The sequence below is a fragment of the Anastrepha ludens genome, chromosome 5, assembly GCF_028408465.1.
Source record: "Anastrepha ludens isolate Willacy chromosome 5, idAnaLude1.1, whole genome shotgun sequence".
In the NCBI taxonomy this organism is placed as follows: Eukaryota; Metazoa; Arthropoda; class Insecta; order Diptera; family Tephritidae; genus Anastrepha; species Anastrepha ludens.
This window is the reverse complement of record NC_071501.1, coordinates 114,394,860-114,516,755: the sequence shown is the minus strand read 5'-3', so window position 1 is coordinate 114,516,755 and position 121,896 is coordinate 114,394,860. Positions and strand designations below refer to the sequence as shown.

The following is a 121,896-nucleotide window of genomic DNA, read 5'->3' as shown; positions in this document are numbered from 1 at the left end:
GAAACTCAGAAAGGCCTTTATATTGCCACTGATCATTCGGCCCTCGGACTCGTTCACGTAAATCTGACGGAAAACCTCAAGAAGCTCAAATTGGAGAAGCTCCTTATCAGTGACCTTCAAAAAGCGGCTCTGCTGAATTCTTGCCACATCATAAGAACTTTCCTTCAGTAAATTAAGTACGATAGTAGTAGTAGTAATTCTTTATTTATTTATAAATATTTCATCTTACATTTCAATAATTTTTACAATAATTCGTTTAAATATATAATATAAATATAAATACATAAAGAAAGAAATAATAAATTTGTGGCAATAACAATGTTGTCTGTCACAACTCAAAAATTAATCAAAAATTAAACTCTGCAATAAGAAAATTTCTATAGCGTAAGGCTGAGTATATAAAGCAAGTTAGTCTTTTCCAATTATGACCATTAAGTATATCTATTACTTCTGCTTCATTTAGCTTCGCTGCATTTAGGTCTTTTGTTCTGATCTCCCTCAGTACCGGACATCTTCCTAAGAAGTGCTGCATATTTTCTTCCTCGTTTAAATTGCAGAGGTTGCATATTTTCTGAGCATTTCCATACGTAGTTGCATTTAGCTTCAGGAAACCACATCTTGCTTTGAAAATTGTCGTAATATCAGCTAGCCGCATATCTTCTTTAATATATGATTCCCCTTTTGAGTAGTCTAAATGTTTATAAATTCGCTTCGCGCTTGACTGTGCTTTTTGCCTTGCCATGTTGATATCTTTTATTTTCATTTCGGTAAGAAGTTGCACACAACGATCTTGCCAGTCTATAGAGGTGATGTTTTCTTCAAACTTCAGACCGAACTCCATTCCCATGTCGTTCAGATGCTTAAGCCAAAACACATTTTTACTTAAGATGACTTGTGTTAGTTTGTATGGGAGTCTGTTGCAATTGTATTTATAAATGGTTTTCCAGATATACTTCATGTGTAGTTCTAAAGAATAAATGTGGATATCTTCTAAATTGGTTAGATGGTTCGGGTAGTTTGAGGATTATTTTAATGAAGTAAAGTTAAGGTTTATTTACTTCATCAAATAAGGCATAACCCCAAACTTCGCTTGGAACAGCTTCCACTGCTGATTTTAATGAAATGAATGGCTTCGATAAAAAATCGTTCCATGTGCAATTAATACTAGCTTTTGCTGAAGTATTTCTGACTTCTAAGTGCTTGCCGAATGCCATTTTGGGTGTGAGAATGACACCATCATATTTATATTCGGCCACCAATTTAATTTCTTCACCTTGGTACCACCATTTTTCAGCCTGCGAAAAACGTCAGCCTCTTCTAAAGACCATCATCTCCGATTTATTCGGGTTTAAGTACGATAGTGTAAGAACTTATTAAAACAGTATAAACATTTGACTTGCAGCAGAGCTGCCGCTAAGTTGTGTAAGTACCTCCCAAAGAATAGGATTTTTGAAAAAAAACAAAAAAAAATTAAATAAAATAAAACAACATAAAAAAATTATATTAAAATAAGATAAAGTAAAAACAAAGAATAAAGAATAATAAAACAACGAGGTTAATAATAAAAATAAAAAAATTTAATAAATTAAGAAAATATAAAAACCAAAATGCAACAAAATAAATAGAAACCAAATAAGATAAATTTAGTTAAATTAAAAATGAAACAAAACAAAATAAATTAATGAAAATAAAACGAAAAATTAAATTAAGTAAAAATAAATTTTTTTATATTCATATTCCCGTTTATTTTCATACTCATATTCTTCATCATTTCTATATTCATGTTTAAATTCATTTGCATATTCATATTCATATTCATATTCATATTCATATTCATATTCATATTCATATTCATATTCATATTCACATTCATTTTTCATTTTCATTTCATTTTTGTATTCATATTCATATTCATATTTCATTTTCATTTCATTTTTGTATTCATATTCATATTCATATTCATATTCATATTCACATTCATTTTTCATTTGCATTTCATTTTTGTATTCATATTCATATTCATATTCATATTCATATTCACATTCATATTCATATTCATATTCATATTCATATTCATATTCATATTCATATTCATATTCATATTCATATTCATATTCATATTCATATTCATATTCATATTCATATTCATATTCATATTGATATTGATATTCATATTCATATTCACCTCATTATTCATTTTTATATTCATTTTCATATTCGCTTTAATATTGACGTTAACATTAACATTAATATTCAAGTTCATATTCTCATTCAGACCGGCTGCAGTGGCAGCATTCACATTAATATTCAATTCATATTCACACAAATTGATACCCAAATTCGTACTATAATTTGTACTTATGACAGACTGCCCATAAATTTTTAATTTTTTTTTGTTTAAACACTTGATTGGTGTCTACTCATTGTTAATTTGTTTAATATATAATGTGGTTTTTTGTCTTCAGTTTTCTGAGATTCGGTTTGCTTGAATTTTAATTAATGCAGAGCCAAAGGTTTTTAGTTTTTCTAAAAATTTTAGTTTTTTTGCCGATTTCATTTTGTATAATTCTTATATGCATTTTTATACCTTAAAGTTTAGTAGCAAAATTTGTAAATACGGAAAAGCTTTGAATTGCTTTAAGAATGGAAAAATCATTTGAAAATATCATTCCATGAAGCATTTGAATGAAGTCAGCGAATACCGACCCTTATATGTTGCGTCAATTTGAGTATTTTATATTCATTTTTTATTTTTTTTTTGTTTGCTTTCAAATATTTTACGTGCTGCGAACGATCATACATTTAAGCATCAATTTCTTTCAGAAATTCTACCATTTTTGTTTCGAGCTTTCGAATGCCTCCTATTAAATTGAGTTCCTTTATTTTTATTTAAATATTTAAATATACTTTGTGAATATCACAAACACTTTATTATGCTAAAGTTACATTTACATTTTTCCATAAAATTCAAAATTAAAATACTAAATAAATTTGATAAAAGTCTAATGGAATATTACAGTAATATTTTTCATATACAACTGAGTCAAAACTGGTCCATTGAGCGCACTGCAGAGCGTACATTCGACGCACATATTTATAATAATTTATAGAAATAATTTAAACTCCTTTATTCTATTACAAAACTGTCGACTGAATAATTAGTAGCTTGTAATTCATCAAATACTAAAAATTTAATTTTTATAATAATACATTTTCAATCCACTATACTGGAAATTGCTTAGCATTTGCACTGGTTTAAGTGATACTTTCTCTTCTCCCTCTCGTCTTTATTTTTACGAATTCCGAATCGCTTTCAGCCATGCCCGTTCTTGAAACCTTGCGAGGACAGCTCCTCACAAGCAGCACCTGCAGCGTCAACTAGCTCAGCACATCGCCATGCCCATTTTGACGCAACAATTCCAACTTGAGCTCATGTTCGCGCGCCTTCAGCCGCAATGCAGCAATCGAGGAAGTGCGACGATCTTCCGGTGGCGTTGCAGTACGTGGCACCGTCGATGATGACGACTGATGTTGTGGTGAGTGTGCCAGCTGCAGTGGCGATTGTGTGTGACTTGGGGGTGCTGATGGCGGCGGCTGTTGCGGCACAGCCTGATGCATCATTGACATGCTGACCACGGGTGCCGATTGAGTCTGCTGCTGTTGCTGCTGCGCATGGGAATGTGCCACTGGTGGTGGGGGTGGCAGTTGCGGTGGTGGTACCATCGATTGCATTGTCATGGCCGAAGGTGAAATTGGTGGTGAGGCAATGAGGTGATTGGGTGAATGCAGCTCGGGCGATGAAATGAGCATTGGCGGTTTGGCAGCGGCGACGGTAAGTTGTGCCGATACCGGCGGTGGGCGGGGCACGGCGGTCATATTGGCCAGTAGCGTTTGGAATGACGTGGCCGGTGAGTACATACTGGCCATGCTGGGCAAAAGGTGTGGAGGAGCTCTGAAATATTTAGAAGTGAAGGAGTGATATTTACATTTAAATGCATTTTGAGAGAGAAATAAAGAAAATAGTAAAGGCTACGGGGAAAAAAGTGTTCAGCTGAAATATATCTATGAATGTATTAAATGTGAAGTAGTTTTCCCCAAAAAAAAAATTTTTTTTTGTAACGATTTCCGAATGTGGAAATAAATATTAAATTGGTTTCCAAATATTTGGTGTTAATAAGGCCAGTTTTAGACCCACTGTAGATTGACTGACAACTTGTAAAGTTTGATCTGTTCTTTATGCCTGATGAAACAGCGAAATGATTTTTGTCCTGGTCAAGCAAATCTCGAAAAAGAATTCAATTTTTGTGCTGAAAAATGCATGCGACGATTGTTGAAATGCAAATTTAAAAAGTTTCTTCAAAATTCGAAATTCTACGTTATTTGTTTTTTGTTGTAGGAAAAAAATGGTGTTCGCCAGATTTGACTCTCAGCGACTACTCGCTGGCAGACCTAAAAAATGCACGCCGGTAAGAAATTTCGCTCGATTGAAGAGGTTATGGTTGAAACTTAGACCAATTTTGAGGCAAAAGATAAATATTTCTTAAGAAAAAAAGTGGTATTGGAATGTTAGAGTGGCGCTGAAATTATTGCGTTGTTATTGATGGAAATTACGTTACTGGGTAAAGTTAATTTTTAACAAAAAAAAAACGTGTTTTCTTTGTTAGCCCGGGACTTTTTAGCCCATGTGTTATAATACAAATTTCAGCAGAAAATTCCCTAAATCTTCAGCTGTTTCTTACAAAATTGCCCACACTCACATTAGTAAACATATTTTCACTAAAATTATGTTTTATTTGACTTCTAAAATCTATTGCTTTGTAAATATAATATGAGCTATTTTCCCTTTACGAGTATAATCCCTTACCTTTGAAATTGGTTGTAAAATCCAGATGGCAGCATAGGCGCCGCCGACAGATGTGGATACCGGAAGGCGGCCAAATTTGCGGGCGAATCAAATGGTTTGCGCAAACTGAAGCCCAGGTGCGTGAATGGATTTGGCGGCAATGTCGGACCAACGACGGCTTGCATGGCGCCCGGCCCACTAGGCAAATACGGGTTGTACGGATGTGATTGCGGTCCGACCTTCTCCTGCTTGCGCCACTTGGCGCGGCGATTCTGAAACCAAACCTGAAATGGCAACAAGAAGAAGTAAGCGAATGAAAGCAACAAAAACAAGGCAAGAAAAAATATGATAAATAAATTGCACTCAAATAGAGGAATGAAAAATGCGCAATTTTAATTAATGAAATCCAAAGTTGATTTAAAAAATTAAAGTGCAATAGGGAAGTGCCACACCCACTTCCTGCAGGTATTCCACAGCACGGCAGTTACGCGAGTGGGCGTTGCGCCCAAGGCATTGAGATATGACAGCACAAGCATTTTGTAACGAGATACCGACCGAACGGGCGAGGGCAGGGGTTTTCAAATGCACACACAAACACACATGCGGTCACATTTGTGTTTGTGTTCAGTGTCGTGTTGCAATTTGCCTGGAATCGTTTTAATTAATTCAACATCTTTGCCAACATTTATTAGTGGAGCGCTCCTGTGCTGAGCGAGCGAGCTTGTGCCGCATGCGCACAGTGGCAGCGTGTCGATATGTAGGCAGGCGGTAGCCAAGTAAAGCAAACATGTGGGCGTGGTGGAGCGAACCAGTGCACGCCCAATTAATTAGTTTTGAACGAAACAATTTCAGACTTCAATTGCAAGGCAGGCGAACTGAAATAGGGGAATGTTTAGGTTTATTAGCAGTTGAGGAGGGAGGGAGGTGGTACGAGAAGGGTTTTACGTGCATGATTTTCTGATGAAAATTGAATTTGCAAGCAATTGACAGGTGATGGAAAAAAAAACAAAAAAAGTGTTTTCCACTACTTTGGTTTTAAAACTATCGCATAGAATCAGTAGGTATTGATTTTGGTCATTTCCATGTATTTAAACGAAGTAACATATTTTAATTTGTATAGTACTATGAATATAAAGGGTGATCAATTTGGAGGTTTCCCATTTTAAATTGAAATAAATCAACGAAAATTCAAATTTATTGGACAATCTTTATTAATTTTGTGTAGAACCACTCATGACATTTATTTTTTCAAGATAATTCCTTCTCAAATGATGCTTGCAGCTGCGTAGAAATTCAGCCATCCGTAAACACCAATTTTGAATAACTCGATGGAGGACTTCGGTCGGTGTTTCGTGAACAACTTTAGTAATGTTGGCTTCCAATGTCTCAATCGAAGCTGATTTATCCACAAAACAATTGCACTTTTCATACCCCAACAAATAAAAGTCGAAAGGTGTGATATCAAACGATCTTGCTGGCCAATCTACTGATCCGAGACAAGAGGTAATTTACTCATCGAAAAGACGACGCAATAAATCCATTGTTTCACGGGCTGTCTGGTTGTATGGCAAGTAGCGCCGTTTTGTTGGATTCTTAGAACCAAATATTGTGGGGATCACGGGCTTCAATTTCTGGCATCAAAAAGTCGTTTAGCATGACGCGATAGCCTTCGACATGCATTGTTACATTGGCGCTAGCCCCGTATTTGTAGAAATATGGGCCGATGATTCCTCTAGCCCGTAGGTCGCACAACACAGTTGTTTTCAATGAATGTAATGACTGTTCTTGAATGACTTTGGGTTGCTCTTCAACCAAAATACGTAAATTTTGCTTATTGACGTAGCCATTAAGCCAAGAATGAACCACTTCGCTGAACACCATAAGTTGGCCTGGGCGCGTGAATTCAGGAAGCAAGACTTTTACAAAAAAACATTGATCGCCAAGTTTGAACGGCAGCCATTTAATATTTCTTCCTCCTGTTTGTACAATTTATGCTACTGTATAAGAAGCTTCTGCGCAAAATTTCATGAAATTTTTAGGCGGGTCCACTTCACGTATTTCGTCCTAAAAGGAGTAAAGTTAATTGATTGGTAGTTGTTCTGTATCAATCAGTATTTTTGCCTCCGCATTATCTGTAGGAAATTCTGGCCGAACACCATCAGCAATGACGCGCTGTGGAGATCAATGAATGTGGGGCCCATCCTTTGACAAATCAAATGCAGAAAGTGGCGATGGTTAGGTCACGCGCTTAGAAAACCACCAGATAGCATCACGAGAATGGCACTGGACTGGAACCGGCAACCCGCTGAGGTCGCGGTCGGTCAAAGAATTCTTGAAGAAGGTCGATGTTGTGCGAGCTAGTAGATGCTGATCGTACGTGGAACGGCGCAAAAACAACAGCCGGGACCAGGAAGAGTCTTGCCGAGGCCCTGTGCTTCCGCGCGGAGTGAAGCAAGGAAAAAAATAAAAATTTGTTCTGTTAGTAAAGCGGACCTGCTACCCAAAGGTCGACTGGGGACCAAACTAGGATGGCCTGCTACAACAACAATAATAATAACAACAACCACGTGAACACACAATGCACAATTTACTAAAATAAGTTTGATTTCGCTCGAGAATCTCATCAAAACAAGTAAAAATAATATATATTAACAAAACTTTGTTGCAATTCAATCGCAAATAATTTTTCGTTTAACGCTTTTGAACTATTTTCGGTGGGCTCATCTCAAAGATAGAATTTATGTGAATAAAGCTGGGAGCAATCGAATCTTTGAAGGCAAGAGCAGTCCACGCGAAATAATCGGGATATATATAATGGAAAATTTCACTAGAAATCGAAATTATTTATTATTCGTTAAATTGAATTAAAAGTTGTGGGCTTTCAACTACATATTTCAATATAAACGTAATAAACTCGTATGTATTTAAAGGCGTTAAGGGTAGTCAGAGGTCCGAAAAAATGGATGCTTTCAATAAGTTTGTGTTTTTGCTAGTCAATTGCTTTATTTTACGAAAATTAAACAATAGCATTAATACATAATGTTTTGTCTTGACTTTAGTAAAATAAAAAAAAAGAATTAATAATTGTAAAAGTTATCGCTGTTTGTGTGGAGCCCGTTTCTCCAGAAGTTCACTGCGGTGATCCTCACAAGTCCTTGGAGATTCATCTAAAATCAATCGGACAAGAGAAATTAGTTTTATTAATAGATAATCGTGTGCCTGATTGAAGATTTTTTTTAAATTAACAATGCCGACGCCTCAGGAAATATTTTTCAGATATTCAAGAAAAAAAACGAGAAATATTTGTTAAAAAAAATCGAAATTTTTGAAAAAAAATCTTTCGATCAGCCACGAATTTTTTTGGGTTTTTAAGTTACAGTGATGACCAGTTCAAAAAACATAGTTTTGAGAAAAATGCAATTAAAGTTTTGCGAACGCTCCGGAGCGCCCGAGCGTCCTTAGTTAATTGTTGAATAACTCGAAAAGTATTTGTCGGATTCACTTCAAATTTTCACACAATATTTTTAAGATGTTATACTTTAAGAAAATTAAAAAAAATCCAATTTTGAAAATTCTGACTACCCCTAACCCCTTAAAAAATGAATCTACTTTGTAAAGACTCTGTATATATTTATTAGGTTGGGGAATAAGTTCGTAGCGTTTTTTCCGAAGATTTTCTTTGTTTTTTCGTTGAGCTCGTGAGGCACCTAGGCTCCTAACTTCTCGAAATGCCATTGAATGAAGGTGATTGTGAATGGTTTTATGATCAAAGTTAATTTTTTCCGCCAATTCACGATGGTTTGGCGACCGTTCGCCTTCAAAGGTGATTTGAGATGTTCTTTATCGAATTCCGAAGGCCTTCCGCTGCGGCACGTGTCATCTACGTCAAAGTCGCCATTTTTGAACTATCCAAAAATTTTCCGTACTGTAACCTCGCCTATGACACCTTCTCTATACAAGTTGTAAATGCCCCGGTCTGTTTCGGCAGCTTTTTGACCTCGATGACAGACAAAGAGGAGGACGAAAATATTGATTTTTGCCTCGTGGGTATTCCATTTCTAAGCCTCAAAACTAATAGATAATTAAATAACTCGAAAATAATATATAATTAACATGGTTTTGTAGAGCAGAAACGATTTTATTGAATGAATACTTAATTTTTGCCAAACAGCAAACAAATCGTTGTAAAATAAAAGGAAATATAAAAACACTGTGAACTTATTCCCCAATCTAATATATAATAAAAAAAAATGTTCACGTATGTCTGTCATGTATGTAACGGTACTTAACATTCTGATTGTTAAAAATTACAAATAAATAAAAATGTATAAGTTTGCCCCCATAAATCAGCCAATAATCCAGTTGAGACACACATTTTTTGCTCCATAATCGCACACTCACCATTTGCACTCAGCACCGTCATTTAGTGGTGTATACGACTGTAACACCTTTTCGCGCTTTTTTTACTCCATTTCCTGCGCTCATCTCAAGGTGTCAAATATACGACTCTTTGCTAAAGTAAGCATGGCTTTTTATTTAATTGACCAACGAGCTCATCTTTTTAAAACCACTTAAAACGCTAATAACGCGCCCATTTACCACGCACACACACACACACCCATGCACATACAAATCCATACGTGCATGCACATTTTTAGTGCCTCACACACATTTTGCACATCGCCAACGGCATTTGTCGCTTAATCAGCGCGAATTTACATACATGCCAAGGCAAAGCTATTTACATACAGAGTCTGTCCGCCACGCCACGCGCATGCGCACGCTCACGCAATAAAGCGAGGCAGTCGAACGACTACAAGCAAACAAACAGAGGAACAAACAAGCATAACAATAAATAAATTAATACAATACACACACAGTGGCAAATGAGCACTCACGCACGCACTGCAACGTAGCAGACGTTCGCCATTAGGCGTTGTCCGTTGGCCCGTCGCCACCCTGTTTGATTGTAAAGGCGGTGAACGTGTAAAAAGCAGGTTTCCGCCGGTTTGCAATTGGCAGTTGTCGCCGTCGGCTATTGGCGGCGCGTAATTACAACGAGAATTAATGACAAAACCAAAAATAAAACCAATAAAAGTGAATTAACAAAACGAGATGGGTGAACTGAATGCGGCAATACAAATGTGTGAGCTGTTGATTGTAAATTTTTTTCGTTTTTTCACTTACATAAATGGCATAATGGAGGGCTTATAGCAGGGGTTACTCATGGGAGTGAAGTGTATTAGTAGTTGAATGGAATTTAAGAAATTTATTCAGTACTTTCTAAGGATATTTGCGAGAAAATCTTTAGTACACAAATTTTTCAATGAGTTACAAATGGTAAGGTTAAAGATAATGGTTAAACTTTGTATGCAGGAAAAGAGAGTGCGAAATTGAGGGACTTTCTAATGTTGTATTACAAGGACATTGCGGCTCTAAGTGTGCTTTTGTTCACCTAAATGATAAGCAAGATATGTGCTGGTTGCCCAAGGAATGAGCACACTTGGACGAGGAAAAACGGTTTCGTCCTTTGTGGTACCATTAGTGAGGAGGTGAGGTGAGAGAGGAAGACCGATGGGATGCGGGGAGAGGTAGTGCTAGGATGGTATCAAATTCATCAGATTTTTAATGTCAATGCCAGCTATATCAGCAGGCGCAGCAGAGAAGTAAGAGCCAAGATGCCTGGATCTTAACCCAGCCAGAGCAGGGCAGCTAAAGAGAAGGTGCTGAGATGATTCCACCTCATTCTCAATGCGTCCATCGCAAAAGGGACTTGAGGTAATTCCAAGTCTCACAGCAGGCATTCCTCGCGCATAAAGACCTGTGAGAAAAGCCACTACGTTCGAGAGCTGATATTTTGTCAACCTCAGCAGCTCGCCCGAGCGCCCCCGGTCCACACGTGGCCAGAAAGATTTCGCGGTCTTACAAGTTTGTGTGCCTAACGCTCGCTGAGTTGGCGCGATGCCCATCTTTCCAGGAGCAGACCGCAGGTAGTCAGGGGGATCCCAATACTCTCCTTTCGCGTCTGTGTACACAGTGTCAGCTTGAATTTTACTTTGATAAGCATAGATATAATATTCAGAAAAAAATGCATAATTTGTAACAGTTCATCTACCTTTTATGAAACCATGTTGATCTGCAGAGATTAAACGATTAACTGCAAAATAAATATTATCTTTCACAATAAGTTCAAATGATTATGAAACCGTGGATAATTTGGCGATTGGTATATAATTGGGAATATTATTCTAATTGGTACTTTTGAATACTGTGACTTTATGTGTCACACTGGAACCCTACAAATTTATGATGATAATGACTTTTGAATACTGGATTAATGGTTGTTACTTTCCGGGAGTCTATGAACTCTGAAACTCTAGAAATTTATGATGATAATGACTTTTGAATATTGGATTAATGGTTGTTACTTTCCAGGAGTCTCTTACCGGTCAAGTGACATGTTGAACATCAATAAAATTGGATAGGCAGCTGCAAAGCATTTTTTAAAACAATACGAAAATAGACCATCTACATCAGATCTGGTTCATGCCTTGAGTTGCTGAATACTATCTTCAGCATCAGAAAGCTTTAAGGTTAACGAAGCAAAATTAACTGACGAATTCCTATTTAAGTGACATGCATGAACCAGATCCGAGTCTACTTTAAAATTTTAGTGGACGAAATCTGTAAAAAGATTAGCTGCATCTAGAGAAGATTGCTTGAGTTTTATTATATTAGACAACAACTATTCCTTGAGCTGAAGTTCCTGGATTTAACATATCGCCAGAACCGATTCGCACTTAAGAATATAATATCTCTTTAAATTCCTTTCGAAAGATTTAGATTACGAGAAAAATGCAAATATTTAGCTTTTGGTATCTCAGCTAACGCATGCTTCATAACTTCACTTTTCGATCATTCAAAACGTTTTTGCATATTTTTTTATGCTTTCTGGTGTTACCGCCTTATTTGGACGTCCACTGCGTTGTGCAGCACCGGTGTCTTTATGACCACGTTTGAAGTCAGCAAACCATCGTTTTATTGTTGTTTATGATGGAGCGGAGTCCCCATAACAATTACCAAGCCATTGCTTCGCTTGAATGGTATTTTTTTCCATGAACAAGCTGATCAAAATTAAATCACGAAATTCTTTTTGATACATTCTTTTGAAAATAAGAAAAGTGGCGTCACTCTTAGCTTAATAACTCACAAACTAATGAATAGAATATCATGAAATTTTAACAGCTATTTTTTTAAAGTTAGTATGAACTGAAAAAGAGGTGAATGCAATAAAACTAGTGCCATCTATGTGTCAGGCCCGGGGCTTTTTAGCCTATGTATTCAATTGGATTTTAATATTTGTTTATTATTTTTTTTATTTACGAATGGATTTATTAAAAATAGTTATATAGATTTAGTAGTTTAGTAATTTTTAATGAAAAAAATTAATTTAATAATAATTCATTATGTATTGTACAAGAATATTGAAATAATTTGAAAAAAAGTTATTTTACGATTAAAAGAAAATTTTATTTATTGTACCTTGTGTATCAGGGATGATCAAGTAATTAATAATTATTTTTGAAGTGAAACTTCTTAGGCGTCGATAGACGTGCGAGAATGGAGAGTAAAATATCAAGGCCATGCAAAGTTTTGGGCATTTTCGTTCCGCGACAGAGAAAAAAGATATAACGTAGAGGAAAAAGAGAGAGAGAGAGAGCTATACCTTAAATATATCTTATATACACTTTAGGCTATTTTTCCAGAGTTTTTTCTTGTGGTTGCTAATTTCTAGTGAGAAATAACAGTGCCTACTTTTTGGCGCTTGTTTGTTGATGAAAACTTGTAGGAAGTATATTTTTGGTGCCTACTTTTCGGCGTTATATTTCCTTGGTGCCTACTGTTTGGGACGTTTTTTGGTCCCAATTTTTTGGTGTTTTTATTTGGTGCCAACTTTTTGGCGCTTGGCCGTTTCCTGGGTATTGCCTGTGCGTACTATAAAGTGCTATCCATTCCGGTGTCGGATTTATTGGTATTACCTTGCGGTAATTTGTGCCGTTGCTGCAGTCTTGGAATCGCTGCGTTTGTCCGGGTGATAAACGCTCGGAGTATTGCGCGTTGTTGCCACGGTTTGTGTCCGGCGTTTATCTACACCGGTCGACCCTTCTCCGTTTTTTGTTTTTGTTGTCTATTTGTATTCTCTGCAAATGATGTGAATTTATTTAGATATATAATCTTTCTCTCTCTCCCATTCACTTCTGTTATGTGTACGCTACATGCACTTTTTTACTCTCGATTTTGTAAGAGTTAAGGCTGGACTCACATGACGTCATATTAGCCACAGAGAAAACGGAGCTGATACTTCTAACCAAGAAGCACATCCCGTTTGAAGTTAGCCACAAAAAAAGTTAGAAAGGCATAAGACTGCACTTTCTGGGCCTGAAAACACAGCAGAGAAAGCCGCTAAGTAGACAGAGAAAATAAAATTACGGCTCCCATGCTCTCCGTTCTTTTATATGGAGCTGAGCTGTGGGCAAATGAGCTAGAGGTAAATCATTGGTGAAAACTCCTCGCATCGGTACAACGAATGACAGCTCGGAGAGTTGTGTCTGTCTACCGCAGAGTATTAGGGCCAGCTGTTCAAGTGATAACCGGTTCAATACCGAGAGATTTACTGACCTTTGAGAGCAAAAAGTTGTGTACATTATAGAACGAGGGGATGGAAGAATAAGTTAGCAAACCTGCAGCGCGCTAAATAAAGGACGAAACGTTAAGGCTATGCCAAGACCGCTGGAGAAACGAAACACGCAGAAAATGGACTGTTGGGTTAATAAAAGATGTCGCTGTATGGTACAGTAGGAACTTCGATGAAGTCAATTTTTATACAATCCAAATGCTTTCGGTGCTAAGGAGTTCCAGAAATACCTGTTCAAATAGGGAAATGCGAACATCCCACATGCAAATACGGTGATGCAGTCGAAGATGACGGTAAATACACATTTTTCCAATGCAGGCATTGGGAACAAGAACAATGTTGAATGTGAACCACAACTAAACGTCAAGTTTTTTTCTGCATTTCTTTTGACATTTTTCATTTTCAGACTAACTCAATTTGAACCATGGAAAGATACACAATCGAACAACGCGTTAAAGTTATTCAGGCTTATTATGAAAACAGGCGTTCAAATCAAAATGCTTATCGTGCACTTCGTGATTTTTTCGGTCAATTTAATCGTCCAAATATGCGTACAATCGGAAAAATTGTGCAAAAGTTTGAGCAAACCGGGTCCGTAGGAGATGTGAAAACACCGGTGCATGCTCGTACAGCTCGTACTGCGGTTTATGGGCCGGCGGCATCATTGGGCCGTATTTTTTTCCAAAATGAGGCCGATCAGGCAGTTACTGTGAATAGTGTTCGCTATCGTGAGCTGATAATGAACTTTTTATGGCCCGAATTGGAAGATATGGATGTGAACGATATGTGGTTTCAACAGGATGGTGCCACTTGTCACACAGCTAACGAAACAATGGCTCTTTTGCGCGAAAAATTTGATGGCCGAATAATCTCACGTTGCGGCGATGTCAATTGGCCGCCAAGATCATGTGATTTGAGAGCGTTGGACTTCTTTCTTTGTGGTTATTTGAAAGAAAAGGTTTACGTCGATAAGCCAGCAAGAGCTAAAGAATAAGGAGATTCGGCACATTAACGGCATAGAACCTCAATTATGCCTCAGCGTCATCGAAAATTTGGACCATCGGATGGAGGTGTGCCGCCGAGGCCGCGGCGGCCATTTGGCCGATATTTTGTTCCATGCGTAATTGGGTCATATCAATATTATCATAAGAAAGAGAAATGACAATAATTTCCTAAAAAAATGTATTTTATTCAAAATCAATACCGGATCTTGAAACTTAAGCACCCTTTATTTAAGTTAATGTCTCAAAATTATTTTAAATAAATTATAAGAAATAAATTGCTACTCGATTAAAATGTAATTTAAAAATAAAATTTATTACTTTGAATATTTTGAGGGTACAAGCTTTAAAAGAAAATGTAAAAAAATATTAAATTAGTAAAATTTAAGTATGAAATTAGCAATCATTTATAAGTTTGTAATAAATTACTCTACCAAGAGCACATACGCCTTTCACATAAATATGAACTCAGCCACTGCAGGATACACAGATATTCATGTGCACATTTCATTGTTTGATCCTTCTTCTTCACCTGATATGTAGATCAGCTCATATCACAATCGTCTCAACCAGAGTAAATACTGCTTGCTAATAACAAACAAGCAAAACTATTTTCTTGTATAGTAAATTAAAATGCTCTACCGCAACTTCAAATTAAGTGGCCTGTACGGCAAAGTCATGGCCAGGCTGCATACAAACTTGCAGTGCCACGGCAGGTGGCAAGTACGAGTATTTGCGCGAATCAGCGAAAATGTATGCATGTCAGGCAATGCCTTTACAGGTGTATTGTTTACACTCGCTGTGATGTGTTGATGTGATTATTTTTCACAGAATCAATTAATACACTTGGCTGACTTGATTATTCGTCGGCGAGCAGAGACTGACAGGGGCGGCAAATAATTCAAAAATACCCATACATACATACATAAGTATAACAACGGCACATGATTTATGTTCATCTATTTGTCTGCATGCTTTCATGTGTGCGGCTTCAAAACTTATTGTACGTGCATGTGTCCGTATGTAATCTGAAGTATGTGCGCATGTGTTGGAGTACACTCATATGCTGCTGCTTGGCTTTATCTTTATGCGGTTAATTTGCAATTATCCAGCGGCTTAACTAATTAGCGTTAATTTACGATTAGTTGCGGGCTACAATAAAACTGCCAGCAGCAAACACACGTCATAATACACTGAAAGGTATTTCCATAGTGCATACATACTTACATATGCACACACATGCAGAAAGTATGTACTTGCTGGTGATGTGTGTCAAAAAAAAAAAAACATGAATGAAAAACAATGTTATAGCAACAAGAAAAAAATCATCTGAAGAGAAGAGCAGCAGTCAACAATGCCATCAGCGGTAATTGAGGCTGTAGTTTTATACCCCTTATGAAAATAAAATTCATTATTCGTTATGAATTTATTCTGAGCTGCAAAGTTCTCTTACAAATAGAGGTTATGCAGACTGATTTTCTAGAAAAAAATTGTCCGTACTTTTATACCTGAGCGAAGAGGTTTTATGCATAAAATCTAATTTCAGTTATTACTTGTATATGTATAATTGGCACGTACACCCTTTTTGGGTGTTTGGCCGAGCTCCTCCTCCTATTTGTGGTGTGCGTCTTGATGTTGTTCCACAAATGGAGGGACCTACAGTTTCAAGCCGACTCCGAACGGCAGATATTTTTATGAGGAGCTTTTTCATGGCAGAAATACACTAGGTTTGCCATTGCCTGCCAAGGGGCGAACGCTATTAGAAAAATGTTTTTCTTAATTTTGGTGTTTCACTAAGATTCGAACCAACGTTCTCTCTGTGAATTCCGAATGGTAATCACGCACCAACCCAATCGGCTACGGCGGCCGCAGTTATTACTTACTCAATGCTTTAATACAAACTCAATTTTCTGAGTAGATAAATAGAAAATGTTTAACTCGTCAACTCTTCACTAATGATGTGAGTTTGATCTTAAAGAAGGAATTTTATCTGAAATGTTGGTGAGTGAATTGTATATTTTTAGTGGTTCTAAATGACACTTTTAATTGTAAATATTTTTTCCGAGCTAAAAAAATTCACATTTTATGCATAGGGCTCAATAATATTAATAATATTAAGCTCCCCTTGTTTGTCAATAGATGCCGCCAGCAGTGTGTGCTATTCGATTCTAACATAACCTAAATGTCATAAACCAAGCTTTGACATATATCAAACAAACTGCTTCGACGCATTAGTGATATTTTTTTGGTATCATATACGTTTGGTTATGTGAAAATGTCTGATTTTGTGCCGAATAATCGTCATTTGCGGGAAGTGTTGATTTTCCTCTTTCATTCGAAAAAAAACGGCGGCGGAAGCGCATCGAGGGATGTTGAACGTCGATTTTTCGCCTGTCGCCTGTGAACAACTGCTCCAGCGACAAAAAGGGAAGGGTTTTCTTCAGCGCTTCGTGACGGGTGATGAAAAATGGATTCATTACAGCAATCTAAAGAAAAGAAAGTCATGGGGACTGCCCGGTCATGCTTCTACGTCGTCGCCTCGGCCGAATATTCACACTGCGAAGGTTATGCTGTGTATTTGTTGGTTCCAAGTTGGTGTTATTTATTATGAACTGTTAAAAGCAAGCGAAACTTTCACTGGGGATCGATATCGACTTCAATTGATGCGATTGAGCCGATTGAGCCGAGCATTGCGCGAGAAGCGGCCACAATCGCGGAAAGACATAAAAAAGTGATTCTACAGCATGACAATGCTCGGTCTCACGTTGCCAAACTTGTTAAAACCTACCTGGAAACATTGAAATGGGATATCCTACCCCACTCGCCATATTCTCCAGATATTGCGCTATCCGATTCTCGCCTGTTCCGATCGAAGGCACATGGTCCAGCTGACCCACAGTTCCATTCATATGAAGACATTAAAACATGGCTTGATCCGTGGATAGCCTCAAAATATGAACAGTTTTACCGCGGCGGTATACGAGATCTACCAGAAAGATGGGAAAAAGTGGTAGCCAGCGATGGGCAATACTTTCAATGATTTACTTGTAACCATTTTTTCGGAATAAAGTTTATTTTTATCAAAAAACAGCGAGAACTTAGTTGCGCACCTAATAGCATTGTAATATCTTTCGATAGCATCGATAGAAACAAACTGCCTTTAATACTTGGTCGGCAAGAAGTGCGAGGAAACTCACACCTGGTGCTGATATGTTATATGGACTCATTTGATGATGTCGCAGTTGTGAAACAAGGAGATATCGACACTGAAGCTACCATTTTCACGAAAACCGTCCAGATCTGCGGCTATGCTGACGACTATTGTTGCGAGAAACCAACGGGCACATGCCGACGGGACGCTGGAGCTGATAACTAAAGCAAAGCTAGTCGGCCTTCAAGTTAATGTAGATAAGATAAAATACCTCGTGAGGTCGGTCCATATATATTGTGTTTCACAATATGGAGAGTTTTAAATACCTGGATGCAAGCCTCACCAGCGCTGCGGACCCCCTAATCGGCGTGAAAGAAACTACTGCAAACAGCCCCTAAAAAGGCCAGTAGCAACATATGACTGCGAAGCACCTACTCAGAATGGACGGCAACGGAATTACGAAAAAGACCTTCAACTCTCTTATTACGGGCAGGAAAAAGCATGGAAGATTGCCAAGAAGATGGGCAGATAATGTTGATGCAGATTTATGCCTTATAAATGCTAATAGAAGCGACGCAGTGAACAGAGTCGTAATTGCAAATTTGAATTTTGGTTTTTTTGATTTCAATTTAATATCCAATACCTTCAAATTGATCACCCTTTATGCGCATGTGCTTCCTTGATGCTCAGTATTAAAATGCTAGTAAATCGAAAAATTTTTCTACAATCATTTCGTTAATTCCATTAATTAATACTCTATTGTCTTCAAGGGGGCCTGACTATCAACGAAGGTATTCAATAATATTTGTCAACTATGCAAAAATGCACAAAAAACCAGCAGCTCTGGATATATTATCTGCTTTTATGATATCAGCAGGTAAAATTTTTATTTTTGTCTCATTCGTAAATCTGCAAAACTGGTATTAGCTGCATTTCCTTCAGTCCTATTTGACACCAGTGACGATAGCTGGCAATGCACATTTTGCCTGTCATGAACATTTCAACCAGCAGCTCAGTTCCGTTTGGGAAATTCGGAAATAAAAATTATGCCATTCCACCGACAATTATTAAAATATTGCACTTTTCGGTTTCAATATTTCATCTTTTATTGCTTTCATATATTAACAAATATTAGAGTATACAACTCCTCAGCCAGAGTTCTATTGCGTGCATATCAAACTAAAGATCCGAGTTATCTACAGGTAAGTTAGAGTAAAATAGTATTTTTGGGTGAATGTCATAAGCTGAAACTCTAACTTCAACGGCAAGCCGATGAGTACTGCAACCATCCATGTGAGTACTAAACATGTAAAGAGTGGTTAAATTTTAAGGGCCGATGCTGAATGTAAACCACACCTAAACGTCAAGTTTTTTTCTGCATTTAATTTTACATTTTTCAATCTCAGACTAACTCAATTTGAACCATGGAAAGATGCATAATCGAACAACGTGTTACAGTTATTCAGGCTTATTATGAAAACGGGCGTTCAAATCAAAATGCATATCGCGCACTTCATCTTCAGTGATGAGGCACATTTTCCCCTCAGTGGATTCGTCAATAAGCAGAATTACCGCATTTGGACGAATGTTAATCCAAGAGTGATTGCCGAAAAACCAATGCACCCACAAAGTGTGACTGTTTGGTGCGGTTTATGGGCCGGTGGCATCATTGGGCATTGGGACTTTTTATGGCCCAAACTGGAAGATATGGATGTGGACAATATGTGGTTTCAACATGATGGTGCCACTTGTCACACAGCTAACGCAACAATGGCTCTTTGGCGCGAAAAATTTGATGGCCGAATAATCTCACGTCGCGGCGATATCAATTGGCCGCCAAGATCATGTGATTTGACACCGTTGAACTTCTTACTTTGGGGTTATTTGAAAGGAAAGGTGTTCGTCGATAAGCCATCAACAATTCAATAGCTAAAGGATGAGATAATAGGGCACATTAATGGCATAGAACCTCAATTATGCCTCAGCATCATCGAACATTTGGACCATCGGGTGGAGGTGTGCCGCCATTTTGCCGATATTTTTTTCCATACGTAATTGAGCCATACCAATTTTATCATAATAAAGAGAACTGACAATAATTTTGGTATTTAAAGCCTCTATAGTTTCCAAATAGAAAGCATTACCTTTTTTATATCAAATTCTAAGCTCTTAAATAGTGTCTTGATTAACTCCAGCAACGAAACATTAAACACCGACGTCCTTATTTGTTTTCTCTAAATCAAATTTTAAAGCAACTATTTTAGTGAATGTAATTGCTTATGTTATTGTCTTCTTATTATTATTTTTTATTCGAATTGTTGTTGTTTTTTTCTGTTATAGCTGTCATTATTGCGGTAGTGAGTTTATTAGCGTAGCGAATAACGTTCCAGCACGAATATGCGAATATCAGGTTGAAGGAGGTTTTGGCATATAACTACAAGCGTAAGCACTTATGTTGTGTACCTGTGTGTGTGTGTGTATGCATGCTTTTTGTTGGTGGCACATTGCATGTGCAGATTGATTGAGTTGCCACTAATGGTGGTGATTATGACTGGCATTAAATTGTATTGTGAGTAATAGATATGTATGTGCATATGCATAGTCGTGGCTAAGCGCTGCCAAGATTCAATATCAAGTTTGTGGCTTAAGTCTTTTGTACACTTTTGTACGCCTAAGGGTGCAGTTTGGCGAAATCAGGGTTTTAATTTAAATACAAAAATGCAAAACATAGTAAATAAATGCATTGAAAAACTAATTTATCTGGCTTTGCCAACTTAATAGCTTTTACGGTCGCAAGCCACAATTTAATTTAGCAAAATTAATTAGAATTTTTTCTTAGCAAATTTAGTGCAACCTGCAAGTATGTGGCACATTGAACAAAAGAAATATCGCGTTGCATATAATTGTTTGCAAATCGTTTTTGTTTTGTGTTTTTTTTTTGCTACTAAATTATTTTCATTTAACGCTACAAAGCTGCAGTAAATTAATTGAAGTAGTCATGCCGCGGCCATGCAAAGTACTAAAACACAAAAAATGGTAGAAACAAGAACAAAAACAAAAGCACAGTTAATTGAATTTGACATGCTCTATTATTTAGCAATTTGCAATTTGCAATTTGCATTGAATGCAATGGCATGAAACTATCAACAGGGGCCACCAAGTTTATAGCTGCCGACGGCACTTTCATTGCCACCGCAACCCCGCCACCCCGCCACCATCACTGCCGCCATCATTATTATCAGCAAGTCAATTACTGTAATTGAAACTAGATGAACATTTTAATTTGCATTTTTATATTTAAATTACCAGTGGCTGTATTTGTTGTAATTTGCAGTTTTATTGTTATGCATGCGCGCTGGTAGTTGTGGCATTTGATCACTGCATGTTTCATAAAATCTACACACACATACATCCGTACATGTGTGTGAATTAGCATACATGCATCTAAGTGTGATAAAAGTAATGATTTTCACATTTGCTTATTACAATCTTTTAATCCATTAAAGTTTTACATACCAAATAATTGCATGCAAAGTGTGAATACAAACACACGTACACATTTTTTAAGCTAAGTGTGACGAACAAGGATCTTGTTAGTAGTGAAATTGCATTCAAAGCAAATTAAAAGCTATTAAACTGCATGAGAACTACAAACGATTTACGTCACTTTGCATTTTAGTGAGAAGTAAGAGATTATGGCGGAATGGAAAGGAATGAAGCTCGGTTAAACTAAGCTTATTGCTTGAAATTACCTCAGAAGCGGGTATAGGTTATTTATTTATTCATATATATTATAAATTCTAGTCTATGAAAATATAAGTTTCTTACAGACTATCGGCAGATAGAAAGTTTATTAGTTAAATCACTAAAAATTATTAATTGCAAAAACTTTGGAAGGTAAAATTTTTAAAATAAGAGTTCAAAGTTTTAGCAAATTAATATTTCGCTAAAGAAAAATCAATTAATAAAGAACTCGACATCTTATTTAATTGACTAAGTGGCTGCAGGGTGATTACGCGGACGACGTGGGATTAATTGTTAAAGGAGAGTTTGCAGATACCCTGTACGACCGGTTGCAGGGATATCTGAACGTAGTTGTTCGATGGGCAGCGGACTGCGGCTTGTCGCTGAATCCTTTTAAGACGGAGTTCATCCTATTCACAAGAAAACTCCTCTCAATTGCAAACGCTCCATTGGCGCTTTCTAGTAGGCCTAATCGTTGACAGTCAGCTAACGTAGAAGCCTAACATTGAGGAGAGGATAAGGAAGGCAACAATTGCACTGTATGGATGCAAGTGCGCTATTGGCAAAAGCGGGAGCCTCTCGCCAGAGTTGCATTTTGAGCTGGTGGAACTCATTGGAGAGGATGACATCGGTGAAGAAGCTGGAGAGAGTTCAACTGTCTGCACTCATTCAAATCAGTGGGACGCTTCAAACCAGTCCTAGTCTAGCGCTTAATGTAAGTTTTAATGTCGTACCTGTGAACATCGCGGGTAAAACTGTCGCTTTATATACCGCAGTCAGGCTGAGAGCTTCCAGCTTCAAGCTCGACCTCATGTACGGATACTCAAGTATCCTTAGAAATGTTGGGTTCATCCATTAAGAATGGATTAGTGTATACCCTCGCTTACTCCAAGCAAAACTTTCTCCACCCACATTCCATTAAGGGAGGAGTGGACAGGGTGCAACACTTGGAGACAGGGCTTGGAGAACTTGTTCATGGATGGCTCGAAGTTGGAAGGAAGGGTGGGGGGAGGACTATTTTGCGAAAAGCTTCCCGTCAGACTAAAATTCAGGTCACCAGAAACTGGTCAGGGAATACCTGGTTTCACTTTCGATTGCATCCGAATTCTTTGACATAAGGCTAATCTGGGTAGCTGGTCATAGCGACATTGCGGGAAACTGTGAGGTGGACGAGCTGGACAGACAGGGAACCTGCGAGGTAGTTTCCCCGCAATAGGAGAGGATTGGAATCCCCTAGACAATCTGCGCTATACTCCTGGAACGATGGGCTTCGTGTTAACTCAGCGAGCGCTGGGCAAGTACAAAAACTTGTAAAATCACGAAATCTTTCTGGCCAGGAGTAGATCGGATGCGTTCGAGGGATCTTCTGAGGATGATAAAATCTCAGCTTTCAAACTTCGTGAGAGTCCTCACGGGTCACTATCCGCGAGGTATGCCTATCGTGAGACTTGGAATTACTTTGAGTCCTTTCCGAGTGTCAGCTGTGTGGAGGATGAAGTGGAATCACATCAGCACCTACTTCTTATGTGTCCTGCTCTCGCGAGACTAAGATTTAAACATATTGGTTCTCACTTCTTTCCTACGCCTGTTGACATTGCAGGCCATGATATCGAAATTTCATCAGCAGCATAAAGCGGCTAACATAACTGCAAATCAGTAATCGCTCCTAATCTACAAATACTCAAGCCCTCCTCTTTCATTCAACCCTCTCCTCTCTTTCCTTTCGTCCTATTGGTTTCCTTCCCCTCTTTTCCCTTGCAATGACATCACAAAGGATGCACTTGAATTCTTTGTCCAAGTGGGCCCAATTCTCTCGGCAACTATTACGGCCTAACCTAACCTATTTAATTCACTAAGTGCACTCGTAATTGGGCCATTACGTGCATTTCAGCTTTCCAATTAGCAACATAAAAAAGGAGTAATACTAGGTGCGTGAGTCTTCGCCTTGCAAGAGCTGCACGTTCACAGAGGATATGCCCAGGTGTTTCATCACTCAGCTCACAAAAGCGAAAGATGATTGATTCTACTAATCCTAGTTTCCGGAAATGACAATGAGGACTATAATGCCTTGTTAAGTAACCTGTAAAAGTTCGTTAGGCCTGCTTATCTAGATTTCAGAGCCTACTTGACGCTATTTTAGAAAGAGTGATAAATTGTTTTGCCGTCCTCTGCACTGGGCTCCGCATTCAGTGGCGTCTGTTGTCGTCTATCTTCCCAGTTGATAACTTCCTTTATGTAGTGGCAGTGGCTATTTTTGCTAGGCAGTCTGCCTGTTCGTTGTTGTCATGACCCTTATTTTCTGTACCCAACCTAGCAAGACGATGTTTCGTCTTCTATTCACTACTTGCTAGGTTTTTAAAGTAATCCAACATTTATATGTGCCGGCTATTCGTAATTCTATTGCGTGCAGCACTGAGTAAGTAATAACAGAGTCGCAATTTCGAACAAAAATTATTTTGTAGAAATGAGGCAAAGTGCTACCTCTCCATAATCAAAAGTGTGTAAAAATAGTAAAATTAATGGAATTTGCTAAAAATTTGTTCTTTAGTGGACTAGAGTACGCTAGCTAAGTCTAGGCCTAGTTGTATTGGAAGGATAGATTGAATTTGGTAAAAAGTTGAGATGGACAGATAAAAAGTTGAGCACATGTGGACAGAAAATTCTACCTGAACACCGCCATGGTCCCCAGTGGTTATCGACGGAGCCCCTTCTAAACTGGCTTTTCAAAGGCAGATATTAGTAATTTGACTCATTTTCTTGTGTTTTTGATTTGGAAAAAAATGTTGGTGTCTTAAAAACTACTATAAAAATGTGTAAATAATTTTGTTGTGTGTTAGAAAAATTTTACGTGTCCCTTCAGACTACAGATTTCTCTTGTTATATTAACAAACTTAAAAAATAAGAACAAATCTCAAAAAAATTCTTTTCGACGAGAAACCATGACATTTTAAGAAAAGCTGTAAATATTTTAGGTTTGTGTAAATAATTTGTACAACGAGGTTCTTTTGAAAAGTTCGTGCAAAGTCAGGGAGACGGCAGTACTGGCGCATATCGTGGATATGTTTAGTTGGTAGCATCACTTGGATGAACACACACACCAAGTTTCAGGCAAATCCGTCTATTTCTTAGTGTTTGGCATTCGCTTGAATCTAGGAAGTCGAGTGATTTTCCTTTTCCATTACGTCAACGCGCCAGCTCATGCCTCAGTAGTTGTGGTCGCAAAATTAAGGGAAATAGGGTTCCAACTCGTCTTACATCCCCCCTATTCTCTCGACTTGGCTCCGTCAGATCCTTCGGACCCCTATTTGCACCCCAACATGAAGATATGGCTGGTAGGAAAAATATTTTATTTAAACGAGAAGGAGAGATTGCAGAAATGAAGGCTATTTTTCAGATTTGGACAAATCCCATTATTCGGCTGGGATCAACAAACCAGAAAAACATTGGATGAAGTGCTTAATTTTTTTACGTACTTTTAAAAATACCCTCGGATAAAGGGTTGTGTATGAGTAATTAAAAATTTTCTTGCTAAGACTTTTACCTGTATTCGCGCCTCAGTTAGACCAATTTTCATGGCTAATTCCTCTCTGTAAATATAAAGAAATAAAAAAAATGGAATTAATAAAATTCATTGTAAATAATTTCAAACCAAATTAGTACGACAATATATAAGTTTCAACTAATACAAAAAAAAAAATACAAGAAAAACAATAGCAAATCATTTAATTATTGATTATCCCAGCATTTAATATGGCTAATTGAATAATGGACTGTTGAGACCAATTAAACAATAGCAAATTAATTAAATCCTGAACAATGTTTACGGTGAATGCAAAAAATTTAAACAAAACAAAAAAAAAAAAAATGGTGAAAAAAACTTAAAACGGGCCACTAATTGACAACCATAAAGCGAACTGGATATGCGCAAGTTTAGCGGGAAATGGTAATGTGGCGGCAACGAGTTGTAATTGCAACAAAAGTAAGGCGAGCACTAACAGCAATCGCACTAACTAACAATAAAAACAACAAAACTTCAAAGTCGGCTAAGTACGTAAATGTGAGATTTGCAGCTGCAAAAACAAAAACACAAAAAAAAGTTATCCACCAACGGATCAATTAGCAATGCACGTAAAGGCATAAAAACTAAAAAGCAAAATAAATAGAAACAAAACAACTCAAAATAACTGACAAATGCATTCCCAATGCGCCCCGAAGCAAATATGGAACACGTACCACCACTTTGTTGTCTGTCCTTTGTACTTTAAGATTTGTAAAAATGCATAATTATTGAGATTTTTATGATTTCATTGCAAATTTTTACAAATTGCTAATTTGTTTTTACAAATCACTGATTGGGTGATTTAGTTGCACGCTCGTGTGAAATCTGAATGGCACTTAGGTGGGAATATTTCTAGTGCAACAATGAAGTTGTGAGAGAAATTTAACTGTGGGCGGAGGAAAGATTAAGGCCATAATAGGTCATCCGCTTTACGCCCTCATTTGATGCCTAATGATTTCTATTTGCTCCCAAACATCAAAAATAAAATGCGAGTTCAAGGTTTTTCAGCGCTTCAAGAGGCGGCCTGTGCCTTTAAATAGCTCATTTTGGAAGTATTCAGCTCACTCAAATCATGAACCATTCTTTTACTTGATGCGAACTCAACAAATGCTAAATGTGTGCCACCAAACGAGCTACATACTGAGTTACTCACAACTCAAGAACCAATGCCTAATACAAGGTGAAGTCGAAACTAAACAAGGCTGAGCTAAATTAGAAACGACAGGAGCTTTGTTCTGATAACTTCGAGTTTATTTATTCAAAATAGTGCCCTCTGGCCTCGATACGCAATTTTGCGCGATATAAAAGCTTTTCGAAAAAGTGTTTCAGGATGTCGGTGCAAGCCTTTTGGATGGCCTCTACGGATGCAAAACGTTTTCCTTTCATGGCCAAATGCAGTTTTCCAAATAAGTAGAAGTCACATGGGATCATATCAGGTGAGTGATTGTTGGTTAAAATGCGGTTTTTAGTCAAAAAATCAGTCACAAGAGTGGATCGATGAAATGGTGCAGAATCATGCAATAAGCGACAGCTTCCTCCTTCGCGGTATTCAGAGCGATTTCGATGAATGCGATGCTACAAACGCTTCATAACGCCAAGATAGAAAATTGCATTGACGGTTTGCCCCGTTGGCACGAACTCATTGTGGACAATTTCTTTGGAATCGTGAAAACAAATGAGCATCGACTTGATTTTTGACTTCTCCAAACGCGATTTTTTGGGTGTTGGCTCGTCTGGGGCCTTCCATTCGGCACTTTGACACTTAGTTTCAGGTTCATGTTGGAAACACCACGTTTCATCACCAGTTACAATGTTGTAGAGGCAGTTCTCGTCTTTTCTCATCTCTTTAATGAAGTCTTTCGAATGCTGAACTCGGAGCAAGTATTGGTCCTCAGTTAAAATGCGATAAATCGATGTTTTGGAGATATTCCACTCCGATTCCATGAATTTCAATTATGATTTCGGTTTATTTTTGATAAATTTACGAACAATTTGGATGGAGTTTTCGGTGATTACTGATTTTGGACGGCTCGTACGTTCATTGCCATTTATGTCCTCACAACCATCTCTGAAACGTGAAGCCACTCATGAACTCTGACACGAGATAGACAATCATCGCCATACATTTTTTTTCATCAATTCAAATATTTCGGTAAACGTTTTACCGATTTAAAACAAAATTTGAAACTAGCTCTTCTTTTGAAACTCATTTTTGTACCGATGGCACAAGCAAAATGACACTTTAGACGCAATAACTTCGCTTCTACTGACCGAATGTCTCCCAGCTTTCACTGGAAGTCAGCTAGGGATATAACTTCCAACGCACTAACTCATTAAAAAGATGGCGCATTCGAAAACATTTGTATTTTGGACTTCGCCTTGTATTTGAAAGTCAAACAAAGCTCACACTTGTCGCAATAAATGATAATAAAATATTATTTTTTACCAAAAGAAATTCAATAAAAACATGCAACGTGCGGTAAATGGAAACGAAAGGACAAATCAAGTGTCTAGGCACTTCTAAGACCAGTTAACTCTTTGAGGTCAATAGATGATCTACCGCTAGTATTTGGCCGAACTGAAGGGACCTACAGTTTTCTGCTGCCTCCCAACGGCAGGCGGTTTTTATGAGGAGCTTTTTCTCGGCAATGCAACAATTTAAATACGTAGGCGTAATGCTTTAATCGGGGGAGGAAATGTAATGCGGTTTATAAAGTCTCAAAGATTACGGTGGTATGGAGCGAAAGAACAACCAAAAAAGTATTTGAAACAAGCCCTGAAGAAGCGAGAAGGAGAGGCTGCCAAGGAGACGATAGTTGCAAGATTTAGAAGACAATATTCGAAAGATGAAAATCTCACAACATCGTTTAATGTCATTCCTCATAAGAAAAAAAAATTGGTTGTTTCATCTTTGGGAGGTTTAACTTTATTATGACATCCATTAAAACACCACCGTAGCATTGGGGGAACCCTAGACTCTCAAATCCACAAACGACCTTCCTAATTTTTTCTTTTTCATTTAATTTTATTGTACGGAGATGCACAGCAAACGCTTCATTATTCAAAGCTTTACACATTTCTTTGCAAACATCTACTAGTAATATATTTTCTCCGTAAATCCACGTTATACATTGTTCTTTTTCGTTAACCGCTTAATCCATTTTGACTGAGTTTAACAGAGCACGTCAGTCGTTTATTTCTTGTGCTAACCAGCGCCAGTTGGACACACCAAGTGAGGCAAGTCCACCTTCACCTAATCTTGCCAATGCAAAGGAGGCCTTCGTTTTTGTCTGGCTCCATCCTCAGGATACGTGGTTACGATACTGCATCGAATACTTTCAGAGCCGGAGCGTTTGTGTTCATTCGTACGACATGACTTAGCCAAGGGAGCCGCTGAATCTAAATTCACTGCACTATTTCCATGTTTGCCTATAGCTCATACAACTCAACGTTCCATCGCCTACGATATTTGCCGACACCAATGCGTAAAGGTTCATAAATCCTCCGCAGAATCTTTTTCTGCAAGGACTGTCTTATCAGGTGATTACCACTCAATTCCCTACTGAGTCCATATCATCGTTTATTGGCAAATATATTCTTCTTATTATTTGGTCCATAGTGATACCAAGTGTTAGTATGGAGGGGTTATTGTATATTATATTTTTTCTTTAATACACAGTTTGGATAATTTAAATAGGCTGCTCATTTTTTGATCTGCCACATTTGCGAAGGTTGAAAATGATGTAGAACCTAGCGGTAGGAGAGGAGGTATTCCAGAGTTCCTCACGCGCTGACTTCGTTACATATTGTGCATGTGTCGTTCTGCACTAGCTTTGGTTTGGTCCAATGCGATGGAGTGTCCAGCCAGTATCCCCACTACAATCTAACCGTTGTTTGCAGCGCAGTGGTTGTATACGGGCCGTGATAGTATAGCGCCTACTTTGACTAACATATCCACTTTTTCGTTTCCTTAAATCCCCTTGTGTCCTGGAATCTAGTAGATGGGTTGTTTCTCAGTTTCTAGCTTTTCTATTCCGTTCCGGCATTGTCGTACGCAGTGTGAGCTTGTCATTACAGCTGTTTTTGCTTTGAAGGCTGTTTGGCTGTAAATGTAAAAGTTTATTTGAGAGTGTGGAGGAGGGTTCTCTATCACTAAACCTGCTGCTTTTCTTGCTGCGTAGACCTCAGGTTGGAGTACAGTGCAGTAATCCGGTAATTTGCATGACTGTTCGTATCCTAAATCTGAACTGAATACTGCGGCTCAAACACCCGCTTCCATTTTGGAACCTTCTGTGTGTATATTGAAAATATGGTGTGCTGAAATTTGTGCTTTTGGCATGCGTAATTTTCTAATACTACCTTTGATTCCTGTTGAATTAGCTTGAGGAATAACGCACTCCGACTTAGCGGTTCAACCTCTGCATATCCGGCTATGGCCATACGACTTTTGAACTAGTTGTCAATGGCCTAAGTTCAGACTTCTTTGCCGAACTTTTTGCTACTAAGTCTATTGGATGAAGGTCAAGTGTCTTGTCCAGTGCTGCCGTAGAAGTGGTGCGCATTGCACCCGTTATACACAGCTATGCAACTCTTTGTACTTTCTCCAATTGTTAGTCTATGTCTTATTGTTCTAACTTGCCTACCATACTAGAAAGCCATAGAGCATTATTGTAAATCCAATGCGCTGTGTAAATCCAATGCGAAAGTCGTGCAGATAAGCCCCCTGCCTTACTTACCATTTTTCGTTAAGCGTATAAGGCGTTAAGTGCTTTTCGTTTGTTCTTCCTCATTGAGCTTCCACTTTAGTTTGCTATCCAACATTACTCCGAGATATCACTTAGTATATGTCTTAACCTGTAGTGTGATGTATTCGGCCAAACTAAAGGTAGTGCAGAACGACACATGCACAATATGCAACGAAGTCAGCGCGAGAGGAACTCTGGAACACCTACTCTGCCACGGCTAGGTTCTACATCATTCTCAACCTTCGCAAGTGTGGCAGATCAAAAAATGAGCAGCCTACTTAAATTATCCAAACTGTGTATTAAAGAAAAAATATACAATAACCCCTCCATACTAACACTTGATATCACTATGGACCAAATAATAAGAAGAATATATTTGCCAATAAACGATGATATGGACTCAGTAGGGAATTGAGTGGTAATCACCTGATAAGACAGTCCTTGCAGAAAAAGATTCTGCGGAGGATTTATGAACCTTTACGCATTGGTGTTGGCGAATATCGTAGGCGATGGAACGTTGAGCTGTATGAGCTAAAGGCAAGCATGGAAATAGTGCAGTGAATTTAGATTCAGCGGCTCCCTTGGCTAAGTCATGTCATACGAATGAACACAAACGCTCCGGCTCTGAAAGTATTCGATGCAGTATCGTAACCACGTATCCTGAGGATGGAGCCAGACAAAAACGAAGGCCTCCTGTGCATTGGAAAGATTAGGTGAAGATGGACTTGACTTCACTTGGTGTGTCCAACTGGCGTTGGTTAGCTCGAGAAATAAACGACTGACGCGCTTTGTTAAACTCAGTCAAAAACGATTAAGCGGTTAACGAAGAAGAACAATGTATAACGTGGATTTAAGCCCATTCTTTGCATCACAAAAGTTAATTTGACTTGAAATGGTGACTTCTATTTCTTGGAGAACAGTACTAAGTCCTTCTTCTCAGAAATTTAGTTCGATTAAAAAAAAACAGCAAGTAAGTTAGCTACGCCATGCGTGCAATACACAGATTTTCTGTTAAAGAAGACTGATGATGGAATTTACATATGTCTAGAAATCCCATACCACTAAGTTCTTCTATGTTAATTTTAAACCGAAATCACAATATTTTGTTAAGTTCGATATCAAGTCATTTGCATTTCAAATGCTTCAAATATCTGACAACAGTGAAACCACATAAAAAATGATCTATAAAGAAAATGCGACCTACATAAAAGGCGGTGTGGGGCAGGATAACATGTGTCGGGGTCTATCAGTCCGTATATATACAAATATGCCTATACTTGTAATAAATTGAAAGGAATGCATAAACAAATTTACCATTGCTAGCTGAGTGGCAAGCGCTATTGTTGCCTGGCTGCTCGCCACAGGGGTAGAAAAGTTTCCCAAAGACAACCGATGGAAAGACACCTACTGTGTCTGGTAATTGCATAGAATTTCCGATATGAAAGTTCACTGCATAGATTTGCGCAGCTACTCCATTGTTAATGAAACTGAAATTGAAACCATTTATGGAAATAATTGCTAGGGATCATTCAATAAACACTGCCCATTTCACCAGTAGGCGGAAAACACCTCCTTTCTGCCCGTCCCATCATTCAGCTCCTTATCGGCAAGACCAGCAGCGGCTGCTTGGAATTTCGCATTAAAAAATCACTAAAAAAAATGCTGAAAAAAATAATATTCGCACACTTCTTCCAAGCTGCATGCAACGTTTTGATTGTTTTTAATAATAAAACCAGGTATCCATTATCGCAAGTAATTACAATAATTTTCGGACCCACCCAGGCACGCGTAATTGCAATGCAAATTCGGGTGATTAACACAAAATTGCACACAAATTATTTTCAAATTTCGTAAATTTACGCCACGAACAGCAGCCGCAGACGCGGTGATTAATTTGCTGACCCAGTGACAAATTGCGTGCAATCAATAAAAAATTGGCCAGCGACAAGAAACGACACTTAACGACGAACGCATAAAAAATGGCAGTGCAGTAGAAGGTTGGAAAGTAGGAAATTGGGAGAGAGAGAGAAAAAAAACGAAAGATATGAGTGCAAAAGCAATGTGCAAGGTAGTGAAAATTCGAAATTGCCGAAAGCATCCATAAAAAGTAGGCGGACCAGAAGCCAGAAGGTGGCCCCTGCTGTTACTTGTTGTCAGACTTTTGTGTTGAGGCAAGCGTAAGCAAACGAATTTTTTTACTGCCGCACAATCAATTGTGGCAAATTGTGAGGTGGCAAGTTTGCCCGCTAGTGGTGGTCAAAATATTTATTAACGACGCTGGCAAACACCTGCTAATGATCGTGACGAGTGAAAAATTCGCATAGCAATAACAAGTGCGCGCACGCACACAGAAACACCTAAAACTGCATTGAATGCACTCGTGCACACATACACGCACGTAACTAAATGCGCATATGTGTTTGTATGTGCTTGCATAGGTGAGTGCATCACTGCCATTTACTGACTCTGCGCTGTGAGTGTCTCCCCCTCAACGCCCTGCCGCGTCAGCTGTGCATCACCAAATTATTGCATCCATAAACCGCCGTCAAATCTGACTCTTTGCGCCACACTCGCCCACTTACACTAACACCGACACACACACTCTGCCATGCAACCGGATCTGATGAAATTATAATCAATTAATGTTTGCGCGAGCGCATAAAATTACACACTTCCAGCCACTCTCTGACCGTGGCTGTGGCGCTGTTGCTGTGTCGATGTGGCTGTCGTTGGACCTAAGGCCAACGGCAAAACAGCAGCGTAATGCCGTAAAACCCACACACAACAATTGAACGACACAATAACCAAACAAACCGGCGAACCAAAGCAATGCAACGAAGGCATCCATTATCCTTTGGTTACGCGACTGACTGCCTGACTGGCTGACTGATGTGCTTTAAAGCGCTGAAACAACGGTTAATGCGTCAATTTGCTGGTTGGTACACACAAAAAGTAACAATGCAACTAAAGTTGCCGCCGTCGTCGTCACCGCACCACCGCCACCGTCGCCAGTCAACGCAATTTTAAAATTTAATTAAAATAAATTCAATTACAGAAAACATGGAAATCCATTAAGCAAATTATCATCATTACCAGCATTGTACAATAGTTGTTGTTGCTGTTGCTGTTGTTATGGTTTTCATTCTCATGTTACCGGCTGCACTTGCACACAACTCGCTGCACTCGCAAAAACTGGCTCCTGCCCAAGCGGCTCAAGATCGCCTTTTAATAGCGCCGTTTATTGTATACTTACACTTTTCCTGTAGTGCCGACGCTATTAGGCTGCGTGAAACACGGTTATGTGTGGCGGCATGCAACATTGTTTTGCGTCGCTGTAAAATGTTGCCAAATGTGTGGTGTTTATATAACAAATTAAATCAAATTGATTTTTAACATTTTTCGTTTTCGAATAATAATTTTTACTTATTTCACATCAGGGTGCCTTCAGAGCGTCAGGCGGATTCTTATGTTTGCTTCGCCACGCATCGTAATGTAGGGTCCTTAATAGTGGCATAACAGTTTTTGTATAGGGCGTGTGACAAATTGCGCCATTTTGTTGGCATCGTCAATGTTTAGCTGATTAATTTTTGGAAATAAAAATTCAGTTAGTGCTTGCCGTTCACTGTAACGGCAGCATCTTCCTCACTTCGAAAGAAATAATCACTGATGATGCCGCCAGTGCTTTATGAACTTCGCGAACAGACGATTCATGATGTCGTACCAAGTATTACCGAACAGAAATGCCAACATAGTTCGCTATTCCCTGTGGTCAAACCACGTGACGCAGTTCTTATCTGGACACGGGGGATTCAGAAATTAACAGATGGGTTGAAAAGTTCTGGGCCTGACACATAGATGGCACTAGTTTTATTGCATTCACCTCTTTTTCAGTTATTACTAACCTCAAAAAGACAGCTGTTAAAATTTCATAAAATTGTATTCATTAGTTCGTGAGTTATTAAGCTAAGGGTGACGCTCCTTTTGATATTTTCCAAACTATGGATCCAAAAGAGTTTCGTGTTTTAATTTTATACTGCTTCTTGATGGTACATACACCATTTAAGCGAAGCCATGGCTTGAAAATTGGTTTGGGTCCATCAGAACAACAATAAAACAACAATAAAATGAGGGCTTGCTGACTTCAAACGTGGTCGAAGAGACACCGACGGTGCACAACGTCCAATAGACGATGGACGTCCAAATGAGGCGGTAACACCTGAAAACATCAAAAAAGTTCCCAAAATCATTTTGAATGATCGAAAAGTGAAGTTGCGTGAGTTAGCTGACATCGTAAAGATATCAAAAGGACGAGTTGGCTTGACGTTGCACGAGAATTTGACTATGAGAAAGCCCTCTTCAAAGTGGGTGCCGCGTTTGCTCACTGTTGACTAAAGGCAAGGATGTGGTGATGATTTTGAGCAATGGCAAAAGCATATATATACTTGAATTGAACATCGAATTCCTACCACATCTACCGAATTCGCCAGATTTAGCTCCCAGCGATGTGTTTTCTTTGCTAGGCCCGGGACTTTTCAGTCCATGTGTTACATGCATAGGTTCGAGTACGATGACAGCCCTACTGCCCTGTGTGCATCAATGCAGAAGAAGACGCGGAACATGTCAATTTCCACTGCCCACACTTCGAAATGCAACCGATGTAGTTGAGTTCATATTGGAGTCAGAAGCAAAGTGGCAGGAGGTAGCTGCGTATGTTAGTAGGATTCAAAAAGTTACATTAGATACATTGCGCAAATGAGAGGCGATAGCCTGTAGAAACTGACGAAGCTATACGAGTATTCAAAGCTAACCAACCCTGCGAAGTAGTACGTTGAAGCAGTTCCGCAGGGAGAGTGGTGGAAGTGACGGAGTAGAGGGCTTAGCACGCAGGTGTACTCTTTCGCACGTCCAATTCAATAATACCTCAGGTCAAATGTTTGCACTATGAATCGTGGATGCCATCTATGTAGACGTCATCTATGTAAGATCACCCATCCGTTCAAAAATAAAAAGAAATGTGAAAGCATAGTTATCAATACTGGTAGTTCCTCATGCAGCGAAAAAAAAAATTATCCGATATTTGCATTTAAATACTCGTTCATGAGCACTCATCTACTGGTGTGCACTGAGAAAGTTAGCGTAGTATCTTCAGTGGCAAAAAGCATTTTGGCTTTTAAGCAAATTTGTATAAAGCATCGTAAGCCATAAACGGTTGGCATGAGTCGTCTAGGCCTTCAAACCCTACAAATCTCCGTGAGTAGACGAAATATTTCTACGAGACTGTAAGCGTAGATACTTTGAATGCTGCTTACGAAAATCTATAAATCAAAAATAAACCTAATTTGCATTTCTAACGAGTGAACTATGTAAGGTACGGATGGTATTTGCACCCAAAAAGGACAGGACATCTCGTGCAAAGCTAAAATAAATAAAAATAAATAATTGGCGCGTACACTTCTGTTAGGTGTTTGGCCGAGCTCCTCCTCCTATTTGTGGTGTGCGTCTTGATGTTGTTCCACAAATGGAGGGACCTACAGTTTCAAGCCGACTCCGAACGGCAGATATTAATACGGCAGATCAAAATACTTCAGTTTTATAAGCGTTCCCTCTTTTTTTGTAAGGCTTAGGTGAGTCTAAGATGTAGTTGTATAAAGAAGACGACGTTCAAATAGTGATAACGTCACAAAGAACCAGCACGTGTACTAGGTTGTTCAATAAGTTTTGAAGTTCGATAGGAATAGCGAATTTGCATGGTTTGAAATACACTTTATGATTCAGTATAGTCTCTCTGAACATCAATACCTTTGTCCCAATGCGATTCCATTTTATGAATTCCATCGCTGAAGTGAGAATCTGGCAGGGCTGCAAAATGCGCTTTCACTGCTGTTATCTGTCTCATCATTTGGTGAAAAACGCTTTCCAAGCATGCATTTTTTGGGTCTGGAAACAGATGGAAGTCAGGGGCCAAATTTGGTGAATACGCTGGATGCTCGAACAATTCGAACTTTAATTCAAGGATTTTAGCCAATGCCAAAATGCTCTTGTGACTCGGGGCATTTATATTAAAAAATAGCATATTTCTTTGAATATCAAAATCAAACACCTCTGTTTGGAAAACTCTATATATTCTTAAAACACATCCGTGGATCCATGATTAGTTTAATTTAGATTTAACAGCGTCTTTCTTTGTGCCACTATCAAGTTTCTACTCCAGGTGGGAGGGGAATGGGCACCTGAGGAATTTCTACTTGTTAGGACAAGCATTCCTTCAGAAATGAAGAATAACTGCGTAGGTAAATATATGGCCGGTTGCATTTCTCAAGGGGCCGTACTCCTCTTCTTACTATGAAATCTAATGTATTTGGCGTGTTTGAATTTGTTTCATGAACTGTTGCAGCTTAGCCAGAGATACTCGATCGTGATGGTTTTTCTGACGCATTCTGAGCCATTTTTCCGCTTCACACCTGGTCCTCACATGACTCGTTAAGAAATTCATTTATAAGTGGATGTTCATATGTAAATGCGTATTGCCCGTTGAAAATAATAAGATGCTTGTTTCTATTAAAATCTTAATGTGTTGCTACTAACTGGTTTTCGCTCTTCCAAATAGAGTTCCATAAATTTTGCCTCATTTAAAAGATCTTCTCGTTAGATACACCTACACACTTGCTGCCGTCAGCGCATTCCCAACTTTGATGACTTAGTTGTTAGTACATAATAAAATATTTCGTTTATTTCTTGCTTGATTGCAGCATTTTTGTATCCGCTTTCAAGCTATTTGGCCTTAACTGTATGCAGGCTGACGTGAAAAAAATACTAATGATTTACATAAAAATGCATAAATAGCCGAAAATCGATTTCTGTTTGTGTTTTTTCGTTTGCTTCATTGCCAATCCAACACCTTTCCTTGCTCACGACGTTCACGCTGCTGCTGCTGCTGCTGCTAAGCTTTCTTGTCCCTCTGTGCTTAATTTTATAGTCGATTTTATTAATTAAAAATACATTGTCGTATACATTGTTTGTTGTTATTCTTCCCCGCACTCTCATCGTTTTTCATGGTTTGGGGTTTTTTACTGTTTTTGTTGCTGTTTTTTGCTTTGTTGTTGTTTTTCTTTCTTCTTTTTTGTGTTAAATTGGTTTCATACTTAATTTAGAGAACATCACTTTTTCGGCTGATCGAATCGACGACGATTTCTTAATGAAATGTGTAGGCAGGCATGAAATTGAAATATTTTAAATCTCTTTCAATTTAAATATTGTATTTTGTGGTGTTTCTGTGTGTGTTGTTGTTTGATGCTAATCGCGCACAGATTATCTTATTAGTGACAAGATTATGCTGCTTAAGGCATTTGCTGTCAGCTGCCTTGTTTTTTCTTATCCATTAAAAAATTGTTGATTTTACGTCGGATGCATTCACATCTTTTGCCTCTTACTTGGTGATAAAGTTTTTATGCCATTTTAATGTGTTAACATGGCTTGGGTACTTGTAATCGTGAAATGGGTCAAAACAAACGTAGTATTAAAAAACGCAGAAGTGACATTTTTATTGAGTTTAGTTCACTTGATTACGTTTGCTTTTTTGATACACAATTTTTAAGTTTTCATTTCTCATTTATTTCTGATTTTTATTTTTATTTTTTGTTTTAATTGGACACGTGGTTAACAATCAGATGCCAATAATAGCTGTTATTTGATCTTTCCAATTCGAAAATGTTGACCACAGATCAAAGACTAAATTTTTAAATCATAGAAGTAATTTTGAAGAAAAACGCAAATGTATTTCAGAAAATCATAAAAAAATTTCGAAAAAATTTGAATACATTTCAGCTATTTCATATGTATTGGGATTTTCTGAAATATATTTTGTCTTTTCGGAAATTAAACAGTTTTTTTTCAGAAATAAAAAATAAAATAAATGATTGGCGTGTACACTTATGTTTGGGTGATTGGCCGAGCTCCTCCTCCTGTTTGTGGCTTACGTTTTGCTGTTGTTATTCAAATGGCGAGAATTACAGTTACAACAATTAATGGTTTTATATGATAAGCCTTTCCACAACTGAAATAAAGGGGTTTCCAATAACAGGTGCTCTTTTGAATAGCCCGCTATTTCGGTAGATGTCACTTTTGAAGCTGTCATTTTTTGATATTTGACAAGAAGAAACTACGCCATTAATAAAAATGGAACGATACACGCTTAAACAACGCATTGAAATTATTAAAATTCACTATAAAAATGGTGAAAATTGGGCAGAGACGGGCTCGTGAACTCGAACATTTTTGGGTCATCGTGAAGTACCTTGTCGGACCGCAATACAGAAATTGGTACAAAAACTCTTGGGATAAGTTAGTGATGTGAAGAATAAAACCCGTGCACGTCGCTCAAGAACAGCCGAAAATATTGCTGTTGTAGCCGAAAGTGTAGAAGAAAACTCAGGTTTGTCCATTCCTCGTCGTTCTTTGGAATTAGGCATTCCACAAACGTCATTACACCGTATTTTGCATAAAGATTTGTGTCTTAAGGCTTATTAAGTCCAGCTAACACAATAACTCAAGCCGGCCGATCATCAACAACGTCGTGTCTTTGGTGATTGGGTCGTTGAAATGCATGAACATGATCCGGAATCCCATCGAAAAATCATCTTGAGTAATGGGACTCATTTCCACCTCGGTGGCTTCGTCAATAAGCAAAATTGTCGGATCTGGCGCTCAGAAAATCCAAGAGTTATTGTTGAAAGGCCTCTCTATTCTCAACGTGTGACTGTTTGGTGCGGTTTATGGTCCGGCGGAGCCATTAAACCTTACTTTTTTGAAAATGAAGCTGGAGCAACATTACGGTGAAAGGATTGCGCTAACGAGAGATGATTAACGATTTTTTATGGCCGGAATTGGATGGTATTGATCTGGACAACGTTTATTTTCAACAAGGTGGCGCTATGTCCCACACAAGCAACGAAACCATTGATATTTTACTGACATTTGGAAAAGACCTCTAATAACACCTCTTATTGGAAAATCCTATATACTTCGAGATTTGCCATTATATGCCGAGGGGTGGCCGTTATTAGAAAAAACTTTTTCTATTATTCGTCTTTGTCATACACGGGGGCTCAACTCTACGTACTCCCGAATGGTGGTCATGGTAGGTCTACGGTAGCCGAAATATATTTGGATTATCAGCAATATATGTATTTGCGTTTTTCTAATACAACACATGGACTGAAAAGTCCCGGGGCTAGCAACGAAAATACCTCTTTTTGTTTGTTTAAGTTAGCTTTATTCATCGATGTAATATCCATCCAGAAGAACGCAATCATTTCAGCGAAACTCAAAAATTTCAATCCCACTTTTGTAGAACGATTTATCTTTTGCCTCAAAATGGGCCTCAGTTTCAGCGGTAACCTCTTCATTCGAGCGAAATTTCTTACCGGCGAGCCGTTTTTTTTAAATCCGCGAACAGCCAGTAGTCACTGGGAGCTAAATCTGGCGAATACGGTGGATGTGATAGGAATTCGAAGTTCAATTCATGTAGTTTTTCCATTGCTCAGAATCATCAACACATTCCTGTTTTTGGTCAACAGTGAGCAAACGCGGCTCGCACTTTGCACGGAGCTTTCTCATAGTCAAGTGCTCTTGCAATCAAAGCCAAAACATTCTTTTGATATCTTTACAATGTCACCTAACTCAAGCAACTTCATTTTTGATCATTCAAAACGATTTCGTGAACTTTTTTGATATTTTCTGGTGTTGCCGCCTCATTTGGACGCCCACTGCGTTGTGCATCGATGTCTCTACGACCACGTCTGAAGTCAGAAAACCATAGTTTTATTGTTGTTTATGATGGAGCGGAGTCCCCATAATACCGCTGAAGCAATTGCTTCGCTTGAACGGTATTTTCCCCATCAAGAAGCTAAGTAAAATTAAAACACGAAATTCTTTTTGATCCATTCTTTTGAAAATAAGAAAAGTAGCGTCACTCTTAGCTTAATAACTCACGAACGAATGAATACAATTTCATGAAATTTTAATAGCTGCCTTTTTAAGGTTATTAATAACTGAGTAAGAGGTGAATGCAATAAAACTAGTGCCATCTATTTGTCAGGCCTGGGTCTTTTCAACCCATCTGTTACAGTTGGAAAAAGTGTAGTCATAGAGAAAATGTAGGTCAAATATTTTTAATTAAGCCATTCTATATTTTTAATTCTACCCCTTCTTCTTCTAGTAGATGGCAATTTAACTGTTCCCTCATGACACTTTGGCACTTCCCTTTTGAAATTTGTATGTTAAGCAAATTCTGCACGAAATTTATCTCTTCGTTACCTTTTTTTTAATTCCAACACTTTTATTGTATTTCACGCGTTTTCCATTGTTTATGAATGGTCGTTCCAATATATGAATAACGATAAAATTATTCATCGTTAGCTGTTATTTAGCTCATGACTTCTTTCTGAAGATCTTGTCGCTTAAACAACTCTGGTATTTTATGACTCAGCACCAAAATAAAAAATCATTTGTATGTCTAGCCGACTGCGCGCGTCTAGTGAAATGGGTGGGAAGAGGTTAAGGGTACATTATTATTGTTATTATAATCCGTTATTGCTGCTTTGTTTAAAAATTTTGTCTCCGACACAAGAAAGACCGAGCGGTAGGAGGGCGATACTTGGGTTAAAAAGTTAAGTTATAACGAAATATTGGGCTATTTGAAGGTAGATTTTACAACAAATGTAAGCCCAGAGTTTTCTGACCATCGTCGAGTATTGAGTGCCGCACACAGGTTTCATGTCCGAAATTTATTTTAAAATACTTTTAGTTCACTAAAAAGTTAGACCTTTTTCGTGAAGTAACTCACCAATAATGCATTGGGCATAGCGAATCCGGTTTTACTTGGAGCTGGGCTTCTAACTCGCATTACATTTGTTTTTTTTTTGCACTTCGCTAATTGCCATTGTCAAAACATATTTTTAAGCATTCAAGCATTTAAGTGACTGTTATGAACTGGTTTCAAATTATCGCAATTCCGTTAAGCAAATATGAATTAATTAATTTAATTCGCTAAATTTGGCTCTGTTCCTATTTGGAATGGGTCGGTTAATGGGGGTAGCTAAGTGTATTAATGACTCAGTTCTTTAAATATTGGGTATGGGAATAAGTTTCCGTCTTTCCTTCGCCAAAGCTACAAATTATTTAAACAATTAAATAATTCATGATATTACCTGAAGTATGTGCCATTGGGAGCTATAACTTTACTCCATCTTTCAAGCAGCTTCCTTTCACGAAAAATTCGAGAAGTGAGCCGCTCTCCAATAAGGGCTGACTGCGTTGATCGGAACAGATGGTAATCCGAAGGTGCAATGTCTGAGGAATACGACGGGTGGGGCAAGATTTCCCAATTCAGTCCGTCTAAATATTTCTGGACCGATTTAGCAACGTGTGGCCTGGCATTATCATGCAGCAAAATCAGTTTGCCATGTCTATCGACCCATTATGGCTGCTTTTCTCTGAGAGCTCGATTGAAACGCATTAGCTGCAGTCAGTAACGATCGCCAGTGATGGTTTCAGATGGTTTAAGGAGTTCATAACTGGTGACACCCTTCTGACCCCACCAGTTACACAAGATAACCTTTGAAGCATGAATATTTCTTTTTTCGCTGTCGACGGACCTGGTTCACGTGACAGGCCCCAACATTTTCGACGCTTAGGGTTTTCATAATAGATCTATTTTTCATCGCAAGTAAGGATGCGATGCAGAAAACCTTTTCTTTTCTGCCGCTCAAGAAGCATCTCATACTTCACCAAACGTCTCTCGATATCCCCCTCCTTCAATTGATGTGGCACACAGTTACCTGCTTTCTGGACCATTCTCATCGCGTGCAAACGTTATCGATGGTTGGTCTGTCAACGTTAATCTTTTTAGACATTGTGCCAACGTTTTTCCCACTCTTCGAAGCACTTCAAAAAATCATTCTTTTTTTATCTTGCTCAGCTCCTACTTCGATGCCGCTTTTATCGCATCAATCGTAGCGTAGCGTCGTCCTTTTATGGGCCTCTTCAGTTTCGGGAACAACAAAAAGTCACAGAAGACCAGGTCTGTGGAATACGGTGGCTGTGGCGTCACTAGTGTGTTGTTTTTGGCCACAAAGTCGCGCACAAGCAATGATGTGTGAGCAGGGGCGTTATCGTGACGCAAAAGCCAATTTTTGTTCTTCCACAAATCCGGGCGTTGCTGGCGGATTGCTTCGCGCAAATTGCGCATAATTTGCAGGTATTATTCCTTTTTGACCGTTTTACCCTGTGGCTCGAACTCATGATGCACAACGCCCCTGCAATCGAAGAAAACGGTAAGCAAAACTTTTACATTCGACCGAACTTGGAGGGCTTTCCTCGGACTTGGTTCGTGCGGCTGCTTCCATTGATATGATTGAGCTTTGGTTTCCACGTCATAACCATAAACCCACGATTTGTCACCAGTTATGACCCTCTGGAGCAAATTTGGGTCGTCGCGGACAGAGTTCAACAACTCATTAGCAATGTTCATGCGATGTTGCTTTTGGTCGAAATTGAGCAGTTTTAGTACGAGTTTTGCGGCGACCCGTCTCATGCCAAATCATTGACATAAATCGAATGGCACGAGCCAATCGATATGTCTAGGTCCTGCAGCTTCTATAACGGTGATTCGACGATTGGCCAATACTATTTCCTTCACTTCATCAATTTTTTCGTCTTCGTTGTTGAAGTGCTCGGGCACACTTTTCGTCGTTCACATCTTCTCGGCCTTCTGACAACATTTTGTTCCACCGATAAACGTTGCTTTGGTCCAAAGTAGCTTCTCCGTATGACACAGTCAACATTCGGAATGCATCCGCGCACTTAATTTCGCTTTTCACACAAAATTTGATACAGATTCTTCGATCCATCTTTTTGAATAGGTAAAAATCGAAGACGAAGTCAACAATTAACTGAACATTCAAAATGGCCGAACTCGTCGGCATGAGTGAGTACCAACATGAGTATCAATAAATCGCCACAAAAAAATCGAAATTCGAATATACGTAACCTGCGAAAATTCAAAATTCGCGATTCTTTTTGAACATACCTCGTATTACTAGAGCGACAACAAAGCTGATATTAGTAGGTACCCTCTTTTCGAGAATCAAATGCTTACAGAAACGTTTATTCAGCGAGTCATCATGGAAATCTTTTTGCTGTACGGCCACTTTGCTAATACGGCCTGCGTAAAAAATATAGCACATCAACATATGGACCAATTTTGACTAATTGTGCTAGTATTCTAATTTTCATTATCTGTTTATAAAAGTGTAGCTCATTGCCTAATAAAAACTGATGTTTGTAAATTCAAATCTCAAAAGAAAAATTAAAAAAGTTTGAAGAAAATTTCACCGAAATTTTAAAATGTTTAATAAGAATTAAAAAAAAATGGGTACTCAGTTGTATAGGTCATTAAATTTAATATAATTTAGCGCAAGTTTGCAGTTTCAAGAAAAAAAAATACAGGTCCTCAAAATGTTGAATATTTATTTTTTAGTTCAAATACCTTTTTTATAAAAATATGGTTCATATTTTCCTTAGACGATACTGCGCATTTTCTCCATATACGAGTATAAGCCTGCGAAATTTTCTTGTTGTATAGAGGAAATAGGCAACACCGCCAGGTGGAAAACTGATGAAAAATCAAGGAACTTTTTGAGCAATGAAAATTTTGAGTGACTTGTTTTTCGTTATACCAAATTTAGTGGGCTATAAAATAGCATTTTTTTTAATTCTGATTAAAAATGTTTCTAATTTTTATAAATCTCTCTAGACATACTTTCTAGGTGGGCAGAAAAGTGTGGTCTAGGAGTCAACCCAGACAAAACACAACTCATATTGTTCACTAGGAAACACAAAATCCCTCAACTAAGTCCAATTATGCTCAAGGGGGAAGCTCTTGTGATTTCGGAAGAAACCAAGTACTTGGGACTAATCATAGATAGGAAACTGACTTGGAAGTCAAACATCTTAGAAAGAGTCAGGAAAGTGAACCTAACTTTCTATGCCTGTAAGAGAGCTTTAGGTAAGACCTGGGGAATTAAACCTATTGCTCATTGGCTTTACACTGCTGTCGTCAGACCCATTCTTCTATATGGAAATGTTGTCTGGTGGTGTGCTATGCAGAAAAAAACCTATTCTAATTTATTGAATAAGCGGAATTAGCAATATGTGGCGTCATGAAAACCACGGCATCCATGGCTTTGGATATCATACTACATCTGCCACCCCTAGATCTCTTCTGCAAATACTCAGCGGCCTGCTCCGCTTTAAGGCTCAAAGTGAGCTCACAATGGAAGACTGTCACGCATGGACATTCAACCATCTTAGACTCCTACACGGATATAGCCAGTGACTGTGATTATCACCCTCCCATTCTCTGCTTCGAAAGGAATTTCCTAATGAAAATCCTTTCTAGACTGGAATGGTTTGAAGAAGATCCAACACCCAACACACCCGTTAAGATCTACACGGACGAGTCTAAAATGGACACCGGTGTAGGATCAGGGTTATTTTGCGAAGAGCTATTAGTGAATCCTTTAAACTACCGGATCACTGTAGTGTTTTTCAAGCGGAAATAAACGCTATCCATGAAGCCTTAAAATGGCTAAAGATAAACAGAATATCACCAACGGATATCTGCATTCTATCAGACAGCCAAGCTGCCCTAAGAGCCCTGGATGCATTCCAAACAACATCAAGGAGTGTCTTACGTTGTCGCCAATCTCTAAATGAGATGGCCAAACAATATCGTATAATCTTATGCTGGGTTCCAGGCCACAGAGATATACCAGGGAACTGTAGGGCAGACCAACTTCCAAGAGAAGGTACCTGTTTGCCTGATATAAGTAATTTTGTAAGCTTCTCATTAAGGACGCATTAATCAGGTCTGCAAATCAAAGATGGATTAGCGTTAACACCTGTGAAATTGCTAGGCAGGGCCGTGGAGAGAGTATTCGGGCCCCGGGGGAAATTTGAGATGCGGGCCCCTTCAAATTTTTTTTATTTATCAAAATGCGTATTATGTTTTAGTGATATAACATTTAAACATTGAAAAACTCATTGATAAAATTTTTGATAGAATTAATTATGAAATATTGATTAAAATGAATTTTAGAAAACTCTTCAGCAGATCTGAAATAAAAAACGCAGCTGGAAAAAGTTAAAATTTTTTATTCATTTTGTGAGCCTTACAAATATTTGAAAATGACTGCCACGATGCTTAGAATTTTGCTTTTCTTCCTTTAGCTGAGGCAAAAGCTCTTATAATATCATCGAAGTCGAGCTTCCTTGCCAACTCAGATTCCAAATACAAAGTTGCCAATCCTGTTACTCGACTCTGAGTTGAACAAGAACGATGGCAGTCTTTGATCCTTGATAAAGCGCTGAACGATCTTTCGGCGCCGGCAACCGATACTGGCAGGGTGCAGAATATTCGCAAAGCAATGCAGATGTTCGGGAACAGAGTATCCAAGTTTTTAGCTGTGATGGCATTCAACAAGTCGATCGGAGGCATACAACACTCCGAATTCCCAGTAAAATTCGCCTTGTACACACTCTTCAAGTGACACTTCCCAATTGAGATTTCTTCCGACACATCAGAAGGTTATTTTTTAGCAAAATTAAGAGCTGCTGTCTGAAGTTCTGCTTTTTAATTTTAGGAAATAGCCACAGGAATGAGAAAATGTTGTTTATGTTTTTAATTGCAATAAACCGATTTTCAATACCAGTGATAACTGAGTCCATGATGACGAGAAATGTGTTCCTCTTGAAATCAATTTCTTCGGCGGTCATATTTTCCGCTGAATTCTCAGGTTCTTCATCATTACGTTTCTTCTTTCGGCTTGCTGGCAATGTTGACGAAGTGTTTGGCAAACCTTTTGCAACAGTTTGACATTCTTTTAAAATCGATCCCCGTGAAAAATCAAAAATGTCTAGTCTATAAAAAGTATTATTGCTATCTCTACATTTAATTCTTTATCAACGTAAGGACAAATTGCTTTAAAGAATAACTACGTTTCAAAATTGGTCTTCATTTAAAATACAATACAACTATCTAAATTTAATCTAATCGTCACTATAATTATTAATCACCTGATAGAAGTATTATTTACTATATTTTTTCAAGCAGGAAATTTCTTGGAATTACCCCCGAGTCCGGGCCCCTCTGAAAACTCCGGGCCTGGGGGAAAAAGTACCCGATGCCCCCCCCTCTCGTCGGGCCAGTTGCTAGGCAAACATGGCCAAGGCTAAATTTACGTCTGTCCAAGAGTATTATAAAACTGAATAGACTTCAAATCAGGACCTTAGTAGGGGCCTTCACAGGACATTGTCTCATAGGAAATCATGCAAAGAGATTAGGCGTTTACACGCATGATTTCTGTCGTAGCTGCAGAAATGAGGAGGAGTTGGAAACAATTCAATATTTTTTTTGCACATGCCCAGCTCTAGCCAGAAGCATGAACCGATTTTTAAAATCCCACTTCTTAACGAATATAGATAATCTAGACATTTTAGGTATCAACAACCTTTTACGCTTTGTCAAAAGCTCAGGATGGTTTAATATGGAGAGGGAAATGTAGCTCAGCCCCCGCGGTTCACAACGGACCCATCTCGTGGTCTAAGTGGCATCGTTATAAATCTCGCACAAAGTTTGAAACTTGTATTAATATGACCATTAGTAAAGAATGAACTATATTTAAAAAAGGATTTTAAACTAAAAAATAAATGTTCAACATTTGGAGGACCTGTAATTTTTAGCGGGCTGTACATGTCCTCTCAGAAGTTTCAATTTCTGGTAAAAAACAAAAAAATAACGAACGGTAATGAGCAAAAATCTAAGCTATAATGATTTATTTACAGAAGTGAGAGGTAGTGCTTTCGATAGAAAAGAAAAGCTCGTACAGCTGTCGAACAGCTGATCGCAAGCGAAATTTGTATAGCAGCGGCTGCTACCTCACTTAATAAATACAAACCTCTGCACGTTCAATTAGTATTGAAATAAATATCTAAAGTTTTCTGGTGCTCACCTCGTAAAAACATCCGGATAGTGCGTGCGCGAAAACGCCTTCTCCAACTCTTCCAGCTGGAAACTGGTGAATGTGGTGCGATATCGACGCTGCTTTCGCTTCGGCGCATAATCATCTAAGTCACCATCGCTGTTCGCATCCGAAATAGGGCTATTCGTGCCGCCACTAGCACCGGTGGTTACAATGCAGGAGGCCGAACGATCAGGCATAGCATCCTGATGTGCTAGTTTGGCTTCTTGCGGTAGGTCGTCCAGCTTGACTTCCTCGGATATGCCCATAATCCAGATGGGCGCAATGGTGAGACCGTAAACGGGCGTGCCGGCCGTGAGGGGAATTAGGTTGAGAATGATTTTATTTTCTCCGAACTCGTGTGTGTTACTGGGCTCCTCAAAGATAATCGATTAACGAATTTTTCCCACTATCACTCACTCTCCCTCTTCCTCTCTCTCCCCCTCTTCCTCCCTCTCTGTTGTACGTAGCGCTGCTGGCACTGTTTTATTATTAGTCTGTAAAGAGAAATTAAAGTAAATACTTTGCTGCATTAGTTGGATATTTTTGTACTTAAATACTTAGTTATGTGGAAGCAATTTTAAGCCTGAATTTCTCGTACACGTGCACTTATGCCTGGTATCCACTGGCTATTTGCACTGCAGCTAAATGCGAAATAGAACCTAATCACCATAAATAAGTTGGATTTCAACGGAAACGTGTGGACAATACATAGCTACAACTTAATTGAAAATCCATTCGCCTTATTGATATATAATTTCGCATGTGCGGAGGTATGCACGAACCGATGTTTGCTGAGTTGCGCGCCTGCGCTCTCCGAGCCTAAGCGGTTTCTGTGCGCCGGTTCTTGGCATTGGCCAACAACTTAATTAGTTCACTAATTCATGACAAGTGAGGAGGCATCAACTAATTTGTAGCGAGGCACTTGGTCGACGCACTTCACTTTATTTTACAAGCGAATTCACGGCATTGGTCACGCTTGCCAATTGCATACGTAAGTGCGCTAATACCAGCATACATTCGTGCATACCTAAAAACACATACATGCATACGAATGGAAGAAACCTATGTGTATGGCTTGCATACAATTGAAAGTGAGCAGCGCCTTGCGCATGCGCAGCTGCTGACTACCTTCGTTTTTATTGTTTATTGCTTTTACTTTTTACTTTTGCGCATATATTTACTACTCATAGTTGCTGCTTTGAGTGGCTCGTCGAGTGATCAATTGCACTGGTCCTTTGCTTTTTGCTTTCGCACCAAATAAGGATATTTCACCCATTGCTATTTTAAGGGAAAATTAAAGATGCGTGCGGAAAATACCAAAAGCGATAAATGAAATTCCAGCTAAAACGGCTGGTAGGTGGAAAAAGACTGCGTTTTCTTATTGTTTTTGTTGTTGGGGTTGAGGTGAAGGTGGTGAAGGTGAGTGGCAGTATGTGTGTACGTAAATAGTCCTTGGAAACATAGGCCACTGCCGATTTGGTAGCTGACCATAGCATATATTAAATTAACGCAATTGCTTTGGCGTCTGGGGATCTATACAGTGGTGCATTTCAGAAGGAAATTGTTTTTTTATTCACGAGAAATACAAGTTTTTATAGCACGAGAAATAAAAGTCGACTGGGGTGCATTGTTGAGTTTAGCAGAAATGACTTATGTGCTTGCTACAGCAATCAGAAATGAGAAAGAATAAGTAAAGAAGAAAGAATTTTGAATTATTTTCCCTTTTCAAGTAAAGCTGGTAAATAATCTCTTCCATTGAGCTCATAACCGCATAAAGCGTCAGCAAATCGGAGTCGATTCCAAGTGACGAAGTTGGGTTACATTAAGTAAAGTAGCTGTCTTACGACGCACCTAGGACAAATAGAGGCCCCTTGTGATACCACCAGAACTATCCCATCCCTACTCCCCTTGGTCCTCTTTCAACCATTCTGTGGACTTTATAAATTCAGCTAGTCTAGCTAATTTTATACATGTAACATCCGCGCTTCGCTGTCCAGAAAAGCGATTCCGAGCAAATTCTTCTACACAGAGCCATGCACCTGCAAAGAAGGTGTTCAACTGTATCTTCCTTTTCTATGATACATCCTGACAGCCTCTGAAAAAGTCAAAACATGGTGTGGCAAAATATGGTACGCCGTAGCCGAATGGGTTGGTGTGAGACTACCATTCGGATTTCAGGTAGAACGTAGGTTCAAATCTCGGTGAAGGACCAAAATGAAGAAACAGTTTTTTTATAAGAACGGTCGCCCCTCGACAGGCAATGGCAAGCCTCTGAGTGTATTTCTGCTAAGAAAAAGGTAGGTCCCTCCATTTGTCAAGACGCTCCATTTGTCAAGGATTCGGCCAAATACCCAAAAAGGGTGTATATAGAATTCTACTGGCATGCCTTCCTATAAGACAGTGCCCAGATAGGACTCCTACTAATATTCTGAAATCCTTCCTATTAAATTTAAGTAGACTGTTGATGCAACCCATATTTCAATCTGACCATGTCTGTCAACTAATGCCACATGTTTAGCCCAAGTGACTAATTGTAATTTTAATTAAAAAGGCAAATCGTTCAGACTTGTCGCTATCGAGGTTTTTTCTTGTATTGCACGTCAAATATTTTAAATTTACTAATTTCTTTTCAAACGAACCATATAAACAACTAATCGAACGTTTAGCATCTCTAAGTTTAAGAACAGTTTAAGGCCCACTGTGCTTCTTCAGCTCTAATTATGGCTTGGTGAGCCATGAAAAGTGTTGTAATAAATTAATAAAGAGACTTTGCTGGAAGTATGCGCTATTAATGGCGAAGTAAACATAAACTTTTAATGCCTACATTTCGCATCCTAAGCCTAAAAGGTTCACAGAACACATGAAGTTGTCGCTACAATAACAGGTTCTGGCATCTTCTTCTTGCATCCCGCACAGGGAGAAGCTTTCATACTACAAAAGTACTATCCGTTTCAAGGTCCGTAAGTCGGAAGCAGGCGAACGTATTAGAAAAGACAGTCAGAGGCTCAGACAGACTCTGACAGATTGAGGGCAAATATTCGCTTCAGGTTTGCAGTATTCAAAAGTTGATCAAATGGCTGCAATAGCTTTTTAAAGATGGTGGTATTGTTATAGTACCTGTGATGTGCAGTTTGTTCTGCTCTCGACTAACGAACAGCCTGTAAGTTTCTGAGACTCTCAGAATTTCCTCACGGAAATACTGTGGATCACCGAATCATTTTGGTGATATAACCGCTCGGTTTTAAAGCGGCATTTAACGATTTCTGTAGAAACTGTTGAGATGAGAAGTGCGGAGCATCCATTCAACGCCTCCTGGGCGATATATTTGCAAGTTGAAAAACATGCCTCAAAAAAGAAAAGCACTTGGCAAGCTTCATTCATATGGACGTAACATAGGTACATATGCACAGATTTACACACTTCTACAGCTTATGCTACAAATACTTTGAGGATATTAGGACAGTGTAGGCACAGTTTCGTTGTAAAAGTTTACTGTAGGTTGGTAGGTGAAATGGTTGAAGAACCACTCTGGCAGTAGCACATATTTTGAGACCTCCAACAGGCGGATATCTACAGCCATCCAGAGCTATTCATGCAATGGGGAAGATTGATGGAATTGAGGTTAACGCACCGCCCCAGGCTGTTTAAGAAAGGAACATTGAGTGACCTCAACCGTCTAGCTCACAAACCCGGACATTTACAGAGAAAGTGCTCACCACTCTGCTTCTCTGAAAGGTTCTTACAGCTTCTGCAATGGGGTTAAATGGTAAACGTAGCTTTTCTGCGAGTGTGCCGATCGTCCAATGACCGGTAAACACAACTTCGAGTTTGGAAATTGAATGGCGTGGAGTCCCCAAGACTTTCTGAGTCCTCCGTCTATCGTACTGGGGCCGAAGGGTTTTCGAAATAGCACATGAAGAGATAGAGCTCCATTTTTTCTGCGCCTTTCCTGAGAAATAAGATGTGCAATTCTCCTTTACCAATAGTCAAGGGGATGCGGATGATCGGGTAGAAGATCTGTGAGACCTGGCAAGCTCATCAGCAAAGTTTACTGTATTCTGTTTTACTGTATGCGCCTTTGTGGAAGCTGAATTAATTCATTAACGCAACCCAACTTCGCTTGAGCCTTGAACGCGCCTATAAGAACATAGTCATTGCTATCCTTACGGATAGCCAGTCAGCAATCAAGGGTCTTAACTCTTTCTAGGTTACATCAAAATTGCTATTGCATGTCTTGATGAGTGAGCTGAATATCTACTACGTATGCTATGTATCCTATCGGTTCCAGGATATATAGGATTTACTGGAACCGAATAGCAGATAAATTAATCATGAACGCGGTAGTCTCCACGCCATTTATAAGCCCACAGCTATTTTTTGGTCTAGGAAAGTGTACCGTTCCCCATTTTATTGAGGAAGTAGAGCAAAGGCAAAGATGATCATACTGGGACAGTCTACCGGGCTTATCCTAATCAAAATCAATGAAAGGCGGCTTTTACCTCAACCGACTTAAAGATTTTATTGAATTAAATAAGAGTAACTTTAGAGTCATCGCAGGAATATCAGAATGCAATCTCCTCAAAATATTTCCGAGTCTCGGATTGTAGATGGGGCGACCAGACAACTTGCAAAGTTAGTAGAACGTCAGGGACCACCTACAACCACAAACAAAAGTCAAAATTGACAATTATGGAACGGTGGGATGCCTGGAGACTCACGGCAGTGATAACTGGCTTCTGGTTCATAGGAGAGCAGGCAACCAAAATGGGTATTCCTTACCATTTATACTGCTGTAGTTGTAATCCACCGGAGAAAAAGAGAACTATCTGCCCCTTCCTCCGTGAATGCGCTACCCTATCTTTTATTTGAGAGTCCATCCGAAATGAAAGAATTTGCTTGCGACACATCAAAAGCGGTGGCACTGTGCAAAACTCACGAATATTTGGAAGTGCTACGCATGCGCATACGCCTAGAGCAATTCCACCGAATAGGCAAGCGAGACTGCAGGCAAACTTACAGGCGAACAGACGTGCAGCTTGCCAGCCAGCAGACAGTGGGCGCGTGCAACTATTGTGGCATCTGTCGATGTTTTGGTTAATGTTTATGCAATTCGAGGCTTTTATGTAGTTTTGGTGTATTTTTTCATTTCATTTATTTTTGGTCTGTCTGCCGACCTGCCAGCCAGCCAGCCTGCATTGACATAGTGTTGCAGCTGTAAAGGTAATTAACTTGTTGCGATAATTGCTCACCATTTGCACTTTTGGCACAACGATTGCTACTGTTGTCGCAGCCTTGCCAAGAGCAGCCAAGTACAGCGCTGCTGCAGACAGCAGGCGACAATCGGCAGTCGGCATTCGGCTGCTGCTGCTGCTGCTGCTGCTGCCGCTGACACATTGCCCCTGTTGCTGCTGTAAATGTAATTGTAGCGACAACATTTGCTCGTTGCGTGCGCAATAAATTATAAAAAATGCGTTTGTCGAGCATCGTCCTCTTCACTTGCTCATGTTATACACGAAGGCGAGAGTGCACAAAAAAAAATTATATTTTATAAAATTTAACTGCAACTGTATGTATGTAAAAAAGATACGCTCATATGATTTCCGACGGCGCGCATACGCCCTAGCATGTCAACAGCTCATAGTTGTTGTTTTTATACGCCGTTGTAAGCGTATAATTAAGCAAGGAAAAAATGCAGAGTTGTTGTTGCATAAATTTAACAAATTTATACAACAGCGCGGCCCACTTAGTGCCACACTCAACTGCAGGCGCTCTCTTCAGCCTTTACTCTCGACTCTTTACGCTGCACTTGAAGTTTTTCGACTGCCGCCAAAGCTTGCATACTTACATACATACATACGTACATATATACATACATATAATAACTTCACTGCATCTCACAAGCAGCAAGTAACGCAGCTATTCTGCTCTTAATTACCGTCGGAATGCACCACCGTTATTGAGTACCACTGTCGGTTTTTGCTGGCTGGTATATTTTTATTGCCCCTCGAATTGGCATTCTGCTGACTGTTGGCTTGTAGATACGTTGCATTTTCCATATAGAATATTCGTCTGCCTTGCATTTTTTTAAATTGTATTTATACTTTTATTCAGTTGTAATTTCGTTGATTTATTTATTTATTTATTTTTTCGTTGGCCTATAACAACTCAATAATCGATTTTGGGGTTATATTCAAAGTTCACGGCATGTTTTGTATTTAATTATTTTAATGAATATACTGATGAAGCTGTTAACTATGACTGCTGCTATGGTATACAGAGCTGCTGCTATAGTATACAGAGCAGAGTAGTATGCAAATCGGTATATATTAACATACATAAGAATAAAGCTCGCTAAGGGCTCGTATTTGCTCCGAGCGCAGAGTTCGCTACTTCCCCTCCCTGCCGACCGAAGAAGCACATATAAAGCTGAAGGAGTGATAGTATAAGTGCAACTACACGGCAGTAATGACTTAATTGGCTTTGCATGGTTTTTGAAGATATAAAATATTGTAAGCTTATGACTTAAGGTATCAAAACGCTGCTTTAGTGCTACTTGGGGAGTGCCGAATTGGTCCTTCAATTATTTGATTTCATGACTTAAGACTTTGTAAACCAGCCAAGCATTGTTTGAGAGAGCCTTTCGATACTGATTGGGGCTTCGGGTTAGAGGTTCGACTACTGACTGGCATAATCAATTTCCCCGACTGTCCAGCGTCGATGTGGAAATGTGGAAATTGATAAGTGCATAGAGAAACGATCTGAGGTAGGACTTGTATAGTAGAGTCTAGAGAAGAACAGCTACCAACAGCAAAACTAATCTGGATAATAGTGAAATACGGTATTTCATTTTCAAGTCAGGACTACTGAATTTACTTATTAAGACTCTCAAAAATTAGAAACGGCACAGCTTTTAACGGAAAATTCTAGTCTTGGCACTGAAAACTGTTTGGGAGCCGCAAATAGCAAATTCTATAGAAACTGTATGTTAATATGAGCAAGACGTGGATCCCACTCAACACTTTCTGAGTGAATGCCTCAGAAGAATGAAGAATGTAGAAAGAATGAAGAACATGCTTCAGATTTCTGTAGAATTATTACTTTGAGGACTTACACAATTTAAGAGCAGTTTTGCTAGACAGGGCATATTAGAATCGTCGAAAGATAGGCGATGTAGTGGTAGAATTGGGGAAATTTTTCCTCGCCATCGTAATGGGCCTCCTTAGCCAACGAGTGAGGCCTATTTAAAAGCAGCCCATCTAACAGAGACTCACTTATTTGGGTGAATACGTAGAATCAGCAATCGAAAGAAGAGAGCTGAGAGCTGAGAGGACTGAAAGCCAGTGGTACCAAGTTAGTAAGCTTTTTTAGCTCCTCATAACTGAGTATATTTGGAAGCTTCATCACTCAAAAGTTTCTCTGTCTCTGCTGCTACTACCAGGTGTCACATAAATTTAGATGTTTTACCTTTTGTAATGATGTGACCAAGCCAAGAGTACTGAGCTCTGGCTGTATATTATTGGCACTTACGCCCGTTTTTGGGTGTGTGACCGAACCCCTACGCCTATTTGTGATTTGCATCTTAATCCTTTTGCACAAATGGAGAGGACTACCGATATACGTTGGCTCCGAATGGCAGATGATTTTTTATGAGAAACTTTTTCATGGCAGAAATACAATCGGAGATTTGCGATTATATGCCGAGGAGCGACCGTTATTAGAAAAAACCGTTTCTATCAATCGCTGCATCATGCCAGGGGCTTCGAGGCTGTGTACTTGCGAATCCTAGTTATGCGCCGCGCCATTTTGGCTACGTCGTCCACTCTAGATGTGGCTATATTCTCGTCAAAAATCCATCATATTGCGTTTTATCCAACCCGCGGAAGTTTAAAACTCCGTCGCAGACTTTGCCTCAATAGAAGAAGTAAAACGCTTTTGCAGTCGCCGCAAAATTGGGTACCGTTCACCCTGATTGTTTCTAAAAGTACAGATGTTAGGATGGCTGGAATCACCTCAAATTATTAAAACCTGAAACAGATGTTTTGAGAGTAAAGAAATGAGACGCCTCAAGTTGGCATGTGGCAGAATAAGAACACTCATATTATTAGTTTCAAGCCCACATCCTATTTGTCGAACAACATCAAGACGCACACCACATATAGGAGGATAACCACGGCCAAACACTCAAAAAGGGTACAAAGGCATTTTTATTTTTTTATTTAAGCTCACAAAGTCAGCTCATTCCATGGGATCGTTCGGATCACTATAGCAAGATCTGGCATCGTTCCAGCGCCTTTTTTTTTCTGTAGCAGCATAAACGTTCCGCATGCATGTATTGGGACTGCTGGTGAAGTGACATATCCATGTCGCTTCGGAAACGTAAAACCGGCTGTCGTAGGAGGATTACAGCGCTCTCCTGCTTAATGCTTTTAGGTAGCGAAGTCGACGACTGCGTGATCTTATGCCGTCGAACACTCGATATTTCTAACTGTGCTTCCTCATGACTTCGCTCTCAAGGGGCACGATCGACCAGTGACACAAAATGAAAGGAACGCTTTTCTCCCCTACTATAAATGATGACTGATACTCTATGGGAGAGCAAAAAAACAAAAAATACAGAGCGTAGTGATGCTACCCACACTGATTTTTTTCCTTTTTCATGCACGTAAAGTATTTGTGCCGAGCGTATTCCCGCAAGGCTTTCCTGTTATATATATTTTAATGCAGGAATTGTCAATATTTCGATGAATTCTGTTCACAAGCTTAATTAATAGCGAAGCGTACAGAATATTTAATTAAAATTTTTAAGTCTCCCGAAAATTCGTGCACTAAATAAAAATAACTTTTTGTGTAAAAAATTCGAATAATGCATTTTGCACACATTCTGCGCTGATCAATCAATTTGACAATTTGACAGTTTGACAGCTTTCATTAGCGCTGCATTAGATCAATCGGCTGCATTTTTTTGTCAAAATTTTTAACTCATTTTGTACTTTGAACAAACGCATTAAAGGAAAAAGAGAATATCAATAAATTAAAAAAGAAAATAAAAATAAAAAAACACATTCAAAAAACAACATTTTAATTAATTTCATCTCATTCCACGCCATGCTGCAGCATGAACGTACATGCAGCCAGCAAAAGATGCATATCGAGAATTTTAAATTATGCATTTTACCCATTTTGGAAGTTTTTACTCCACCAAAAATGGGCAGAAATATGCAGCCACCCTCCATTTGGCCATAAAATTATCGCAGCAACATAATTTAAGAAGTCAAATGCCACAACAAAAATTGGCAGGACGAGTACGAGGTACGCGCAAGAGGTATGCATGCAGCTGTAGCGTGGCAAGAAAAAACAAAAAAAAAACAAAGACTACTCAACAATAACAATAACAACAAAGCTTATGCTTATGCTATCAGCCGTAATATGGGTTGTGGCCACAAGGCACGGACAGAAGCCATCAACACGATTGCATATCGCGGCAATCAGCGTGTAATTCATTAAATCAGAACACGTTAAGGCTAGTACGCCTGTCAATAACAACAGCGAGTGTATCAGCTACACAGCAACATCGCAAGGAACAACAGCAACAACAAAAACTGCAACAGCAGCATTAGTGGCCAAAGTAATGCGCAAAGTGAAGACGACGGAAGTTGCAGTGCCTCGAAATGGCTCAACAGCAGCAGCAGCAGCAGCAGAATCAGACGCATTGCAAGTGCTGCAAAAATAACAAATACAAATATCTTTAGTAAGCTGCCAACTGTCAAGGCAGCGAAAGAGGCAATATATCTTGTTCAGTTTGTGGTACGAATGCGTGGCAGCCGGCAGTGCGGTTTATGTTGATCGCTGATCGGTGATCGGTGGCGATCGGCGGTGTGGTGGTGGTGAATTAGTGGCCGATGGCCATTTGGTGGTGGCGCTGGTGACGACAGGCATGATCGAATGGATAGCGCGCAGATAGCTAGAAACAGTGTTGCCACAGCGCGAGTATTGGCATATTTTTTAAACTTCGTAGAGGACAACTTAAAAGTTAAAAAAAAAAAAAATTATAAATTAAAATTGTAAGAACTATTTCATGTCACACTGGCCGAAAGGATTTTTTTTCTTTAAAAAAAATGAAATAAAAGTAAGAAAGAAAAGTGAGAGATAGAGCAAAATATGTTTAAAAACCTCCAAAAGTGCATTATACAACATAAATATCTTGATGAAAAAAATTTCAAGTGCGACATATCTCGTGCGACAGTGATGAAAATTTTATTAGAAAAGCATAAATAATTTTTTGGTGAAAATCGAAACCATTTTTAAGAGACTACATTCAATGCACAACATTCTAAAATTAGTCACATTGAAATAAAGGGTGGTTAAATTTCAACGCCCGATGTTGAATGTGAACCACACCTAAACGTCAAGCTTTTTTCTGCATTTCATTTGACTTTTTCAATTTCAGACTAATTCAATTTGAATCGTGGATAGATACGCAATCGAGCAACGCGTTAAAGTTATTCAGGCGCATGGCAACAGTGAATGACCAATTTTCGAAGAAAATCTTCTTCAGTGATGGGGCACATTTTCACCTCAGTGGATTCGTCAATAAGCAGAATTGCCGCATTTGGGCGAATGATAATCCAAGAGTGATTGCCGAAAAACCAATGCACCCACAAAGAGTGACTGCTTGGTGCGGTTTATGGGCTGGCGGCATAATTGGGCTGTATTTTTTCCAAAATGAGGCCGGTCAGGCAGTTACTATGAATAGTGTTCGCTATCGTGAGCTGATAACAAATTTTTTGTGGCCCAAATTGGAAGATATGGATGTGGACGATATGTGGTTTCAACAGGACGGTGCCACTTGTCACACAGCTAACGAAACAATGGCTCTTTTGCGAGAAAAATTTGTTGGCCGAATAATCTCAGGTCGCGGCGATGTCAATTGGCCGCCAAGATCATGTGATTTGACACCGTTGGACTTCTTTCTTTGGGATAATTTGAAAGAAAAGGTTTACGTCGATAAGCACGCAACAATTCAAGAGCTAAAGGATGAGATAATTCGGCACAGAACGGCACAATTATGCCTCAGCGTCATCGAAAATTTGGACCATCGGATGGAGGTGTGCCGCCGAGACCGTGGTGGCCCTTTGGCCAATATTTTGTTCCGTGCGTAATTGAACCATATCAATGTTATCATAGTAAAGAGAAACGACAATAACTTACTAAAAAAATTGTATTTTATTCAAAATCAATACCGGCCCTTGAAACCTAACCAGCCTTTATTAACTCGGGTTCGCTAATACCGGCGTTTGAGTTGTTGGCCGCCACTTCTGTTTTTGTCTCGTGCGAATGCCGTAATTTTTTTGTAATTCCATTGAAAATGGAAAATTTTTCAAAATCAACTTTGACATCAATTATAGGACTGATTATGGGGTAAAAGTTCGTCTATTGCTAAAATAAAAAAAAAATTTTTAGATGGCAGTTTTAGTTTTTAATTTTAATGTGTTCGATGGTCTCGTTCGACTTAATGGAAATTCCCATATGCAAATTTCGGAGCATTTCGTTGTTGTGATATTTTCACATGAATTCAAATTAGTGACTTTGAAGACTAAGTAGTGGGGACGACCACTATTAGAAAAAACAGCAACTACAGCGAAGACAGTAAAACGACTCTAAAGTCATTATTCAACTATTTTAAAACCTATACGACAATTCAAGTGACAGCTGAAATATCTTAATAAGCTTGTTTTACTCTTAAATTCAGGCTTCGCATGAGATTACTGGGGACCAACTGATTATTTGACCAAAGTGGACGCTGAAAGGTTTTCTTAGCTTTTAACCTGCTTTTTTCTGCGGCTACCAAAAAATGTAGAAATGCTTCGTTCAGTTCAGTGAAGGCTGCATGCAGGTGCATCTAAGCTCATGCAAGACTTTTACTTACTTTCTTAGTCATTTACTATCAAATTTATAATCAACTTACAACATTTTGCTGGGAGAAAAAAAGGGTACAATATTGAGCATAAAGCTGCTGGGTGTCCTGTAAAAATCAGCAAATTTGCAATTGAAGTTCCCTGGTCTATTGTTCTTGCAGGCTGACCATAATTAAATATGCACTCAATTCCCTTTAACGGTTTAACCTCCATCTTTCCTACCTGGGCAAGGCCTTCCTTGCTAATGCTTATCTCAACTTTAATCTTGTCTAGATTTTTTCTTCAAGACATAATTAAATTCCAAAAATTTAATAAATTTTCACATATAACAGTTAATCGCTGAAATTATTTCATTTCCGGTTTTGAGCACGTTTCTGCAAATATTTGCTTGTGCTTTTTTGTTTTCGCATAAGAAAAATATTTCATCCGGAAATGATTACTTTCATGCATTAATCTCACACGTTTGCGCATACATACATACATACAGATAATTTTTTTTGTGCTTTCCTTTTTATCTTGTGTTGTCCATTCACGTGCTTATACGTCTGTCTCTTCATCATCTTTAGTCAAAAACGTTAAATACGATCTTCACACGGCCAATAACCAGTCAAAGGACCCTTTCGTTGCTCAACCTGAGAAACTAAACCCTGCGCTGCCTCAGCAATGATCTCGCGGATTACATTTCCATTAAGATAGCAACAAGATGCAAACAACATAACAGCCGATTCGAGCTAAAAAGCAAAAAAAAAACGAAAAAAAACGAAAAAAAAACGAAGAAGCGCCCGAATTAACCTCCAGCCAGTATACAACTGTGCGAGATGACCCGCTCGTTAAAGGGGAAATGAATTTTGCCAGCGAACTCAAGGTCCAGCACAACAATAACAGCAATAACAGCTACATATGTACACACCTTGGTCGCACAGTAGCAACAACGCGTACAAGTGAACATAAACATAACAACATCCTGCAGCGCAATGCCAACAGCAACTGCAGCAACAACAGCAAAACAACATACCAGCGTAAAGTGTACGCACAACAGTAGCGCCGGCATTGAGGTAAACATTGCAAATAAAATTAACAGGAAACTGCTAATAAGTTCAGGAACTTTGTGAAATTTAATTTCTAAAACTGAAAATGAGTTTATTTTCTTAATTGCAACATGTTAACGATGTACCGTACGATGGTGAAGCGAGGGATATGTAAGTAATAAGTTGTATATAGTGAGCTACAAAACAAAAGAAAAAATAATTTATATTCGACATATTTTATGTTGTTATTGAATGGCTTTATTACAAATAAAACAATAAAACATGTTGTGGCTCCCATGTCATTATGGTCCATACTTTTTGAAAACTGAAGATGGAATATTAAAATTGACTAATTTAAGATCAGTTCCCCTCCTAGCCAACTCATCCGCGATGCAGTTTCCAGAAATATCTCAGTGTCCAGAAATCCAGATAATGTTCCTGGAGTACCACTAAGCTAGCTCGTTTAGAATAGCTCCACTACTTTGGAAGAAATATTATTGTACTGCAGAGATTTTACGACTGCTTAACTGTCAGAGTTGATTACCGCCATATGCTAGTAGTCATAGGTTAGGTTTACCTGGCTGGCTGAAAGCCATCACATAGACCTATTAATCCTTAGTGTTGCCAGATGGAGCTAGACCCTTACGTTTCTTTGTAGTAGACATCTTGTAATACGTTTGCGTCTTTTGCGAATCTAAGTAAACTTTGGAGCTCTATCCCCGAGAGGTACTCTAACTTCTCATATTGTAAAGCTTCTAAGCATTTTAATCTGGTTCTGGCTAATGCAGGGCAGGAACATAGAAGGTGCTCTAGCGTTTTACTTATCTTCTAGTTCATTGCAAAATCTGCAGCTATCCTTGTTTGTAATTCCTAGCTTGTATGCGTGCGCCCCTAGCAAATTGGGGCCTGTCAGCATACCTACAATAGTTCAATAGATTATTCCACCTCCTATCTATCCGTATTTTCATGTCGGCAGCGATGTCTTTGTATACCGTATTTAAAGGTTTCAGTATGTCGTTTTCTTGTACGAATTGTCTGTAAACAGCGCTTTTGGCAATCTCATCTACAATTTCAATTCCTGCAATGCCCTTATGTCCGGGTACCCAATAGATATGCAACCGTCTGTCTGCGGCTGATCTCTCTATGGCTTCGCTGCTTCTTAGAACATGTTTAGATGAAATTTCATATGAGTTTATTGCTTTTATCGCAGCTTGGCTGTCAACATATGTATTTATTGTGGAGTTGCTTGATGTCTTTGCGAATGGTATTTCCGTAGTCTTACCTACAGCAAAGACCTGAAAGATACTGCAGTGGTCAGGAAGCTTAAATGACTGCCTGATGCCTAGCTCTGCGCAGTAGATCTCTGTGCCTACTCCGTCTAACATTTTCGAGCCATCAGTAAAGTTTATTAAGAGTATTTTTTCCATCCCTCTTCTTCTATTGTTGTTCGGAATTTCTTGACCCAATTGCATTTCGGAGTCATGTACAGGTTTGCCCATATTCGACAGACCCATCTGACAACCCTGTATATTTTGACAGAGACGTCAGATCGCTTAATGACATACCGCGTTGGAAGCGTCAGTCCAAGCAGATTTTTACCATGGAATAGTACACGCCAAATTTACATTCAACAAAAGAAGTCAATTGTGAAAACTCAACGTGCGTATAAAAAATTAAAAAATGTGAAAAGTACGCCACTTTACAACGAATTATCTGCATTGATTTGCATTTATTCCCGTATAAGAATCAATTGACGCAAAGATTGTTGCCTGCGGACAAGCCTCGTCGATTGGAATGGGCCCAAAGGGTCATCGAAATGGCAGCGGATGACGAGCAATTTTGGAACAAGCAAAATCGCCGTATTTACGCCACTGAAAATCCTCACGAAATTCAAGAGGTATATCTTTACGACGAAAAAGTCACTGCTTGGTGCGGCGTTAGTGCGAAAACGTATATTGGGCCGTTTTTCTTCGAAAATGAAGATGGTCAAGCTGTTACCGTCAATCAGGAGCGTTATCGTGATGTGATAACCACTTTTGTGATGTCAATTATTCGTCGAAAGCGTATGAGGCAGTTCTGGTTTCAACAAGACGGCGCTCCACCACACACAGCTCGCACCACAATCGATTTTTTGAAGGAATTGTTTCCTCGTCGTTTGATGTCGAAAAATGGCGATTTTGACTAGCCACCGCGTTCGCCCGATTTAACGCCACCTGACTTCTTCTTGTGGGGATATTTAAAAAGGTTTATATTAATAACCCAAGGACCATAGAAGAGCTCAAGAACAACATCCGTGAGGAAATAGCCGCTATTCTAGCCGAAATGTTAGCTAAAACTATGGAAAATGCTGCAAAACGGGCACAATACGCCGTACAGGCTCAAGGCGGCCATTTGAGAGATATCATATTCAAGAAGTGATGTCAACAAATCTACTTGAACCAAATAAAATGATTATTATCGTCAACATCAAAAAAATTGTGTTTTTCTTTAATTTAAAAAAAAACACATAAGTCCGTCGAATATGGGCAACCCAGTAGCCTATAACTAATACTTATTGATCTATGTCCGAATGTTTTACAGGTAAATTTGCCTGTCGCGCTGAGTCTTACGGCGGATTTAGCTGCTAGGCATTCCGTATTTGAGTATTTTTTCAAGCAGTAGTCATACTTTTGACAGAATTTACTGAGCTATTGCGTCTGGGTCTTATTGTCGCGTTCGTTTTACTGTAAATGTTGTTGCTGTACGATTAAAATTAACTACATAAAATTTTATTTATTTTTGCTCTAAGTCTTATCTACTAATTTTAAAATGTCTCATCTATTTCCGTTGGAATAATGCCATTGAAAAGCGAAAGGAAGTCCACTTATGCCTGAGAAATGATGGTTTTTCACATTTTTTTTTTCACTACTATAACAAAAATTCTCAAGCGTTCTTCACTTATTATAAAATTATTAAAAAGTAAGATAATAGAAGTTTATTTAACTCAAAAAATTCTCGTTTATAATAAATATAAGAGCCAATGTGTTTCTTTTTATGACTTTTGAGTTTTTTTTCAGCCGGCTGAAATTGATTTAATTAAAAGCCATCGCGAATGATTTGATGTTGAAAAGGTGATGGAAAATGCAGTTAACGCCCATTTTAATTAAAATTCTCAATGGTCACATGACATGAATGGGCAAGTGGACAGTGAAGAAAAGTTTGTATGTGCGCCTTTTTTCATATTAATAATAATAGTAATAACAAACAATATGCCTGTAAATGGTTAGCTCACACGAAAGCGAGTTAAAGTCATAGATAAACGAGTAGACAAAACGGGCATAGCATAGACGATTGGACGGACGAATTAAATGGTGTATGAAATGAGTTGAGTGCGAATCAAGTGGTCGTCACAAGTGGCGATGAAGTCAGTGATGAAGTTTCAAATATATATTACATATTTACTTGTGCATGCATACATACATACAAATACACTATATGCACATGATGCCAGGTTGTATTTATAAAAAAAACAAAAACATCTCATGCAGTAAGTGGAACACATCCATAATCAGGCGTAAAAGAAGTTTGCTATATAAATATGTGTGCATGTAAGCAGGTCTAATACATACATACATATATACACAAACATGAGCATCTAGAGGCTTCCATATATGAGGTTAACTATTACGTGCTCACCTTCAATGTTGCAGAGCTTCACGGGCTTTCTAAGTCAAATGGGCTAATGGCTAAGTGAATTGTGCGCCCGAATACGCCCCACTGTAAGTATGTATGAGTAGATGCAAACATATACATACACATTTACTTTTGGTTTTTGCTGGGGACTTCGAGGAAAAGGCATGTATATGTATATGTATGTATGTGTGTGTATACATAGCTAACAGAACAAACAGAAAACCTATTCGATGTTTATTAAAATATTCGTGAAAGGAATTTCGAAAGGATGGTTTCGAAAGTCGGAGGATGGTTTCGAATGTAGAAGTCCACGCACGCAGGTAAGTCCCTGATTCCTATTCACTTGGAAACAAAAGATGGAATATCAAAATTGACTGATTTAAGATCAGTTCCTCTCACAGCCAACTCATCTGCGATACAGTTTCCAGGAATGGCTCTGTGCCCAGAAACCTAGATACCGTTCCTGGTGCACCGCTTAGCCATCTCATTAAAATAGCGCTACATTCAATTGCTACTTTAGAAGAAATATTATTGCACTGCATACAGTCCAAGCAGCTCACAATTACCGCGCTTCGCCCAATTACGCTCTGGGTAGCTTCCGAGCATCCGTTTGGAAGTGAGTTAATGTGAAAAGGCGAAGCATAAAAAAATATATGGTTGTGCGCTGGCCTTGGGACTCGCCACGTAAACATTTTTCCTCAATGAAGAACTTCTTACTTCTTAGGACGACACCTGCAAACGAACAAGGGACTATGATTTGAGGCCATGTACCTGGAATGTCCGTTCCTTAAATAGAGAAGGTGTCTCTGCCCGGCTGGTTGATGTCCTCGTTAGAGCAAACGCTGACTTCACTGCCCTGCAAGCGATGGACAGGGCAAGGCAAGAGCAGCATTGGACCTTGCGACGTCTACCATAGTTGACATGCAAAGGAGCGCAAATTCGGTGTTAGATTTGTAGTGTGAGAGAGACTTCGTCGCCAAGTACTGTGCTTCACTCCGGTCGCCGAGCATCTCGCAATAATCCGCATCAAAATGGGTTTTTTAACATCTCACTCATTTGTGCCCACGCTCCGACGTAAGAGAAGGACGGTACGACGAAAGATTCTTTCTATGAGAGTGCTGCCACATCGACATAAAAATCGTAAAGCAAATAGGCCTGCTGGTGAGCGGGAACAAAACGAAGTACCTCCAGACATCAAACAAACAGTCGACACACCTGCATATCGGCACCCACTTCACAGTTGACAATTATGATTTTGTGGTTGTAAGAGACTTCGTTTAACTGAGAAGCGATAACAATTTTAGTCTTGAAATGGAGATTCTCTCTTGCCAACAAGTGCTACTTTGGACTAAGTAGGCAATTAAGTAGTAAAGTCCTCTCTCGACGAACAAAACTAACACTCTAGAAGACTCTCATCATTCCGTCCTATCGTATGGCGCTGAAGCTTGGACGATGAAAACATTCCACGAGGCGTCCCTTGGAGTGTTTGAGAGAAAGATTCTGTGGAAGATTTTTGGCCCTTTGCACGTCAGGTTAGGTTGAAATGGTTGCCCAAGGAATGAGCACATTTGGACGAAGATAAACGGATTCGTCATGTGGGATACCATTATGAAGGAGGGGAAGTGAAAGAGAAAAACCGAAGGGATGCAAAAAAGGGCGGGAAGAGGTGGTGCTGGGATGGTTAGGAGGCTATAATCTACGCCTGCTGAAGTAAGAGCCAAGAGGCCTGGATCTTAACCCCGCCAGAGAAGGACCGCTAAGGATAAGGTGCTGAGATGATTCCAGCACATCCTCCATACATCCATCGCTAAAAGGACTTGAGGTAATTCCAAGTCTCACAGCGTGCATTACTCACGCGCATAGTAACCTGTGAGCAAACCCACGAGATTCGAGAGTTAATATTTTGTCAACCTTAGATGCTCGCGTGAGCACCCCCGGTGGTCTGAAGGATTTCGTGACCCTACAAGCTTGTTTACTTGCCCAACGCTCGCTGACTTGGTACGAAGCCCATCTTTCCAGGAGCAGACCGCAGGTAGTCAGGGGGATCCCAATTCTCTCCCTTCGCGTAAATCACCTCACTTGTCCTTTGTCTGGTATCCTCGTAAAAACTCCTACGCCAACCTTTCCTTCCAACTTCGATCCATCCGTGAACCAGTTCACCAGGCCCTGTTCCCCGTTCACTCTTCCTTTGATGAAATATGAGTGGAGAAAGTTCTGGTTGGACTAAGTGAAGGTATACATTGATCCGTTGACAGGATGATGAACTCGAAGTTTCTAGGGATGCTTGAGTGCTCATAAGTGAGGTTGAGCCTATTGCCCGAACCCCTCACGAATCCTTTGCACGAGTACCCAGGCGGTGGAACGACGAGCTGTATGAGCTTTACATTACCTTTACCTATACGTTCCTTTATTTAAAAGTTTTTTAATTTCCTCTTTCTTATGCCTTTTTTTATTTGTATGTTGTTTTACAAATTCTTTTCTTCTAATTTTTTGTTTGTGTTATTTGAGTGACTGGACACTACGATAGGGAACAAGTTGGCTGAAAAAAAAACGCGCTAATGAAGGCTCTGCACTCATGCCACTAGGCGCTGAACTTTTTCTAGGTGCCAATTCTGCGTCGATTCGACTATGGATTGACGACCTCATGAGGTCTACCCTTAGAAAGCGTTGGTCTGAGTTGGACTCCTGCAGAGTAGCTAAGTGCTTTGTGAAAGAACCATACAGGAAATTAGCGACTTGTCTTCTGAAACTTGGTAGGAAGGTCCTAAGTGTACTGATGGGTGTGATCACAGGAAGCAATGCTTGTGCCTGAGCGCTTGAATTTGTCCAACCCTCCACAAATTTATTAAAATCTAATCGAATCGTTGTTCTTTTTGCAGTGACATAAAAGTGCGGCAACGAGACAGGGGCGACAGCCCTTCTGCGTATTTCTGCGACTTTTAATTTTTTCCCATTCTTTCTTTGGTATCGGTAAGGACCAAAAGGTCTATGCGTGGCTTAATGCCAACCAGGCTAACCTAACTTTCCCTAATATTTGTTTGTGGGTCATCTTTTTGGCGCGAACACCTCTGCTGGAGACTTTAGGTAAACTTGGAAGCATTTGAGAAGAAAGGAAACGAAAGAAAATAAATGAAAAGGATTTCGTTGAGGTCAGTACGCGATAGGAAGTTTGCCAGAATTGTACGAAAAACTTGTTCTAAACGTTTATGATTGCATATTTTTCATATTAAAGTGAGTGCTTTGAAACTCGCATACTAGGTTGTTCAATAAGTTTTGCAGTACAGACGCATGAACAAAAAGTTCAGCAACAGGCACGCAAAGCTTTAGGACGCTTGGCTAAGTGCATTTGATTTCTTCCTCTGTACTTTCATTTGTACTTTTTCATCTGTACATTCGTACCCATGCGCAAACGCATTTACTTAAATATGAATTACACTTTCACACTCAGCTCTTCAATTTCTTCTAATCGGAACTCTTGTTTCTAACTCAAAGCTGCTAATTCAGTTTAACCTCAAACGCATGACTTCTAATCCCGCACGATGAGAACGCGCACGTCGTAAGCGAATGCGAGTACAAAACCACAGCACCTCACGAGCGTGTAACCTCCGCGAAGCACCAATCTCAACAGGATAGCCGGCAGGCAGGTAGGTAGGCTAGTCATGAAAGTCATCTTTGCAGACAGTCGGTCAATCAGGCAATCAGTCAAGACCGATCTGGTCTTTGGCAAACACTCTTGAATGGCTAATGACGAGCGGCGAGCGGTGAGCGGCAAACGGCGAGTGGTGAATTGCAAATTGCGATAATAAAGTGGGAAATAATTGCATGTTTAGTGTTTATTAGATTACGCCATTTTATAGAAAAAGCGAAATAGTGTGTAGAGCGCAGGTAAATGTGCGGTGAATGTCAAACGGTGCGCATTGAGCGATTATTAAATCCATCAAGTGAAGACCAAGTCACGCTATTGCCATGACCATAGCGGCATGTAAAACATATTCAGCAATGTGTGTGTGTGTGTATGTGTATGGGTGTTCGTACATATTCAACAATGGATGTATGCAGGCATGTATAGGTGTGTTCGCACATAAATGTAAACATAGCCAAATCAGTTCTGGCCACCATCGAATTAGCAATCAACAGCACCGCCATAACCAGCAGCAGCAGCAGCAGGTAGACCACATAACAGCTGCAGCTTTTGCCTTAAGCTTCGTGCATACGTACATACATACATACAAACAAACATACATACATACGTACGTTACTATGTAGCAAAGTGACCAGTTACTAACTTCTGTAAAATTCTCGTTTGCGTGTGTAATTCTTATTCATTGAGGTTTGATTGATTTTTTATTATTGTAAAAGCAGTCTTATTAAAAAATAATAATTATTATTAGTTTACTGCATAATTTCATGTGCGTTGTGAAGAATAGAGAAACAAAGGAAAAACTAACCACTTGCGCTTACTTGTGATTCTACAGTTTTGCTGAGCACTGCTGCTTGAGTTTTTCTTAGCCTCTGCACTTTAAATTATATCATAAATTACTTTGGGTTTTTGATTAATATTTATTTTAATTTTAATTTATTTTTCAATTTTTTATTTACTTCTTCTTACTGCTTGCTGTGCTTACTTTGGTGGGTTTTTCAAAAGATATAAATTTTAATTAGAATTATTTATTGAAGGAAGCCTGCAACTCGTTATTTAATTTAATTACAATTGGGTACCTCTGCGCTTTTATTAAAATTAATGGTGACATTTATTCAATTAACCAAGCAATCACGCAGACTAGGGACTTCTGATGCACAAATATGCATGCCAATTTAATTAAAGTTGTTAGGGATAAATATACCTATGAAATCGCAAATACACACAAATACTCCTACACATAACAGGTGGGACAACCATCAGCTTAAAATATTACAAGCTTCTCAAAGCAACTCAAAAAAGGAAGAAACAGCGTGACACTTTAGCGAAAAAAAATAAAAACAAAAATTAATCCAAATTTTGCAGACACATAAAACTCAAATTTTTTTATATTAAAATTCATTGTGCTATAAAACTGCATACTCGGAAAAATTCTAAAAATTCTGTGTAAAAAATTGAAAGATTTAATGAAATTGTGAAACTTTGCGTAATACAGTTTTTGTTGTGGTATAAACCATTTGCCGCGACAGGTTATGGCAAACCTTTGAGTGTATTTCTGCCATGAAAAAGCTGTTGTTGTTGTTGCAGCAGCATAAACATTCCCCATACTTACATACGGGGAATGCTGCTGGAGTGGCAATCCTTGGCCGGATATAAACCCGGGTCGTTTCGGTAATGTAAAACTGACTGCCGTGGAAACGCCATGAAAAAGCTTCTCGGAGTCGTTTTAAAACTGTTGGTGCCTTTATTTGCGGAACAACTTCGGGACGCACACCACAAATAGGAGAAGTTTTGACTCTTAATTTTTTTTTTCAATTATTTGCTTACAAAAAAATACTATAGTAATTCAATTTCTAAACTTTGTACCAGATTTATAGTACACTTACAGGGTGAACGATATGAAGTGTTACCAACTTCACACTGCTTGTATCTGTTAAACAGCTCATGACATCAACGTCAAAATTGTTCTAATGACACTTCAATATATTTTTTATAAGCCATCAAAAGCATTTGCGAAACAACGCCAGAAATGGTTCGGAAAGTGAAGGCTCAACTAGAACGAAATCTACGTCGAAGTGGAAGAAAAATGACCAAAGAACTGAAAATATCGGAAGACAGCATTCGACGCATATTGAAAAATGAGCTCAAGGTCAAGGTTTACAAGTTCCAAAAAGCACACGATCTTTCACCCCAGCAAAAAAAGTTCGGTGCGAAAGAGCAAAGGAGTTGTTGCGCTTGCACGAACGGGGCGAATTTCCTAACATTGTGTTTTCTGATGAAAAAAATTTCCCAATTGAGCAGTTCATAAACACTCAAAACGATCGTGTTTACTTGACCGAACGCTCATACGAGAATTTGAACCTACGTATGGCCACTCGAAGCAATTTCCCATCGCAAGTAATGGTTTACGCCGTAGTGACCGCTGATGGACGCTCTCCAATCGTTTTTATCGAGCCTGGTGTCAAAGTGAATGCGACTTATAATCGGAAAAATGTTTTAGAAGCTGCTTTAGAGCCGTGGACACGCAAACATTTCGGTCATAGACCATGGACGTTCCAACAGAACTCGACACCGTCTCATAAAGCTCGTGTGAAACAAGAATGGTTAAAAAATCATGTTCCACACTTCATTTCGTCCACACAATGGCTTTCGAATTCGCCAGACGCAAATCCGATGGACTATTCCATCTGGTCTATTTTGAAGAGCAATATGCCAGTATGGATGTGCTGAAAAAAGCGATTATACGAGAATGGGCCAAAATACCTCAAGATCACATTCGTGCAGCTTGGAACACAGTTTTTGACCGTTTGAAGGCTATATTCAAGGCAAAAGGTGGTCATATCGAGCTGAAGTGAATATATGTTAAAATTGTAATCATATTCGAACAATTTTGTCTTTGAAATCAATAAAAACTAATTTCACACAAAAAAGTTATGGTGTTTTGAATAGGTAACACTTCATATCGTTCACCCTGTATTTTGAATATTTTATTTTCTTCAATCAAAATGTTCCTAAATATTTTCCTACTATTATTTCTCTAACAGTTATGATTATTTAATGGCAATAGTGCAGGGGTATTCTTCATTTGTTATCCAGGCTGGGCTTAACAGGTACTTCGAGTGCTCTGTTAAGCATACAGGCGCTCTGTTAAGTATATGGCACTTCAATTGCTCTGTTAAGTAGTTTAAATAGTCAACAGTGGTAAGTGCCTGACTCTCATTTATTTCAAGCATTGTTTACATATTTTGCTTTTCCCACATTTGCCACTAGCTAAAAGTGTATTCTGATTTTGACACCTGCAGACTAGAGAGAGTTGGGCACTGCTTCCTTAATAAAACACGAAATTTACTTGAATCGAAATGCAATTGAATGGTTTAATACTCTCAATATGACATGTGACTTATTTATTATTGTAGCTGAGATATGCACGTATGTTTGTATGTCCCTCCTAACAACTTCATATCTAAGCGTAATATCAAATGATTCCACCAACCGCATTTTTATGCGTTCAACAATTTCCCAACACTCTACAAATTCGTATATGTGAACGTGCATATCTAATTAACGCATCGCTTTCGACTACTAAAGGAGTCACACCGAAAAGGAACCGCACCGAATACGAGTTTCTCCAATGAAACCATAAAAATTAGCAATTAAACTGAAATTACTTATTTAAGCTAAGCTGTGCGATGAGGGTTTTTTTTTAATTTTTTATTGGGCACATTAACGATTGATGTGCATTGGGAAATCAAAAGCAGCTGCGTATGAGTGTGTGTGTGTTGTGGGGTACAAATAAGCCGGAATGGCAAACGAAATTGGACATATTGATTATGGCTATAAATGCCAATTGATTTAATGAAAAATCACATGAAATGGTTTGTGGATAATTTTTTGGTGCTTTTTTTTCGCAATCAGCAACCAATCGTCTAAAGCCATCAGCTGGTATAGTCGTACATCAGTACGCGCGCTTGAGAAAATGTCTGGCATTTCGTTTTCGTAAAGCAATGGCAAATAAGCTTTTAAAATAAGAAAAATTAAAAAATAATAATAATAATAAATAGAATATAAGAGGAAAAAACAAAGTTTTTCATTTAAATAAATGAAGTATTTGCAAGTAAAAGCAGTGTGTTTGCTTGTGAATTTGAATTTTGTATTAAACATTTAGTCTGATAGACCAGCTTGGAAAGCGCTTTCTGCAATATGATGCATGTTTTTAGCTGCACATTGCTTTAAAAAAAATAATTCATATTCTAACAAAAATAGTGTAAGTCACACCCCCAAACTTTGGCTAAAATTTTAACAAAAATCCGTTTAAATCACATTTTTTGTTTTAGAATTTTTATCGGTTATCAGTTTTGTAACTCATTCAATTTTGGATAAACGTAGCATTGGCGAGGATTGCTTAACCCTTTCGACCCCAACGTACCCTGTGAGCAACTTCGGCAGTTTAACAGCTTACGGAAAGCGTTCGTTTTGTTTTTGTCTGTTCGTTATTAATGATAACGGTACTTTTATGTATCTAGTCAAAATATGAGCACAAAAAATTATCATTTGTAGATCATTTAACGAAGTTATGTTCAATAAACAGCAAGTGCAGTGCACAAAATATTGTTGTGAAATTTAAAAGAGTTTTTAAAGTGAGTGATTAACTTTTATAATAATGCCATGTTTTTTAGATTATCATTGTGGTAATAAATATTTTTGTACTTAGTTATGAGACCGAAATAGAAAGGAGTGTCAGATGACGATATTGAGAGGATTGTTAACTTAGATTGGGATGCCTTTTCTGTCGACGAAAGTGATGACATTTCTGCAGTACTATAGAAGAATTTGGAAGGGATCGTGAAAAGAGGGGAAACTATAGAGATTGGCCTTCTCGAAAATATTATTGCAGAAGAATGTGAGCCGAAATCTTCCGTGGCTGATAATTGCTTTGAAAAAGTTGACCCCAAGACACTAAAGTGGAGAAAAAGGCTATTTGTACCTTCGGAGACCAGTTCGGAAGAAAATACTTTGAAGGTCGACGATGTGATGACGCCAGCAGATTATTTCTGCACTTTTTTTAATAGCCAAGTTTTTGTTTTGATCACACAACAAACAGATTTGTATGCGCTGCAAGAATACGGCATTGAGCTCAAATGCACTGTTGAAGATATTAACCGCTATATTGGTATTTTGTTGTACATGGGTGTTTTAAAATTGGCTCAACTCAAAAAGGAATGGTCAAAAGATTTAAATTTTACCGATATAACAGATACAATGCCGCGCAAAGTTTGAAAAATTAAACAATGTTTACATTTCAACGATAAGACTAAACAATCCAAAAAAAGCGATTTGAACTATGACAAATTGTATAAAACACGTCCTTTACTAGGACGTCTCAAAGAAAATTTCAGAAAGTTACCCAGGACGAACATCAAAGCGATGATGAACAAATCATTGCGTTCAAAGGTATTCATTCATAAATGTCAATGAACATTTTACTTTAAATTTTTGTTACAAGCCTCATAAATGGGGTCTGAAAATGTTTACGCGTGCTGGAACCTCTGGATTAGTGTACGACTTTACGCTGTATGTTGGTGAAGGTACCTGTCCTGCTTATGGAGTGGGGCTATCTTCGGTTATAGTTTTATATTTGGCAAAAGGTCTTCCTAAGGACATACATTTTAAGCTTTATTTCGATAATTGGTTTGCGTCAGTAAGCCTTCTGATCTCGTTGAAAGAAATGGACATATTTGCAAGCTCCTCTAATAAAATTTCAAATAAAAATTGCTTATGAGTTGCTTACTGCCACTACTTCGCTCGGAAAAAAAGGAAAGACCGTCCATCGAATGGTGAAAGAGCTAGTTCGATCCCTGGGCTTCCCATCAAGCAGCGTGTCGTCCCAACAGTCGAAAAAGTACAGGTTTCAACCGAATCCTTCAGTCTCACAGCGTTACGATAAAATGGAAAAGTGGGAAGTCTTTAGTGAAAAGGGACGCTGTAGATTGTGCAAGACAGGAACCCCAATGTCCAAATGCCTGCACCACCACCTCCCACCTTCAAAATAAATAAAAATCATTAAACGTTGTTCGAAAGAAAAAATTTGTTTATTTTGTATACCACCATTGCCCAACGTTACTCACAAGCCACTTTAGGCAGCGCTCAAACCGTAGGGGTCGACTCAAAATTTTGAGCAATTGTTTCTTAAACGAATACAAAAGGTTTAAAATTAAAAAAAAAAAAATTCGTTCCAGTTGGGGTCGAAAGTGCTAAGCTACGTTCTTAACACAGTCGGTTGTACGCTATTGGAGCGACCCGCATTTGTATCCAGCCAGGGACTGTTACTCCAGCAGCAGTGAGAACGAGTGGGGAATGTTTTTGCCGCTACACCTACTACAAGAAAACAAAAACAACAACTACGTTGCCAAAGCTAATACGTTTTTTTATTCATTTCTATTAATTGTGTGAGCGTACTTTCATATTTACAACAACAACAAAAACATTGCTTAAGGCGATAATTTATTTTATTAAATTTTATTTATTTTATTTAAATTCCATTTTCATTTAAAAAAGAACAACAAAAACAACAACCACACCGCTAAAGTCAATATGTTTTTAATTTTAATTTTCTCTTCATTAGGGTTACCGCAATGCTATTTATGTCTGAGTGGGTAGGCCACTGAACATATTTCCAGACATAATTCGGACATTTGTGTTTTTTCTGGTTTTTAATGGTTTTTTGTTTTGTCTTTTGTTATGTAGGTATACCAACTTTGATAATTGAATACTTATATTTTAACTTTTTTCGTTTTTTTCGAAACTAAAGGGTGATAAGTTTCAAGGGCTGGTGTTGATTTTGAATAAAATACAATTTTTTTAGGAAATTATTGTCATTTCTCTTTATTATGATAATATTGGTATGGCACAATTACGTATGAAACAAAACAATGGCCTCGGCGGCACACCTCCATCCGATGGTCCAAATTTTCGATGACACTGAGGCAAAATTGAGGTTCTATGCCGTTAATGTGCAGAATTATCTCATCATTAGCTCTTGAATTATTGCTGGCTTATCGACGCACACCTTTTCTTTCAAATAACCTCAAAGAAAGAAGTCCAACGTTGTCGTTGATGCTTAGGTGTGGTTCACATTCAAGATCGGCCCCTGAAATTTAACCACCCTTTATATCCAAGTCCACCGAACTGATGGTTCGAACAAATCTTGACCAATTGATTAAAAATTTTAATTGTATATTCGGAATATGCAAGCTTAGAAGTGTGATATTACTATTAAAGATTTTTCTAAAAAAAAACTTAGAATTTTTTCTGAAATTTTCAATTTCTTAAAATCACCGTTTTTGGAAAAATCATATCATATACGCTTGTGACCTAAGACAGACGATATTTTTGACTACTTCTTTTATTTTCAGTAGTTTAAAAAAATACATTTAATACTACAACAAATACTACATAAGTCAAAGTTGAAAACTTAGTATAAGAATTATAAAAAAATATTAGGTAACGCAATTTAGGTTAGGTTTGGTTGCAGCGGTTTGCCACGATGAGACACAATCAATCAGGCTCATAGCCCATTATGATACCGCATGGGGAACTTTAAGACCAATGTGAACTTTTCAAAAATTTAAGATGATTTGTGATTACCACAGTGCTAAGATCTTCCTGAATAGAGCAGGACAGTGTGGCACAGAAGGTGCGAAGTCATCTCTGCCTCTTCTTCATTCGCAGAAGTCATGTGTCTGCACGCCTAGCCTCTGAACGTGTCTACCTACAAGGCAGCGTCTTGTTATAACAAAAATCAGTATGCCAAGGCTATGTTTATTTCGGCTTAGCAGGGACACTGTACATTTACAGCGCAATTTTCAAATCGTCAAAGCAAGTCTGACAGCCACAATTTAATCCTTACTGCTTAAGATACTTAAATTTCAAGTTTCTCACTGTAAAAGTAAGAATTCCTAATACCAAGCAAGCTTTAATTTTAAAAAACCTCGGGTATGGTTGCCATCTATTATATCAAGGACACCGCTGGACTTCTTTCTTTTTAGTTATTTTAAAGAAAAGGTGTACGTCGATAAGCCAGCAACACTTTAAGAGCTAAAGGATGAGATAATTCAGCACATTAACGGCATGGAGCCTCAATTATGCCTCAGCGTCATCGAAAATTTGGACCATCGAATGGAGATGTGCCGCCGAGGCCATTTGGCCGATATTTTGTTTAATACGTAATTGAGCCATACCAGTATTATCATAATAAAGAGAAATGACAATAGTTTCCTAAAAAAAGTTTATTTTATTCAAAATCAATACCGGCCTTTGAAACTTAACCACCCTATAAAACTTTTCTAAGTTCGCAAAATAATTCTCAAAATTTCATATCTAAAAAAGATTATCAAAATTTGTATAATAAAATCGCGTATACCTAAATTAATCGCGTGGTGTCAAAACCCATGACTTAGACGCTGAGCCAAAAATGGATCTCGTCTGAAAAGATGGTATTTCGGCCAAAATCCAAATTTTCAGCTGAGTTGTGGAATTTCGATAAAATTTTTTAATAACTTCCATTCGATGGGTAGACATGAAACGATAAATGATGAAATCCCAAACCTTACTGAATGTTTGGACAGCTGTTGAAACCTAACGGTTGCTGAAACCTAACGATTGAAAAACCTATCATTGCTATCTGGTCACCTTATACATACAAATTTCTCCACAATTTCGTTTATTGTTTGCGGCCCATATCCCACACTTCGACCGAAAAGATCTTTTGTGTCTCAATAAATATTTTAGAAATAGTTAAAACTTGTTCTATTGACTGGCACTACCATCAAATTTATTATAACAGGCTTTATTTAACCCAGATGTTCCAAATTCTTTCAGTGAATTTTCCGCCTTGCGTACAAATTTCAAATTATCTGCAACAGGCGCACCCTTGATTTCATTCGGATGCATTTGATCCCGATGAAAGATGAGTAGTCTTGTCTTTGCCAAGGCAATGCAGTTGCACAAGATATGCTCTGTGATTTCATGCTCCTCCAGACAGAGTCTATGGAATCTATATCAGAGTCTACACTCTGTCTCGTTCACAATGCGAATTTTCGGTAGATGGTAATTTAAGTACAAGTGACCTGTCAGAAAACCAACAATTTTCCTGATGTCTACTTGACGCAGGTTGTACAATTCCCTTATCCGAAGAAGGTCTTATAAGCCTTTTGGCTTGACGACGTTCTTGAGTGACTTCCAATGGGTAATTCTTTGACTATTCTTCCAACTATTTACCCTGCATACCACAGTAGGATTCCAACAAAGCATGGTCGTCTAACAAAGTACTTTCGCAGCTATTTTCTCTTATCCGCAACGAAGCCTCGAACAATCCGCGTTCGTTGAAAATCGAAGACAAATGGGGCATGCTGCAGAACTCAAAGCGCTCGAGGAGCTAAAACAGCTACATAACTGGCAGTGCTTAGAGATTGCTCATGTCGAATCGGTCAGTCAATTGCCAATTGACAGTTGTCAATTTCTGTGATTGCCAATAAAAAAAAAAAAAGAAAAACTTGATTTCGCATTTTGGCGCCAATTATTGCATGTATTTTTTAATTACTCTTTTCTGCAATGATTGTTTTGGCTGCAGTTGCATTTCATGTTTTATATGTATGTATATGCATATACATACATACATAACCACACAGACACATCTACATAAGTATGTATTTATAAACAATCTGTGTAGCTACCGTCGTTCGACGTTTTATGGAGCCGTTGTACGAAAATGTGCTTTTTTTAATTTTATTTTGATTGCTTTATTCTACTTTTTTCCTTACTGCACTGCCCTCCTTCTTCCGCTGCATTGCATTCTGTTGGCCGTTTACTAATGTCGTGTTAATTTGCCGCCTGTTGTCGTCTCGCTTTATTGCAGCGTGTGGCTGCGGCTGTTGTTTTACTTCGTTGTTGACAATAATAATTATAAAATAATATGGCGGCGGCAAACGGTTTTGAAGCGAAGCGCTCAAACGTCAAAACGATTTGCGCGATTACGATTGCCATTCCGATAGCAACAACTTCCACTGTCCCTCTGCGTGAGCGGTGTTTGCCAAATGTGCAGCGCTGATGTCTCTTTTCTTTTTCTCTCATCTGCTCTGACTTTCCCCACTTGTACCTACGACTGCCGCGTTCCTATCTCATTGTTGACTTCATAGTTGCAATTTTTGTAATGTTTATATTGTTTTTATTGCTGGTTTCATGTATTTGCACACCCATACTTATATATTATGTATTTGTTAATGCTTTCCTACGACTGTCAGTCGCTGTCGCTCCAAAACCGCTCTTATTATTGCATGCAATTTAATCAACGCCACATGAGAGAATGCCATCAATTAAAGGAAAGGCGCGGCTTGGTGCCTGCGTATAAGTACACAGTAAGGGAATATAAAAAGAAATAAGTCATACGAAATCGGCGCAGATAAAACGCGAATTTTTTTCTCCCTATTGCACTAAAATGGCGCACTTTATTGCAATAATGATTTAATTACTACGAAATTTTATTTTATAGTAATTAAAAATTATTTACCAGATAGCGACGTGAACATAATAATAATTATGGGCATTTAGTAGATTTTCAAATATTTTCTATAGCGCCAGAGAACTGATAGTGAGTGCGTTTCGATGAAAATGCTAAAATATATATAAACATATGTCTATAATTGGCACATGCATACATTCTTTATTAGGTGTTTGGCCGAGCCTCGCCTTCAATCCGTGGTGCGCGTCTACAAATGGAAAGACCTGCAGTTTTAAACTGCCACATAATGGCACATGGGGAGCTTTTTCAGACTAATTTTACTTTGTTTTAAAGGCGATGGATGGTGTTTTCATTAGAGGCAGCAGGGTTTCAATCACAAACAGCAAACTGTAAGTATTCACAAGTGAATTCAAGCGCAGTATCAGCTTATTATTATTATTATTATTTGCTATCGCGCCGGCTAAGGGCGTAAAGTGCCGATACAAATAGATTCCATTGGGGAAGATTTGCAGCTTTTGGCTTTATTTGTAAGACAAGTAAGAGAGTCGTCAGAATGAATTCGTTAATTCGTTATATAAAGGGTGGTTAAATTTCAAGGGTCGATGTTGAATGCGAACCACACCTAAAATCAACGACACCGCTGGACTTCTTTCTTTGGGGTTATTTGAAAGAAAAGGTGTACGTCGATAAGTCAGCAACAATTTAAGAGCTAAAGGATGAGATAATTTGGCACATTAACGGCATAGAACCTCAATTATGCCTCAGCGTTATCGAAAATTTGGACCATCGGATGGAGGTGTGCCGCCGAGGCTGTGGCCGCCATTTGGCCAATATTTTGCTTGACACGTAATTGAATCATACCAGTATTATCATAATAAAGATAAATGACAATAATTTCCTAAAAGAATTGTATTTTATACAAAATCAACACCGGCCCTTAAAATTTAACCACCCTTTAGAAAAGGAACTACAGGGTGGCTGATAAATTTTGCTACATTAAGAAACTCAAATAACTTTTTTTTTAGTGTATGGAATTCATTTATTTTTTTTTTCAAGTTGAAGGTCATTAAATTTTATTAAATGTAGCTTAACTAGTTTTAAAAATAATTGAATTTAAATGCCCCCCGTGCTCGTTGACACAAGTGCGGCATCTTAGTAAAAAGTTGTTCATTGCTGCTTTGAGAGTTGCGACAGGAATAGCCGCAATTGTTGCCCGAATGGATTGTTTTAGTTCATCCAAATTTGTTGGCTTTGTTTTATAAACTTCTTGTTTACATAAACCCCACAAGAAAAAGTCAGGTGCAGTAAGGTCAGGCGACCTGGGGGGCCAACGAAATTCGGAGTTTCTTGAAATCAGTTTATTGGGAAATTTTCGTCGCAACTCTGTCATAACAGTCTGGGCTATGTGAGACGTTGCCCCATCTTGTTGAAACCTCACAGAGTTGAAAGGAATTCTCTTTCGGCGTAGTTCTGGATAGAAAAATTCTTTTAGCATTTTCAAATAACGGTCTCCAGTAACCGTAACGGTGTGACCATTTTCTTCAAAAAAATAAGGCCCGACAATACAGCGTGAAGAAACCGCACACCACACTGTCACGCGAAGAGGATGCAATTCCGTCTCGTGGAGTATCTGTGGGTTAGAAGTACTCCATATTCGACAATTTTGTTTGTTCACATTGCCGTTTAAATCGAAATGGGCCTCATCAGACATGAAAAGGCAGTTTAACATGTTTTGGTCTTCTTCCACCATTTGCAGGATCTTCTGGCAAAATTCCAAGCGAATCGGCAAGTCTGCTGCATTCAGTTTGTTAACCATTTGAATTTTGTAGGGAAATAAGTCTAAATCTTTGTGCATTATTGTTTGCAAAGACTGTCGGCTGACACCAAGTTGAGCAGATAAGCTTGTTGTTGAAACCCTTGGATTGCTTTGTATAGCTGCAGCTACAGCAGCGATCGTTTCCTCCGTTCGAACTGGTGGGTTTCGATGATAAGGCCTTCTTGCGACTGTTCCTTGCTCAGCAAAATTATTCACCAGTCTCATTATGGTCCATCTGCTCGGGGGATCGTCGCCAAACATCCACCTGTACTCTCTCTGTACCAAAACTACGGACTCCAGTGCGTGATAGCGGCGGACTATCCAAATTCTTTTTTGCGTGTCCCAGTTATCCATTTTAATAAATTTTAAAGATCAATCTGCAAATTAAAACAAAAATGGAACAGATAACTTAAAAAGAAAAAAAGTTATTCAATTTTTTTTTGGTAGCGGCTTTCATTAGCCACCCTGTATTTGCATTTGGTGGTCTTTGGAGGTGTGCCGCCGATATTTTATAGGTAATTGAACCATACCAATATTATTATAATAAAGAGAAATGACAATAATTTCCTAAAAAAATTGTATTTTATTCAAAATCAACACCGGCCCTTGAAACTTAACCACCCTTTAGAAAAGGAACTATTTGCATTTGGTGTTCTTTGGAGGTGTGCCGCCGATATTTTATAGGTAATTGAACCATACCAATATTATCATAATAAAGAGGAATGACAATAATTTCTTAAAAAAATTCTATTTTATTCAAAATCAACACGGGGCCTGGAAACTTAACCACCCTTTAGGCTTCGTCTCCATGCTCTCTTCAGTGAGAGCCTTGCGTTTCCAGTTTAGTGACATTCTACTGATGTCAGTCGCAGGTTTACGAATTGTATGTTTTATCTATTTTCACTTTCGTTCGCATATTTCAATCTCAACCGTACTTTGTTCGCTACGAACAAGGACCTCGTCAATAGAGATCCAATTATCTGGTAACCATACGAGTATGCGCAGTAGAGCTCTTAAACAACGGTTTATAAAAGCTTGGAGATTTTTTGTTGTTGAAACCGCTACGGACTACGTTCCGCAGCCATACAGCAGTACAGAGGTCACATTCGAGTTGAATATCCTTAGCTTTGTTCTGGTGGTTAGCCACTTCGAGTACCATATGCTTTTAAGCATAGCGAAGAATGAACTGGCTTTCGTTGTTCTGCACTCAATGTCAGTATTAGCACCGCCGTCAGGTGTGATTTAGCTACCTAGACAAATTTGTTTACACTTTCGAAAGGTTGTCCGTACATTGTAAATGCGCCAGGTCGTGGGCCATTAATGGCCATAGGGAACGAATAAATCGGAATAATTTTAGAATCTTGACTATAATTCCAACATGGAATTGCAGATTGAATCACCATCTTACTAACCTGGGAATATGCCCCAATGGAACTGTAAGATCCTGTACGGAGGAAAATTCCTCTGTAAAACATATGAACGCGACCAGCACTGAAGCATAACCGGCACAAACACATGTGAAAATATATTTTAACAGAGGAGGAATTAAAATCCAGTAACGTATGACAAACAAATTATCTGTGGTTTTATTTAAAAATGAAATAAAAAAATTCAAAATTTTCCTGTGGTATTTCCAAGTTTCCCATTATAATAACTTTCAAAACTGTAATGCAGAATATATGTAGAAGAATTCAGCTCGCTAGGCTGGGATCCCCCTTAAGCTCGACCGAAGTGGATCCAGTAGAAGTTCCCTTCAGCCGGACTAAGACGAGTATCGCAGTCGGTGGAACGATGAGCTCATCCTGATAATAAAGATCCAGCGGCTTCGTTGGTTGGGCCAAATCGTCCAAATGGATACGAGCTGCTGGTAGCAGAGGAAGATGAAGGTCTTCTCTGCGTTGGAAAGACCAGGTGGATCAAGACTTGGCTTCACTTGGCGCTTCCAACTGGCGCCGAATAGCGCGAAAAAGAAACGACTGTTGCGCTCTGTTAAACTCGGCCAAAATCGCTTAGGCGCTTATTACGATAATCAAGAAGAAGGGTATCACTATTACAGCATTGCAAGTTGGCGATGAAAGTGCCTATCAATCTGTGGGATGTGCAGGAAGACATGTCCTGATTATAATGCATGAAAGACCAAAGAACTGCTTGGGTATGGTCGACTGCGTATCTTAAGACTAACTGCAGTTCCCCCAAGAAACTGAAAAGTTGAGGAGCTCGCGGCTAGTTTATATATATCGGCAACATGTTTCGTAGTTGTAGAGAAGTGGGGCAAAGGAAAAATCCTTTTCATTATCAATTGTCAGAGTTTGTCATGTGTAGTATGGTGAGATTTCAGCAAACCATATTGAAGAAATTTTTGGACTGTAATGTAGCCTTCTACTTTTCTTGCTGGATACAACGAAGTTGTTAAAGGAAATACTAGGAAAATACAAGGAAGTACCACTCTTGAAAACTTCATCACCAAAACAGCAGAGGATTAAGTCTTCCAGTTCAAGAAACACAGCCACTCAAACAACAGCAACTACAGCAAGATAATAACTAAAATTTATAGTGGAAGTTGGGCTCAAAAAATCTTTCAGATCGCAGTGTTAGATCTCATCAATAATAATACCTTACGAGCAGAAAGTACCGCGAATGTTTAAGTAAAACAAAACAGAGTTACATTTCAGGCAAATTTATTTTATCTCCTTCAAAATATGATCCGTCTGAAGCAACAAACATTGGCCAACGTTTAACCCAGTCCTCCATGTACCCCTGGTAGGCCGATGAAGGAATGGCCTTCAGCTCTTTCGTTGCATTCTCTTTGATCTCCTCTATCGACCGAAATCTCCTTCTACGTAGTGGTAACTTGGGAAACAAAACGAAGTCACACGGGGCCATATCAATACCAATGCTTATGGCATTTACTTGGTGTTTGGTCAAATAATCTAGCACAATTTAGGCTCGGTGCGATAGCGCGTTATTAACATGCAAAACCCAAGTATTGTTTGCCCACATTTCCGGCCATTTGCGACGTACAGCATCTCTCAAACGCTTCAAAACGGATAAATAGTGACAGATGTGTGTTTTACAGTCCTAACAACATAAGAAAAAAATATGGGCCGGTTCCTTCGTGCACGGTTTGTTTAAATTAAACATTCCCTGTACTTTTTAATTTGAATTGAATTGGCGCGTAACCCGTTTTGGGTGTTTGACGGAGTTCCTAGTCCTATTTGTGGCGTGCGTCTTGATGTTGCTCCATAAATGGAAGGATCTACAGTTTTGGATGTTGTGAGATAATATTTGCCTTAGCTTATTCGATTCTTTTTAAACCATTTGAAAGATGAACATCCACTCCCGGTGATAATCTGAACCTGAAGATCTAGGTCGATTTATAGTGTGGAGAAACCCATGCGCTCGGCATAGAATACAAGGGTTTACAACAGAGAAACTGTAAGAGGTCTATATATTTGTATAGAAGGATTATCTCAGGAAAAAATATATTATCATGAAGGTAGGCGCAGCTACCTGCATTTCACAACTACAGAAAACATTTATTTCACTTAAATCTGACATCAACTTTCACTTGCAATTTGCTGGGTAATGGGAACTGATTTCTACATAACTTGTTTTCTGAATCAGAATTCGTAAAAAGAGTCCGTAAGTGACTTCATAAAGTGAGAATTATTCAAGAAATCGCACCAGAACTTTCTTTGAAACTTCTCCTCTCATCGCTATGCTACCATTCCAGATTGTCGCGGCTGCTTTAAGCTGTGTTCATTGCACAAATCCACGTCTATTCAACAGTCGTCCATTCCATATCATTCCAAACCAATTTGAAATCATTCCGAGTCATTTAATGCGCCTGCGCCGCCCTGGCAGTCTTCAGCACTTAAAAACTTCTGCCTTCAGTGCGCAGCCTAAGTAATTATGTGATTACCGCCGTAAAAACGAATCATTACAGTGGAAAGTCTGAACGAAAACCCGTCGTGCCGTCTGGTCAGCAATTCATTGCGTTGCATTGAGGTTATGCGCACACAGATGTACATAAGTTGCATTTTATTTGTTTCTTTGACTTGACGATTTGTGCCATGAGTTATAATTTTTTGTTTTAAACATATTAAATAAATGTATATATTTATGTACGAGTGTGTGTGTATGCGGGTACCGAATATCTTGCATTCTCATGCAAGGATGATTTTTTTATTTAATTTCGTTCGCAATTTTCGGATACATTTTGGGCCAACAATTTGAAGCAGCAAGGCAATTTGTGATGGTCAGGCGCGTTTTTGAAATAACTATTTTTTATGCTGCTATATTAATTTTATTATTTCCTTTCAGAAATACATTTTTTTTGCTCCAACTAATTTCGCGCGCCAACGGTAAGCGGCATGGAACTGTTATTTGAAGCATTTGTATGTATGCATGTCTGTTCGGCTGGCTGTCAATCCGCGTTTTAGTATATAGACGCTTGCCGTCACCTTCTTCATTGAACGGATCATCGTCAGTGTTGAAGTGCGTCAATGTTGAAGTACGCACGCAGAAATTTGTCATCAGATGCGGACCAATTCGCAATTCGTTACTATCGGAATCGTAGGGACTAAGAAGAGTTTATTCATAGCTTCCAAATGTACTTGCTTGAACTTTTTAGGTTAGGTTAGGTATCTCTGGCTGATCTGCATAGATCGCACATAGGCCACAAGGGTCTGTAATGTCACCGTAGTGTTGCTGGAGTCGGATAAAACATAGTTCATAATGCATTTCTTGCCGAGTTTTAATAAACAGCTTAAACTTTTTTCAAGAATATCCTTCAGAGCTGAAAAGTATGCCGATTCCAGGCAGTAGTAACGAGTTAGAGCAGAACAGTGGCAAAGGAGGTGTACTAACGTACCTCGTTCTTCTTCGCAAAACTTACACCCGTCGGTCAGGATTAATCTCATTTTGTGAGACAATATCCCATCAGTATTCTAAGCAATATTTTACATTTCGTCCCTGGGAGTGATAGAATAAAGTTGGTTGTTTTCGTGTTGCAAGCTCGTAGCATTATTTTTTCAATGCGGCAGACGGTGGAGGCTTTCCATATAGACTGTGCTTCCAGAGTTAGTTCCTCGTCTAGCTTTCTCCGTCTTCAGAGCTTGACAGTGTGGGATACATGTTCGACGTACTCATCCTAGGCAAGCGGTTGTCTGCCTTAGTAAACTAGTCTACTCTCTCAACAATTTTCTAGGAAACAGGAAATATTCTACTTGCGAGTGATGCAGATCAGCTTTCTAACCCAATAAAGTTCCTGCACCGCACAGACTGGATTCAGTCAGGCTGTAAATAACTGGTAAACAAGTTGGTAATGAGGATGTGGCAACAAAATGTTGCGGAGGCGCTAGTTGGATTCTGGACGAATCACCACTTAAACTAACCAACCAACCAGCTCTCGTTGAAGGCATCTTCTGTGGCAAAAAAGGCGTGAGAGTGAGATTTTTTCAACCTGTAACTTGAATGTACTTCGTTAAACTTTCTGGAATACTTTTTTTCTATGAGGCAGAATTCATGAACTTTTTGCTGGGAGTGTTGCTCAGATTAGAATTATTTCCATTTTTTAATAGAATAACTTTTTGTGGTCGCTAAGTAATCTCTTGAGAAATAAAGCTCTCTCTCGCTCTCTCTCGAAGGAGTAAACTGACACTCTACAAAAGCGCTCATCCTTTCCGTTTTGCTGTATGGCGCAGCAGCATGAACGATGCCAACAGTAGATAAAAAAGGTTTGGGAGCTCCCGAGAGAAAAATTCTCTATAAGATCTTTGTTCCCCTCAGCATTGGTGAGGAGTATCGTGTACGCTGGAACAGCGAGCTGTATGAGCTATAAGGGGCAAGGACATGGTTAAGCGTGTTAAAATACAAGGGCTACGCTGGCTTGGCCATGTCACCCGTATGATCGAAGACGCTGCAGCAAGCCGAACTCACGAAGCGGTACACCGAAATGGAAACGATGCAGGGAAAGACCACATCTTCGTTGAAAGGACCAAGTACTGCAGAACCTGTCTGGGCTCAGGGCTTCTAACTGTTACCAGAGAGCGCAGGACAGAAGCTGGCGGGCTATTTTGGATTCGGCCAAAACAGACATACGATTGTAGCGCCATCACCTTTAAGTCTTTTTTACATTTTTTTTAAATAATTTTCTTTGATATTAAAAAATATTATCACACGGGAACCTCACATTTGAGCAATCAATTCTAAGGGAGCTACTTAAAGGTAAATGTGAACCGATCTTGATGACTTCCAAAAATAATCAATCAATCAAGTTTTATTTAAAAACAAAAGTCATGGGCAAATTTGTTCCAAAAAAGCTTTAGCTCTGCGGAAGTTACTTGCAAAAACGTTAAAATTTGGGTAAATTTGCACACAAAAAATACAAAAAAAAAGTAAAAACAAAAAATAAGGAACTCATTGAAATGCATTGCTAAATATATTTTTTTCATGGGATATTACATCTAAAAATAAATAAATAATTGGCGCGTACACTTCTGTTAGGTGTTTGGCCGAGCTCCTCCTCCTATTTGTGGTGTGCGTCTTGATGTTGTTCCACAAATGGAGGGGCCTACAGTTTCAAGCCGACTCCGAACGGCAGATATTTTTATGAGGAGCTTTTTCATGGCAGAAATACACTCGGAGGTTTGCCATTGCCTGCCGAGGGGCGAACGCTATTAGAAAAATGTTTTTATTAATTTTGCTTTAACCGATATTCGAACTAACGATCTCTCTGTGAGTTCCGAATGGTAATCACGCACCAACCCATTCGGCTACGGCGGCCGGGATATTACATCTGCAGTAAGTTTTAAATGGTTTTCTATTAAAAAATTTATGCTGCTAAAGGTTGCATCCAAATGAGCTTACAATGGCCACAAAGCGAACTTTCGAGAAAAGTTGTCTCGAAAACTTGACCCAATCGGACAAGACGAAGAACTCCAATGAACTGTGAATGCTCCAATTCAGTGCGACCAACTATTAAAAATTTTGCCCCATAAAAGGCTGTTAATATATTATATATATATGTATATAAGATATACCTAATGCAAAGGTGGCGCTCATCTCGTACAATCGCAGTTTTTTCTTAAACAAACCGCTGTCACCACTGTTAAGTCAGCAAATCAGCCGTTGCCTTTAAAATCACTGAGAGCCTGTGCATCATGGTAATATGCCACAGTTTTAGAGAGAAGCCCACGATGTGCAGTACACAAATGTGGCTCCCATCTCTGCCCCAGTGAGATGTCACGCCTATCTAATGCGCGTAATCTTGTATTCTATCTACTTATTCTTTTTTATTGCCACGATAACCACTTACGCGATTTTGGCCGAGTTTAACAAAGCACGCCAGTCGGTTCTCACTCGTGCTAACCGGCGCCAGTTGGACACACCAAGTGAAGCCAAGTCCTTCTCCACCTCGACTTTCTAACGCAGAGCAGACCTTCTTCGTCTCCTGCTACCACCAACTGGTATCGCATCGAATACTTCGGAGCCGGAGTATTTGTATCCATTCGGGCGACATGACTCAGTCAACGTAGCCACTGTATCTTTACTCGCTGCGCTATGTCTAACTCGCCGTAAAGCACATACAGCTCTTCGTTCCATCGCCTGCGATATTCCCGTAGCCATCGTGCAAAGGTCCAAAAATCGTTCGCAGAAACTCTCTCTCTCCGAGAGACGCCTCATTAGACGTTGCCATCGTCTAAGCTTCTGTGCCATTAGGACGGGCATGATGAGAGTCTTGTAGAGTGTTAGTTTTGTTCGTCGAGAGAGGACTTTACTGTTCGATTGCCTACTTAGTCTAAAGTAGCACTTGTTGTCAAGAGAGATTCTACGTTGGATTTCAAGGCTTGTATTCTATCATTCCTGGAAAATCTGCGCAAAGTTTTTTTTCATTATAAATTGCGTATTCTATGTTTTGAAGGGTATAACATTTTCGTTTCCACGATTCGGCCTACGTTATGGTGAAGCATCTTTCATTTGTGGCAGCTCATTTTTTCATGCTTTCTGTCTTTTTCTTCCATTTCTCAATTTTTTGCTGCCACTTTTTTTGTTGCATACGCATCAACACGCACAATTATCGACAATTTCATTACCACTGATTGATGTTGTTGCTCCTGCTGTCCATTAGCGTTGACGACGTTGAGCGACTAAACGGGGTGGGGAGGCAAAAACGAAACTCTAGGCGCAAGCTCATCATCCCAAGTAGCAACAAATGACAGTTGTACCACAGCGTTCTATAGGCGCGAGCGTGCGCTCTCGCGTTGACATTCCGTTGGCTCGCCGAATATGTCAGTATTGTCCAAATGCCATGTTTAAATGGCAAATTAGTGTGCACGATTGATTCCCTGCCGCCCCTCAGTCCATCACCTGCAGGGCCCTCGTATTGTCCAGTCATTGGGTTTGCGTTGCTGCGTAAACTTGAATGTGCGACGACTGACTGACTGACTGTCTGTCACAAACTTCTGACTTGATGGTACTGTTGTGATTGTTGCTCAATTAAGCTGCTTGTAGAAACACTTGAGCTGCCACAAAAGCTCAGCTACAGCTACGCATGCATGCGGCTGCTCAGGTATCTCCATTCGTTTCAATGCAAAAATGCGCCTGTTGAAGCATTAAATGTGCGCGGCATAGTCCGCACAGCCTTTGATGCATTGCCTGGCCACAGCTGCCACATTGACTGCATTGCAAACGCTTGCAAGATCGGCGAGTCGAGTCCGCATCACACCATCATTGCTGGCCGACAACTACCTACTCCACCTGCCACATTGTACGCCGTATTGCAATGTACGCAATGGCAACAGTTAATAACTCATCGTTAATATTTTTATTATGATGTTTTATGTCAGATTTATTGTGTTAACAAATTCTTCGCATGGCCAAGTGACAATTTCAATTTGGAAAATATTAAATTGTTGCAGACAAAACACAGTGATATACCTGCATGTCATGCGTGTACACTCATACAAATACCTATATGTGCGCGTTTGGTTTTGTTTGCATTGTTGTGTGCATTGCCTCAATTGGTTGCAACATCTTTAATTGGTACCAAGTAATGAAGTGAATTAATGTGGCGACGTCACGTAATTTACCATATTGATGACTTTGCCAGAACTCGTATTGCTTGTGCTACCATATGATGAAATGATCGGTTGACCTGTCAGATTGCTAGTGAGTTATTGTGATCGAACGGTGATTAGATTAGAAATACCAGAAGACACACATCTCGCAGGATACGGGGACGATATAGTGGCGGTCATATTAGCGCGTGATACAGAGGACGCCATGTTAAGCTTAAGGACGGCAGCTTAACTAGTCATTTTAAGAACCCAATTTTGGCCCAGGCACTATGGCCTGGAACTCGCCAAACATAAGACTGAAGTCATTCTGATGGCACGAGGCCAGTATGCCACTCGAGGTCAGCATGCAACTAGGCCACACGTAGCAAGCGACTCAAAAAGCGATGAAATAGCTGGGCATTCCAGATACGGCACGCATCTACCACAGCAGCGCAGATCATGGGAAAGCTAAGCAGACTAAAGGCGAGCATCGGTGGACCAACACAGAGTAAAAGAAGGCTGATCATGGCGACCACAAACGCAATACTCCGGCAGCGAAATATGGGGAGATGCACTACACTGCAAAACCAAGCGCAAAGCACGGGAGGCTGTACAACGAACAGCAACACTCACAGTTGATTTAGCCTACTGCACTGTCTAAGGCGCAGCAGTTTTAATGATCAGCGGTGAAATACTTATCGACCTCATGGCCCGAGAATGAGTGAATGCGTGGGATTCCAGGAAAAGCACGTCACCACTAGCGCCGCGGAACGGAGATGCCAAACCATTCAGCAGTGGTAAAGCCGATGGAACAGATGGACGGAAAAGCTAATTCCGAATAAGGTAAACAGAGAAACTTCACAGAGAGGAGTGCTCTCCCGTCTACATACTATGGAGCTTACTGATAAATCTGATTCGCATCACACTTGGGAATAGCAGACCGAAACTGACGGCATATGCTGAAGACTTGGCTGTTATCATCACAGGTAGGTGTTCACAACCGATGTGTGAAATATTCACCAGAACGTTTGGAGGGATCTACAAGTGAACGAAATTGATCGTAGTGGAAGTACATCCAGATAAGACACACTGAGAAGACTGACTTTACAACACTCCAAACTGGTCACCTCCGATGCTTGGAGGAGTTGAGTTGACACCAAAAACATCGCCTAAATAAGGCGTTTTTCAATAGGTGCGCTTCAACTTTTTTCCGATAGGGAGGGCGAACGACGAAATATTTTTTATTTTTCGCTTGTCATTTGTAAACTTCATTAGCATACATTTCATCATGGAACGCTACATACTTGAGCAACGCTTGCAAATCATTGAATTTTATTATAAAAATGCGTGTTCTGTTAAGAAATTATAAAGTCGAAAAATCATCTTCAGTGATCTCACTTTTGGCTCAATGGCTTTGTCAACAAGCAAAATATGCGTTACTGGGCAGAAAGCAATCCACACGTGATTCATGAGGCACCGTTGCATCCCGAAAAAATCACTGTTTGGTGCGGTTTACATGCCGGCGGCGTAATTGGCCCATATTTTTTCGTTGACGAGAACGATCGCCACGTTACTGTGAATGGAAATCGATACCGCGACATGATAAACGATTATTTTTGGCCGCAATTGAATGGTATGGACTTAGACGACATGTGGTTTCCCCAGGACGGGGCCACAAGCCACACAGCCCACGCTACAATTGATTTGTTGAAGAGTAAGTTCGATGAGCGCATTATTTCCAGAAATGGACCGGTCGAATGGTCGTCGCGCTCGTGTGATTTGACGCCTCTAGACTATTTTCTTTGGGGTTATGTGAAGTCATTGGTCTACAGTAACAAGCCGGCGACGATTTGTGAGCTCAGAGCCAATATTGAACGCGAAATTGCTGGAATTTCGCCCGATTTATGCAAAAGACTGGTCGAAAATTGGGTTCAACGATTGGACTTCGTAAAACGTGCACGCGGTGGTCATGCAAAAATTAGTTAAAAAAATCAAACCGTTTGTGTTTTATTCAAAAAAAAAGTTGAAGCCCTCTTACTGAAAAACGCTTTAAATACCTTGTTGGCCTTGTTGTGGATAGCATACTTTCATGGAGATTAAATGTGGAAGAAAGAGCGAAGAAGGCCTCTAATGCCTTATAAGCATGCAGAGAAATGCTCGGTAAGACCTGGAGCTTATCTTCTCGACTCACACATTGGATATACATGGCGGTCATTATGATGCTCTGTGGTTTGCTAGTATGGTGGACGGCGCGCGATAAAGTGCCTTACGTTAAAAGATTGGAGGATTGCAGGAATATGTGTAGCCGGCGCTTTGAGCACAACTCCAACAGCGGCAATAGAAAGAATTCTCAACAGGCATCCAATGAAACTAGTAGTAAGAAACTCCACCAAAAGATCGGCTCTAAGGCTCAAGATGTCAGGACAATACTGACAGAGGCTTTCTGGATTCAAATAAAAGGTCAGCCCAAAACGCCCGAAAGGGGAAGAAGCGGCTGTATCTTGTCCGCAATTTTATATTCGAAAGTCTTAATACTCGAACAAACTTTTTTATTGATAGCCAAGTGGCTATTAAAGCAATTATTACTCCTTTAAATGGCTCCTAACTCGAAATGTGCTCCACAAGCAGATCCAAAATGGATGAACTCTGCGGAAAGGTCACTTTTTAATAGATACCAGGACACAAAGGAATAGAAGGGAATGAGAAAGCCGATGAGCTCGCTAAGGCAGGTATTTGTTTCATCACTCTCCTTTCTAGGAACGGAACTCAATGAGGAACTAGTTTTGGAGACGCAGTTGACTTGACATTGTAAAAAACTGCCACAAACTTTGCTAAGAACTTGGAAGATGAAAACTAGAAACTTTATTTTATCACTCTCTAGAAAAGACTGTAAAATATTGGAAGTGAGTACTGAAGGGACACTGTCTCACCCCACATCACGCAGCGAAAATCGTATTAATCCAGAGCGAATTCTAGGAGTGCTTTGGACCACCTACTTTCCCACTGCCCTGCTCTTTTTAAGACTTCACAAGTATGCCTAGGATCAACATATTTTTCCTCCTTGAAGGATATTGCTGACATAAGCTAAACGGCTTGTTAAGACTCGCAAAGACGTGCATTAAGAATTACACAAAATAATAGCTTCGACACCAAATATGTAGCTTTGGTAACACAATGGCTCCTAGATTTCTAAGTGAAATCTTTTTACAGCCAGCGCTACCTAATCTAACCCAACTGTTCACCGGATCAATTTTTAGCCCATCTCTTCTGCCGGAAGCTAACCTTAATGTTCATTTTGGGGTATCAAGGGCCCTTGTTTTCAGTAATGCAAAACAAATTACGATCTTAATGAACTATTCCGAGCTTTATGCCAAGATTTCAACTCTTCCAGCACTTTTGATGAAGCGGACTCGCTTTTTACGGTTAAGAAAACAATAGCCTCTCTCGGTAGTTGATTGACGGATCGTAAGTCTCTAACATTTTGTAGCTTATTAGTTTTAGATCTCCACGCCTAACAAACTCATGCCTCCCAGCGCCGAAACAAAAATGGGCTGTACGTTATGCCATTTGTATTGAAATATGGTGGAGTGCCCTTCCTTCCGGTAGACCTGCAGGCTAAGTACATTGCGCGCAGTGCGGCAATAAGACTGAGTACTTTAAGTAAATGGTCAAACACAGACTATGGCCACGGTAAAATCCTGGATGGTATGTTGGGGCTACGCGGACAGGTGCGCTATACAGTCCCGCCTATACTTGTCATTACAACGTTCACGACCCTCCTACCCTCGAGGGAAGAGTGGGAACGGAACGTGGTAAGACAGGGCGGGTCCATCCATGTGTATACAAAGCTCGATGACAGGGTGGGCAGAGGTGTATATACCGAACATCTGGGGATGTCCCAGATGACTTCATAGAAAATGACACAGGTATACCCTTGCAAACATGTAATCCACCTATCGGCGAAGAAATTGTAAGAGTAGCGAATGAAAGACGGCGTAATGAAGCCACTTGCAAAATCGCCCGACTGCTGTGGCCGACTCTCAATGCTAAATGCACGGAAGTTCTACTAAGAAGAATAAGCACAGTCTTGACACACTGATTTCTGTTATTACGGGGCACTGCCTAATCGGTAGGCACGTCCAGAGAATGGGTGTGCAAACACATGACTTCTGCAGAACTCGTCTAGATGAGGAAGAGGAAGAGACAATTCCGCACGTTCTGTGTCACTGTCCTGCTCTATCCAGACGTAGACCGGCCATTTTGGTAGACAATCCTTTAGTGAATCGGAAGATCTTGGCTCTGTCGAAATTAAAGATCTTACAAAATTTTTGTAAAGTTCACATTGGTTTTAGAAGGGATAAGTGCTAGTTCCGCACGCGGCATCACAATGAGCCAATGTTAGATTTCCCAATCTTAAAGCTGACCCGCCACTGCGCCATAAACTCGTACAACAAAAGTTTGATGCTGTTGAATTACGCAGATGGTACTGACATCCTTTGGCTCACCCACTGGGCCGTCAGCGCGCTTTGAAACGCCATAGCGATAGCAAATTCCGGTTGTTTTCATTAAAGCCTTACTCTACTTATTTCAACTAAAACTGTGACTAACCGCAATTCTTCGAAAACTTTATCAAATTTAAGATCTTCTTGTTTTTTTTGCGTTTTATAAACGTTTCTCAACCCACACTTCATGCGGTACTTTGGATTAATTTTACTTCCGCCGGCGTCACCTATTAATTAGCGCAATTATAACCAATTTGCCCAGAGCTTCTGAAAGCGAATGAAGATTTCTTGTATGCTCCGCCGTTTGTTTACCTCGCACTCAGCACACTCAGCTATTCCCTTTTGAACTTCCGCGAAACTCGGTCATTTACTAATTGTTGACTGACTGCTAAATAACTTTCAATAAGATGTTTTTGGTTTTTGCCACGAAATTTTGAGTTGTGAAACGACAGAGTGGCGTCAGCAATCGACAGACTTGTGTGTGTAGAAATGCCTGCGAACATGCATATGTACGTACAGTATTGTGCAACATATAAGCATTTTTTATATATTGTGAATTTATCAAATGTTGAATGTTTGGCGTTTTTGGTTTTGCTAGGAAATATTTATTGGCAAGTAGTAGTAAGTTAGGTTTGGCTACCATATTCGATTGCAAGTGAAAATATACCTTTGTCTACGACTGTCTATTATATCATAGAACCACCACTTTTGACAGTATGTGTAGCTCTGCTAGTAGGCACGGCGTTGACTGGGTGCTAGTGAATTGGGTTCGTTCGAAGCTGGCCCTAAGAATAGTCTCGGTACGAGCAGAGGAAGAGCTGCTGGTGTCATTCGGCGTTAATACAGTTTGTCCCTAAGGCGCTGTGCTGTATCCATTGCTCTGGTGCATGGTGATTGATCCTCTGCTCACCACCATAAACGATTCGGGAGTCTACGCACAAACATAAGCGGATGATGTTGCCTGTTTGGTAATAGGCCCTTCGCTTATGAACATCTGCAGGAAAGAGCAGAAAACTTTGGATATGATTGACACTTGGTGCTGTCCGAATGGGCTATCGGCAAATCCCACCAAGACTGGTATTGTCCTCTCCACCAGAAGGAGGAAGCTTGATGGACTCGTTCTGCCTAACCTAAAAGGTGTCACAATCCAGCTATCCAAAGAAATATTTGATTTCTTGGAGTAGTCCTCGATAGTAAACTCCTTTGGGAGTCACAAGTTGAAACCAAGACATCCCAAGCACTGACTGCCTATTGGCAGTGCAAGGGTGTCTTTGTGAAAAAGTGGGGTATATTTCTTAGCAAGATCCTTTGTTCTGCATAGCTATGATAAGACCTATTATCACCTATGCATCAATGGTCTGGATGTGTAGACTCTTTCTCTCGTGGGGAATCACAACCAGCGATTGTTCGTGAGCTCGAGCACCTTAAAGTATATAAAGTTTTTGTTCATCGTAACATCATTTGTTACAATGATACTGGTAGCATCGCGAAACGTCATGGAGGTGGTCATCAAAAGACTGCAACATCACGTGAATGGTTCAAAAAGTGACGAAGCGACTGGAGCGAAATCTCCGCCTAAGGGTTAATCAAATGGCGAAAGAACTGAAAATATCTGACCGTATCTTTTGCTGTATACTGAAAAATAATCTCAATTCAAGCCTTACAATATCCAAAAGGTGCATGATCTCACATCAAAGCAGCAACAAATCAGATTTGAGAGAGCTAAGGAGTTGATTCGTTTTCATCGAGCTTGGCGTCAAGGTAAAAGCGAAATATTAGCGGGAAAGTTGCTTTGAAGCCGAGGGCAGACAAATATTTCGGTGGAAGATCCTAGAGGTTTTAACCGGACTCGGCTCGAGTGAAGCAAGAATGGCTAAAAAACAATGTACCGAACTTCATAACGTCCGCACAATGGTTCTCAAATTCACCAGTCCAAATCCGATGGATTATTCTCTTGTGGGCCATTTTGGAGAGCAAAAGATTCACCAGTCTCGAGGCGCTGAAACAGCCATTGTTCGCGAGTGGGTCAAAATACCTGCAAGGCCATAGCCAAGGCAAAAGGTGGCTCTTATCGAGCGAACGTAAATTGATTCTTAATTTTGTATTATTTTCACACATTTTTTTACTTTGAATTGAATAAAAGTAATTTTCCAAACTAAATTTATGGCCTTTTTAATTGGTTACACCTAGGGTGCCGGACCCTGTACCTGCGATTCCTGCTTGAAATACAATTGTTCCATTAATAAATGAATTAAGACAAGAAAAAAAAGAAATAATGTACGGCCGTTTTACAAATTACTGAGCGGTTTTTCTGGTACTAATAACTAAAATTAAAAAAAAAAATTTAAATAATTTATTGTTCTTAAGTTATATATTTCGACTTTCCAACAATTTTAAATAAACATACAAAATATTGCCGAAATTTTTTTCCAAAATATATTTAACGAACTCGGGCTAACTCATTCCGGTGCAAGTCTATGCGTTTGTAAGATTTATAAAAAATGTACAATGGTTAAATTTTAATTAAGGGTTACGACATGAATTAAGCTACATATTTATATGGGCGAAGTCGGACATATGTATGTATGCAAGTGTGCTTGCTGGTAAGACTTTGACACTCACCTTGAGCTAATCTAACTGACATTACCAACTCCATAAAAAATTTATTTAAATAATCCAAATACATGCGTTAAGAGGCAAATAATAGAATACGATTTTACTATCTCTAAAAGTGGCTTGAGTTGCGCACAACACTGTACCCTTTAAGATGGATACTATGCACATACATTTGCACTCCATACTCAGGGCGCGCTCGCGAAGGCGTCGGTGTGCGAATTAATCTTCGAAGTTTTTCGCGCATTGTTAAAAAGCAGGTACAAATTGTTTAATGCCAATGAGCCACTTTTCGAAGCGTTGAAACCGAAAAGGCAAAAAATACATAAAAACCAAACTCGAGTCTAGCGCTAGTTTATTAGCATTAAATGGCACTAAAATTAGTGCTTACAGGTTGCTGAACAAAAAATAATAACAAGAACAAATAAGACGTTCGAACAAAACAAATCATTTTAACATAATGTAGAGAAATTTAGACTCTACTATCTACAGTACTATTTTGCGACAATATTGGTGAGTTATAAATCAAGCCACAAACGACTCTGTGTAATAGGCAATGGTTAACAGTATTGCAGTGAAGTAAACAATAGAAATATAAACGCCCACAACTGTAGAGAGCAGCGCTACAGCAGCTGTTGTTAGTATTTGATGAGAGCCGAGTGAGCAGAGAAACAACTACCACTTCACGATGGAGAGAATAATCGATCATTCTTGACTACCACTTAGATTCTCAAGAGTCACCAGGAGTCAAAAACTATAAGTATGTATGTGCATGTGCAAGTTTGTGACGGTAGTAAGCAATTTGCAGCATTTCGACGAGTTTTGTTTAATGCTCCAACTATGATTTCTATAGCTTTCGTTTTGTTGTTTACTCAACTTGACAGCACTTGGCTCGGATTGTCTTGGAGCCACGGAAATTGCACGCTGTTGACTCACATTGCATCCACTGCATTGTCTGTACACGCATCGCGTCCATCCAACGGTACGTATATGTATGTATATCAACTTATACATACAAATGTGCGCACGTAAGTTCATCCCTTCAACCGTTCAATCGTTCAACCGTCCGGCTGTCTCATTGACATACTCTCATGTTGTTGGACATGTCTCCGTGGTGTCCGGTTGCTTGTTTCGTTTTGCGATAAGCTCCATTAGTGACTGAGTTAATGGGCTTTAGATAAGTTCATATTAAATAGTCGTAGCGGTGAGTGGAGTCCAGCCATTCAGCCTGCAAGCGCGTAATGTCTGCTTATGTCGGTAATCCGGTTAAGAATGAATTTTGTGGTATGAGCGACGGAATTCCTTGTTTATGGCGGCCTATGACGCCAGTTCCATATAATACTTGTCGCCACAGCCGCAGCCACCGCCACCGCCACCACAAAACAAAACTTGATTTAGAGATGACTACAATGGCGTATAGCATCAGCAACAGCAACAGCGCGTAATGCTTACCTGGGCATCTGGTGTACGATAGTTTTTCTTGCGCTAAGCTTAACTGCTTGTACAAGAAAGTTGTGGTCAGCGTCTAACGACATTTTCCCGCCACACTCACCATACCACCTCAAACAAATTAAGTGCTATTATCGCTTGCCAGCCTACAAAATCCTGCGCTTATTAACCTTGGTTATCTAAACATCTCACATTAATTCATCGCCAACTTCAACGCCTGCCAAACGGCCACTCACTTCTCGCCTCAATGCGACTTAGTCGTAGAGGCGCGGAGTCGCCGTCATAGCCTAATGGAGGCTGTGTTGTTCATTGATGAGCGATGCGCGCCCATATGTACATGTATGTGTGCATGTAGATATGAGCGCGCGCGCGCGCGCAATGAACAATGACGCTCGTCGACGCCTGATGCGCGCCGCTGTAATTGAGGTGATGTTGCAGCGCCACCGTAAAACATTCAACACAACCGAGTTGCTGGGGCTGTTGAAATCACTTTGGTTGGTTACTTGGTTGCACTGCTGGCCTTTCCGCCTGTCGGTCGACGCGTACACACATAGCCGCAGGTTGTGCCCTAAAACGCAACAGTTGCTACTTCATTGCATCCCGGCTGGATGCGGCTACTGATCATTGTTCATTGCGCTTTCGTTTCACTCATCGGCAACAACGCGCTTGTTGTTGAGTAGCTATGCAATAGCATCATTTTTGACATGCCGATAAGGATCAATGTTTAATTTGCTGTGTTTTAATATCATGTGGTGAGCTACGAACGTCCGTCCGTCCATGCTTTTCGCCTGCAAACTAGTAAACCAGCAATGCGCGCTTGTTGTTTTCCACACTTTGCAGCTCAAACTCCGACGCCACTACAACGTCTCTCTGCGCCGCTAGCTCACAACGACTGAAATTCTGAAATTTTGCACCAATCATCATTGAGGCTTGTGTGCCGTTGATGTGGTTTTTATGATCGCGCGCGCATTTCATCATTTGCTTGGGTGGGGACGTGTGGTGCTGGTATTGTTTGGTGGTGTTGATGGACACATATGGCTCGCAGCTCGAGCGACATTGAAGTGGCGTGTAAGCTTGTAAAAATTCGCGTACACAACAAGCCAACAGGACGGACGGCTGGACGCGCACTGTGTGCAAATGGATGGGCCAGGGAAAGGCTTCTGCGCCGCACTTGCCGCCAACTCAACTACCAGCTAAACCGCGAACATGGCCACAGAGATCACTCGCTGCTGCTTGAATGCTCGTCGCAGTACGGGTATGGGCAAAACAGAAGCACTTTGTATGCATTTTGTTAATGTTTGCAAAACGCAAATGAGTAAGCGCACGCGCGCGGGTGTGTGTGTGTGTGTGGCCGATCTTCGTTGGCTTGTTCAGACGCACGCGCAGTATTTATGGGTTTACATTAGGCTAAACCTTTTTAGTCACACTTTACTCGTAACTTCCAATGCGTTGTAATTTCTGATAGTTCGTTTAAATTTGTCTTTCGTTACTTTATTGCTGTTTTTCTTTTCCTTTTTTGGGTCCGTTGACAAGTTTCTTAATTGTTTGCTCGTTTGTACGATTCTTTGTTGTGGAATTAAGTACTCAATCGGAGGTGTAGATTCTTATTTGTTTCACGATTGATTTATTGTTGTGGCTTTGTTGATTCATTTGTTGTTTTTGTTGTTTGTCAATTTGTCATTTGTTGGCCGCGACCGCATTTATCATCACACACATTCTCATACACATTCCTCGAATGCTCTCACAGAATGCGCTCATCAATGTGGCAGTCGTCGTCGTTTGCTCATTCGACGGCTTCGGCTTCGGCTGTGAATGTTGGCATCATTAAAAAAGATTGAAAATTTCTCGTTTAAGAAAATATTTTTATTGATTGCACAGCAATTAGGTGAATGCTTTTAATGGACGCTAATATCTTTATAACTGCAGGTATGCGCATATTTGCAGGAGTATCAAGCGCGTTTAGTTGTTTTGTTGCGCGGGGTAAAGGTCAATTGCTTCGAATACACGGCTTTGAAAAAAATAATTGTCATCTCACATTGACTTGAGCGACCGCTAATTCACGGTTACTGAGCTTTGGTAGAGTGTTCGCCGGAGCGGCGGTTGTAATGAGGAGAAGTGAGGCGTTAATGTTCTGGCTCTCACTCAGGCTATGCGCCTCATACAGTGTTGCTTTTTGTGGTTCTTTTAGGGCTAGATTTAGCTCTTTTTTAAACACATCTTATTTTTTATACGTTCAAGCCCATCTTCCTCGATTCGACGACGCCTGTTTTAATTTGATGTATTCTACAATGTTTCGATGCAAAATAAATTCGGTTACTTTTTTCTGGGTAGATATAATCAAATGCTGCAGGCCATCGTAGCTGAATGGAATTGGTGCGTGACTACCATTCAGGAGTGCGTAGGTTCGAGTCTTCGTGCATAAAACATCAAATGATAGAAAAAGTTTTTTCTAACAGCGGTCGCCCCTCGGCGGGCAATACAAGCCTCGGAGTGTATTTCTATCAGGGAAAAAGGTCTTCACAAGAAATCAGCTGCTGTTTGGAGTTGGTTTACAGCTGTAGATCGTTTAGTTTAGTTTGCTTGTGAGAGGCATACACATTTTGTGTAAAAAATGGAGTTAAGTGCTCAAAAACACTTGAAATGTTCACAGTGGCATGCGGTTAGAGTACCTACTCTGAGTCAAAAAAATGCCCACAAGCTTTTCACAGAAGGTCGAGAAGATGTGAATGACGATGTTCGCTGTGGACACCCCAGCACATTAACAGCCGATGAAAATGTTGAGAAAGTGAAGAAAATTTGTATGGGGAATCATCGAATCACAATTAGAGAAGTTGCTGAGGCTGTGTCGGCATATGGGTTGACTCATGCCATGCAATTTTTTCGGAAAATTTTAAGCATGAAGGATGTGGCAGCCAAGTTCGTCCCAAAATCTTTGAATTTCGGTCAAAACCGACGTTGGCGTAGAGCATAGCTCAGGAATGGTTGAATGACGCCATAACTGGTGACGAATCATGGATATACGAGTATGGCTATGACTTCGAAACTAAAACTCAATTGTCCCAATGGAAGAGTCCGGGACCAAGAAAAGCATGCCAAGTTCCATCAAATGTCAAGGTTTCGCTCACTGTTTTCTTCGATTACCTCGGCGTAGGGCATCAGGCGTTGTGCCCAGAAGGTCGTACGATAAATAAGGAGTATTACCTTGAAGTTATGCGCCGGTTGCGTGAAGCAATACGAAAAAAACGCTCGGAATTGTGGAAAAAAATTCATGGATTTCGCATCATGATAATGCACCTGCTCACTAATTTTTGCTTATGAGTGATTATTTGGCCAAAAACAAAACCGTTAGCATGCCTCGGTCACCGTACTCACCAGATTTGGCCCCCTGCGACTTTTTCAGTTCCCAAAATTGAAGAGACCCATGAAACTTTTTCCTGTTCCCAAGATTGAAGTGACCCAAGATTGAAAGGACGACCGTATCGCTAAGAGAGCTCAAGGACATACCAAAAAGTGCATATCAGAACTGCTTCAAGGATTGGAAAAATTGTTGGCCCAAGCGTATTATATCTAAGGGGGACTACTTTGAAGGAGATAAAATAGAAATTGATGAATAAATAAGTATTTTTTTTGAGAAAAATGAAAGTTCGCCTTATTTTTTGAACACACCTCGTACATATACAGTGACTCACAGCTTATTTAATGCAGCCAAAAAAAAAAAATTAAAATATCAAATATATTTTATGGTAGTTCCATTACAGAAAAAGATCTTATATTTTTTATTGTTTTGTTTTATTTAATAACAAAAACAAAAAATGCTTCTTCATACGAAAGATATGACAAATTAATATAATTCAGTTACAGTTATGAGGTCACAGCTTAAATGATGCACTAAATTAAAAGTATTCACAAAAACATAAACACATTAATATTTCGATTCCATGATTACGGCTAATACTTAGTAGGGTAACCCTTTTAGTTCAGAACTGCTTTTAATCGGGAATTGATAGATTCTACAAGTTTTGCTGTATAATTTTATCCCATTCTTCTTGTAGTGCCCGTTTCAGATCAGAAGCTTTAGAAATATTGTGGTTTCTTATTTTATTTTCCAGCACCGACCACAAATTCTCAACAACGTTGAGGTCTGGACTTTGTGCAGGTGTCTGTACTACATGTGGGCAGTGCCAGATAAGCCAAGTTTTCGCAATACCAGACTTATGCTAGGGATCGTTGTCTTGGGGGAACCTATACGAATCCCTTATGCCCATTTTATCCGCACTTTGTACTAAATTATCTTTTAGCAGATCCAGATGGATCTCTGTATTCATGTTTCCTTCGATAAATGTTAAATTTCCGACGCCTGAATAGGACATGCAACCCCATACCATCACACTGGACCCGCCGTGTTTAACTGTAGAGCGCAAATTGCATAGTTGAAGCGCAGTGTTTGGTTTTCTTCAAATGCAGGAGTTCCCATCAGACCTGAAAAGGTTAAATTTGCTTTCATCCGCAAAACTACGGACTTTCAAAACGAAATGTCTTCGTTCAAATGTTGTCTTTAAAACTTTATTCTTTGTTTTCTATTGCGAGCATTAATCAACGGCTTATTTCGGGCACTCCTTCCATGAAAATTTTCTTCGCGCAGAGCTTTACGAACAGTTTAGGGTTATAGATCTTGCCTAAGTATTTTTCGACTTCGTTCGTTAATTTTGGAGCGCTTAAATCGGGTTTTTCCTTAACTGTGCGAACAACCCACCTCTTATCTGCATCATTAAATATTTTAGTTGGCGCAGATCTGCCCCTATATTCATCTTCTATCGTGTTTTCGCGGCGAAACCTTTCTATAAAGTGCTGGACAGTTGAGGAACTAATTCCCTCTGTAATGGCCTCTTTACAATGACGAATAACGTCTTCCCTTTTTTCAAGTGAGGTACGTTTTCCCATTTTAAAAAATTTAAATTTTTTCAACTTCTCTTTACAAAAATTAACTAACTTAAATTAAAACTATCATAAAGTCTGGCTAAGTTTCAAGGGCCGGTGTTGATTTTGAATAAAATACATTTTTGTTCTTTATTATGATAATATTGGTATGGCTCAATTACGTATGGAACAAAATATTGGTCAAATGGCCGCCGCGGTCTCGGCGGCGCACCTCCAAATTTTTCGATGACGCTGAGGCATAATTGAGGTTCTATGCCATTAATGTGCCGTAGCTCTTGCTGCTAAGGCTAAAAAAGCCCCAGCTCTCGAAATTGGTGGATATCCTTACCGGACATTGTCCGTTTAGGTGTTCATGCCGTGAGACATGGGATTGCCTCAAGTCCGTTCTGCAGAAGCTGTCTGGAGGACGAGGTGGAATCATCTCAACACCTTCTTCTCAGCTGCCCTGCTCTCGTCTGGCAAAGATTTAGACATCTGGGCTTTCAATTTTTCGCTAAGCCTGCGGATATAGCGGGTCCAAATATCATAAATTTGGTAAAGTTCATCAGTAGCTTGTTGCGGCTAACTATTGTACGAACGCAAACCAGCCACCGACGGCGTCGTCGTAAAATGCATGGTCATCATCGTCTCTAATCGCAAGGTTTCTTCTTCCTTCCCTTCTCCTTTCGCCTCTCCCATGTATGGCATCACAATGGACGAATTTTCAATATTTGTCCAAGGGTGCCCTAAGCTAGGGCAGCCATTTAACCTTACCTAACCTAGCCCCTTTTAACTCCTTTTTCAGCACCAAAAATCATAACTTGATTTTAAATTTCTTCGCAATAATATTCACACTTTTTTTAAACAAAATCACAACTTGAATACTCTGAACAGTTACAAAAATGAAATTTAGTTCAATTTGCCAAGTTGCTAGCAGCTGTGGTTACAGTTTTTCGTCACTCTAAGCGAGAAAGCTGACTCTAACTCGACTGTGACTGAGATAAAGTACACTTTTAAATAAAGTAATGATCTATAGTAATTTATTTAGGGCCAGCTTTAAATTTGGACTGGGCTGATACTGCAACAAAAAAAAAAACAAAAAATACAGCGATTTGCTGGCTACACATTTGTGTCACATCGCTCGAATAGATACAAACGCCCCAGCCCTGGAAAAGCAATCGATGCGGTGTATGTATGTGAATGAATGGTCGATTGCGGGCTTGGCTTAATACTTCTAATTGACAACACTTAACATTTTACATTGAGAGACATACAACTTCATAAGTTATGTGCACAAAAACCTTGTTGAGCCAGTTATGGAAATGCATTTTTAACGAGCCCTTCATTGCTTCTAATTAATTTAGAATTAATTTGTATTTAGTTTTAAATGCTAATTAATCAGAGCAGCGAAATAGATAAATGCTTCAGGAGCTGTTTCAGTTAATAGGGAAAAACAGCTTCAGTAAAAAGGAAATAATTGAATAATGGGTTAATTGAAATGTGGCAACAGATAGAGTTCGACAATTAATGGTATGGCACAGCCTTAATAGATTTGCGCTAAGTATTGCTCCAATTTATGGTATGTGTCTTAATTTGTTTTCTACAAATCGAAAATGATTTCTTTTATACCATTTTTTATTCCATAGACGATGGTTGACCATTATTAGAAAGCAGGAAAGTTGATATCTGCAATTGAGATCTACAGACAATATATTTGCAATTTGTATTTTTTAGTGCTTTAAGTAATAAACTTTTTATTTCCTATAGACTGAAAGAAACTTGTATTTTCATAGACTAAATTTATATATGAAGAAATATGAATACATACAATAAATAAAAGTAGAGTAGAATGGGGTAAGATAGGTATGGGGGCACAATAGGTAGGTGGGGTTTTCGTCGCACTGTTTTTGCAGAGGTCACTCGTCTTATGTGAATTGAATACGTGGTGGGGAACAACGTTCGCGACTGTCATTTCGGCCGTCACCAGTGATTAGTTATCCTAGTTCTGGCGTCGTTTAGTTTTTTGTGAGCTTTTCTCCGACATAGCATTTTTTTTATTCTACGGTGCAGTGCATTTAATGTATGTAAATATTTGTCAGGTGAGTTTTATTTTACGTAGAAAATAATGCTGAACATGAATAACACTAGTCTATAAGGAAAAGTATCCGAAATAATTTAAACTAATATCTGCTTCTCTGTCCATGCAAAATTCGGATTGATAACTAAAATTAATTTATTAGTTTGAGTTTTCGAGATATCCTAACCTAAAAGTGCAAAAAACCCCATTTTTGCCCATATTTGAGGTTATGTAGCCTTGCAGATGTTTTCTTTCACCAAAATTAAAGGATGGCATCTTTAAATACAATCCTTCTTTTTTCAAATGGCGTTTTGTTTGCTCAAATATCATTTTTTTTCGCAGAGATATCGCATTTTGAAATTTTCATGTTTCGAAATTTTCCTACACCTGAAAATCGATTAAGATAACATAGACATGATATAGTCGCTTACTAATTTTCTTGGGTTTGAGGGCCTGAAATATATGGATTAATAGTATGTAAATTTGGAGTTTGTGGGTAAGCCTGCTTGCGGCATGATAGGGGTGGTTTCTAGGGGTTAGGGTTGTGTGTGACTCGGTACCCAAAGGTTAGATAGTGTAGGGGTGTGCTGAGTCAGCACACTTATGGTGTGAGACAAAATTTTAAGAAAAATAAGACTCAATTCAAGAAAATTAGTAATCGACTATATCATGTCTATGTTATCTTAATCGATTTTCAGGTGTAGGAAAATTTCGAAACATGAAAATTTCAAAATGCGATATCTCTGCGAAAAAAAAGATATTTGAGCAAACAAAACGCCATTTGAAAAAAGAAGGATTGTATTTAAAGATGCCATCCTTTAATTTTGGTGAAAGAAAACATCTGCAAGGCTACATAACCTCAAATATGGGCAAAAATGGGGTTTTTTGCACTTTTAGGTTAGGATATCTCGAAAACTCAAACTAATAGAGCAATTCTGAGGCCAGATTTGGATTCAGCGCATCATAAACCTTCGGAAATATATAGTCTGGTTTCTGGGTCTGAATGTTGGTTAAATTTTGTCGGCCTGTGTAATGTGTTGGTTTTTTGATATTTTTCTTTTTAAAAAAAATATCGACACTAACATAAAACATGTGCTTGGGGGTACTATAGGTCAGCCATTTGGGGGCATTATAGGTCACTACTATTAATTGAATAAAATAAATTTTAATTGTTTTTACAGCAAAATGGTGCGTAATTATGTGCGAAAAACGCCGAAACGAAGTGAAGAGGACGTACAAAACGCAATCGCGGCAGTCCGAGATGGCGCTGGTATTCGATCAGCCTCTAAACAATTTAAAATTCCGTTCGAAGCACTTCAAAAATTATGCGATTCGATCCAGTACTGAAAAAACTTTGCTCATCATGGATAACCACGAATCTCACATGACAATTGCTGGATTAGACTTTTGTAAGAATAATAATATTGAAGTATTAACTCTACCTCCGCACACCAGCCATCGTTTGCAGCCTCTCGATAGAGGAGTATTTGGGCCGCTCAAAACTTATTTTGACCATTCCTGCAAGGCGTGGATGTTAAATCATTCCAGTATTCCTATTACCATCGACCGAATAGCTGAACTGGTAGCGGAACCCTTGTTGAAAAGTGCTTCCAGCATATCATCGCTGGATTCAGATCAACTGGCATTTGGCCATTTAATCACGACATTTTTTCGGAAGATGATTTCACGCCAGCACTGATCGTCCGTACGAGGACGAACCAGATCAAGAGGCTGGTCCATCGATTGCTCATCGAGAGACTGGTCCATCGAATGCCCATGAAGAGCCTGTTTTATGGAATGCCGATCAAAAGCCAGATCGATCGAGTCTCGACCTATTAATTCCAATTGAGGACGTTCGGCCGTTTCCCAAAGCTCCACTGCGCAAACCATCAATTCGAGGCCGGAAGCGACGTAAAGCTGCACTTCTCACAGATGCAGTGATGCTAGAGTCAATACGCGCTGAGCAAGCAGCTGCAGCTCAGAAGAAATTGGACGCGGAAGCAAAAAAACAATTTGCCGCCGAAAGAAAAAAAGAAAGAGAGGCTGCAAAGAGGCAGAAGCTCATACAAAAACGCCAAAAATTGGCCAAAGAAGAGAAGAAAAATAAATTAAAGAAAAATTCCTAACTTTCATAACATGTGCAGTGTTCATACTCTATAAATAAAAGTTAAAACGTTAATTTCCAAGCCATATACATTGTTCTTTTCCCCTCACATATAGTGACCTATCGTGCCCCCCGATTTTGAAAATATCGAAAAAAGTACCTTTGTCTTATTGAATGCAGCTTCCAAAATATTTAGCCAAACATAAGTCAGTATAACCAAAATGTTAGCAGATAAATACCCTTTCAAAATCTTGCTCATTTTTCAAAATCAATGCAAAAACACCGTAGCAAGAGCTCTCCAAAAATAATGACCTATCTTACCCTATTCTACTCTACCTACATATGGTACTTTCAGCAACGTGGTAGTCAAGGCGAATTCATTGAAGATAGTGGCACTATACCAACAACACTGTTCTGTACGTTTTATTGTCAAAGCAAAGTAGTGAGAAACTAGAAAACTAATAATGAATTCGCCTTGTTTCATTCTGAGCTGACAGCGACATGGACACGACGAAAGCAAAAAAAAACCAACTCAGCTGATTTACCAATACCACCTTTAATAGATTCGCCTTGGTGGCAGTCAACGGAACTGATTTGTTGAAAAAAAGTTATTGAGCAAGAATTTAAAGTTGGATTTTTAAGAAGTGCAAATAAAAACGCAGTTTTGCAATAGTTGGCCCCAAACACTGAATGCTGTTTAAAAATGTGAAATACTGGGATTAATCAAGGAAATTAAATGTGAATTGCAGAAAATATAGGTATGTGAGGCGGCAAAATCATGCGTACTAGCAGCGCTGCTTACTGTACAAGGGTTGTGATTTTGATGTGAAAGACTAGGAGCGTCCGAAATGGGCGAAAATAATTTGAGACCCTTAATTAAAAATAAATAAATAATTAATTTGCGGCGTACATATTGATGTTGTTCCACATGAATGGAGGAAATTTACAGTTTTAAGCCGACTCCGAACAGTAAAAGGTTTTTTTTTTTATGAGAAGCTTTTTCATGGCAGAATAATTGGCGGTTTTAATAATTTTAACCTTGGTGACATTTAGATCAATGTCAGATTAGCAATAACTTTCAGTTTCATTAGTTGCAACTCGGCATTACATTTTCAATACTTTACAATAACTAAATGCAACGGAATCGAACAAGAAAATCAGGTGCTGTGTGCATTGAAGCCTAGAGGAAATTAACAAAAGTGTTTCGTTATATTGCAATTAACGGCAATAATCCAAATCCAAAGGAAAAAACATCGCACACCCGCAACCAGTCACTCATTGAGGGTAATATTTTGGGTGAGCGGCTCTGCGCGATAACTATTTTGTAAATGTTTCCCCCCTACATTCTGCAACCCTACAATTTGAACATTCTTCTACAGTCCATCAGCTGATTCTGTAAAATTCGCTAAGAGCCGGCTAACGGTTTGATATTGGACATACCATTAAAAATCTTTTCAACATGATTCTTCTATACTTACGGCAGTGATCTGCTCACGACTGTGCCCTTTTGCAAATTTAAATAAAAAAAACTGTCCCGTTTTCTCAAAATGTGACCCTCTGTGACTTTTTCTTACTCTAAAACCTGAAATTATCGTTTCGGTAATCCGCTGGAAGCTTTCAAATTGGTGCAAAAGAGAGTCAATAATATATAAGCATCGATGGGAATCGACCACCCAGACAGAAAATTGTTGCTTAAAGTATTTTATTAGTACTATCACTTAACAGCAAAATAGCAGACACAAGTAAGAGAACATTTATAGCAACAGGTCAACAACGTGTCATAAAGTACAGCAAATCAATAAAAAAAAACTTGCATCACTGCGTAGAGAACAATGATTGATCTACGTAACACCGTGACGATTTTGATTTACAACAGAGTGGCACATACAGATCTTTTACATCCACACACATCCATAAAAACTCTGCGGGGTATAAAGCATACATAAGCGATGATATTCAATCATAAACAAATCACTTTATATGTTATATGAACGAGAGGAAGACAGAAAAAAACACTCTCCCTCACCTGGCTGCAACCGTAACAGCAAGAAAAGAGCGTAGAAATGTCTGGGTACACGATGAAAAGCAATAGCCACAGTCTGTTATTGGAACACAAACACCAACCAGCTATAGCCTTTACTCTCAACAGTGACAACAGCAGCAGTAACATTAACAACAACAGCCACCAACAGACGTCCGCCGCCGAGACATTCTTATCAATTTTATGACTTTCGCGTCGCTGGGGGTTTCGACATGCACACATACGAAGCTGATACTCGCATTTACTCGTTTTTTATTGCTGTTGCTGTTGTAGTTTTATTATAATAATTGTCGTTTACAATTTCTTTGTGTGGTGGCATCAACCACATACCTACATACGCAATATCCACCATATTCCCCAACTGCCTACATTTGTACAACAATAATAATAAAAACGCGTTATACTCGCCTCCTGCACAACTAATAATAACAATTTTTTGATTAACTCACTTGACATAACGTTTAATAGGTGTACCGGAGTTAAGCCGAGTGATAAGACCTTCCATTAATAATTTATTAGCGCAGCGTATGTGTTGCTTGCTGTTGTTGTTCTTAAAGTTATGCGAGTAAGCATTCGCGTGGTTATTGTTGCTTTTAGCATATTTTGTCAACGTTTTGTTGTTATATATCCAAACATAGAGGCATGTAACGAATTGAGTGGCAAAGGTCTTGCGGCTGGTAAAAATCAGTCAGGCTGATATTGGTGACTCACATTAGAGCAAGTTGCGCTTAGTATTGTGTATAGTGTGTTGAGTTTGAAGTTGTGTAGTGAAATTGAAAATAACAAATAAAAATAAATAAAGTAAAATAAAATAAAATAAAATAAAATAAAATAAGATAAAATAAAATAAAATAAAATAAAATAAAATAAAATAAAATAAAATAAAATAAAATAAAATAAAATAAAATAAAATAAAATAAAATAAAATAAAATAAAATAAAATAAAATAAAATAAAATAAAATAAAATAAAATAAAATAAAATAAAATAAAATAAAATAAAATAAAATAAAATAAAATAAAATAAAATAAAATAAAATAAAATAAAATAAAATAAAATAAAACAAAATAAAAGAAAATAAAATAAAATAAAATAAAATAAAATAAAATAAAAAAATAAAACATAAATTAAATTTGATAAAAAAAAAATAAAAGTAAAAAAAAAAAATTAAATTAAATAAAAAAAAAAAAATTTAAATAATTTGTGGGGGCAGTTTTTGCGCCCTATAAAATCTAGAATTTTTGAAATCGCCCTTCATAAGCTTTTTATTGAGCATATTCCCATCCGGATGGGAGAAAAAAGTTAGTCCCAAATTCAACTTGGATATATTGCAAAAAAAAAAAACAAATTTAAAATGTCGAAAACAAAAAACAAAAATGCAAATAAAAACAAAAACCAAAAAAGAACTCCGAAGATTGAGTACCCAGAAGCGAATTCTACGCAAATATACAGTGGATGTCATATCCGGAGCTAGTCCGATGAGGGTTATTTCTTTAAAACAGGGCAAAAGTTTTGTAGATGTGTTTGAGCTTTTAGTTTGTGCGACTTTTATTATATTAGCACATCCCTACAGCATTTCATTATCGATATGAACACTTCTGGATCTCTTTTTGGGGTTCGAAGCACTTAGTCCATTTGTATTTCCAGGCCATTTTTAAACTAAAGTAGGTTCTGTTTTTATGCGGTAGATACGTTCCGCAAGAAACAGAATAAAAAAAGCTACTAGTTCTATAGTAACACTATAGATACGCTTCAAAAGTGCTAAAACCGCATAAATCTGAAATCTGAACCGCATAATTAAATAAAATCGCACAAACAAAATATTGTATTTTTGAAAATTATATCTTTATTTAAGAAACGTCAGAATCGAAAAATAAATTTAAGTCAAAAATAGAATCAGACAATACCCACATGTTGCGCGTTCGTTTAAGATTTGGCGTAAAATCACTTTCGTCACTTGAGGAAATGTACACGTCTGATCTAGATGGTTTTGCAGGCGGTTCCATACTTGTAGGGTTAGCATTTCTGATTTAAACTGTGATGAGTTTTTGCTTAGCTGGTTTAGAATCTTGTTTATATGTACAATTCCCGATAGGTCGACATGCATTTTTTAATTAAAAAAAACCGCACTATTTCAAAACCGTATAAAAAAAAGCCGCATAAAAACAGAACCTACTGTATTATATATAACATTCTACATTTTAACAGTGAAAACAATAAATTTGACCACTGTGCCAAGAATTCTCTTTATTGATATCGAATTGGAATTGTCGCTGGAGCTCGTGGCTTTGTCATGTCAAAGTGGCGCCTAATGTTTTTGATATTTTATGTGTGTATGTGTGTATGTACAATACGAGCGCATTCGTAGCTAATTAAGTACCATTAGCTGTGGTAGGTGTGCCAACCGTTATTATGTGACACTTTGCGGTACTGAAATAATGTAACAGTTCACCGATATATACAAATTTTATCGTTTGATGAATTTAAACCCAAAATACAATTTGTAGTCAAGAAAAAAACTTTAAAGTGACGAACTTTCGGTTCAAGTCGATCGCTTGGGCTTCCATAATTGAAATTTTTTGCAGTCAAGATCTGCACACGGCGTTGGGCAAAGAATGCTGATATTACAATCCAAGAAAAACTGAGTGCTACCGCATTATTGATATGACTTATGAATAAATTTCTGCGTGATTTTCGAAAGAAGAAGAGAAAATACAATGTTTGGACTGAGCTTCAACTGACAACCGATAGAAAAAGCAATTGAGATTCCTTTCAGAAGTTTCAAGAGTGAGACAAACATCTTGATAACTGACGACCAAAGCATAATTTTATCATAAATAATTCTCAATAATGGAAAGTACAGTGGAAATGATGAAGATGAACATAATTTGGTCAATCTAAAGCAAGCCAGTCATCCACAATTTAAGTGTGCAATGATTAGGAGGCATATTTGCTTTTTATCGTAAATCAGGTTGTATGGACTGTTCTATTTGAAAGATTTAAGCTGACCGCCGATACACTAATTGGACCAAATTTATTCTGTTTCAACTCTTGCATAAAGTAGTGAAGAGAAAATCGACATTTACTCACAGCATATGGGTCAGACAAGTCTCGAGACAACTTGTTTTAACTAGGTAGGAACAAAATTTTAGAAATGGTGGTAAGAGAAGCCATCATATTATGGATGAATTCCACCTACTTCGGCCCAAGTGGCTAACTTAAGAGTGTATGGAGGGCAAAGTCGCATGCAGTTACCCTTAGAATGTTCGCAATACTGTGCACAACTCAGTTTAAAATAATAAGAGCTAAGAAAAGACTATTATATTATATATGTATATTAAAAAAAAACCTTTTATTTTTTTCTAAATTTTTTTTAGAACATTTCTAACTTCTTATTTTTTTTAATTTTTTTTCTAATGTTTTTAGAACATTTCTAACTTTTAATTTTATTTTTTAATTTTTTTCTAAAACATTTCCAACCTTTTATTTTTTTTCAAACATTTTTTTTAGTACATTTATGTCTTTTTATTTCATTTTATTTCATTTTTTCTAAAAAATTTTTTATAACATTTCTAACTTTTTATTTTATTTTATTTTTTCTCAAAATTTTTTTAGAACATTTCTAACTTTTTTTAATATTTTTTTCTAAAACGTATTTTAGAACATTTCTAATTTTTTTTTTAAATTGTTTTCTAAAACTTTTTTTTAGAAGATTTCTAACTTTTTTTATTTTTTGTTTTCCAAAAAATTATTTTTAGAACATTTCTAACTTTTTATTTTTTATTTAATTGTTAATTATCTAATTTTTTTTTAGAATAATTCTAACTTTTTATTTTTTATTAAATTTTTTTCTAAAATTTTTTTTAGAACAATTCTAACTTTTTATTATTTTTTTTTTTAATTTTTTTCAAAATTTTTTTAGAGCATTTCTAATCTCTAAGGACTCACAAATTAACAGCGGCTAGCTTTGAAGCCGGTCGCCGTATGACTCCGTGTCTCATACGTACGCTCGCACTTTGGACTTGTCCATCTTTAGCAGTGGTGACATCAACAATATGGCCAGTGGGCCTTTGACTTCTTGGAAGACACGGGTCGCATACTATTATTAATTGGCCAGGATTTTTGAAGTCGCGTAAAATTATCATACATTTCAAATGAAATGACTTATTTTTGCTTAACAGATCTTTGCGTCATTCTCATACGGCAGGTCCAGCCGGAAAACTCACTGTGGGTAGGGAACGTCAACTTATCGAAGAAGTGTTTTTAATAGCAACCGCCGCACAGCAGACAGTAGCAAATTGAAGGGTATATCTCTGCCAGGGAAAAGCTACTCATAAAAACCATCTGCCATTCAGAGGCGTCATAAAAGTCCATGTGCGGTAGAATATCAAGACGCACACTAAAAATTGGAGAAGAAGCTCAGCCAAGCACTAAGCTATGTATTTAATGTGCTAATTCCTTGTATATACCTACATTTGCATTATTCAAGGTGGCGCAAAATTAATCACCCTAGCGGAAGATTTATAATTTTTGCAAATGACATCGTACGTGCATCATCGTAGAGGCCAAAAAAAGAAATTTCAATCACATTTTTTGTTTTTTAGTAAAAAGTTATTCATTTACAAATTTGGATGATTAATTTTGCGTCACCTTGTATAAGCATATATGCATGTACATTACTCATGGCGCATCCTCGAATCACCAACGTTTGGTATTGCATACAATTTGCATATATAAAATTTATTTCCTTCTGCTTCACTTTTTTCTTATACGAGTATACAAAATAGTTTCTAGTTTGCAGGGTGCCGACCATAAATCATTTTTCAATTTACATTTAGATACCTTTCTTTCTCGACTTACTCCACGTGTATACATACACACCCATTAGTTTTGTGCTTAGGGTTTTTGCTTTTATTTAAAATTTTTGTTTTTGTAACTCTTCTCATTCGCCACAATCTTAATTCAATTTGGCCACAATCGTACAACCTTTTTGTACAACAATTTTGTGGTCATTGTACACATTTATTTAAAAGTATGTCTGTATTGGTGTGCACTTCTTTCACGACACTTCTTGGTGTGTGCGTGTGTGCTATGGACATGCCACCCTAATGGATTCATTTCTGATACAATTCGGCCACTTCCACGTTGTCGTGTCATTTGTAATCAGTAGCAGACTCTACGATGTCGCCTTTAATGTGCGCTCCACACACCGCTACCACCGGCAACATCATCAACATCTGTGTCACATATGCGTGTATGTATGTGCGAACACTGAAATTGTATTCTCCATCCGCTGCTCGGACTACCAGTTCCCACTCAGCGTTGGCGCAAAACTTATGCGTTCACATTCAAAACAAAACACAAATTACTCATAAAAGTTATGTTAACACAGTGAGAATACAAGTACAAACGTACACACGTATGTGTGTGTGTGTTTGTATGTATGCGGAGCGTGCGATCTCGACATTGGATTAGCCGATCCTTACTACGCGCAATCCAGCAATTACTTCGCAGCTACTACGGAGAACCTGCTTCAATTTTATTCTTTATTGCTTTGCATTTGTTTTTGCCTTTGTGCCATTGCTGTGTTGAAAAATCGTTGCTTGCCCTTTGTCATCGTGTTGGTCATTTATATTTTTTGTACCTCTGATAAGACAGTCTTAGCCGTGGTCTCACATGTCTTGCGGGTAACTCACGCGCAACATTCGCTGTCAATGGCCAACTGTTGAATTCCAAATCCGCGCAGCCAACTGTTGACTTCTGACTATTTGCTGCACATCCCTTTGAAAAATTAATGAAAAATATATATTTTTTGGTTTTTGTTGCAAATGTATACCGTTTTTTTTTTGGTTTATTTAATTTAGTGAATTGCTGTTGTTTTTTATTTGTACTTTGATTTCATTCTGCGAATTCTTGCAATTCCTCTGGCAGAATTTTGCTTCTTTATGGATACTTTGGCGCCAACGCTTATCAGTGAATTATAAATGTTTTAATGATGTTTTTGGTGTTTTTTGTTGTTGTTGTTAGTGGTATTGGTAGTACTGGCACAAAAAGAAGCGTAAAATGTTTTGCTTATGTAATTTTTTTTAATTTTCAGAAAAATGCGTGGTAATGAAATTAGCCACATATGGATTTTGAAGTACATTGGATTTGAACCTTAGTGGCAGTTTCTTAATAAAAGTACATTCGATAAATGACTTGATGTTAAATTGTGGCGCTGCTTGGAGCAAATAAACTTTAAGCCCGAAAAATTTTTCTCTCAAAAATATGTTGTGGGAAAAAGTGAAAAGCACTGATAAGATATTCTTTTCAATATTGGATATAATGATTCTTCTAAATTTTTCCAGAATTCAATATTATCTCCGTGTGGTGGAGCGTTTTCGCTTTGCAAGATGATTAGCTCGGACCGAATTGCAAATTCGTACTTACTTATATCGCATTTGAAGGGGTTTTTAAAGATGTCAAGAAATGGTTGAAAACAAATAAAATCCTGAAATCTGTCTTCAAAATTGTTAAACAATTGTTCGAGAATTGCAATATGATCACTCGGCTTAACACCCTCATGTTTCGTAATAATAAGCGAAGTTTTCGGAAAATGGGCATAATCGCCAGATTGAAGTTCCCTTAAAAGCAAAAAAAATTCTGTTTGGAATTGATGCACATTTTTCACAGCATCGTTTATTCCTGTTTCTTTTCCTTGAAGCTTTAAATTGAGTTTGTTCAAAAAAAAGGAGACATCAGACAAAAATGCTAAATCCAAAATAAAATTGTCATCTTTAAAGATCGAACTAGGGTGTCTTCATTACAATTAATTTCCAGAAATCGCAAAACAAAACTTCTTCCCTCAATTCAAATAACCTGTTGAGACAATCACCACGACTTAGCCAACGAATGTCTGTATACATTTTGAGGTCATTATGCCGAGCAGAAGTTGTTTTTAAAAAATTTACAAATTTTCTGTGGATGAGGGAATGGAGCCCTCCCCGTATTTCATTGATAATCTGTTCTGCACGTTTCATGACAGGATGACCGCTCAAAAATTTTGAAGCGAGTGCAACTTGATGAATAATGCAATGAAAATGTCTCCCAGAAATTCCATTTTTATTCAATTGGCCAATGAACCCTTAATTCTTGCCGGTCATAACGTTTGCCCCATCCGTGCATACTCCTACAAATTTGTTTGCATCGTTTAATACGTCGAACAAGATCTTTCCTGTAACATTCCCACAGAATGTTTCAAGAGAAAACATTGTTTCAGTTATTTCATAATTTACGTTAACTGTCCGAACACATATCGCCTGTTGACATAAATCATTAATATCGGTGGTTTCGTCCAAGCACAGAGAAAAAAATTGGCAATCATTAATTTTTTCCTTCACTGCAGATTGAATGAGTATTCCCAGTTCATCAATCCGTGGGGCTACTGTTTGGCGGGATATGGGTATAATTTTAACTAGCTCTGTATCAAGATTCATTTTTTGAAAAATTTTTAGACAAATGTTTTTAACAAAAACACCATCTATAAAAGGCCGGCCTTGTATAGCAATATATAAGCTGATCATGGAAGATAGCTCAGCTTTCATTTTTATATTTGATTGCTTAACAACTTCCTCATTTTCTACTTTAGCCAACCACCCTTTGAATTTTTCCAAAAAGTCTAACTTTTTTCTTCATGTAATCCCTGGCTAGCTTTTTTGGAATCGAAATGCCTTTTGACATTACATCTATAGCCTCCTTTGAGCGACTTGTAACATAAAAGGCATTGCAAGTCGCCAAAGGCATTTTCTAGCATAAAAAAGTTCTCACAGGGCATTGTATTGCATACACTAAGCGTCGCGGACAAACTTTGGGTTTATTCGTTGCTGGTTTGCTAACGACTGAACGATGGAGAGTAAGAATACGTGTGATCTATTGATCTATGGGATGGACAGCACTGCTCTATATCCTCATGCTGTGTGACAACAACCCTTATCTAGGGAAATGACAGAATCTCAGGAAGTATTTTGCAGGCCGTGAGAAAATTTGGTGTTTGTTTCTTTTTGATGTGAAACATCTATAGGCTCACTTTTACACCGAATCGTTGGCGTGGCGACGCTTGCCGTGGCGACGGGTCGCCACGCTATACTAAGGTATACATATATATATTTTATGTGTAGTAGTATGAGAAGTGCTAAGCCAATTTCAAAGGAACAACTCACAAATGATGTGGGTTAAAGTGTGTTAGTATGTGTGTCATGTTAGAGAGACAAATGTAGAGTTGCTAAAGAGCGGCAAGCTGGATGCTCGTGAGTGCTTAGTAAATGTTGGTGCGTTATGCGTTTTTGAATGTGTTCGGTAAAGTATATAATAGAAATTCGATTACAGAGAATTCATGGGGAACTGGAAGACTGGCTAGAGTGGGCACCTTTGAGGCCCGCTCTCTGTGCTAAGAAATGACGAAGGTCAGTGTTTGAGTTGAAAAATATCAAAAGGTCACAGAAAGCAGAGCCACAGCAGAAAGAAGTTTCATTACTCAATTATTTAAACCAAGTGGAACTATTTTGCAATGCCAAATTTATTGCTTTATTAATTCGAAATGAAAAGTGCAAACTTATTTAATAGCAAATTCGAGATATGCCAGCTCGTAATGAGCAAAAGTTGAAATTGAATAAAAAGTTTAAGCCTATGGAGGCAGGCATATTTTAAAAACACATTTTGATTATCATACAAAGTGACACAAAATTAATCATGCTATCGGATTATTTATATTTTTTACAAATAGTGCAGTACGTCAATCATAATTGAAATTTGTGAAGTGTAGAGCTGCTGTATAAAAACAGACAAGCAATGGCGGGCGTAAAGGTCAAAAGCCATCACTCAATATAATTTCTTTATTTATTATTTTTTTAATTTTATTTAATAATTTTCAAATATAAATCTGGATGATTAATTTTGCGCCACCTGAAAATTCAAAAATTCCAACCCATTCCCATGACTGCTCACATTTTTTTTTGTAATTCAAAGCTACCGAAACTGTATTATCAAACAAATGAAGGTTAAAAAAGGTGACTCTGAGAAGATTTTAGTGCAAATGAAAATTTGTTAATTCCTATAAAATTTGATATTTTGAAAGTGCAAATTTAATTTTTTGTTCCTTTTAAGGTTATGCAAGAATATTAAATGTTCTTCTCTCAACTCATCTTAAGATTGAAAACCTCTTTACACATTTTAAAAAGCGTTTGAATTTACTGAATGCGAATTAAAACCGTAATTGTGTAATCGTTTCTTGCGGTCATCAATCCTTAGCGGGACATAGGGCATTAAGAGATACCTCTTCTTCATAGTAAAAATAAGCAAAAAAATACCAGAAAATAATGAAAAGCCCATAATGACATTTTTACAAAAAGAATACCTTATCTAGTTACATAACCTCAAATATAGCAAAAAAGTTGTCCCTTAACAAAAGAGTTTCTCTTAACAAAAAAAAAAAAATAGAAACTAAATTGTATATAATCATAACATATTTATTTAAAAAAGCGCACATTTTAAAAACAATTTGTCACGCATACAAAGTTCTTTAAGTAATTTAATAAAAATTTGGTATTTTATTTTCTTTAAATCGGCATTTTAGTGCGTTTTTATATCCAAAGCTAGGCAACACTGCGGTAGCGAGAGAGAGATTTGACTGCCGAAAGCAGAAGAACACCAACAACACCTGCAATCGCGGGCAATGCCACCAGATGTTTAAAAAAAGTAAAGCTAAATAAAACTGAGTGAGTTTACAAAATTATAAACATTACATTTTAATGAGAACAGGCTAGAAAAATGTCATGAAGAAAGAATTAAAACTCCGAGACTAAATAACAAAAAAAAAAAACAAATGCTAAATCAAATTATGAAAATGGTAATCTGGCCATACTGGTGCTAAAACGACGTAACTCATTGTCAAATTCGCTTAGAGCAAAGTAACGGTAACACGATAGGTGCCATCGCATTACTCTTCCCATCATGCTGTTCTACGATATTTGGAGGCTTTTGATTTTTTTATTGAAAATTTAAAAATATTGATTATAAGTATTTTCGGTGCCTGCTTTATTAATACATTTTGGAAAGAAGTAATAGCAGAAAAATTACTAGTAGGCAGTTCGGAGATCGGCGAGAAAGCGCTTAAGCATATTTTATGTACTCTAAAAAATATGCCAAAAATTCCTTGATGTAATTTTGTGTCCCCAACGAAGTAGATGTAATCAGGTATTCATACCATAGTTCTTCAATAATAGCACTAATTTTAACAGTTAAATAATTGTCATCATGTCAACACGTGAACATCAACCAATTCGAGTTGACTGATTCATGAACTTCAGAGACACTATTTCAGTGGCACAAAGTAATTGTCATTGAAAAAAGTTCACCTGCACTTAAAGACGATATAATACAATAACAATCAGTTCCATTATTCAAAGAATCAGGCCATATTTAAACGAAAACGGCAGGTTATTAAGAGATCTTGCGTCAGCAAAATGTACCAAATAATCAAAACTGAGTCAGAAAAACCCCAAAAAATGATATGTATGGACATATCTAATATTTAATTTAACGAAAGAAAAGAACTAATATTAATAAACAGTGCGATCAATACATTCAAGTGCCAATAGATCACAATCGCGAGACATATTCGGCTATCCAATCGATGCCAGTGGGCTTATCGCGCGCTATTGCGAACAACAACAACGACCATGTTGGTCAACAAAGAAACCAAAGCAACCAAAGCTAGCAAAGGTACAACATAAAATACAATCAGTTTTTTGTTTTTTTCGTTAGTCTGCGATTAGTTTTGTAAATTGAATTGTAGTTTGCAATGTCACCGTGGAGTAACCAAAGCAAAAAACAAATACAACAAATACTGGACAAAAAATAAACTAATATCAACGTCTAAGCCCAAAACAAATGATTAAAAAATACAAAATTAAATTAAAAATAAATGTGCATGCGCCTGATTATTTCATGCGATAAATGGCATTTAATTTTCCGTTTCGAATTTATTAATAAACAATTGAAAACATCACTTCGACAATGCATGATTGACAATGCAAGCACGTGTCTTTCTGTAGGTCTGTATGGGCCCGGTAGGGAAAATTTCAACTAGTGAATCAACTTTCTGGAACTTTTCCACTAATTACGATTAAGAGAACTATTTGGTAGCATTTTTCACCCTTTTCCAATGACTGGATCCTTTGACTTATGGTTATATTTCACAAAGCTGTTTGACATTTCTTACACAAAATACTGAAACTTAATTTGTACTAAAGGATGCTTCAAAAGTGCCATTAGTGAATTATTCCTAGACGATACCATTGACATTTGTCAAGTAGACAGATGCACACTTTTACACAATAGAAAAAGGCGTAAAAATTATCGAAATTTATTATGGAAATGACTGATCGTTAAGAAGAAAATAGTAGAAAATTCGTAATTTTTTAGTGGAAATAATCATCCGAATGAGTTGACAATTGAAAGGTTGATAAAGAAATTTCAAGAAACTGGTTCTGTCGGGGATAGAAAAAGGCAGCAAAAGGCAGCAAAAGGCACCAAAAACTGGACGTTCTGTTGCGAATTTTGTTGCTGGAGCGCAAAGTGTTGCTAAATAACCTTTACCATCGATATCTTGGCGTTCTCGACAATTAGGCTTTCAATAATAGACTGTTTGGCGGATTTTACCTGTGGATATTTAAATGATGTAATTTTTCACATCTAATTATTAAGAGCCGCAGTTTGAATAAAAGTGGTGTCATCTGAAAGAATCTACATATTTACATGCCACTATGCCCCTCGGCAGTCAATGGCAAACCTCCGAGTGTATTTCTGTCATGAAAAAGCTCCTCATAAAAATATCTGCCGTTCGGAGTCGACTTGAAACTGTAGGTCCCTCCATTTGTGGAACAACATCAAGACGCACATCACAAATAGGAGGAGGAGCCCGGCCAAATACCCAAAAAGGGTGTACGCGCCATTATATATATATATTTGCTAGAAATGATGACATTAATGACGAAATTTAATCGCCGCTGGGCTATCGGCATATATATACATTTTTCTAAAAGGTAGTCTCAGTTTTGCCTAACCAGACAACTGGCGCGTACAACAACAACTACCTCATTAATGGCTGGAATTTCAGCCTAAAATACTGTACAGTGATCAGGAAGACGTGCCGAAATGCTAACTTTGGCTTTTTACAGTAAACGCCAAGGCCAACTTTATCGTCAAGCTTTGAGCCATCAGTAAATAACTGTAGGCAGTTTTTCCGACAAGGTATATTGTCAACACACTCACGTCTAGCTGGAATTCTGGCACTAAATAACCTATTAAAATATGGTTCATCCAAACAATATTCAACAGAGTTGCACAGACCCAGACCAAGTGTTATGGCCGAGTGTCCTACAACTAAATCGCGCCACTGATTAGTTGGGGCAAGCCGAGCAGCAGTGTTACCTGCGATTTGTTTACTATCCAAGTCCAGGGGAGGTAAGAAGCAAAGAGTATTCAGAGCAGCAGATGGCGGAGTTCCAAGAGCGCCACCGATACAATATAAGCGCCATGCGTTGAACTTTGTGAAGCCTATTTCTAATCGTAGTAGGCCTGAATTTGCTAAGAGCTGAAATAAAATACTTTAGATACCTTTTAGAATGACTTTTGGTTTTATTTGAGGTAATCTTTTGCAGAACTTTCACACCGCATATCAAATTTATCTAACATCTTTCAGTACAGCTTTTGACCCTTGAAACTGCGTTGTTGGTTGCTCACTTTTATAGCTGATTAAAAAATTATAATCTCTTTTGAAACTCGAATTCAGTTATCGTCCCCTTAGTATAACAATAGCCTATGTGCTCATAGGCTATTATTTTTTTATTGAATTTTTGGATTCTCCATCGTCGATTTTATATGTGGTCAAAATTTGGTCAAATTCTAGTTCCACAAAGTGGGTCAAAACGTCAGTCAAAAATAATAAATATTTACAGACATAACGAGATTTGAGTGAGAGCTACTTTCGACAAAAAGTTTGAAATTCATTTTCTCAAAACATCAAAAAATTTAGAGGCTATTTTAATACTAAGGGGACGTTATGTTCTTTTGCCTTACTTTTTTTATTCTGAGAGAAAATTAAAAAAAAGTTTACAAAATTTCGAAATTCTTAGTACAATCTAAATGCTATCAATCTTCTCCATTATATCAACAGCTCTGGCTGGCTGTAGATATCTAGCTATTGGGGGCCTCATAATGGTATCGAAACAGCGCTTTAGTGCTACTTGAGGAGTGCCAGAGTGGTGCTTCAATCATTTCACCTACCTACCTAGTACGAGTACAGTTGTTGCAAGTCTAGCACGTTTTTCAAGACTGATATATGATTGCTTTGCCTAAGCTTTATCCTTCTAGAGTTAAGTATTTACTAATTTAAATATTTAATTTTGAAAATTAGCTGGCATGCCTGTTTGAAAGCATTTCTGGATTAACGTGATTTTAAATAATTTTTGTTCATTAATAATATTTTAAAAACTTATAATTACAGAAAAAAAAAATCGACAAATGCACCAATAGTAAGCAGTGCCACAGCCTTTGCAAGCAGTTGCTGACAGAATCAAAGGCCAACCACACCACAGAACATGGCGAAATGGCGCTTGCAAGTGCATCACGCATATACAAATACTTAGACCCAACAAAGGGTTGGACCTAGCTAAAAGAAGGAATGCGGATG

The 121,896-nt window shown here is 38.6% G+C and overlaps 1 protein-coding gene across 1 annotated transcript; it reads right to left on the bottom strand.

Moving 5' to 3' along the window:
- Positions 1 to 2,980: 2,980 nt before the first annotated feature.
- LOC128864085 (homeobox protein aristaless) lies at positions 2,981 to 47,285 on the bottom strand. Its single transcript, XM_054103582.1, has 4 exons — positions 46,808 to 47,285; positions 24,976 to 25,021; positions 4,865 to 5,127; positions 2,981 to 3,952 (listed from the first exon to the last, which is right to left on the bottom strand). Exons 1-4 carry the CDS (start codon positions 47,083 to 47,085, stop codon positions 3,379 to 3,381), a joined length of 1,161 nt encoding a protein of 386 aa, XP_053959557.1. The 5' UTR covers positions 47,086 to 47,285; the 3' UTR covers positions 2,981 to 3,378.
- Positions 47,286 to 121,896: the final 74,611 nt, after the last annotated feature.

Bases quoted from the DNA above. Each gene is read 5' to 3' on its own strand.
- LOC128864085 (XM_054103582.1), bottom strand. From the start codon at position 47,085: ATGGGCATATCCGAGGAAGTCAAGCTGGACGACCTACCGCAAGAAGCC. The intron at 5,128-24,975 runs GTAAAAGTCTTA...TTGCCATTTCAG, and splicing joins TAACTGAGGCGCGAATACAG to GTTTGGTTTCAGAATCGCCG. The intron at 3,953-4,864 runs GTAAGGGATTAT...TAAATATTTCAG, and splicing joins TTTTACAACCAATTTCAAAG to AGCTCCTCCACACCTTTTGC.